Source organism: Lissotriton helveticus, chromosome 8 (genome assembly GCF_964261635.1).
Source record: "Lissotriton helveticus chromosome 8, aLisHel1.1, whole genome shotgun sequence".
NCBI classification, from domain to species: Eukaryota; Metazoa; Chordata; class Amphibia; order Caudata; family Salamandridae; genus Lissotriton; species Lissotriton helveticus.
This window is the reverse complement of record NC_136069.1, coordinates 326,477,468-326,621,646: the sequence shown is the minus strand read 5'-3', so window position 1 is coordinate 326,621,646 and position 144,179 is coordinate 326,477,468.

The following is a 144,179-nucleotide window of genomic DNA, read 5'->3' as shown; positions in this document are numbered from 1 at the left end:
TACATCTGGGAATGAGTCTGTGTCTTGCTACTGTACAGATAGATGTTGGTACATGACACTGTCACTGATCATTTCCCCTGCTTGTCTCCCATGCCTGCAGCTCAAGGTACACCAGCGTCAGGCTGTGTGGAGGGCCATTGCAGCAAGAGTGCGAGATCTGGGGGTATCTAACCGACGACGCACCCACTGCCACAAGAGGTGGGACGACATCAGCCGGCTGGCAAAGAACGTGGCAGAGATGACCTTGGGGCTGCTCCCACGCACTGGGCGTTTGGCACGGTGCAGCATGACACCACTGATGGGCCGCATCTTGATAGTGACTCATCCGGAGCTGGATGCACGTCTGAAGGAGCATCTGCAGCAAAGCAGGGGTGAGTATTTGTGGAGGGTGACTTTGTCTGGGAGCGAATGCATGTGTACATGGCCTTTGGCAGCGGTGGCCTATGTGATGTATGTGGGGTGGTGCAGTGATGTGTCATGTAAGTGGCTACTGGGATGGGTGCCAGTGTCATGCATTAGTCCAAACTGTTCTTACAAAGGTGACCCTCCCTGCTGTGCATTGCCATAGCCGTATGTGTTATGATCTTCAAGCTAGTTCAGCATTGGGATAGTCTGGTGAATCTATTTGGGAGTGAACAGCATTGTTCACTATCTGACTGTGACTACATCTATGTGTACATTGCTTGCACCGTTAATGTTGAGGCCTACACATCTGACAACAATGTGCCCCAGAGTACAACATGGTGTTTGGCATGGGCTATTTGCCATTGTGAACTGTCATGTTGTGATAGGTGTGTGTATTGTCCCCTCCTGTTCCCTCAAGGTCTGTCAGGGGCAACAAGTGGTGTGCCCACATCATGTCCCTAGGTGACTGGGGGTGAATGTTTTGCCATTGTGCAACATTCCGTCCATCATCTTGTGTGTTTTGCTGTTCACCCTATGTGGGAAGGGTATGCCCAGACGTGGGTCCCGTGCTCACTACGCCACTGGAGTCAAGCTATTCTGGCTGATAGCCAGAAACCGGTCCTAGGATGCTTGATTCTGGTCCAGGGAAGATATGGCTTGGCAGTTCGTTCTGGACTGTTCCCATGAGGCACAGGGTCAAGACTGATTTGCATATGGCCATGTCTAAACTGGGGTGGCTTGGTGAGCAAAATAACGATGGATTAAACCCAGATCTGTGACTGGGGGTGAATGTTTTGCCATTGTGCAACATTCCGTCCAGCATCTTGTGTGTTTTGCTGTTCACCCTATGTGGGTAGGGTATGCCCATTCGTGGGTCCCGTGCTCACTACGCCACTGGAGTCAAGCTTTCCTGGCTGATGAAGGCTGATAGCCAGAAACCGGTCCTAGGATACTTGGTTCCGGTCCAGGGAAGACATGGCTTGGCAGTTCGGTCTGGACTGTTCCCATGAGGCACAGGGTCAAGACTGATTTGCATATGGCCATGTCTGAACTGGGGTGGCTTGGTGAGCAAAACAACGATGGATTAAACCTAGATCTGTGACTGGGGGTGAATGTTTCGCCATTGTGCAACATTCTGTCCATCATCTTGTGTGTTTTGCCGTTCACCCTATGTGGGAAGAGTATGCCCAGACGTGGGTCCCGTGCTCACTACGCAACTAGAGTCAAGCTATCCTGGCTGATGAAGGTTGATAGCCAGAAACCAGTCCTAGGATGCTTGATTCCGGTCCAGGGAAGACATGGCTGGGCAGTTCGGTCTGGGCTGTTCCCATGAGGCACAGGGTCAAGACTTTATTTATTTATTTAATTGCAAAGTTTTATATAGCGCTGGCTAGACCCGGAGGTATCAGAGCGCTTTACATGAGGATCAGCGAGTTTCAGGATACATAGTTATCTCATTTGAATCAACAAGTTATTGGTTACATAGGTACATCAGTTTGAATCAAAGTAACACAGTGGGAGAGGGAGCAAAGGAGACCAGAACAGACAGACGAGGAAAACAATGTCAGATGACCGGCTGGGTAGGTGACGGCCAAGGGGCCAGACTCCCCTATAGCTGCATAGGACAGCTCCACCGGGGATCGGCCAAGGTTGCTCGGGCTCCGCGGTAGGTATCTACATCAGTTTAATCAGCAAGTTGCCGGATACATAGTTACTTATAGAAAACAAAGGTCCTAAGGATAATTCAATTAAATAAACAATAAAAATATAGACCAGAATCAGTGCTATAATCAAATTTCCTACACCCAGCCGGGTGAGGAAATATTTAATTTAAGATCAAAGAGAAATCAATTGACCTAGGGGAGGTCACATACAAACATTTAGATAGGGCACAATCCTGTACCTATCCCAAAGTCAGAAAACATGTAGTGAGAAAAGTAAACAAGTCAAGAAAAAAGTTTAGCAGGCAAAAAGCATTGGAGCCAACTGTCACTTGCAAAATGTTACACAGTTTCAGCAAGCTTCGACATACAGTATCTACAGAACAATATGCAAATGGATTTACTGCAGAACTGTTTAAGCGTTGACGTTTCGATCCCCTGGCTCCTAATAAACCGGGATCATCATCAGGACTATATTAATCATTGCCTGTTTTAATTGCGAACACCTGTTGGGGTAAAGAGGGGAGAAAAATAAGAAAACAACATAAGGCATCCGCCTAAGATTGTAGAACATTTTTTTCAGTAGCGAGGTCCATGTACACAGCTAAATGGCAACTGGTGATTAAACAGGTGACCCTAGTTTATGGCTATGTGGCGTGTTCAAGGCACAGTCATGCAACTGGGGGCCGCCTGGTGAGCCGCAGCCCGGTGCAAATGAAGGCCAATTCATTACCGTCACAGTGAGTGGGCAGGTGCTGAATTATGCAGTCCAAGGTGGTCTAACCATACCTTGTGCCGTTGGAATACTGAACAATTGGCCGGCACGGTTATCAGTACAGTGATGGTGGATTAAAAACCGATTTAGAGCCCAGTGAGGAGTACAAATTACTGGGTATAGAGCGGCGCAGTGAGTGGGCAGGTGCCAAGATGCTAAATTAACCGAGCTGGTTTAACCAAGATGGACATATAACCGGCGCGGCGAACAATAAGGTGAGTAAAACGAGTGAAAGCCAATAGGAGTACAAATTACTGGCTAAAAACCGGCGCAGTGAGTGGACAGGTGCCAAGATACTACAGTTCCCCTTGGTGGTTTAAACGGGATGCATAGATGGTCGACGCAGTAAAAAAACGTGATACTGGCAAAAAAGTGATTAAGAGCAAATAGAGGAGTACGAATTACCAAGTAAAAAGTAACTGAGTAAAAGCGGTGCAGTGAGTGGATCGGTGCTGGGATACTAAAATTCCAGAGGTGGTTTGCCCCGGCTGCTAGCCACGTGATCGTTGCTATGAGTGAGATTGCATTAAAGCGAGCACTAAGTGTCATGCATATATTGTGAAGGCCGATAAGTAGTCCGAGGAAAGCTCTGACCTGCCAGATCCCATTGGTGGTCTGGGTCAGACGCTGTTGTAAATGATCAAGGTGCCCGGGTTTAGTGTGCCTGAGAAAGGAAGCGCAGTGTTAATTACAAGCGGATCGATGCCGCGTGAACGGGTGCGGGGACATGATTACCTTGGAGTGGGCGGAGTCAGGCTTAGACCAGCCGTGAGCCCACGGGTGAGTCCTCCTCAATGGTCGGGCTCAGTATTAGGAGTGCGTTGCTCCTGAGATTGTGAAGCTGTTTTGGTTAGGCGGTATTTTTGCTGGAAATAAAGGCAAAAATGAGTGGTCCGCCCGTGAGAAGTGCTGGAGGTCACACTTAGAACAATGCTCCTACGGCATTCAGGGGCTCGGGCCAGCGATTACCTTTCGTCGCAGAGTACGCAGCAGTGAACTGATGGTGGAGACTCGATGGTCTCTCTCCTCATCTCGGGCAACGGGAATCCGCGGGTGTTGTTATGGAAGGCAAGCTTCCGGGTGGCTATTGCTAGTGGAATGCCGAAATAGAGGATAGACTATCCGTTTCCAGCACAGCTACGGCGGCCATATTAGAGTGGCCTGATAGTTGACTAACACGTGGGTATCGTCAGCTACAGTGGTGGCCATATTGTAGTAATGTGATTGTGATTCTGTAAGGTGAACCAGTGACTGGTGTGAGGGTGCTCACCGCTATTATGGTGAATCCAGGAGAATGTGCATGCCCATAGGAGTGATGGACTATCCTGTTGTGCCAGACATTTATACACATGACAAGTATTTACACAAGAGTATACATTTGACAGTTCTAGTATTAATACAGTTATACCATAAACCATTTCCCAGAGTTGGCTATAGTGAACCGATGACACATATTAAGTGAAACAATGTCACATATTAAATCGGCGTTAAAGATCATCTGGCAGGCAATACCCCTTCTCATAATTGTCCATTATGGGGCCATCTTGCCAGTATGGGTGGTATACATACTGGCTATGTGACAGTCAGACATGAAAGGAGCGGTGTCGATCTCAAAGGAGGGAAGTCCAATCCTCGGTGCGGTTTAATCCATTACGGATCGAGTCCAACATTATTATGCATTTTAGTTCCTCTTTGTTTAGCAGACTCGCCATGCTACCTCCTCTTTGGGGTAGTTTCAGTGCCTTTAGTACTGTCCAACGGATGTCATCTTCGCAATGATTTGCATCCGTGAAATATTCCACCAGTGGAGCGTTCGGCGTTCGGCACCTGATACGGCTTCTATGTTGGCAGATGCGCGTTTTGATCTTCTGTGTCGTTTGGCCAACATAGACTTTGTTGCAGAGGCATTGAATCAGGTATACAACATTATTCGTGTTACAGTATGTGAGAGTATTACATCTAAACGTAATGTTGTTAAACACTAGGGTTTTACCTTCAATGGTCAAGTTACAGACAGTACAACCCCCACATTTGATATGTCCAACAATGGGGGACAGGCCCCATGTAGCTTCAAGAGTAGAAGATTCGTTAGGGCTAGGTAGGGCTGCACAGACCAGGTGGTCCTTTAGATTCTTGCTCTTTTTGAAAGCGAAAAGAGGACGATCAATCTCTAGAATTCCTGCATTAATCACAGGCCAATGATGCAGTATCATTTTCCTCAGTTTGTTAGATAGGGGAGAGAAAGTTGTTACACACGCTATTCTGTCCATATCTTTTTTCGGGTTGGGGACTAATAGTGTTTCTTGGGGACGATACCATGCCCTTTTCAAGGCGTTTTTTATAATTCTCCTAGGGTAGCCCCTATTTTTGAGTTTATTGGCAAGGATGGCACTTTCTTTAAAATAGTCCTCCCTGCAGGAGCAGTTTCTCCTAAACCTGAGGAACTGAGAGAAGGGTAGCGAATCCCTCAGGGCCCTGGGGTGATTGCTTGTGTATTCTAGTAACGTATTCCTCTCAGTGGATTTTCTGAATAAACGTGTCAGGAGTTCACCTTCATGGTGGAAAATGGTTAAGTCCAAAAAGTCTATGGATGACTTATCAGACGCGGAAGTGAAGTTAAGACCCGACATTGTTGTTCATCCAATGCAAGAAGTGGAGTAGATCATTGATGTCGAACCTCCATAACAAGAAGATGTCGTCAATGTATCCACGCCACATGATGATGCCAGTGAAGAAAGGGTTAGATGGTACTAGAATGACTTGCCTTTCTATTTCGTCCCTGAATTGTATGGCCAGATTTGGGGCGAAAATCGCGCCCATGGATGTGCCCTTTATTTGTTGGTAAAAGAGGCTTTTAAATGAAAAAAAGTTTCGGGTGAGGCAAAGTTCGAGTAGCTGACAAATGAATGTTGTGGGTATAGCATGTGGGCGAGGACGTGTATCAAGAGTCTTTCGTATAACACGGAGGGCTGCAGTTTGCGGGATATTAGTATATAAAGACTCCACGTCCATGGTGCACAAGGTGTCGGTTGTGGGATTGAAGGGATGGTGTTCGATCAAGTTGATCATGGACATGGAGTCTCGCACATAGCACTCTGTGGGGGGGACAAATTCTTTAATAAAGAAATCAACAAATGCCCCTAATGGTTCCAAAATTGAGCCACATGCTGACACAATCGGTCATCCTGGTGGGGTGGTAATGTTTTTATGAATTTTAGGCAGCATATATATTACAGGGGTCCTGGGGCTTTTTACATTTAAATAGTTGAATTCTTTCTTTGTCAGGAATCCCTCTGATACTGCATCTGATGTGACCTTAAGTATTAACTATTGAATCTCTTTGGTGGGGTTGGATGCTAGCCTAAGGTAGTGATCCTTATTGTCCAACTGCCTTTGAATTTCTGCAGTATAGGAGTCAAGTTCTTGTATGACAATCCCTCCCCCCTTGTCTGCACTTTTGATGACTATAGACTCATTGGTTTTCAGTGAACTGATGGCTTGCTTTTCCTTGAGTGTAATGTTGTAGGGTATGAATCTCCTTTTTTGTTCAAAGGTTGAGAGGTCTTTTAAGACCAATTTCTCAAACGTAATAACTTCTGGAGGTATCATTCCTGCAGAGGGTAGAAAAGTTGAAGGTGGACGGAAAGAAGTGTGTGCCTTGATTTCAGGTGAGGGGTGAATTTGAAAAAATGCCTTTAGGCGGATATGCCTGAAGAATCTCAGAAGCTCTGTCTGAACCTCCATGAAGTTAGGTGGTATTGTCGGGACAAAAGTCAGGCCCTTTTTAAGAAGGGAGAGCTCATCCTCTGCTAGTAAATGACTAGTGAGGATAAAGATACGGATTGTTTCTATTTGTGTAGGGCGGGGTCCTACCATTGATAGTAGTTGTTCCTGGTCCTCCGCTCCCCCGGAGGATTGAACCATCTCTGGGTTTTCTATGACCCGCCCCCGTTGTGGCGGTTCTTGCTGGCCTCTCTGTAAAAAAGAGTTGGAATTCTGGTGTGGGCCCCCTCGTCTTCATGAGCTAGTGTCCTCGCCTGCGTCCGAATTGTCAGATGACTCGGCGGAGGTATCAGAGAACCCCACCAAGTTCTGTCATCTGTTAACTCTCCCCCAAGGTCTATTGTGTTGGGGATTAGCGTATGATCTATTAGTGTAAAAATCTTTGTGCAAATATGGGTATGTTGCCTCGATGTTATAAGATTTTATGTCTTTTTTTATCTTAGTTGACTTTTGGTTCTGCTCGATTCTGTAGAAGTCTGCGATGGTCTTATCCACCTGTTCTATGAGTTTTTTGCTTTCTGTTGTTGTGTTGGAATCCTCAATTTGTTTTAGAATATCGGCAATTTCTACTTCTAATGATTTTAATGTTTCAGTAGCGATGTCAATGCCTAGTACCAACCAATGGCGGGAGCAAGTGGTCCCTATGTAGCTGAAGTTTGATGTGTACTTAGGGTTGTCTGTGAAGATGCCCGGTATGTTTCGAACCTGCAAGCCTAAGGGAATCACCTCTGCCTTCAGGTAGTCCGTCAGCATCAGTACCATTAACTGCAATCGGACCTGCTTCTTCCTTAATTTTTCTAATTGTTCTGGTATTGAGGTATTGACCTGGTTGGGGATATCAGAGTTGTCTGAAAGCAAGGAGGGGCCAGAGCATAGATGTTTGATATAGTCGTCTGTGTATAAAGGAGCCAAAGTTGACATAGTGGCCTTGCTTGAGGAAAGAAAGGAGAGAGTTCTCTCCGTGTAAGAGGAGTATAAGGAAGGTGGGGTAAGGAGGTAATTACTAGGGAACCCAAACCAGGTAGTTTGGACAAAGTGTGAGCCCTTGCAAACCAGCATTTGCGCTCAAGTCTCTTTCATGTAAACAAGGGAACCCAATGGATACCTTGGACCATGGGTAGTCAACTATTATAGAAAACAAAGGTCCTAAGGATAATTCAATTAAATAAACAATAAAATTATAGACCAGAATCAGTGCTATAATCAAATTTCCTGCACCCAGCCATGTGAGGAAATATTTAATTTAAGATCAAAGAGAAATCAATTGACCTAGGGGAGGTCACATACTAACATTTAGATAGGGCACAATCCTTTACCTATCCCAAAGTCAGAAAACATGTAGTGAGAAAAGTAAACAAGTCAAGAAAATAGTTTAGCAGGCAAAAAGCGTTGGAGCCAACTGTCGCTTGCAAAATGTTACACAGTTTCAGCAAGCTTCAACATACAGTATCTACAGAACAATATGCAAATGGATTTACTGCAGAACTGTTTAAGCGTCGACGTTTCGATCCCCTGGCTCCTAATAAACCGGGATCATCATCAGGACTATATTAATCATTGCCTGTTTTAATTGCGAACGCCTGTTGGGGTAAAGAGGGGAGAAAAATAAGAAAACAACATAAGGCATCCGCCTAAGATTGTAGAATTTTTTTTCAGTAGCGAGGTCCATATACACAGCTAAATGGCAACTGGTGATTAAACAGGTGACCCTAGTTTATGGCTATGTGGCGTGTTCAAGGCACAGTCATGCAAGTGGGGGCCGCCTGGTGAGCCGCAGCCCGGTGCGAATGAAGGCCAATCCATGAATTGAAGGCAAATTCATTACCGTCACAGTGAGTGGGCAGGTGCTGAATTATGCAGGCCAACGTGGTCTAACCATAACTTGTGCCGTTGGAATACTGAACAATTGGCCGGCACGGTGATCAGTACAGTGATGGTGGATTAAAAACCGATTTAGAGCCCAGTGAGGAGTACAAATTACTGGGTATAGAGCGGCGCAGTGAGTGGGCAGGTGCCAAGATGCTAAATTAACCAAGCTGGTTTAACCGAAATGGACATATAACCGGCGCGGCGAACAATAAGGTGAGTAAAACGAGTGAAAGCCAATAGGAGTACAAATTACTGGCTAAAAACCGGCGCAGTGAGTGGACAGGTGTCAAGATACTACAATTCCCATTGGTGGTTTAAACGGGATGCATAGAAGGCCGACGCAGTAAAAAAATGTGATACTGGCAAAAAAGTGATTAAGAGCAAATAGAGGAGTACGAATTACTAAGTAAAAAGTAACTGAGTAAAAAGCGGCGCAGTGAGTGGATCGGTGCTGGGATACTAAAATTCCGGAGGTGGTTTGCCCTGGCTGCTAGCCACGTGATCGTTGCTATGAGTGAGATTGCATTAAAGCGAGCACTAAGTGTCATGCATATATTGTGAAGGCCGATAAGTAGTCCGAGGAAAGCTCTGACCTGCCAGATCCCATTGGTGGTCTGGGTCAGACGCTGTTGTAAATGATCAAGGTGCCCGGGTTTAGGGTGCCTGAGAAAGGAAGCGCAGTGTTAATTACAAGCGGACCGATGCCGCGTGAAACCTTGAGTAAACGGGTGCGGGGACATGATTACCTTGGAGTGGGCGGGGTCAGGCTTAGACCAGCCGTGAGCCCACGGGTGAGTCCTCCTCGATGGTCAGGCTCAGTATTAGGAGTGCGTTGCTCCTGAGATTGTGAAGCCGTTTTGGTTAGGCGGTATTTTTGCAGGAAATAAAGGCAAAAATGAGTGGTCCGCCCTGTGAGAAGTGCTGGAGGTCACGCTTAGAACAATGCTCCTACGGCATTCAGGGGCTCGGGCCTGCGATTACCTTTCCTCGCAGAGTACGCAGCAGTGAACTGATGGTGGAGACTCGATTGTCTCTCTCCTCATCTCGGGCAGCGGGAATCCGCGGGTGTTGTGATGCAAGGCAAGCTCACGGCTGGTCTAAGTCTGACTCCGCCCACTCCAAGGTAATCATGTCCCCGCACCCGTTCACTCAAGGTTTCACGCGGCATCAGTCCGCTTGTAATTAACACTGCGCTTCCTTTCTCAGGCACCCTAAACCCGGGCACCTTGATCATTTACAACAGTGTCTGACCCAGACCACCAATGGGATCTGGCAGGTCAGAGCTTTCCTCGGACTACTTATCGGCCTTCACAATATATGCATGACACTTAGTGCTCGCTTTAATGCAATCTCACTCATAGCAACGATCACGTGGCTAGCAGCCGGGGCAAACCACCTCCGGAATTTTAGTATCCCAGCACCGATCCACTCACTGTGCCGCTTTTTACTCAGTTACTTTTCACTTAGTAATTCGTACTCCTCTATTTGCTCCTAATCACTTTTTTGCCAGTATCACGTTTTTTTACTGCGTCGGCCATCCATGCATCCCGTTTAAACCACCAAGGGGAACTGTAGTATCTTGGCACCTGTCCACTCACAGAGCCGGTTTTTAGCCTGTAATTTGTACTCCTATTGGCTTTCACTCGTTTTACTCACCTTATTGTTCGCCGCGCCGGTTATGTCCATCTCGGTCAAACCAGCTCAGTTAATTTAGCATCTTGGCACCTGCCCACTCACTGCGCCGCTCTATATCCAGTAATTTGTACTCCTCACTGGGCTCTAAATCGGTTTTTAATCCACCATCACTGTACTGATCACCGTGCCGGCCAATTGTTCAGTATTCCAATGGCACAAGGTATGGTTAGACCACCTTGGCCTGCATAATTCAGCACCTGCCCACTCACTGTGACGGTAATGAATTGGCCTTCAATTCATGGATTGGCCTTCTTTCGCACCGGGCTGCGGCTCACCAGGCGGCCCCCACTTGCATGACTGTGCCTTGAACACGCCACATAGCCATAAACTAGGGTCACCTGTTTAATCACCAGTTGCCATTTAGCTGTGTATATGGACCTCGCTACTGAAAAAAAATTCTACAATCTTAGGCGGATGCCTTATGTTGTTTTCTTATTTTTCTCCCCTCTTTACCCCAACAGGCATTCGCAATTAAAACAGGCAAGGATTAATATAGTCCTGATGATGATCCCGGTTTATTAGGAGCCAGGGGATCGAAACGTCGACGCTTAAACAGTTCTGCAGTAAATCCATTTGCATATTGTTCTGTAGATACTGCTGTATGTCGAAGCTTGCTGAAACTGTGTAACATTTTGCAAGCGACAGTTGGCTCCAACGCTTTTTGCCTGCTAAACTCTTTTCTTGACTTGTTTACTTTTCTCACTACATGTTTTCTGACTTTGGGATAGGTACAGGATTGTGCCCTATCTAAATGTTTGTATGTGACCTCCCCTAGGTCAATTGATTTCTCTTTGATCTTAAATTAAATATTTCCTCACCCGGCTGGGTGTAGGAAATTTGATTATAGCACTGATTCTGGTCTATAATTTTATTGTTTATTTAATTGAATTATCCTTAGGACCTTTGTTTTCTATAATAGTTGACTACCCATGGTCCAAGGTATCCATTGGGTTCCCTTGTTTACATGAAAAAGGATACATAGTTACATCAGTTAGAATCAAAAGAATCACAGAGGAGGGAGGATGGGGAGGAAAGGAGACACAAACCGGGGAGACGAGGAAGACAATGTCAGATGACCGGCTGGGTAGGTGACGGCCAAGGGGCCAGACTCCTCTATAGCTGCATAGGACAGGCCCACCGCACATCGGCCAAGGTTGCTCGGGCTCCGCTGTAGGTACCTACATCAGTTTAATCAGCAAGTTACAGGATACAGAGTTACATCAGTTAGAATTAAAAGAATCACAGAGGATGGAGGAGGGGGAGGGAAGGAGACACAAACGGGGGAGACGAGGAAAACAATGTCAGAAGACCGTCTGGGTAGGTGACGGCCAGCCCAAACAGCACACATAGAGAGCCCAGAAAAGCTAAGGCTATGGGCAGTTCACAAAGGGCCATGACATGTTTAGGGTTTCATTAGAGGGAAGACTATTTAGCAGGGGTTGGTGCAGCCAGCAAGCTCTACATAGTCCTGATAAGCGTGGGTGTAGGTCTTACCTCAGGAACAATTGGAGGTGTCCTCAGTGGGAAGGGTAATCAGGCAGGCACAACAGAGGGTAAGAGGACCAGAGATGGGTGAGGGCTGTCTTGGGGCCAGATAACGGACAAAACCCCTTCCGAAGTCTAATGTTTTCAGAAAGAGAGGGTAGTGTGACGTTCCCACACCCCACCTCGTGCATCACCGCTATGAGCGCTTTGCTCCAAGCGCCAAGATTCAGGGTGGGGCCCAGTGACCTATTCTGTATATTCCTCAATAGGAGGCTCACATATGCCGAGAGAGTAAGTAGAGGCTTCACTCTCAGGTCCATCCCAATGAGTGTCTGTGTCTCTGGAAGGACCCCCGCCTCACCAGAAAGCACTCCACATCAGCAGTCACATAGGGGGGTCGCACACGTCGCTGGAAGGACCCCCGCCTCACCATAAAGCGCTCCACATCAGCAGTCACATAGGGGGGGTCGCACGAGGGGGGTCACCTGCCAAGCAGGCCCAGTACAGGTCCACTGAGCGTTCAGGGCAACCAGGGGGTTGGCCGGAGAAGGCCGGCATCGAGGGCTCAATCGCATTCAGAAACACCACATCGACCTCAGCAGTCCTCGGACGCGAAGCTGGGCCGTAGTGGAGTCACTGCATCATCTCTGGGCGGCATGTGTAGCGTGCAAGGCCTTAGTGCTCTATGAGGGGTAGCATTACGTTCTGTTTTTGCCATCACGGTGTCTCCGACGCAATTTTAAGGTCAGGCAGGCTCTATCTCACATACAGCCTCAGTACCTCCGGCCACAGCTATGATCACCGCTACCTGGGCGGGGGAGGTCAGCACCACAGCGGATCAGGGTTGGTGATAGAAGGGGAGCACTCTGTTAGTCGCAGCGGTACAGGGCTCCGTCCGGGAAGCATCTCTCTCCCCGTCCGCCATCTTAGGGACTGATTTGCATATGGCCATGTCTGTACTGGGGTGGCTTGGTGAGCAAAATAACGATGGATTAAACCCAGATCTGTGACTGGGGGTGAATGTTTTGCCATTGTGCAACATTCTGTCCATCATCTTGTGTGTTTTGCTGTTCACCCTATGTGGGAAGGGTATGCCCAGACGTGGGTCCCGTGCTCACTACACCACTGGAGTAAAGCTATCCTGGCTGATGAAGGCTGATAGCCAGAAACCAGTCCTAGGATGCTTGATTCCGGTCCAGGGGAGACATGGCTTGGCAGTTCGGCCTGGACAGTTCCCATGAGGCACAGGGTCAAGATTTGCAAATGGCCATGTCTGAACTGGGGTGGCTTGGTGAGCAAATTAACGATGGATTAAAACCAGATCTGTGACTGGGGGTGAATGTTTTGCCATTGTGCAACTTTCCATCCATCATCTTGTGTGTTTTGCTGTTCACTCTATGTGGGAAGGGTATGCCCAGACGTGGGTCCCGTGCTCACTACGCCACTGGAGTCAAGCTATCCTGGCTGATGAAGGCTGATAGCCAGAAACTGGTCGTAGGATGCTTGATTCCGGTCCAGGGAAGACATGGCTTGGCAGTTCGGTCTGGACTGTTCACATGAGGCACAGGGTCAAGACTGATTTGCATATGGCCATGTCTGAACTGGGGTGGCTTGGTGAGCAAAATGATGATGGATTAAACCCAGATCTGTGACTGGGAGTGAATGTTTTGCCATTGTCCAACATTCCGTCCATCATCTTGTGTGTTTTGCTGTTCACCCTAGGTGTAGGCAGAGCAAATTGTGTGTCTGGTGGACTTCAGCCATGGGCAGGGTGTTGTGCTGTGTGGCCTTAACATGGCTCAGTCATGGCAGATGATCAGGGTTACATGCACTGTTGTGGTCTATGTAGTGAGTTGGTGCAATGTGATTGCAGAGTGTGTTGTGCAACAGGTAGATTTGGGCATCTTTTGTACTGCATTGATTGCATTGTTTTGTACTGTTGACGCCACTAACCTGACCCTGCATCTCTCTCTCATGCAGATTCGCCAGTGGTCATGGAGGGACAGGAGGTGGACACCAGTGGTGGTGAGACTACAGCTGCACAGGAGCCCAGTGACACAGAAGTAACCAGCTGCTCAGAGGGGGACCGGAGTATGCAGGAGGAATCCCTGCCTAAGACCCAAAGTACAACATCATCTGATGCCAGCGGGGATGCATCCATGTTGGCAGGCACAGGGAATTATGACTCTGCATCATCTTCTACCACAAAGTGGCCAGTGCCGACCCTCCCATCCACTTCCTCTGGTGCTGCCCGTGTCCCTGTCAGTAAGAGGGGACGAGTTAGATTCACACCTGGCACCGTTGCCTCTGCACCTGTCCCCCCTGCTGCCATAAGTGCTGAGTCTGTTGAGCTCCTGCACCAGCTTTGTGATGGCCACACAGCCCTGCTCAATGCCTTCAGTGACCATGACAAAAAACTTAGGCCAAGTGGTTGCATACATGGAGGGCATACACTCTGACGTGGGTGGGCTACCCCGTACTGTCCAGGCTTTGTCGTCCACAGTGACATCTGCACTTCAACAGGCACATACTCCCAGTCCTGCTCCAGGGCCTTTGTCCACCCCCCGTCAGTGGCCACCACATCTGATAATCGTGACCACAGTTCACATGCATCACAGTCACAATACAGCACAAGAAGCACCCAGCAGAAACAACCCAAGCGGGCCCGCCCGCAGACACCATCCCCACAGAAGAGCCAAGCCACCCCAGAATGCAAAGACAAGAGCCCTTCAGGGAAGAGCAAGGCAGAAAAAGCAAAGAGGCAGACATCAGGCTCACATGCCTCAGAGGCATCCCCAGCGAAGGACTCTCCTGTCCATACAACTTCACGCAAAGCTAGGCATGCAGTTTCTGTGACCACTGAGGAGGTGTTGTATGGCAAGGGGTATACCTAGGAAGGGCTCAGAGACACATTCCCCCACCACATCGACTCCCATTGCAAGCCCAGTGAAGCAGGGGAAGGAGGGCACTGTAGGGGGTACACCTGGCAAACAGGGGAAGGAGGGCACTGTAGGGGGGTACACCTGGCAAACAGGGAAAAGGGCACTCTAGGGGGTACACCTGGCAAACAGGGGAAGGAGGGCCAGAGGCATAGCCAGACAAAGGGTTCCGCAGGATCCAGCACGTCACCAGAGGGAGTGCCAGTGTCTGCACCTGATGCGGTCTGTTGGTGCCTGTTGTGTCATTACCAGTTACCATTAACCCCAGTACAGGGAAGCCATTTCGAATTCCAAAGAAGTGGAAAGGCACCCCTCAAACCTCTCCCATCCACACTGTGGCACAGGTCTGCATTATTCCACCTCCACGTGCCACTCTACCACCTTGTCCACACAGCCAACCAGCTAGCCAAGCCACTGATAGCCCTGCCTCACCTGGGACTCTGTCTCCCCAGTCAAGTGGTCCTGCTGTCCCCGACACACAGCCGGCTCCAAGTCCGCCTGACAGCCAAGTGTGAGTGGTAGTCCCCCTCACACACCTGTCTCTCATGCAGGTGGGCCTGTCGTGCCCATTGTTTAACCCCTGAGTGTGTTGCTGCCCATGGAAGGGTAGAGTCAAAACACTCCCTGTGCAGCTTTTCATGTACTCGCTCTGCACTTAGCCCTGGCCACTGGCCTTGTCATTTACTGCTGTTCTGCCCTTGCCTGTGCAACTTCTCATGTCCTGACTCTGCACTTTGCCATGCCCACTGGCCTTGTCATTCACTGCTGTTCTGCCCTTGCCTGTGCAGCTTCTCATGTCCTGACTCTGCACTTTGCCATACCCATTGCCCTTGTCATTCACTGCTGTTCTGCCCTTGCTTGTGCAGCTTCTCATGTCCTGACTCTGCACTTTGCCATGCCCACTGGCCTTGTCATTTACTGCTGTTCTGCCCTTGCCTGTGCAGCTTCTCATGTACTCGCTCTACACTTTGCCATGCACACTGGCCTTGTCATTCACTACTGTTCTGCTCTTGCCTGTGCAGCTTATCATGTCCTGACTCTGCACTTTGCCATGCCCACTGGGCTTGTCATTCACTGATGTTCTGCCCTTGCCTGTGCAGCCTCTCATGTACTTGCTGTGCACTTTTCCCTGGACACTGGCCCTGTTGCTCTGCTGTGTTGGACTTTACCCTATGCAGATTCTCATGTACTTGCTGTGCACATTTCCCTGGACACTGGCCCTGTTGCTCTGCTGTGTTGGACACTACCCTGTGCAGCCTCTCATGTACTTGCTGTGCACTTTTCCCTGGACATGGGTCTGTTGCTCTGCTGTGTTGGACTCTACCCTGTGCAGCCTCTCATGTACTTGATGTACACCCTGCCCTGGACACTGGCCCTGTTGCTCTGCTGTGTTGGCCTCTACCCTGTGCAGCCTCTCATGTACTTGCTGTGCACCCTGCCCTGGACACTGGCCCTGTTGCTCTGCTTTGTTGGACTCTACCCTGTGCAGCCTCTCGTGTACTTGCTGTGCACCCTGCCCTGGACACTGGCCTTCCTGTTTTGAGTTTGCCTGTACAGATTCTCTTGCATATGCTCAGTATTTTGTGCCTTGCTCTTCTCTACTGTTGTTATACTGTCACATCTGTGCAATATGTGAATAAAGACCGTTACTCCTGTTGTCTGTTTTGTCAGTGTCCTTGCTGAATAAAGTTATTTTTGTGTGTGCATTTGGTTGACTGTGCCCCATGCTCTATGTGGCACTTCAACATTGCCAAGCTCTTTGCCCGCATCACATTGTTTCACATGGGTTACAGGGACTTCAGTCCATTCAGGCACTGATACTTGTGTTATCTGTGGTGTCAATGTTACCTGTGATGCAGTTCTCTTTTTCTATCTTTAGCTATTGTTGGCTACATTGTTCACATTTCGGGGATACTGCCAGTCCTGGGTGTGATACTGTGCACAGGTTTACATGCAGGCTGGGCAATGTCATCATGTATGTGTGTTGTTCCTTTATGTGTGTGCCCAGCTGTGTATGTGGATGGTCATCTTGTGATTGGCCGTTATCTTGGTCACATGGCCTACATGAGATGTGTGCTCTTGGGTAGTCAAGATGTGTGCAGTATGAAGGGGGTGACTGTAGGGGGTGTGGATGTGTGTGTGCCCCTGGATTGTCAAAGACACACATGTATCACCCGGGAGTTGTGTGCATGTTGTTTGGATTGTTCAACCCTGTGGATGTGGTTGTATGCACATGTGTGAGTTATGTGTTGTGCACTGTGCAGTGTGTTGGTGTATCCGTGCTGTTCTGTCTGACTCCTATGTGTTGTTTTAGCCACTTGTGAGTGTGCAGAGTGTGTGACTGGCACATCAGTGTTGTGTTTGTTTGATCATCCATGTGTCTTGATTCTGTTTGTGTAGACTGTGCAGACCTGCTGCTCCACACTGCCATTGTGGTTGTGTTTCTCATGCATTGCAGGCACATGGTGCCTTTTATCCTCCTGTATGGCATGGTGTGCGTGGTGTAATGCCATCCCCTATGTGTGCTTCTTATGCCTACCCATTGTGAGTCTGCATCTCCCTCTATTTGTGTATGGCACTGTGGAAAAGTAAATTTTGCCATGTTCTGTGTCCCTACGCCTCATCCATCATATGTTATGTGTGCATGATCAATATGCATATGTTATTCCCCATTTCTGATTAATGACGCAATTCCAGTTGTGTCCACCTCTAGTATGTTAGTTTCCAGGTCTCGTGAATACTACGAATATCAGGCCTATGTAAGTAATGTTGCCACGTTTCTCAGTGTGCACGTTATTCAATTATAAAGTCCCCGTTTCCAGGCCTCAAAAGGGCCCGGACCACAGATTCAGCTCCTGTCTCCTGAAAGCCTCGCTAAGGAGCGATACAGCCCCCACCTGTATCCTCGACCCTTCACTCACTTCCTGCCTTGCAGTGCCCGGTGCACCCCGGCTCTGCCTCTGAGTCTGCCAAAAGTATGTTATAGTTCCTGCTATCAGTTCAGTCCTCCTCCTCTGCATTCCTAAGCTACTGAACTGCATCAATAGTTCCCGTCATTGTCTAGCCTTCTCGTCTCCACGTTAGAGAAATACTGTATTTAATGGTCATTTAATATTCTTCACGCACTATATGTAGAATAATGCATGGTCCAGTCTTAGAGTCAGGTTAGCTTTTCCCCTCATGATTTCTAGTTTATATCAACACGTTCCCTAAACATTAGATACCAGATAGGGTTTAGGTACATGTCGCTCCGACCCTCCAGACTCTAGTCTCTGCTCCTAGCACAGAGTTCGTAGCCCCCAGCTTCTCCTAGTAATACGTCATTGCTAGTTTTCGCGCACCATTAGGTTAGAGGTCCCGGCTCCTCAGGTAGCCCCCTCCAATGTTTCCGCCCATTCATGACATATTCTGTTACGTTTTGCATCACATGTCTATGTATACTCCCAGTTACACCTCTTTTTACTGTTATCTCTCGCGACTGCTACGCGTCACGTCTTCTACTCCACCTACTGTTACGCCTACTGCAATGTAATGCTATGTGTTTGCGCTATGTATATAAGTCAATGTTTTGTTATTGAATGTTGGCGCGCTCATTCCAGACCCAGCCCCGGCAGCTGCCGGGCCTTATTGTCCTATTCCCATGCAGGTTGTCCTGATCCTGTCCTTATGCTGTAATAAACCTGCAGAAACTCCTACTACCTCGAATCTTGACTCTTATTTATTGAGCTATCTGTTATGCTATCAAAAATAGGGTATTATTTATTTATTTACCACATAATGGCGCCCGAATAGGGACTTGCCCTTTCCCCACGCGTCGGTGAAGCCACGCCGACCCCCTGACCCTCTGCAGTCGTGACGGAACCATACCGTGCACTGGCAGATATTTCTGCTCCAAGTATCCCTCAGGCCCACGGAGGAGACGGAGGAGGCGGTCCAGCATCCGAACGAGACGGTGGAGGAACGCGGCGAGTCCCGACCAGAGCCCAAGCCGAGAGTCCAAGGTCCGAGGTATCCGGAGGCCCACCCGTAACTGAAGTCCGAAGTCCGAAGTTCGTCGTCATAGTCCAGTCCCGTCCGAGGCCTTCCGTTCCGTGCTGCCCGGTGAGTACCATTGCTGGGGTAGTGTCTAGACAGGGTCAGTCTAAATTGACTCCTGGTCCGTGGGTTGGTGGTACCCAAGCCCACAAACGAAGTGTTCACCTAGGTGGATACGGGTCTTGATGCGTTCCTTTATGGGACCGGTATGTTCCGTACTGTTACAGCAGTGCATCCAGTAACTCTAGTCTGTTCCGTTCTCGAGAATTCTGTTCTGTTTCTGTTTTCAGTATTTTCAGGTAGTATTCTGTTCGAACTGTTACTTATAATGTTGTTTAATGTATTTTCAACGTCGTGGTATGCCTGAATTGTTTTCCCAATTGTTATTGTTTTTCGTGTATTGTATTGTGTTTCCGATTCAAGTTTAGAATGCCGCTCTTTTCCAAGTTACGTCAGCTAAAAACTAGAAAGGGTCTGCTGGAAGCAGCAGTTCCTGTTCCGCCTAGGGACAGTCCAGGTCACTTTATGTATCAGAAACATGGCATAAGCGCCATATTGTATCTAGATTTATGGGTAGAGTATACCAAACAGTTAGAAGAAAAGTATAGATGGCCCGTATCGGGTACATGGGATGCCGAATGTATCATGCGAGTAGAAGAAGCATTATGGAAAAAGAAAGCCAGACAGTCACAGAAAGATGCCATCGAGTTATGGCGTAAGGAAGCGCATAGAAGAACGGAAAAGGAAGTCAGAAAGTCGGAGTTAAGTAGAGAATCCCAAGAACGAGCCCAAGAAAGGGAATTAATCGAGATAGGTGAACAAGTTAAAGCCGAACAGTCAGACAGACAGAGGCATGCCCTTATTAAGGGTATGTATCCTCTCCTTGCCGAAGGCTTGCCAAAAGCGACCCCAGAGGCACCCAGTAATTTCCCGCCACCATTAGTTCCGACCAAGCTACATCACAAACCGACCGCAGCTGATATTTTTATTTCGTCCTATTTGGACGACACAGTTCCAGAATATGCAAATCCAGTTCGCGCTCCACCTGTCCCTGTAAATCAGGCACTTCCCGTTCCTCCAGACACCGGAGTACCTGTTACGGTACCCCCGGGTCAGCCTGCCATACAAGTTCAGCCCACGTTACAATTACCGACCCTGCAAGCACGAAGAATGTCAGTCGACGATTCTAGTATAGGGGCCGCAGGAGGAGGTCCTCCTCAAACCCCGCCGCCACACAAGCGTTTATCAGCACTCGAATTACATGCTCAAGCATCACAGCGTACTCCTAAAAGTAATAAGTCTGTTACAGAAATCAGACAAGCCCTTGCCGAATGTGTCTATGACACAGTCCCAGGTGAGTATAATATGGTTTTATATTCCGTACGCGTAAGAAGGGTGACCGAGTATCTAGTCACCTTACCAAATATGAAAGAAGATCTAGACAGAATATATCGTTTCATCCGTACAGGGGATGATCCAGAAAGTATTGGCGAAATTATGTCTCAAAGGAAAGCCGAGATCCAGCTCATGATATTGAAGTTCCTGATCAATTGTCTAATAAGAGAACAAGATTACCCGTCTAAAGATCCCGCCGAAATGAGAATCCTAACAAGGTGGAGTGATAATATAGCCGAGGGTAAGCACAAGACCATTAGTGCCATGGAAAGTATGTACAAGAAAATTCGTAAAGAAATAATAAGGTTACACGAACAGCGTAAAGCAGCACAAGTAAGCGAGAAAGAAAGTATCTCTGATCCTGAAGAGGAGGACGAGAATCCCGCCAGAATAGCGTATGTAGGAAAATCCAGATTTCCAGATCGCCATTTACGTCCAGAACCTAAGTCTATTTTTCATCATTCAGCACCAGAACGAGGCTCTCTAGAACAAGTATTTCAAGCTACCGATCACATTCTGAAATCACGAGTCGGTTATAGCGAATTAAGTACCATGCCCGAACAAGAACTAGCCCGATCAGCAGTCCGATGGACTACTGATTCTACCACTTTTCCAGACGAAATAGTGGCACAAATGTTTCTGAAACTGCCCCCAGCCGAGCAACGACTGGTGGGTATGTATATGATCCAGCACCTCATTACCCTGTATGAGGGTCAACATTCTGATCCAGGCCCGTTACATGATATCCTGAACGAGTTACTCCAGTACAGATGGAGAGGTCTAGGTACCGATTTAATTAGTGTCATTCTAGAACAGCGCCACAAGTATAGAACGTTCCTGAACCCGCATTTTGTTCATGTCTCACCCCCAGAAAGTAAACCATTCTACATAGACAGACAGAATCCGCTACGAGAAGTCCACCCAGTCCAAGGGGCGGGTGGCGATATGCAACGAGTGTTTGTATACACTCCAATATCAAAGATGGAACTTCTTGAAATGAAGAAATTAATCCCCTGTCATGACAAAGATCCAGCGGGGTTCCATAGAGAATTAAAAGACATGCTCCGTATGGGAGAATACACTTACCCAGATATCATTAAAATGTTAAAAGTCCTGCTACCCGCAGGGGTGTATGAAAAGTTAAAGGAAAAGGAATGGGAGGTGGGAGAGAAAAAGATCGATTGGGCAGCTCTAGAAGCTGAAGACAAGGCAAGAGTACCAGGTACCGGTCTTGGAGATAAATGTAAAGAATTACCAGAATTATTGATTCAAGTTTTACCCAGATTATTGACAACTAGGAAAGAAGACTGGGATGCAATCTCAGCCTGTAAACAGAAACAAGATGAAGACATTAGTGATTTTTATTCTAGATTTGAGAAATGTTTCAGTATTAATAGTGGTCTCAAGACAAGTAGTGAGTCATACCCTCATCTTTTCGTTACCAAATTGGTCGAGAATTCAAGTCCACAAATTAAAAACCGAGTTTTGAAAGTCGAAAGCACCTGGCAAGCAAATACCCCGTCCCAGATGCTCCAGATGCTCCAGTATCACCAAAATAGAATCAGAGAAGAGCAAGAACACGAGAGAAAACGTATGAAAGACACAAAAATGAAAGTGCTAGTTGCACAATCTATTCCTCAAGACAGTCAGAAGAGAGGTCCGAATCAAGCCAGTCATCCTGCGGCTCCCGTTAAAGGGAACTGCAATTATTGTAAACAGCCAGGTCATTTTATAAACGAGTGTGCAGTTCTGAAACACAACATAGCTACTGGTAAGACTAAAGAAAGACCACGTCCGCCGAGACAAGAACAAGTTTCACAGACTCCTCAGTCACAGAATGCACCACAGACAGTTACAGTACCGCAGCCTATTGCTGCAACACAGCACGTTACATCACAGATGTACCAGTATGCACAGTCCGAGTATCCAGAGTACCAGTCATATTCATGAAACAGCCTAGAGAGGGAGGTAGGCTTGCCTCTCATCGAGATACCAGTAGACCAAGAAGGTCCCTATGTTCATAGTCAAGTATTAGGGAAAGACAGAAAGTTTTTGATCGATACAGGGGCAAGTAGGACCACAATTAGTCACGCCGAAGTTCCAGGGGCTCCGCTCTCAGGCTCAAGAAATGTTTCCCTTGGATTTTCAGGAAAACCCATAGTTAATGAGATATCAAAGCCAGTTACTCTAGAAGTAGGTCCATTGTCCCGCACTACTGATCTGTTACTTACTAAGTCATGTCCAGAAAATCTATTAGGCATTAAGACATTGAAAGAATTAGGTGCAGTTATTTGCTGTTCCCCAGAGGGAATACGTCTGTTCCTACGTGACTTTAAGGGTCACTATGTATTACGAGATTTTGATTCAAGATTGTCTAATGTTCCGCAGCATTTATGGGCGCAAGGTCCAACTGATGTAGGTTACATGCAAATCACACCCTATCGTGTGACTCTCAAACCAGGTGTAGTGTTACCACGAATCAGGCAGTACAGATTGCCACCTGAGGCTGTAGCAGCCTTATCCAAAATTATTGACGAGCTCATGGCTCAAGGAGTAGTTGTAGAAACTGACTCCAATGTATGTAATTCTCCGATCATTCCAGTCATGAAACGTACTGATCCAAATGCACCCCCAGTATATCGATTAGTGATTGATTTACGAGAGCTTAATAAATGTATTATTCCTCAGTATCCAGTTGTCCCAGACATTTCTTCCCTGTTAACAGCTATTGATTCCGAAGCCATGTTTTTCACTGTTATTGACCTCAAGAATGCATTTTTTAGTGTTCCAATTCATCCAGACAGCCAGTTTCTTTTCGGATTTTGTTTAAATGGAAGGAGCTATATGTTTACACGCGCTCCTCAAGGTTTCACAGAAAGCCCTAGTATTTACAGTCAAGCACTCAAGAGACAACTAGACAACATTCACATGCCAACTGACACTGCCCTGCTCCAGTACGTCGATGATCTACTGATCACAGCCCGTTCTGAACGTGACTGCGAGCGTGCATCACTTACAGTTCTGTATTTTCTAGCCGAGATGGGGCACAAGGTGTCACCTTCGAAGCTTCAATTCTGTGTCCAGCAAGTGGTATACTTAGGACACTTGCTGTCCAAGAGGGGTAGGCAGTTGACACCCGACCGTATCCAGTTAATAGCGAGTCTTCCCCAGCCCAGAACCCAGAAGGAGGTACGTGCCTTTATCGGCCTTACTTCTTATTGTAGACAATGGATTCCCCAGTATGCATTCCTAGCCAAGCCACTGATACAGTTAACGACACAGGAGGCAGCCGTATCGACTGTCCTCCCTTGGACATCTGACCATACACTTAGTTTCAACGAGTTAAAGAAAGCCCTATGTCAAGCTCCAGTTCTGGCTACACCGAACTACAGTAAGCCTTTTACACTTTTCGTTACTGAACGGGAAGGTACAGCATTATCTGTTCTCACACAAGATCAAGCAGGTCAATACAAGCCCTGTGCTTATTTTTCGAGCACATTAGATCCAGTCGCCCAGGCGTTGCCTGCGTGCCTCAAGTCAGTTGCAGCCACAGCACTAGCTATCAGACAAAGTGATTCCATAGTTTTAGGACATTCCCTGACAGTACAGGTCCCACATTCAGTAGAAGTTCTTTTAAACCGAACACAAACTCAGCACTTGACAATTGCACGTTTAACAGGTTATGAATTGACACTGTTCCAGCCACACATAGAAATTAGACGCTGCAACGTCCTGAATCCTGCTACACTGTTACCATCAGTTAGTTCAAATCCAGAAATACATGATTGTGTGGAAGTAGTTAACATTACGACAAAGCCAAGACAAGACCTGACAGATATTCCATTATCAGATCCTGACCTGACACTTTATGTGGATGGTTCATGTATGAGAACTAGTACAGGAGAACTAGTCGCCGCGTATGCAGTGACTACTGACACTGAAGTTATTGAAACACACCGTATTGATACTCTGTCCGCTCAAGCAGCAGAGCTAGTCGCTCTGACACAAGCCTGTATACATGCCAAGAACCTGAAGGTTAATGTTTACACAGATTCACGTTACGCATTCGGAGTTGTACACGACTTCGGAGTGCTCTGGCAGGAGAGAGGTTTTATGACTTCTCATGGAACCAAGATTCAGCATGGTCTCCTTATTCAAGCCCTGTTAGATGCCATACATTTACCGACATCTATTGCTATCATGAAGTGCAAAGCACATACGAAAGTCACTGACATCATTTCCCAAGGTAATGATTTAGCAGACCGCACAGCCAAGCTTACAGCACAGACTCCAGACATTCCAGTTAATCAGACACATATTCCAGATCTGACTACCTGCATGACAGTTAAGGACCCTACTCAAGATGTCATAGATATCCAGTCACATGCTACTCCCGATGAAATCAAGAAATGGTCTGTACAAGGAGGGGTCCAGACAGATCAAGGATGGTTAACGAAGGGTAGAGCCACATGGTTTCTCCCCGATTCTATGGTTCAAGTCATTATCAATACCGCACATAGTCCAGCACATTTAGGAGAAAAAGCTATGTTAGACAGTATCCAGAACATTTGGTTCAACAAGCATTTACGAGCTGCAGCCAAGCAGAAAGTCCGTACCTGTATGATATGTTGTCAGTTTAATCCAGGTAAAAGTGTCCCGGTGGAACAAGGTGGTTTCCAGCCCCCTGACCACCCTTTTGAGGTCCTCCAGATGGATTATATTCAAATGGAGCGATGTCGAGGTTTCAAGTATGTCCTTGTAGTTGTATGCGCTTTGTCCAGATGGACAGAAGCATATCCAGTCCCAGATTACACAGCCGCGACCACTGCCAAGCAGTTGGTTCGTGAATTCTTCCCTAGATATGGACTCCCTAGAGTCGTATATTCTGATAACGGCCAGCCATTCTCATCTGAACTCATGAAACACGTTTCCCTTTTGTTAGGGTACCAGTGGAAGTTCCATTGTGTACGCCATCCAGAAGCAGCTGGACTAGTCGAAAGGCATAATCAGACTCTGAAAATCCGTATAGCAAAGGTCTGTAAAGACAAGGGTGTGGACTGGTTAGTAGCTTTGCCAGTCGCTCTGTTTTACATGCGTATGGTCGCACATTCTAGATCAGGTCTGTCCCCGTATGAGGTCGTTTTCGGCCGCCCCCCTAATATGTGGGGTACTCCTAGACCCCGAAGTATTACCGATGTTTCATGTAATATGCTGACAGATTACCTAGCTTCCTTGATGTCTGCCCTCAACTCATGTCGTTCACAGGTTGCCGCCGCATTTCCAGACAATACCGAGGTGGCACCGCACGAGATCGTTCCAGGCTCCCTTGTGATGATCAGAAATTTCGACAGATCAAGTCCGCTGGAACCACGTTGGAAAGAGCCACGTCAGGTCCTCTTGACCACCCGAACTGCCGTCAAGTTGGAAGGCAGGAAGGGGTGGGTCCACCTTTCTCATGTAAAACTTTTCAAAGGATCGAAACCAATCTTCAAAAACATTTCCAAGAACATTTCCCAGGATTCGAAGGATTGCCAGAACATTGTTTTAAAGGACTGTCCCGCACAAGACATTATTACAACCCCTCCCTTGTTAGAGAAAACTCCGCAACAGGAGTATAAGTTAAAGCTCAGGTCTAATAAGTCAGCCAGTTTGATTGTATAAGTCCTCCCCTAGGTGAAACGGTTAGACTGTTTCTGACATGTATAAAATAGACCCCCATAGTGAGAGAGTCAGTCAAAGCTCAATCAAATGTATCGTTTTCCTGAGTTTCGTATTATTCATCAGCATAATGGCTTCCTGCACCAGCTATGCTTTCTATCTGTGTTTTTCAGTCCCTCATGTAAATATGTCTGCTCATGCTACAGAAGAGCACACGTTTAGTGATCTGCCTCCTCACGAATATTCATACCGCCTCGCCATGCGTAATAATACATTTATCCGTATGTTACATTATTCACACCAGACCAGCAATGCCACTAATTGTTGGGTGTGTGGTCGACTCCCCCCTTTCCAGACACCGAAGGGAGTCCTGCCACTCTTTCCTTATCCATTCTCACACAATGGTTCGTGTGGAGCATGGTCCACGTTAACGTCCTCCTCAACAGATATGTCTTTTCTTAACAGTACATGTTTCCCAGACAAGCAAGGTTTCCCCCACAGAACAGGTTTAGATTTAGAAAATGAGGTATATAATTTAGGAAATTATTCGTCGAATTTCATGGTTCTGAATGTTCAGTCTGATACTACTCCAGACTCACCCGCTATTTCAGTACTACCAGTCAAAGGCGAATTATGTGTCCGTAGTTATGGTTCTGTACATATAGGTCATAGTGAATGTACTACTGTTATCCAGTATAGTGACAGTGGGAAATCAGTTTTCAAAGCTTCACGTCATTCTTATTTTGTTTGTGGTCAAACTGCATATGTTCGTCTGCCCCTCGATTGGGAGGGAACCTGTTACATTGCCTTCCTACTGCCACCTGTTTTTCTAGCCCCACCTGACTATCATAGGAATTCTTTCTTAGTACACACTAGACACAAGAGAAATCTCCCGATTGTCGATTATACTGAAACCGCCGCAGAGCAATTCATTGATATAGATAAAGGTGTTTTCCCTTATTTAGGTACAGTTGTAAATAGTAAGCTTATTCGTAGGTTAACAAGAACCCTTGAAGCAGTAGTAGATGAGACTGCCTCCGCTCTAGGTAACTTAACTGAAGAGCAATCCTTTATGAGAATTGTCGTTTTACAGAATCGTCTCGTCCTTGACGTCATACTGGCCGATAGGGGCGGGGCCTGTAGAATTCTCGGATCCAGTTGTTGTATTTTCATTCCTAATAACGCGCCGTCTGTTTATTCAGCTATAACCAGACTCCATAAAATTGCCCATCTGTTACACCAAGATCCAGGCACCTGGACATGGTCCGGTTGGTTCTGGAATACAATTTCCGCATGGGGATGGAAAGTCCTGTCCTTTATAGGTATTGCAGTAGCGATCATATTTAGCTGCTGCCTATGTATACAATGTGGCCCTGCGATTTGCAGCATGTGTGCTACCTCTTGTATTCCCAGTCCCAAGCCCTGTTCTAAATCCCGTTCCAAGAAAATTCGAGACGAACAAATGGTACTGTATGAAATGATAGACGGTATCATGAATATTGATGTTTCCTGATGAAACGTAGTGACAAGGAGGGAATGTGGAAAAGTAAATTTTGCCATGTTCTGTGTCCCTACGCCTCATCCATCATATGTTATGTGTGCATGATCAATATGCATATGTTATTCCCCATTTCTGATTAATGACGCAATTCCAGTTGTGTCCACCTCTAGTATGTTAGTTTCCAGGTCTCGTGAATACTACGAATATCAGGCCTATGTAAGTAATGTTGCCACGTTTCTCAGTGTGCACGTTATTCAATTATAAAGTCCCCGTTTCCAGGCCTCAAAAGGGCCCGGACCACAGATTCAGCTCCTGTCTCCTGAAAGCCTCGCTAAGGAGCGATACAGCCCCCACCTGTATCCTCGACCCTTCACTCACTTCCTGCCTTGCAGTGCCCGGTGCACCCCGGCTCTGCCTCTGAGTCTGCCAAAAGTATGTTATAGTTCCTGCTATCAGTTCAGTCCTCCTCCTCTGCATTCCTAAGCTACTGAACTGCATCAATAGTTCCCGTCATTGTCTAGCCTTCTCGTCTCCACGTTAGAGAAATACTGTATTTAATGGTCATTTAATATTCTTCACGCACTATATGTAGAATAATGCATGGTCCAGTCTTAGAGTCAGGTTAGCTTTTCCCCTCATGATTTCTAGTTTATATCAACACGTTCCCTAAACATTAGATACCAGATAGGGTTTAGGTACATGTCGCTCCGACCCTCCAGACTCTAGTCTCTGCTCCTAGCACAGAGTTCGTAGCCCCCAGCTTCTCCTAGTAATACGTCATTGCTAGTTTTCGCGCACCATTAGGTTAGAGGTCCCGGCTCCTCAGGTAGCCCCCTCCAATGTTTCCGCCCATTCATGACATATTCTGTTACGTTTTGCATCACATGTCTATGTATACTCCCAGTTACACCTCTTTTTACTGTTATCTCTCGCGACTGCTACGCGTCACGTCTTCTACTCCACCTACTGTTACGCCTACTGCAATGTAATGCTATGTGTTTGCGCTATGTATATAAGTCAATGTTTTGTTATTGAATGTTGGCGCGCTCATTCCAGACCCAGCCCCGGCAGCTGCCGGGCCTTATTGTCCTATTCCCATGCAGGTTGTCCTGATCCTGTCCTTATGCTGTAATAAACCTGCAGAAACTCCTACTACCTCGAATCTTGACTCTTATTTATTGAGCTATCTGTTATGCTATCAAAAATAGGGTATTATTTATTTATTTACCACAGCACACCCCTTGCATGTCAACTACTGACATGCAAGACACTTCACTTTGATGTCAGCTGTACCCTTGGGTTACATGTGTGTGTGCCTCCCCATCACTTCATTTGTGACACTGGGCTTTGTGGTGCAGTTCTTGGGCCAAGGGAAATGTTCCACTCTGGACATTGCCCCAATCGATTATATGTGATGTTCTTGTGCTATTCATCAGTCGTGGTTGCTCATGTGCACTTCAGCTATGTGTACTGCCCAGTGCTCTGGTCAAGATGGTTCTGCCATTGTATCCCAGATTTGTGCATCTGTTGTTGTTGTGTTGGATGTATGTACAAGTAGACCTTGTAAAACACTCTTGCCTGTATCCGTGAGCGTATGCTGCCTTTGGTTGCTGTTCCCCCCCGCCGCTGCTAACAGTCCATCAAGCGGCCGCCGAGCGGGGGGACTACAACCCCCAGGATCCTTGGCGGGATTCACCGCCCACCCACGCCCACTTCCGCGCCCGGAGGCGCTAAAAACACAGCGGCTCCCTCGGTGGAGCGGGAGACCTTGTAAAACACTCTTGCCTGTATCTGGGAACCCTTTGCCTCCAGGATTACGACGCTGCTTGCCAGTCTCGCGCTGTGAGCGCATGCTGCTTTTGGTTGCTGTTCCCCCCGCCGCCGCTAACAGTCCATCAAGCGGCCGCCGAGCGGGGGGACTACAACCCCCAGAATCTTTGGCGCCATTCACAGCCCACCCGCGCCCACTTCCGAGCCCGGAGGCGCTAAAAACACAGCGGCTTCCTCCGTGTCGCGGGACGCGCGCGGGCGACGCCGGGCAAAGGGCGGGCCGTCTGTGGCCGTCCGGGGCTGGCTAGGCTGGGCTGGGCCACCCCCCTTGGTTGTCCTGAACTGATCCACCTGGATATTTTTATGTGGACCAAAGGTATATTTTAATCTTGATTTTTCGGTTATCTGAAAAATGGGTAAAAACACCCCTGTAGCTACACGGTCCAGTACCAGGCAGAAAAAGTGCACTACTACTCCATTACAAAGCCTGACTGCTATAGACAGAATGCTACAGAAAACTATCGGGGTAGTTATAACTGCCATTGAAAGCACTGAGAGACGCCTTTCGCTCCCCCCAAATATGTGTCTGCCCCAATTACATAATAACATCACTGTATTACAGACAAACTCTACTGATTCCATATTATTGGACTCTTATGTAGATTTACCAAGAGTGGAGAGCAACTACCCTACTTCCCCATCACAAGATTTACCACCTGTATCGTTTTCTATTTCAAGCAGGCTTTCACAAACACCGACTTTGCAGCCTGAAGGTCTAATTGTGGAATCTTCCTTTTCATCAGTTAACTCCTCCTTGGGGCCTTTAATGCAGGATAATCCCCTAAATGTACCAGTCAGGCCACCTAGCAGGATCACTAATAAGGAAGTTAGCCATTTAAGCAACACTGGTCTAATATAAGGTCAGGAGACATCTGTAAGTAATGATGCTCCTTCCCTAAAAATGGTTAATAGATATCCTCAATCTCGAGCAAATAGAGGAGGCACTATAAAAAGAAAAAAGACAGAAACCGCACAGAAAGGGCGGAAACCAAGATCATTAAAAATGGTGGATTCTGCAAATCCAGAATCAGGTAGAGGTGGAGGTGTAGCAGGGTCTGAGGGTGCTCAAGGGGGTCCAACCCCAACTACAAGGGGTAACTGTGAAGGATCTTTCCCATCTGTCCCTATAGAGGATGTTGGAGGGTCAGTGGCACAAATAGAGAAAATCTCTAATCCTCCCTCTCCTCGAAAGGATCAAATTGGTAAATGATAAGTTAGAGAGATTCGAACAGCTAACCCTAGACAACTTTACCTCCTTAAAAAATTTGATAAAACTTGAAGTTAGAGGGAGAATGGTGAACATGGTCCCCCCTCCCAAGGATCCTGCAACTATTACAAGGACCACAGCTGGTGTAGTTACTAGGAAACCTACAGAGGTAGGAATTCAAAAGGATCCCATTAATAACAAATAGACTAAAAAAGTCCCTGGTAAGACTGTACAATGTCCAATAACCAACACAGGCAAAACCGTATTGGAGAAGGTTGCTTGTTCAGAAGGTATGCAAAAACTGAAAAACAACCATGACAGTAATCAGATAGCTCCATTGGTCACGGTTGATTTACCACCAGAGTCATTGCCTTATGTAATTGTGCTTACTGGCGTCCCAGAATTAAAGAGTGGGAAACCAGAATCTTACCAAGAGTTAAAAAATAAGGTGATATTCTGGTTGAATAACAACAGGCCGATTCCCAGACACCTCAATGGAGAAGTACTGTTTGCAAGAAGGGTTAACTGGATAGGAAGCAGACCAAAAGATATACAGGGCGACACAATCATTATTAATTTTAGGGATACCAATGTGGTGAGATTAATCTGCAATGAATACTGTTTCATGGATAGGGACTCTATTCAAGTAAAAAACCTCACCTACTTCTATGGTTCGAATCCTATGCGATCTTTTGGACATGAGCATACTATGGCTCATGAAGAGTTGCTGGGAGGTTGTAATGCCTATCCTCCGGTAGTTACAAAAAATCGCTTCACAGAATTATATGGGCTAGAAGAGGTTGACTGACTGGGAGCAACTAATGGAAGGGAAATAAGAGTCACAACAGTTAACCTTATCCAGGGGAATGAGGCTAGGTTTAACACAAGGGATGTAGCCAATCAGGGCTGCCACTCGGTTTCGATGGACAGGCTGGGTAACTTTAACCTGCTAACATCGCTAACTGAAGGGGATATAAATATGGATCATAAACAATTGTATGGCAAGGATTTTGTTGCAGCTAACATAATTTCCTGGAATATTGTTGGAATAAGGAAAAATATGTCTGACCCAGTATGGCATGATTATATCAACACTGGGGACCTCATTCTATTCCAGGAAACATGGGGAGTAGATAACTACTTTAAAGTAGGATATAGGTCATTTCACATACCAGCCTTAAACATAAATTAAGGCAGACCATCTGGTGGTCTGATAGTTTGGGCAAGAATTACACTGGGCACTGTTTTTAAACAGATAGACTTTAATAGCCCTGATATCCTGGCTATAAAATCCCAAGACATTAAAGGACAGGTAGTCTGTATTATTAACATCTATAACAGACCAAAGTCATCAAACAAAGAATCAGAGACGATAGCCCAATTAAATAGCATTATCTCTAGCCTAGACCGCAAAAGCGTGTTGATTATAGGAGGAGACTTCAATAGGAAGTTTGAACCAGTTATGGGCTTAGAAGATATTTATGGGGAAGAAGACAATGCTAATAACATTCCCTGTCTTGATGCAAGCCATACTACAGCTTGTACAAAAGGTGCCCTTCAACTGCTAAAAATTACAATGGAATATGGGCTACGTGCCTGTAATGGGCACTTACCAACAGACTGCCCAAGTAAACCCACCTTTAAGAGAGGTTCCTATGCAAGCCACTTAGATTATATATTGGTCTCTATGTGTCTATGGCCAATGCTTCTGGACTTAAAGGTGGATAATCGTACTGAAAGTGACCATTCCCCCCTTGTTTTGACTACTCACAGCTCATTACTTGTGCTCCCCATGGAGTTGGCTTCTTGCCATTACAATCTATCTGATGACCCCCTAGAGTCCAATAACCGCAGGTCCTTAAAATGGCCTGCCTTTATGGGCAATGCGGGCACGATCAAGAAAATCTATGATCTCTATGTAACACTAATGTCACCGTTAGTTGATATCAACACTGAGGGTTCCCCTCTAACAGAAGTGCCTGGGAACTTGATGCTGCAGCTTAGTGGGATCCTCTCAGAAGGGATTAAAAGAGCTCAACCTGGCCGAAATAATTGTCCAAAGCAAGGACTCTGGTACAACAGAGCCTGTCGCCAGGCCAAATCAGAGTTAATAAAAGCTGTAAAAGGGAACCAAATAAATATTACCAGGGACAAAAGGAAGCATTATAAAAAAAAACATTTTTTTAGCAAAAAAGGGATGGGATGAAAAAGTTTGGTCGGATTTGCTTCTAGCATATAAACTGAAAGACCAATCTTCATTTTGGAAGCTTATCGCCGGGGGTACTAAAAATGGAACCCGATCGAGGGATAGGTTTCTTGAGGAAAGTGTCTGGGTAAATCACTTTTCAACATTGTATTCGTGTGGTGGGGGTGATGAAGAATGGACATATGAGAGTACAGAACTAGATACTTGTGATTCACTCTTAGAATTTAGTTTGGCTGACACTATATTCGCTATTAATGCAGTCAAACAAGGCAAAGCCCCGGGCCCAGACAGAATACCTGGCAATCTTTGGAAACACGAGAATCTTTTGTGGGCTCCTTACATTAATTTGCTCAGTAACGAGATCCTAAGAGGAGCTCCAATTCCTGAGACCTGGCGGGGCGCAGAAATTGTTACTATTTTTAAGAAGGAAGACAGACTCAATCCATCGCACTACAGACCTACCAGTCTGATAGACGTGCTCCAAAACATTTTTGCCCGACAACTGTTAAGTAAGTTGAACATGTGGATCGAGGAAAATTCTATTTTTACGAAATACCAGGCAGGTTTTAGAGTTAGAATTAGTACGGTGGATCAGGTTTTTCGATTTTTATGCTTAATCTGGAAATATATTAATATAAGGAATTCCCACTTATATGTCGCTTTTGTGGATCTCAGGGCGGCCTTTGATCTGGTCCCGAGGGGGAAATTATGGAAATCACTAAGGGACATGGGTGTCCCCAGTGACATCCTTTACCAACTGATTAGGCTGCACGAGGAAAACTATGCAAGAGTGAGGTGGGGACCCAATGGAGAGTTAACAGAGAGAATAGATATAAAGAGAGGTGTTAGGCAAGGTTGCGTTATGGCGCCAACCCTCTTCTCTCTATATGTAAATGACATCCCAGACACCCTCTTGGGCTGCGAACATGACTCTCCCAAGCTGTGTGGTCAAGCCGTTCTGGCACTATTATTTGCGGATGACATGATTTTAATCTCAAAGACCCCTAAAGGCCTACAAAACTTGTTGAATAAATTTCAGTCTTATTGTATGGACAAAAGCCTTGAAATTAATTCTTCCAAAACTAAGGTTATGGCCAAAATTTTAAATATCTGGGTATCACCCTTGACACTAAAATGAACTGGAAGACACAAATAGATCAATCGAGGCTACTACTAACACAAATTCAAGTCCCCATAATTAGGAAGCATAAGAATAGCTTTGTTAGATCAGTCTCACCAGCAATTAAGCTATTTAAGTACAAAGCCTAATCGGCTACTTTGTACGAGGCAGAATTGTGGGGCCATGTAGGCAAAGATGCCTTTGTGTACAAGAAAACAGTTTTTTCAGACAACTTCTAGCTGTTCCAGGTTGTACTCAATTAATCCCCTTATTCTGGGATTTGAACATACGTCGTTCTGATGATCATGCCTCTCTATGTCCATTGTTGTATTGGGTCCGCCTGTGGTCTACTGACGAGTTAGTGGACTATAGAGAAGCACTAAAGGAAATAATGCAAATAAAGAACGTTACCCGGTTGGCATGGTTAGTGCACATTGAAAATTGTTTTTTAAAATTGGGTCTACACAACTTTTGGACAGATCCCGACTCCCTCACTAACCTTTCTAAAAAACTGTTGAAGGTAAGGTCCTGGGAATATATCCACAGTTGTATACTACAAAATCCTAATATTGGAAAACTGACCCTTAAATTCTTTGATGTTAAAACTGAAATTAAATTTGAATGCTTCATGGACGAAATTCTGCCTGCAATGGCAAAATCATTGTACCTAAAGTATCGTTATGGCATTCTACAAATTAAATCTAGAACATCTAAGTGGGTGTATGATAAGGGGCCTATAGTAAATACCAAACCTCATATGTGCGAATTGTGTGATATAGGCGCTAGGGAAAATGAGGCCCATGTCTTATTTCTTTGTCCTGCATATCTGCTAGCTAGAAAAAAGTGGATCAAACCCATTTGCCTTCTTTTAGGCTTTCGAAAAATTAAAGATGGGGAAAGAGTGTTCAAGGGGGATACATCACAGACTATAGTATTTAGTCTGGGGAATTTTTTCATTGCTGTGGCAATAGTCAGGAAAAGATATGGACTAAAAATGTAACAGGATTGCACTAATAAGATATGAATTGGTTTTAAACTCAACTTACTGAATGGTAATAGGTCAAGTAAAAATGGTCGTGTACTAAAGTTACTCTTATTTATTTAGGTTTTAACTTCTCCTTGTATAATGTTACAGATTGTTATGATCTGGATATTTATTTACCATACCATTTCTTTTTATACTAGTTCCTGGTATCTTTTAAGTTTTTTTAGACCTAATCACTGAACAAAATGTATTCTTTTAAAATATGTATTACCTCTATTGATGAATTTACATTGTGTCTGTAAGACTTTCCATTCCGACAAATTATGTGCCCTAGAAAGTTAACCCCTAACTGTGCAGATATTTTATTTATGTTTGTACAAAGCTTCATTTTTTATCGGTACCCTATTCCATTTTTATGATGAATGTATAAATATTGTACTGTATTCTTTTATGGTTGTCTTAACCGAAATAAAGAAATAAAGTAAAAAGGATGTATGTGTGTTGGCTGTGGTATTGCTGCACTTCCTTGCTGTGCTGTTGTGTTTGTGCTGTGCTGATTTGTGTTGTGTGGGTTGATGTTGTGTCTGTCATGTCTGTGTGTGACTGTTTTTCTTGGTGTGCACACACTGCTTGTTGTGCATACAGTGCTGTGTGTATGTGGCCTTGTCATTGGATCACTGAAATAATATCGACTACCAAAATATCGACTACCCAAAATATCGACGAGAAAATATCTACAACCAAAATATCGAGTTTGTATGTACAAACAGGTAAGTACAAAAATATTGAGTACAAAATATCGTTAACAAAAATATAGTTGTAAAAAATATCGACTTTAATAAAAACAATGTTTAATTACATTAATATAAAAAATGTATTACTAAAATATAATTAACAATTCTTAAAATAACTTTTAATAATTAAATAATTAATGAAAGTAAAAAATAATATTTTTGTAATCATATTTCTTAAAACATATATATATATAGTAACAAAATGTAATTAAATAATAGCCAATATTATTAACGTACAAATACAAAAGAGTAAAAATTACTATTCCCACTGCAAAGAGTGCAACAGTGGATATATGACGTTACAACGCAACTTTTACAACGCACTACCATTACAACGTAAGTATTGGTAAGTATATAATAATTTTTTTAAATTTAAATTATTTAAAATTATTTAAATATATTTTAATTTAATTTCATTTCATTAAATTAAATTAATGTAAATTCAATTTTACTTTATTTTTACACTGTACCCCTGTACCCCAAAACTGGCCCTGAACCCTAAAAAACCCTTTACCCAAAAACCCAAAACTGACCCTGAACCCTAAAAATACCCCTTTACCCAAAAACTAAAAACTGACCCTGAACCCTAAAAATACCCCTTTACCCAAAAACTAAAAACTGACCCTGAACCCTAAAAATACCCCTTTACCCAAAAACCCAAAACTGACCCTAAACCCTAAAAATACCCCTTTACCCAAAAACTAAAAACTGACCCTGAACCCTAAAAATACCCCTTTACCCAAAAACTAAAAACTGACCCTGAACCCTTAAAATACCCCTTTACCCAAAAACCTAAAAACTGACCCAGAACCCTAAAAATACCCCTTTACCCAAAAACTAAAAACTGACCCTGAACCCTAAAAATACCCCATTTACCCAAAAACTAAAAACTGACCGTGAACCCTAAAAATACCCCTTTACCCAAAAACTAAAAACTGACCCTGAACCCTAAAAATACCCCTTTACCCAAAAACTAAAAACTGACCCTGAACCCTAAAAATACCCCTTTAATTTAACATAATTAGCAATTAATCAATTAAATTAAATTAATTACCAATTACATTTTAATTAATTAACAAATATTATTTAATTACCAATTAATTAAATATTACTACCAATTAATACATTTACATATTTAATAAATAAAAATTAAATTACTTCCCACCCTATTCCCCTATAAACCCACAACCCGCTACAGGAAATACATTATTTTAATTTACATAATTAGCAATTAATCAATTAAATTAAATTAATTACCAATTAAATTTTAAATAATTAACATATAATATTTATTTACCAATTAATTAATTATTACTACCAATTAATAAATTTACATATTTAATTAATTATAATTAAATTACTTCCCACCCTATTCCCCTATAAACCCACAACCCGCTACAGAATAAAATTACACAATAATTAAAAAAAATCATTAATTAAAAATAATTATAACATAAAATGACACTTTTCACCCATATTATAACATAAAAACACTATAAATAATTACATATTATATAAAAAAAGATATTTTTTACTTTCGATATTATTTACAGTCGATATTACTTCACTTACCTTAAAAACGATATTTTGGCTGTCGATATTCTGTCCTGTCGATATTTTCTCCAAACGATATTTAAAACTCGATATTTTGTCCATTCGATATTGTGGAGTCGATATTATGTCTGTGCACCCTTGTCATTGCCTGATGTGCATCCCCTGATGTCCTGCAGTGTTTGTTCAGTTTTCATTTCATGTGCATCTGTAGTTGGTTTGATGTGGCAGTGTTGTTCTGTGGTGGTGCACTTCTTGTGTGATTTGTGTTATATTTTGTGTGTTTTGTTCCTGGGTGATGAGGTTGTGCACTCATGTTGTGTCTGTGCTACCACTGCCTTTCCACAGTTTGGCTGACAGGGTATGTCTGTTTCTGTTGGGGTTCTGTGTGTGTTTCGGTTGTGTTTTGTATTTGTGTTTTGTTTTTAGGCAGACATCTGTTCTGGCAACCCTGTGTGGGTGTTATGTTTGTGGCTACACCCAGGGGGTGTGTTTGTTTGTGTGTATATGGACTGGCAAGTATTGGCAGCCTTCAGTGTGTGTGGCACTGGTGTTGTGTGCTGCTGTTGTGAGGGGGGTATGTGTGTACATTCCTCCTGGTGTTTGTCAGTGATGGAGTATGTATATGGGCCCTGTGTGTTGTGCTGCAGGTGTACTCCTGTGGGGTGGTTGTATGCATGTGTGGCTGTTCCAAGTTAGACTTCCAGGCCTTCCTTCCTTCCTTGTGCCTTTAGCTGGTATGCCTTGCTGTCTCCCTGTGTTGTTGCACTGTGGTGCCTGTGGTTTAACTTCACTGGCTGTAGCAGCCATGTGTGGTTTGATGGTCTGAGGGGGGTGTTCTGTGTTCCTTGTCTTGCATGTGATGTTCACATGCTTGTTGTGTGTCTCCATGGCCTTCCATTTGTGTACATCCCACTTTGGACTTCTGATTTGTTGTGCTCCATTGTTGTTGACATTTTGGGTGTCTGTGTGTGAGTGTGTGGTATGTATGTGTGACTATGCAGGCTGTTTGTCAATTTGTATGTTTGTTCCTTGTATGTGTTCATTTGGTGCTTGTAATCATGTTTGTTTCCATGTGTGTGGTGGTGTTGTGGTGGGTGTGTTTCTTTGGCACTGTGCTGTGTGTTGTGTGTTCCTGTGCAGCCACTCCTGTAGTGGCTGTCTCCCTGGTTGTTTGTTGCGTGGTGCAGGGTGTGGATTGACCTGGCTTGTAGTTGTGCATGGGAGTGCACAGGATGGGCACATGGCCTGTGCCTTCATGGGGTGTTCTGATGTGTGGTGGGAGGAGGTGTGTCCCTGGGGTCTTTGTGCCCTGCCCATACCTTGGACTGGCCCTGCCTTCTGCATTGTGCGCATGTATTCACCGCTGCGGTGATGTGACCGGGACATTGCTGCAAGTTTGCGGTCGTCGATGTGTGTCCAGGATGCAGAGGGGTGACTTTGTGGCAGGTGGGTCATGTGTGGGCGCCCTTGTGGATGTGTTAATGCCCCCAGCAGAGTGTCTGATGTGGATTTGGAGCCTGTGTCAGCCCGTGTGTTGTGTGTTGTATTTGTCTGGTTGGTTACCTGCGGCGGCCCATGACTTGATAGTGGTGTAGCAGGTACAGCACCGGAAACACATGTAGAGCTGGGTCCATGGAGGTCGTGGCCGGGTGGTGTGGACCGGGACTCTGGTATCGCACTCCACTGTCGACTTTCCGCCGTCTCTGGTTGGTAGTGTCTCCGCTGCGGTGTGTCTGCCTGTTTGGGCCATCCTAATTTGAGGAGTGGGGCGGACGTCATTCCGCATGGAGGTGAGTCTCCATTGGCTCACGCCGCCGCGGGTGCACTTTGATGGCAGTGTGCGTCGCACCGCGGCAGACGGGAATTGGCCTATGTTTTGCAATTCTAATATGGCGGACGTGTTTCCCGCTGCTCGCGTCTGCCTGTTTGTGCCATCCCTAGCAGTAGTGAGAGGAGTTTCGAGAAAGGCCTTTTGAGAGATATACCATTGAGAGAGATAATTGGAAAAAAGTTAAGAATATAGGGCCTGATATATAGTTTGAAAGATGGGAATTTACTCCATCAGGGCAATAGAGTAAATTACTCCATCACCCTGAGGGAGTACCCACCCGCAAAAGTTAGAGATATCCGCTGGCCCAGTGGACATCTCTTGCATTTACAGGAACCACCATCAGAAAGGTTCCCGTAAAAGCTTTGAAAGTTTTGCGGATGCATCCGTCGACATGACGGATCTGGATGTCAAAGTTTAAAATATATATATATTTTCATAAAGTAAGTCCCAAAGTGAGGTTTTAATTTTGAAAGCCAAAAAAAAACAATGACTCTCTTTCACTGGGAAATTTCTTCCAGGCATGGAGGTTATTTTGCAGTTTTCACTGCAGGTACCTGACAGTGAGAACTGGCCATGTGTTTGCCCACTCTATATAGCACAGTGTTCCAAACTTTTCATGTTGGGGACACACTTTTTGGAGATGCATCATTTTGGGACACAGTAAGGCAGAGTAGCGAGCGAGCGTACCATAGCGAGCCCGAACGACCTAAGGGGGATTCGGGGGTTCTCACTCACTCTGTCTGTCTCCCTCTCTCTCTCTAACTGTCTCCCTCTCTCTATCTCTATCCCTCTCTCTCCCATCTTTCTCTCTGTCTCCCTCCCTCTGTCTGTCTCCCTCTGACTCTCTTTGTCTACCTCTCTCTGTCTCCCTCCCTCTCTCTCTGTCTCCCTCTGTCTCCGTCGCTCTCTCTCTCTCTCTCTCTCTCCCTCTGTCTCCCTCCCTCTCTCTCTCTGTCTCCCTCCCTCTGTCTCCCTCTTGTCTGTCTCCCTCCCTCTGTCTCCCTCCCTCTGTCTCCCTCCCTCTGTCTCCCTCTATCCGTCTCCCTCTGTCTGTCTCCCTCTATCCGTCTCCCTCTATCCGTCTCCCTCCCTCTTTCTCCATCCCTCTGTCACCCTCCTCCCTGCCGCCCTCCTCCCTCTGTCTGTCTCCCTCCCTCTGTCTGTCTCTCTCTGTCTCCCTCCCTCTGTCTCCATCCCTCTGTCTCTATCCCTCTGTCTCTATCCCTCTGTCTCTATCCCTCTGTCTCCGTCCCTCTGTCTCCGTCCCTCTGTCTCCCTCCCTCTGTATCCCTCCCTCTGTCTCCCTCCCTCTGTCTTCCTCCCTCTGTCTCCCCCTCTCTCTCCCTCTGTCTCCCTCTGTCTGTCTCCCCTTCCCTCTGTCTCCCTCCCTCTGTCTCCCTCCCTCTGTTTCCCGCGCTCTGTCTCCCTCCCTCTCTGTCTCCCTCTATTTGTCTCTCTCTCTCTGTCTCCCTCTCCCTCCCTCTGTCTATCCCGGACTCCCTCCCTCTGTCTCCCTCTCTCTCTGTCTCCCACCGTTTCCCTCTCTCTCTGTCCCCCTCCCTTTCTCTGTCTGTCTCGCTCTTTCTGTCTCCCTCCCTCTGTCCGTCTCCCTCTCTGTCTCCCTCTGTATCCTTCCCTCTGTCTCCGTCCCTTTGTATCCGTCCCTCTGTCTCCCTCCCTCTCTTCCTCTCTCTGTCTCCCTCTGTCTCCCTCTCTCTCAGTCTTCCTCTCTATATCTCCCTCTGTCTCCCTCGCTCTGCCTGTCACCCTCTGCTTGTCACTCTCTGTCACCTCACCCTAGCTTTTGGTGCAGATGTGATTAGAAGAACTCAGATGTCTACTGTTTCTCCTTAACGAAGAGCGCTTGAGTCTGAAACATTGTTAAGAATCAAAAGAGGATTCATTCAAACTAACATTCCCTTTAACTTTAAAATAAGTATTGGCAAAGCCGTGCCAGTTCGGAAAGGTGCCACATTATGAAAATTGCCCTTAACATCTGATAATATGCTGGCAAGAATAGCACATACTTTTTATTTTTAATCTCATGATTAATCACCAGTCCAACAGGATTTATTCAAGGACAAAAGTCACATGCTACAATAGGACATAAAATAAAAGTTGGAAATATAGCATAAAATCAAGAAGGTGCAAGCACCGCAGTACATGCTATTACACATGGATGCTAATAACATTTCACTTTCCACCATTTACTTGTTAAAGGGGCTTTGTTGTGAATCGCCCGGACCCCATAGAGCAGAGTGCCTCAGAGTCCTCGCTGCTGCGGCTGACTCCGAGACACTCTTTCAAAGGTATGCCTCTTAACTAGCAGCAGTTATGTGCTAAGTGCACTTATTAAGGGTGTCATCCCGCAACACACCCACCATTTGCAGGCGACACAGTACTGTGTCGGGACACACAGTTTGGAAAGCTCTGCTATATAGGGTGGGCAAACACATGCCCAAACCTCCTACAGCCCTTACTCCGTCGGGCAGTCAGAGGTGTATAAAGACAGCACAGACGGAGTAGTTTCCACCATCTATATACTGAAGTGCTGCCTGTCTATAAACAAGCTGGGCGGGACTTTGCTTTGGCGGAGAGGGTACTCCATCACCATGGTACCTGTACAAGCAGGACCCACAATCCTAGCCAGGGTAAGATAGATGTACACTAAAAGATAACCCGTGCTCACCCTCTGGTAGCTTGGCAATGAGCAGAAAGACTGATCTAAACAGGCAATGTGTAAAGTATTTGTGCAGCACACACACAGTAACACAATGAATACACAATACAAAGACTTCACAGAAGTTCAGAAAAGTAGATTATTATTTTCTGAACAAAACAAGACCAAAACAACAAATAGCCAATGAGTATCACCAGAGATATGAATTTTAGAAGAATAAGAGTAATAATAGCACGTAGGTCGCACTGGACTGGGGCAAAGTCAATAGTTTGGGCTGAACACAATGGAGCACTGGTCGGCTACCGGACCCATGCAGGCCCCGGTAAACAGAGTACCTGATCCCTGCTGCAACAGCAAGAGGTGGTGACCAGTAGAGTGATGCGTCAATGTCAATCCTGCAGTGATGGCAATGCGTTGGTTCTGCAGAAGAGACGCTGAGCCGAGGTGCGTTGGATCCAAGGTGCAATGTGGCACTGTGGTGGCCCATGACTTGATAGTGGAGTAGCAGGTACAGCACCGGAAACACATGTAGAGCTGGGTCCATGGTGGTCGTGGCCGGGTGTTGTGGACCGTGAGTTCTGGTATCGCACTCCGCTGTCGAGTTTCCGCTGTCTCTGATTGGGCAGGGTCTCCGCTGCGGTGCTTCTGCCTGTTTGGGCCATCCTAATTTGTGGAGCCCTCGCCCCGCTGAAGAAACCCCTCCACAGAGACACCAACAAGAGGACCAGCTGGTTCACCCCAGAACTCCTAGCCTCCAAGCAAGCCTGCTGGAAACTAGAGAAGAAATGGCACAGTGAACAAACTCCGGACAGGCACGCAGCACACAAGGACGCCATCTGCAACCACCACCACCTCATCAGGGCAGCCAAGAGGACTTCCTTTAAGGACCACCTCGACAACAACGCACACAATAGCAAGGAGCTCTTCAACATCGTGAAAGAACTCTCCAACCCCAGCTCTAACACCAATGACATCCCGCCGTCGCAAGCCCTGTGCGACTCCCTCGCCACCTTCTTCCACCGCAAGATAGCAGACATGCACGAAAGCTTCAACACCCAGACAGCCCCAACAGACAGCAACACAACAGACCCTCCGCATACCATCGACAATGACCCCCTGCTAGCCTGGGTCAGCATGAGCATCGATGACACCATCAAAACTATGCGCACAATCCACTCTGGCTCTCCGTCAGACCCATTTCGGCACCACATCTTCAACAGAGCAAGCAGCTCCATTGCACCCCTCCTGCGCAACGTCATCAATCTCTCCCTCGAGACCGCGACCTTCCCAGATAATTGAAAACATGCCGAGATCAACGCCCTACTCAAAAAACCTAAGGCAGACCCAAGAGACCTCAAGAACTTTCCGCCCATCTTACTGCTACCCTTCCCGGCCAAGGTCATCGAGAAAACCGTCAACAGACAGCTAACCCGATACCTCGAAGAAAACAGAATCCTGGACCCTTCCCAGTCAGGGTTCCGCAGCAACCACAGCACCAAGATTGCCCTCATCGTCGCCACCGACGACATCAGGACCCTGCTGGACAACCGCGAGACCGCAGCACTCATCCTCCTAGTTCTCTCTGCCGCCTTCGACACCGTCTGCCACCGCACACTACGCGCACGCCTCCACGCCACAGGGATCCGAGACAAGGCTCTGTATTGGACCACCTCCTTCCTCTCCGGCAGAACCCAGAGCATCCGCCTCCCCCATTCCATTCCAAAGCCTCGGAGATCATCTGCGGCGTACGCCAGGGATCCTCCCTAAGCCCGACGCTGTTCAACAATTACATGGCCCCGCTCGCACACGTAGCCCGACAGCACGACCTCAACATAATCTTCTACGCCGACGACACTCAGCTGATCCTCTCCCTCACCAAGGACCCCATCACTGCCAAAGCCAACCTCCACGAAGGAATGAAGCTCGTCGCCGACTGGATGAAGACCAGCCGTCTGAAGCTGAACTCAGACAAGACGGAGGTCCTCATCCTCGGCTCCAACCCTTCAGCCTGGGATGACTCCTGGTGGCTGACGGCACTGGGGGCAGCCCCGACACCCACCGACCATGCACGCAACCTGGGAATCATCCCCGACTCAACACTCTCAATGACCAAGCAAGTCAACGCTGTTTCTTCCCCCTGCTTCAACACCCTCTGCATGCTCCGCAAGATCTACAGATAGATCCTGACAGATACAAGAAAGAGAGTCACCCAGGCCCTTGTCAGCAGCAGACTCGACTACTCAAGCTCATCAAACGACTAAAACACATCCAAAACGCCTCAGCATGACTGATCCTCGACGTACCACGCCACGGCCACATCACCCCCCACCTGAGAAACCTGTACTTGCTCCCCGTCAACAAGAGGATATCCTTCAAGCTCCTCACCCACGCACACAAGGCACTCCACAAGACCGGACCAGCCTACTTTAACAGACGGCTCTCCTTCTACATCCCCAACCGCCAGCTGCGCTCCGCCGACCTCTCACTCGTCACCGTCCCGCACATCCGAAGAACAACCACGGGGATCCTTGTCCCACTTCGCCGCCAAGACATGGAACACCCTCCCACTGAGCGTACGACAGACCCAAGACCTGTTGACCTTCAGGAGGATACTCAAGACCTGGCTGTTCGATCAGTAGCGCCCCCTTCCCCCCAGCGTCTTGAGACCCTCGCGGGTATGTAGTGTGCTTTACAAATGATTGATTGATTGATTGATGTGCTGAGTTTCTTCACACATTCGTGGGGATGCATTGCTCTCTCCAAGCTGCTGCAGCGGCGATACATGGTTCCAATGTGTCAGGGCTCTCAATGTGATGCATTGATTCAGAGAGTGATGTACTGATTCTACGCAACAACCGGTTGGCACAGGTTCCGCTACATACAGACACAAGATACATCAATTTCCATGATGCAAGTATCTGGGTCCACTTCCAGTGAACCCGGCACAGGAGCAGTGGTGGGGACTTTCATATCCCTGAGTCTCAACTAACAGGAGGCAAGGCAACAAGCCCTTGAAGCACAATAGGAGGAAATAGCAGAGTCCAGCTCTCCCTTAGCTAAGTCAGCAGGCAGCAGGGCAACAAAAGAGAAGAGCAGGCCTTCCGGATGAGTCCTTTAGGCAGCACAGCAGTCCTTCTTGCAAGGTGTAGTTGTAGTTCCAGCAGTGTATGGTTTCAGGGGATCAGAGACCCAGTCCTTATACCCAAATATGCCTTTGAAGTGGGGGTTACTTCAAAGAGTGTTCTATGTATCCTTTCAACCCAGCTCTGTCCCCAGACTTGCTATGGGGGTAAATCAGTCCTTTGTGTGGCGACTTGACACTGCCTATTGAAGTGTAAGTGTTAGATCCCCTGTTCCTCCTACACAGGAACACCTGTCAGAATGCAAATGTATGTAGGTGAGTACTCAGACACACCTAGCCTTCCTATGTTTTTTGGGTGTCTAGAGGGAATGCACAATGTGTAGCTGTCACCCACTCCAGACATGTATTGGAGACAGGCAGCAAGGCTCACAGTGCTGTAAGTGCAGAGAAATATATACTTTCTAGAAGTGGAATTTCTAAAACAGTATTATGAAATCCAACTACACCAGTAAGGGGGATTTATCAATACAATTCCAAAGATATAAAACATTAACCAGCTGTTCCTTTCTATTCAGGAATTAAAACTTAAAAGTGTATCACAAATTCCCAATGTTAGCCTATGAGACAAGCAGGCCTCACAGTAGTGAAAAACCTATTTAGCTGTGTGCCACTACCAGGACATGTAAAACATAAAAGTACATACCCTGCCTTTTACTTATACAGCACACTACCCTCAGGGCTAACTAGGGTCTTCCTTAGGGGTGACTTATGTGTAATAAAAGGGGAGTTTAAGACATGGCAATTTTAAATGGCAAGTCAAAGTGGCAGTGCACACACAGGTACTGGAATGTCAGTCCTGAGACAGATTTGAAAGGCTACTTATGTGGGTGGCACAATCAGTGCTGCAGCTTACTAGTAGCGTTTGGATTACAGACCTTGGGTATATGGTATACCACTTTACAAGGGACATACAAGTAAGCTAAATTTGCCAATCCTGTACACACCAATGTCACCATGATTAGGGGAGACACACATGGACTTTAACACTGGTCAGCAAAGCTAAAGTGCTCAGAGTCCTAAGGCCAACAAAAAGAATCAGCAAAAAGTGGAGGTGAAAGGCAAAAAGTCTGGAGAAAGACTACCCTAAGTATGCAGATTTAACGTATGTCCCCCCCAGCTGAAAGTTGAGAGATCAACAAAACCTCTCGGAAGTTCCCATCCTTAAGGTGGAAAAAGCTAGATAAACTATCAACATTTATGTAGTCTACCCCAGGTCTGTGTTCCACCCTGAAGTCCATAACTTGTAGGGAAATTGACCATCTCAACAGTGTTGTATTCTCACCCCTCATTTACATGAGATGCCTGTGGGGGCCTGTGGTCAGTCTGAATCAAGAAGTGAGTGCCAAATAGGTATGGCCTCAACTTCTTTAGTGCCCGCACCACAGAAAAAGCTTCCCTTTTGACAGCACTCCACCTTTGTTCCCTGGGGTGTAACCTCCTGGAGATGAAGGCTACATATTGGTTTAGGCCCTCTTTATTAAGTTGTGACAGTAATGTCCCCACCCCATGCTCTGAAGCACCTGTTTGAACATTAAGCTCCTGGAAGAAGCCAGGGTCTTAAGCACAGGAGCTGTGCACGTGCCTTGCTTAAGGAAGTCAAATGCACTTTGGCATGCCTCAGTTCAAATCACATTTCTGGGTTCGTTCTTAGAAGTCAGCTCTGTCAAGGGAGCACCTTGTGCCATATCCCTTGACAAACCTCCTGTGAGGCCCAATAATGCTTTGGCCTCTGTCTGGGTTTTGGGGGATCCCAGGCCATGATAGTTTCTATCTAGACCTGGACGGACTGCACCTTTCCCCGGCCCACCAGGTGTTTCAAGTACACCTATCTATCTATTTGGCACTTACTTGCCTTGATTGTCTTGCCTTGCTGAAATGGGGTGTCCCCCAGGGCTCGTCCCTGAGCCCTCTCCTTTTTAATGTTTATTTTGCTCCTCTAGCTGACATGATCTCCAAGCTGGGTATCAAATCTACGTCGTATGCCGACGATATCCAGCTGCTTTTTACTTTTGAGGAGCCTTCCCTCTCCACTTTTGACCCTCTTAAATCCTGCATCAGGGACATCGCTAAATGTATGGATATCATTTTTTAAGATTGAATACAGCTAAAACTGAAGTGCTTTTTTTAACCAGCCATCCCCATTAAATTCTAATATTTGGTGGCCGGAAGACCTTAGCCAAGCCCCGATCCCGAAGGACTCGGTTAGGAATCTTGGAGTCCGGTGGGATCAAGAGTTGTCACTTGGGTGTCAGGTCCAATCGGTTTCGGCAGCTTGTTTCTCTAAAATTAAAATGTTAAAAAACCTTATCAACTATCTACCTAGAGCCAGCCGAAAGACGATTGTTCACGCATTAATTATCTCGCATTTGGACTATGCGAATGGTCTCTATTTGGGTCTATCTTCTGGCCTTTGCCACAAACTTCAATTAGTCCAAAATGCGGCAGCTCGCTTGATTGGGGGTCTATCGCGAAGGCAGCATATTTCACCCTACCTCCGTGAACTGCACTGGTTGCCCATGAGCAAAAGAATCGAGTTCAAAGCCATGACTTTGGCCTATCGCTCCACTCAGGGCAATGGATCAGTCCATATTAGAACTATTCTTTGTCCTTACTGTAACCCCAGAGCTCTTCGCTCAAATTCCAAACTTTTACTGACCATTCCCAGATTCAAAAATCCCACGATGGAGGCAAAACATTTGAGCTAGGAGCCGCTCAACGTTGGAACAAGCTGCCCTTGGGTCTGCGCAGGATCAAAACTGAACATGAATTTCGTCGAGCTTTGAAATCCTACCTTTTTTGCCTGTAACCTTTCTGTTTGAGGGAACCTCTGGTCAATCATTTAGCGCCGGGACACCCCGTTGGGGTAGCTGCGCGCTCTGTAAAAGACACAATAATAATAATAATAATAATAATTGTCAGGCATGTCTGTTGCAGAGCCTGAAGCACTTCCTGGAGGTGAAAGAGGTGGTCCTTCCAGTTGCTACTGTAGACAGCTTTGTCATCCAGATAGGCAACTGAGAAGGCCTCCAAATCAGCAAGAATCTTATTTGTCAATCTCTGGAATTTGTCAGCGGCGTTTTTGAGGCCAAAGGGCATCACTCTAAACCAGAGGTCTTCAAACTTTTTGATGCTGAGACCCCCTTCTCAAACCTTTTGAGGCGTAAGCACCCCCTTCAGAGAAAAACTTCTAGAACTTGGTACTCCTCATCATCGACAACTATCGACAACCATAAATGCCCCTGTTAGACCTGGCACCTTTTGGCATGTTACCCCTGTCTTTGTGCTTTCTGGCCTTCTAGTTTTGACCCTGTTTTTGCTGGTTTGGTTTATGTGTGCACTTTCACATGGCTGTTCAGTGTTATAGTTCAAGCACTCCTATTGGAAATTGTATTATGAATTGGTGTTTCCATGATTGGCATGTTTGACTTACCAGTAAGTCCATAGTAAAGTGCACTGAGAGTTCCAGGGCCAGTAAATCAAATGCTGCTGGTGGACCTGAATTACTGACTGTGCCACTTAAACAGCAGCCCTGAAAAGGATTATCAGACCTGACACTGCAGTATCTGCGCACAGTTTGTAACAGCCATGTCGACCTGGCAAGTGCACCCACTTACCAGGTCCTAATCTTCCCTTTTCTTACATGTAAATCACTCCTAAGGTAGGCCTAAGTTACCCCTGTGGACAGGGTGCTGTGTATATTAAAGATAGGACATGTACTGGTGTGTGTGACATGTCTTGGTAGTGAATTACAGTGTGTTTCGTTTTTCACTATGTAAAGGCTATCTGTCCAATAGGATAGAATGTGAGTTTACTTACAACATCTTATATGCATCTCTTCCCATTGGGACAAGATTGAGAAATCGGGTTTATTATGACTGAACTCAGAATATAAAAAGGCATCTTTTAGTAAAGATGATTTTTATGTTCTGTGTTTGAAAATACCACTTTTAGAAAGTAGGTATTTTCCTGCTTAGCCATCCTGTGTGCCTCTGCTGGGTTTGTGGATTGACTGTCTGACTTTGGATTGACAGGGGCTGGGGATGTGCATTCTTATCGGACAGCCATTGGGGGATGTGGGGGAGGGGTCAAGGTGTGTCCTGCCTTTCCTGAAGGAGTCAGGGCTGGGCTGAATAGACCTGAGCCGTATTTAGAGTAGTGGGAGGAGATTTCCTTGCACCCGAATGGGCCTGGTCTGCCTTGGACAATTCTGTCTCCACCTCCTGCCAGGAAGCTGGACCAGAGAGGATGGAACTGGTTTGGGCTGGGCACAGACACTCTGCATAAAGAACACAGAGAAACGGAGTATAAATATTGGGGCCCAGACCCCAAAACTTAAGAACTCGCTGGAATCAAGGTCAAGAAGAAGAGCTGGAAGAACTGCCAGGAGGAGTACTGCCCCTTTGCTGTGTTGTTGCTTTGTTGGGTTGGCCTGCAGTTGCTGCTTCTGCCTTGGGCAGTGAAAGAACTGGACTTAACTTTCTTTACTTGTTGCTGAGTATCTCCTAGGGCTTGAAGTAGATCTTGCCACCTGTTCTGAAGTCTCAGGGACCGCAAAGACTTCACCGACCTCTGGGTATCGCCTCTGGAACTGTGGTTTCAGTTGCCACAGAGGGAGGAAAGCAACTGACTCTGTTGCTGGCTCCAGGTCCTAAAGGCATTGCTGAGGGCACCGCAGAGGGCACCGCCGCATCTTGCACCGCAACCCTGGTCTCACCGACGACGACCGCCGCTGCTGCTTGCACCGTGACCTGTGAGCACCAAACTCCGCACCGCCTGTCTTCACTTTGCCACCCTGGTCTCACTGACACCGTGGCTGCCCGCTGACTTCGACACCCGTGACCGCACCGTCCATAAGTATTGCGATACACCACCCCTTCCCACACCGCAGTCCAGACCGCTCGACGCCAGCTACCTGCAACTGGCACTGTCACCTGCACTGTGATCTGCCAGTAGCGCAACAAGCACTGCCTTCACTCCACACCGCAGCCCTAGTCTCACCGAGGCTGCTGGACGACCGTCACCGAGCCGCTGCCTGCACCGCAACCTGAGGGCACTGCATGCCGCACTGCTCTGCTTGGTGCACAAATTGCTGCCTAGCACCAACATAGGCAGGATTGTTTTTGTACGGGAAAGGGCACCTTCCTTCACCAAAACAATCCCAAGGGGCATTTTCCTCTTTCTATGTGAGCTGCAGAATGCCGCACACATGGAAAGAGGAAAGAACAAGGAGAAATTAAAACATTTCTCCTTGTTATGCCTCCGCTTGAGAGGGGTATGGTTTTGATGCTGCCCCAGGTTTACGTGATTTTGTAAATCTGGGGCAGCATCAAAATCCATGGGTGTTGCGTGGAATCCCACACAACGCCCATGGAACACCGTCTTAGATGCAGAGTAAGGCAACGCAGTGACTTGCGCTGTTTTGCCAAACTCCATATCTATGAAGCCATGCAAAGTCCCTGATGGGGGCTTCGCACAGCCTCATAGATATGGTTGAGACGCTTGTGCCACCGGAGCATCAAAGAAGTGATGCTCTGGAAATGCAAGCCTCTCGTAAATAAGCCCAAAATATTCTGTGTTTCTTAGGTCTTTCACCATGAGGTATCTACATATAAAAGAATGGGCAGGGCATATGAAAAGTAAATTAAAAAAAAGTTATTGCTCAGTGGGAAATGCACTGTAGTACATTATGAAACCTCTATTAGTTAATGCACTGCAGAGGTCTGTGTGTAACCAGAGAACCACAGTATTAAATCTTGATTGGTGCCGTGGAGAATAGTGCTGTGCATTTTTAGTGCTATAAGGTCATAGTTTTACAATAAAATGGTGCTTTCAAAATGTAGATTTTAGTAATACCAGAGCGTATGTAATGCAATTTTTTTATTTTTTTACATAACTGTCCCTTCAAAACCTCTTTAGGGCCACTAATGCTGTGTAAATACAGTTAAAATGAAAAGCAAGATCTTCCCAGCCAGTTGTTACTGTTTGCACTTCCATAAAAAAAAACTTTTTCATCACAAAAAGCCAGAACTGCTCCCAAGCATCCTTTACACTTGCAGATGAACTGATATGGCACATTTGCCTTACATTCAGGCAAGCAGCTGATAACGATCTAAATTAGCCATCCCAGCATGGCTGTCTTTCTGCAGGGACAAGTGAAGCTGGGGAATCCGCGACCCCCTTCCCAGAGTCAACGGCCCCCTCGGGGTCATGCCCCACAGTTTGAAGACCTCTGCTCTAAACTGATAGTGGCCCTCTGGGGTGGTGATGGCTAACTTCTCCTTTGCTTCCTCTGTTAGGGAGATCTGCCATTACCCTGATGTAAGTTTAAAGGTACTTAAATATTGGGCAGCCCCTAACCTGTCAATCAGCTAATCAACCTGGGGGAATGGGCTGAGCATCTGTTTTTGTTACTGAGTTTAGCCCTCTGTAATCGACACAGAACCTCAGTTCAGATTTGGTGCCCGGTGGGGCAGCTTTTGATACCAGAATCACAGGACTTGGCATGGGGCAACCGGCGGGCTCTATCACCCTCAATTCCAGCATTTTAAAGACTTCACTGTTAATACTGGCCCTCGCCTTGTGGAAAAGTAAATTTTGCCATGTTCTGTGTCCCTACGCCTCATCCATCATATGTTATGTGTGCATGACCAATATGCATATGTTATTCCCCATGCCTGATTAATGACGCAATTACAGTTGTGTCCACCTCTAGTATGTTAGTTTCCAGTCCTCGTGAATACTACGAATATCAGGCCTATGTAAAGTAATGTTGCTACGTTTCTCAGTGTGCACGTTATTCAATTATAAAGTCCCCGTATCCAGGCCTCAAAAAGGGCCCGGACCACAGATTCAGCTCCTGTCTCCTGAAAGCCTCGCTGAGGAGCGATACAGCCCCCACCTGTATCCTCGACCCTTCACTCACTTCCTGCCTTGCAGTGCCCGGTGCACCCCGGCTCTGCCTCTGAGTCTGCCAAAAGTATGTTATAGTTCCTGCTATCAGTTCAGTCCTCTTCCTCTGCATTCCTAAGCTACTGAACTGCATCAATAGTTTCCGTCATTGTCTAGCCTTATCGTCTCCATGTTAGAGAAATACTGTATTTAATGGTCATTTAGTATTCTTCATCACGCACTACATGTAGAATAATGCATGGTCCAGTCTTAGAATCAAGTTAGCTTTTCCCCTCATGACTTCTAGTTTATATCAACATGTTCCCTAAACAGTAGATACCAGATAGGGTTTAGGTACATGTCGCTCCGACCCTCCAGACTCTAGTCTCTGCTCCTAGCACAGAGTTCGTAGCCCCCAGCTTCTCCTAGTAACACGTCATTGCCAGTTTTCGCGCACCATTAGATTAGAGGTCCCGGCTCCTTAGGTAGCCCCCTCCAATGTTTCCGCCCATTCATGACATATTCTGTTACGTTTTGCATCACATGTCTAAGTAAACTCCCAGTTACACCTCTTTTCACTGTTATCTCTCGCGACTGCTACGCGTCACGCCTTCTGCTCCACCCACTGTTACGCCTACTGTAATGTACTGCTATGTGTTTGCGCTATGTATATAAGTCAATGTTTTGTTATTAAATGTTAGCGCGCTCATCCCAGACCCAGCCCCGGCAGCTGCCGGGCCTTATTGTCCTATTCCCATGCAGGTTGTCCTGATCCTGTCCTTATGCTGTAATAAACCTGCAGAAACTCCTACTACCTCGAATCTTGACTCTTATTTTATTGAGCTATCTGTTATGCTATAAGTCTATCAAAAATAGGGTATTATTTATTTATTTACCACATAATGGCGCCCGAACAGGGACTTGCCCTTTCCCCACGCGTCGGTGAAGCCACGCCGACCCCCTGACCCTCTGCAGTCGTGACGGAACCATACCGTGCACTGGCAGATATTTCTGCTCCAAGTATCCCTCAGGCCCACGGAGGAGACGGAGGAGGCGGTCCAGCATCCGAACGAGACGGTGGAGGAACGCGGCGAGTCCCGACCAGAGCCCAAGCCGAGAGTCCAAGGTCCGAGGTATCCGGAGGCCCACCCGTAACTGAAGTCCGAAGTCCGAAGTCCGTCGTAGTCCAGTCCCGTCCGAGGCTTTCCGTTCCGTGCTGCCCGGTGAGTACCATTGCTGGGGTAGTGTCTAGACAGGGTCAGTCTAAATTGACTCCTGGTCCGTGGGTTGGTGGTACCCAAGCCCACAAACGAAGTGTTCACCTTGGTGGATACGGGTCTTGATGCGTTCCTTTATGGGACCGGTATGTTCCGTACTGTTACAGCAGTGCATCCAGTAACTCTAGTCTGTTCCGTTCTCGAGAAATTCTGTTCTGTTTCTGTTTTCAGTATTTTCAGGTAGTATTCTGTTCGAACTGTTATGTTATGATATTGTTTAATGTATTTCCAATGTCGTGGTATGCCTGAATTGTTTTCCCAATTGTTATTGTTTTTCGTGTATTGTATTGTGTTCCGATTCAAGTTTAGAATGCCGCTCTTTTCCAAGTTACGTCAGTTAAAAACTAGAAAGGGTCTGCTGGAAGCAGCAGTTCCTGTTCCGCCTAGGGACAGTCCAGGTCACTTTATGTATCAGAAACATGGCATAAGCGCCATATTGTATCTAGAATTATGGGTAGAGTATACCAAACAGTTAGAAGAAAAGTATAGATGGCCCGTATCGGGTACATGGGATGCCGAATGTATCATGCGAGTAGAAGAAGCATTATGGAAAAAGAAAGCCAGACAGTCACAGAAAGATGCCATCGAGTTATGGCGTAAGGAAGCGCATAGAAGAACGGAAAAGGAAGTCAGAAAGTCAGAGTTAAGTAGAGAATCCCAAGAACGAGCCCAAGAAAGAGAATTAATCGAGATAGGTGAACAAGTCAAAGTCGAACAGTCAGACAGACAGAGGCATGCCCTTATTAAGGGTATGTATCCTCTCCTTGCCGAAGGCTTGCCAAAAGCGACCCCAGAGGCACCCAGTAATTTCCCGCCACCATTAGTTCCGACCAAGCTACGTCATCAACCGACCGCAGCTGATATTTTTATTTCGTCCTATTTGGACGACACAGTTCAAGAATATGCAAATCCAGTTCGCGCTCCACCTGTCCCTGTAAATCAGGCACTTCCCGTTCCCCCAGACACCGGAGTACCTGTTACGGTACCCCCGGGTCAGCCTGCCATACAAGTTCAACCCACGTTACAATTACCGACCCTGCAAGCACGAAGAATGTCAGTCGACGATTCCAGTATAGGGGCCGCAGGAGGAGGTCCTCCTCAAACCCCGCCGCCACACAAGCGTTTATCAGCACTCGAATTACATGCTCAAGCATCACAGCGTACTCCTAAAAGTAATAAGTCTGTTACAGAAATCAGACAAGCCCTTGCCGAATGTGTCTATGACGCAGTCCCAGGCGAGTATAATATGGTTTTATATTCCGTACGTGTAAGGAGGGTGACCGAGTATCTAGTCACCTTACCAAATATGAAAGAAGATCTAGACAGAATATATCGTTTCATCCGTACAGGGGATGATCCAGAAAGTATTGGCGAGATTATGTCTCAAAGGAAAGCCGAGATTCAGCTCATGATATTAAAGTTCCTGATCAATTGTTTAATAAGAGAACAAGATTACCCGTCTAAAGATCCCGCCGAAATGAGAATCCTAACAAGGTGGAGTGATAATATAGCCGAGGGTAAGCACAAGACCATTAGTGCCATGGAAAGTATGTACAAGAAAATTCGTAAAGAAATAATAAGGTTACACGAACAGCGTAAAGCAGCACAAGTAAGCGAGAAAGAAAGTATCTCTGATCCTGAAGAGGAAGACGAGAATCCCGCCAGAATAGCGTATGTAGGAAAATCCAGATTTCCAGATCGCCATTTACGTCCAGAACCTAAGTCTATTTTTCATCATCCAGCACCAGAACGAGGCTCTTTAGAGCAAGTATTTCAAGCTACCGACCACATTCTGAAATCACGAGTCGGTTATAGCGAATTAAGTACCATGCACGAACAAGAACTAGCCCGATCAGCAGTCCGATGGATTACTGATTCTACCACTTTTCCAGACGAAATAGTGGCACAAATGTTTCTGAAACTGCCCCCAGCCGAGCAACGACTGGTGGGTATGTATATGATCCAGCACCTCATTACCCTGTATGAGGGTCAACATTCTGATCCAGGCCCGTTACATGATATCCTGAACGAGTTACTCCAGTACAGATGGAGAGGTCTAGGTACCGATTTAATTAGTGTCATTCTAGAACAGCGCCACAAGTATAGAACGTTCCTGAACCCGCACTTTGTTCATGTCTCACCCCCAGAAAGTAAACCATTCTACATAGACAGACAGAATCCGCTACGAGAAGTCCACCCAGTCCAAGGGGCGGGTGGCGTAATGCAACGAGTGTTTGTATACACTCCGATATCAAAGATGGAACTTCTTGAAATGAAGAAATTAATTCCCTGTCACGACAAAGATCCAGCGGGGTTCCATAGAGAATTAAAGGACATGCTCCGTATGGGAGAATACACTTACCCAGATATCATTAAAATGTTAAAGGTCCTGCTACCCGCAGGGGTGTATGAAAAGTTAAAGGAAAAAGAATGGGAGGTGGGAGAGAAAAAGATCGATTGGACAGCTCTAGAAGCTGAAGACAAGGCACGAGTACCAGGTACCGGTCTTGGAGATAAATGTAAAGAATTACCAGAATTATTGATTCAAGTTTTACCCAGATTATTGACAACTAGGAAAGAAGACTGGGATGCAATCTCAGCCTGTAAACAGAAACAAGATGAGGATATTAGTGATTTTTATTCTAGATTTGAGAAATGTTTCAGTATTAACAGTGGTCTCAAGACAAGTAGTGAGTCATACCCTCATCTTTTCGTTACCAAATTAGTCGAGAATTCAAGTCCACAAATTAAAAACCGAGTTTTGAAAGTCGAAAGCACCTGGCAAGCAAATACTCCGTCCCAGATGCTCCAGATGCTCCAGTATCACCAGAATAGAATTAGAGAAGAGCAAGAACACGAAAGAAAACGTATGAAAGACACGAAAATGAAAGTGCTAGTTGCACAATCTATTCCTCAAGACAGTCAGAAGAGAGGTCCGAATCAAGCCAGTCATCCTGCAGCTCCCGTTAAAGGGAACTGCAATTATTGTAAACAGCCAGGTCATTTTATAAACGAGTGTGCAGTTCTGAAACACAACATAGCTACTGGTAAGACTAAAGAAAGACCACGTCCGCCAAGACAAGAACAAGTTTCACAGACTCCTCAGTCACAGAATGCACCACAGACAGTTACAGTACCGCAGCCTATTGCTGCAACACAGCACGTTACATCGCAGATGTACCAGTATGCACAGTCCGAGTATCCAGAGTACCAGTCATATTCATGAAACAGCCTGGAGAGGGAGGTAGGCTTGCCTCTCATCGAGATACCTGTCGACCAAGAAGGTCCCTATGTTCATAGTCAAGTATTAGGGAAAGACAGAAAGTTTTTGATTGATACAGGGGCAAGTAGGACCACAATTAGTCACGCCGAAGTTCCAGGGGCTCCGCTCTCAGGCTCAAGAAATGTTTCCCTTGGATTTTCAGGAAAACCCATAGTTAATGAAATATCTAAGCCAGTTACTCTAGAAGTAGGTCCATTGTCCCGTACTACTGATCTGTTACTTACTAAGTCATGTCCAGAAAATCTATTAGGCATTAAGACATTGAAAGAATTAGGTGCAGTTATTTGCTGTTCCCCAGAGGGAATACGTCTGTTCCTACGTGACTTCAAGGGTCACTATGTATTACGAGATTTTGATTCAAGATTGTCTAATGTTCCGCAGCACTTATGGGCGCAAGGTCCAACTGATGTAGGTTACATGCAAATCACACCCTATCGTGTGACTCTCAAGCCAGGTGTAGTGTTACCACGAATCAGACAGTACAGACTGCCACCTGAGGCTGTAGCAGCCTTATCCAAAATTATTGACGAGCTCATGGCTCAAGGAGTAGTTGTAGAAACTGACTCCAATGTATGTAATTCTCCGATCATTCCAGTCATGAAACGTACTGATCCAAATGCACCCCCAGTATATCGATTAGTGATTGATTTACGAGAGCTTAATAAATGTATTATTCCTCAGTATCCAGTTGTCCCAGACATTTCTTCCCTGTTAACAGCTATTGATTCCGAAGCCATGTTTTTCACTGTTATTGATCTCAAGAATGCATTTTTTAGTGTTCCAATTCATCCAGACAGTCAGTTTCTTTTCGGATTTTGTTTAAATGGAAGGAGCTATATGTTTACACGCGCTCCTCAAGGTTTCACAGAAAGCCCTAGTATTTACAGTCAAGCACTCAAGAGACAACTAGACAACATTCACATGCCAACTGACACTGCCCTGCTCCAGTATGTCGATGATCTACTGATCACAGCCCGTTCTGAACGTGCTTGCGAGCGAGCATCACTTACAGTTCTGTATTTTCTAGCCGAGATGGGGCACAAGGTGTCACCTTCGAAGCTTCAATTCTGTGTCCAGCAAGTGGTATACTTAGGACACTTGCTGTCCAAGAGGGGTAGGCAGTTGACACCCGACCGTATCCAGTTAATAGCGAGTCTTCCCCAGCCCAGAACCCAGAAGGAGGTACGTGCCTTTATCGGCCTTACTTCTTATTGTAGACAATGGATTCCCCAGTATGCATTCCTAGCCAAGCCACTGATACAGTTAACGACACAGGAGGCAGCCGTATCGACTGTCCTCCCTTGGACATCTGACCATACACTTAGTTTCAACGAGTTAAAGAAAGCCCTATGCCAAGCTCCAGTTCTAGCTACACCGAACTACAGTAAGCCTTTTACGCTTTTCGTTACAGAACGCGAAGGTACAGCATTATCTGTTCTCACACAAGATCAAGCAGGTCAATACAAGCCCTGTGCTTATTTTTCGAGCACATTAGATCCAGTCGCCCAGGCGTTGCCTGCGTGCCTCAAGTCAGTTGCAGCCACAGCACTAGCTATCAGACAAAGTGATTCCATAGTTTTAGGACATTCCCTGACAGTACAGGTTCCACATTCAGTAGAAGTTCTTTTAAACCGAACAAAAAACTCAGCACTTGACAATTGCACGTTTAACAGGTTATGAATTGACACTGTTCCAGCCACACATAGAAATTAGACGCTGCAACGTCCTGAATCCTGCTACACTGTTACCATCAGTTAGTTCAAATCCAGACACACATGATTGTGTGGAAGTAGTTAACATTACGACAAAGCCAAGACAAGACCTGACAGACATTCCGTTACCAGATCCTGACCTGACACTTTATGTGGATGGTTCATGTATGAGAACTAGTACAGGAGAACTAGTCGCCGCATATGCAGTGACTACTGACACCGAAGTTATTGAAACACACCGTATTGATACCCTGTCCGCTCAAGCAGCAGAGCTAGTCGCTCTGACACAAGCCTGTATACATGCCAAGAACCTGAAGGTTAATGTTTACACAGATTCACGTTACGCATTCGGAGTTGTACACGACTTCGGAGTGCTCTGGCAGGAGAGAGGTTTTATGACTTCTCATGGAACCAAGATTCAGCATGGTCTCCTTATTCAAGCCCTGTTAGATGCCATACATTTACCGACATCTATTGCTATCATGAAGTGCAAAGCACATACGAAAGTCACTGACATTATTTCCCAAGGTAATGATTTAGCAGACCGCACAGCCAAGCTTACAGCACAGACTCCAGACATTCCAGTTAATCAGACACAGACACATACTCCGGATCTGACTACATGCATGACAGTTAAGGACCCTACACAAGATGTCATAGATATCCAGTTACATGCTACTCCTGATGAAATCAAGAAATGGTCTGTACAAGGAGGGGTCCAGACAGATCAAGGATGGTTAACGAAGGGTAGAGCCACATGGTTTCTCCCCGATTCTATGGTTCAAGTCATTATCAATACCGCACATAGTCCAGCACATTTAGGAGAAAAAGCTATGTTAGACAGTATCCAGAACATTTGGTTCAACAAGCATTTACGAGCTGCAGCCAAGCAGAAAGTCCGTACCTGTATGATATGTTGCCAGTTTAATCCAGGTAAAAGTGTCCCGGTGGAACAAGGTGGTTTCCAGCCCCCTGACCACCCTTTTGAGGTCCTCCAGATGGATTATATTCAAATGGAGCGATGTCGAGGTTTCAAGTATGTCCTTGTAGTTGTATGCGCTTTGTCCAGATGGACAGAAGCATATCCAGTCCCAGATTACACAGCCGCGACCACTGCCAAGCAGTTGGTTCGTGAATTCTTCCCTAGATATGGACTCCCTAGAGTCGTATATTCTGATAACGGCCAGCCATTCTCATCTGAACTCATGAAACACGTTTCCCTGTTGCTAGGGTACCAGTGGAAGTTCCATTGTGTACGCCATCCAGAAGCAGCTGGACTAGTCGAAAGGCATAATCAGACTCTGAAAATCCGTATAGCAAAAGTCTGTAAAGACAAGGGTGTGGACTGGTTAGTAGCTTTGCCAGTCGCTCTGTTTTATATGCGCATGGTCGCACATTCCAGATCAGGTCTGTCCCCGTATGAGGTCGTTTTCGGCCGCCCCCCTAATATGTGGGGTACTCCTAGACCCCGAAGTATTACCGATGTTTCATGTAATATGCTGACAGATTACCTAGCTTCCTTGATGTCTGCCCTCAACTCATGTCGTTCACAGGTTGCCGCCGCATTTCCAGACAATACCGAGGTGGCACCGCACGAGATCGTTCCAGGCTCCCTTGTGCTGATCAGAAATTTCGACAGATCAAGTCCGCTGGAACCACGTTGGAAGGAGCCACGCCAGGTCCTCTTGACCACCCGAACTGCCGTCAAGTTGGAAGGCAGGAAGGGGTGGGTCCACCTTTCTCATGTAAAACTTTTCAAAGGATCGAAACCAGTCTTCAAAAACATTTCCAAGAACATTTCCCAGGATTCGAAGGATTGCCAGAACATTGTTTTAAAGGACTGTCCCGCACAAGACTTTATTACAACCCCTCCCTTGTTAGAGAAAACTCCGCAACAGGAGTATAAGTTAAAGCTCAGGTCTAATAAGTCAGCCAGTTTGATTGTATAAGTCCTCCCCTAGGTGAAACGGTTAGACTGTTTCTGACATGTATAAAATAGACCCCCATAGTGAGAGAGTCAGTCAAAGCTCAATCAAATGTATCGTTTTTCTGAGTTTCGTATTATTCATCAGCATAATGATTTCCTGCACCAGCTATGCTTTCTATCTGTGTTTTTCAATTCCTCATGTAAATATGTCTGCTCATGCTACAGTAGAGCACACGTTTAGTGATCTGCCTCCTCACGAATATTCATACCGCCTCGCCATGCGTAATAATACATTTATCCGTATGTTACATTATTCACACCAGACCAGCAATGCCACTAATTGTTGGGTGTGTGGTCGACTCCCCCCTTTCCAGACACCGAAGGGAGTTCTGCCACTCTTTCCTTATCCATTCTCACACAATGGTTCGTGTGGAGCATGGTCCACGTTAACGTCATCCTCAACAGATATGTCTTTTCTTAACAGTACATGTTTCCCAGACAAGCAAGGTTTCCCCCACAGAACAGGTTTAGATTTAGAAAATGAAGTATATAATTTAGGAAATTATTCGTCGAATCTCATGGTTCTGAATGTTCAGTCTGATACTACTCCAGACTCACCCGCTATTTCAGTACTACCAGTCAAAGGCGAATTATGTGTCCGTAGTTATGGTTCTGTACATATAGGTCATAGTGAATGTACTACTGTTATCCAGTATAGTGACAGTGGGAAATCTATTTTCAAAGCTTCACGTCATTCTTATTTTATTTGTGGTCAAACTGCATATGTCCGTCTGCCCCTCGATTGGGAGGGAACCTGTTACATTGCTTTCCTACTGCCACCTGTTTTTCTAGCCCCACCTGACTATCATAGGAATTCTTTCTTAGTACACACTAGACACAAGAGAAATCTCCCGATTGTCGATTATACTGAAACTGCCGCAGAGCAATTCATTGATATAGATAAAGGTGTTTTCCCTTATTTAGGTACAGTTGTAAATAGTAAGCTTATCCGTAGGTTAACAAGAACCCTTGAAGCAGTAGTAGATGAGACTGCCTCCGCTCTAGGTAACTTAACCGAAGAGCAATCCTTTATGAGAATTGTCGTTTTACAGAATCGTCTCGTCCTTGACGTCATACTGGCCGATAGGGGCGGGGCCTGTAGAATTCTCGGATCCAGTTGTTGTATTTTCATTCCAAATAACGCGCCGTCTGTTTATTCAGCTATAACCAGACTCCATAAAATTGCCCATCTGTTACACCAAGATCCAGGCACCTGGACATGGTCCGGTTGGTTCTGGAATATAATTTCCGCGTGGGGTTGGAAAGTCCTGTCCTTTTTAGGTATTGCAGTAGCGATCATATTTAGCTGCTGCCTCTGTATACAATGTGGCCCTGCGATTTGCAGCATGTGTGTTACCTCTTGTATTCCTAGTCCCAAGCCCCGTTCTAAATCCCGTTCCAAGACAATTCGAGACGAGCAAATGGTACTGTATGAAATGATAGACGGTATCATGAATATTGATGTTTCCTGATGGAAACGTAGTGACAAGGAGGGAATGTGGAAAAGTAAATTTTGCCATGTTCTGTGTCCCTACGCCTCATCCATCATATGTTATGTGTGCATGACCAATATGCATATGTTATTCCCCATGCCTGATTAATGACGCAATTACAGTTGTGTCCACCTCTAGTATGTTAGTTTCCAGTCCTCGTGAATACTACGAATATCAGGCCTATGTAAAGTAATGTTGCTACGTTTCTCAGTGTGCACGTTATTCAATTATAAAGTCCCCGTATCCAGGCCTCAAAAAGGGCCCGGACCACAGATTCAGCTCCTGTCTCCTGAAAGCCTCGCTGAGGAGCGATACAGCCCCCACCTGTATCCTCGACCCTTCACTCACTTCCTGCCTTGCAGTGCCCGGTGCACCCCGGCTCTGCCTCTGAGTCTGCCAAAAGTATGTTATAGTTCCTGCTATCAGTTCAGTCCTCTTCCTCTGCATTCCTAAGCTACTGAACTGCATCAATAGTTTCCGTCATTGTCTAGCCTTATCGTCTCCATGTTAGAGAAATACTGTATTTAATGGTCATTTAGTATTCTTCATCACGCACTACATGTAGAATAATGCATGGTCCAGTCTTAGAATCAAGTTAGCTTTTCCCCTCATGACTTCTAGTTTATATCAACATGTTCCCTAAACAGTAGATACCAGATAGGGTTTAGGTACATGTCGCTCCGACCCTCCAGACTCTAGTCTCTGCTCCTAGCACAGAGTTCGTAGCCCCCAGCTTCTCCTAGTAACACGTCATTGCCAGTTTTCGCGCACCATTAGATTAGAGGTCCCGGCTCCTTAGGTAGCCCCCTCCAATGTTTCCGCCCATTCATGACATATTCTGTTACGTTTTGCATCACATGTCTAAGTAAACTCCCAGTTACACCTCTTTTCACTGTTATCTCTCGCGACTGCTACGCGTCACGCCTTCTGCTCCACCCACTGTTACGCCTACTGTAATGTACTGCTATGTGTTTGCGCTATGTATATAAGTCAATGTTTTGTTATTAAATGTTAGCGCGCTCATCCCAGACCCAGCCCCGGCAGCTGCCGGGCCTTATTGTCCTATTCCCATGCAGGTTGTCCTGATCCTGTCCTTATGCTGTAATAAACCTGCAGAAACTCCTACTACCTCGAATCTTGACTCTTATTTTATTGAGCTATCTGTTATGCTATAAGTCTATCAAAAATAGGGTATTATTTATTTATTTACCACAGCCTTATCCAACAACCTGTAAGACTTATTCTTAATAGGAAGGTTGTCCCCTGTGTCCACATCATGAGTACATAGGTGGGTAGTCCTAGGACTAAGGGAAACCAGAGAAGAGTACTCTACCAACATTTGGTGGCAGTCTCTATGATGTTCAGGAGTCAGATTGGGGGAAGGATTACTCCCTTCACAGACCCATCCTTCTCCTTGGAGTCTAAGAGGTCTAGGAGAGGTTCACTCTCCTCTCCCTCTTCTCCCTCTTCTCCATCTGTCACCAGCAGCCCGGTGAGCTCAGACTTCTCAAAGTGGGGTTTGAGACGATTGACATGCAGCACCCTGTGGGGTTGCCTAATGGTCTTGAGGTCCCCCAGGTACTTGGCCTCACACTTTCTCTTAATCACATCATAGGATCAGTCCAATGGTCCTGGAGGCCCTGAACTCCACCAGTTCCATCACCTACACTTTCTGCCCAGGCTGTAATTCCACAGTGGTAACATTTTGATCATACCACTCTTTCATCAGTGCCTTACTGGCTTCTAAGTTTTCTGAAGCTTGCTTCCACAACTTATCTATTTGGCTCCTGAAGGCCAGCATGTATCTCACTACATCCTGGGGAATCTTCATGGGAGCTTGCTAGCACCCTTCCTTGACCAAACTCAGAGGTCCCCTGACAGGGTGTCCAAATAGAAGCTCAAAGGGGCTGAAGCCCACTCCTTTCTTGACACCTCTCTTTATGCAAAAAGAAGGCATGGCAAGAGGATATCCCACTCAAGGCCTAAGGCAGGCCTCTGATCATGCCCTTCAGGGTCTTGTGGAATCTCTCAACAAGCCTGTTGGTTTATAGATGATAGGGAGTGGAGAACTTGTAGGGTACCCCACTCTCCTTCTACATTAACTGCATGCATGCAGACATGACATTTGTGCCTCTGTCAGACACAGCATCCTTGAGGAAACCCACTCAGGTAAAAATGCCCATCTGGGCCTTTGCCACTGCAGGTGGAGTCATAGTCCTGAGAAGGATTGCCTTTGGGTATAGATCCACTAGAACAAGGATAAACCTGTGGGCTGAAGTAGTCTGTGGATCCATAGGCCCAACAATGTTGATGCCCACCCTCTCAGAGGGGGTGCTCACGCCAGGCAGTGGACTAAGGGGGGCTTTAAGACTCTTCCTGTCTTCCTACTGGCCTGGCATGTCACACAAATTCAAAAGAAACACAATTGATGGACGGAATGCAGAACAAGTCAAAACATTCACCCCCAGTCAAGAGATCTGGGTTAAATCCATCATTCTTTTGCTCACCATCCCACCCCAGCTCAGACCTGGCCATATGCACATCAGTCTTGACCCTGTGCCTCTTGGGAACAGTCCAGCCCAAACTGCCAAGCCAGGTCCTCCCTGGACTGGAAACAAGCATCCTAGGACAGGTTTCAGGGTTTTTTTATATTTATTTTTTTTAAACTTATTTTTATTAAACATAAGCAACAAATACAAACAAAATGACCATCGTGCCGTAGGCATCGCCAATCAATATCGGAGAATGTAGGTTCCAACATTACAGAATTATAAAGGAGTACGTGAAGTGGGTTCAAGGTGCATCCAAGTCTCCCAGAACTGGATCTAAGTCTGGCGGTGTACATATATCCCCACGGTGAGCATTCCATGCTTCCCATATCTTCACCCATTTACGGGGTCGCCCTCTGGCCACATACACGGCCCTCTCCCAAAACATACACCAATCAAGGTCCTCCATCCATTTCCCAAGCTGAGGAGCCCGACTGGCACCCCATAGTTGTGCAATGTTTCGCATACCATACATGCGAGAGTGACCCAAATTTTACCATGCGTCGAGAGGTCGGAAGGCTCCCACACATTAAGTAAGCAACGACGTGCCTCAAGTACAATCTGCACTCCCCATACCTCACTCATTCTCTCATGAATCTTGATCCAGTAGTCATGGATTTCCGGGCACTCCCACAGTATATGCATAAATGTACCAGTCATACCACAACCCCAACGACAATCTAAATTGGAGGTGAGCCCCATACGACACAACCCTGGACCCGTGGTGTAGGACCGGTGAAGGATCCTAAGCCGCACCAAACGAAGCCTCATGGAAATCGCCACTTCCCTAGGGGAAGCCACAGCCTCCCCCCAGTCTTCATCGTCCAAAACCAAGCCATCCGCTATCCATTGTTCCCGGACCCTTACTAGGGGATCCTTGTGTGGTTGATCAATTTCTTTTAAACCAGAGAGATCGCCTTGGTAGGAAGGTACCAGTAATACTTCCTAATATTGGGCAATCCAATCCCACCATCATAGCAGGGTAACATCAGTTTAGATCCGCGGTTTCCCCGCCCAGAGAAGTTGACGCTGCAATGATTTAATCTCATTAAAATAAGAAGGGGGCACTGGATCGAGGGAATTCTGCAAGGCGTACAGAAACCGGGGTAGCGCCATCATTTTAAAGAACACCGCCCGACCCAACAGGGAGAGCGGCAACCCTTTCCATTTGGCAATGTCACGGCGGAGTCGGGCCAAAGGGGGACCCAGATTAGCTTCGAAACGCACCTTCGGGTCTTTAGAGATGTGGATACCGAGGTAGCGGAAACCAACCAACTCCACTCTTACTGGACACTTTGCTGGCACTCTAGGGGGATCACCGCTCAACACGAAGAGGACCGACTTTGTCCAGTTAATGGCGAAGCCCGAGTACCGACCATAGATCGCCAAGATGTCTAAAAAAACAATCAGGGACTGCCGGAGGGAGGTCAGATCCATGAGAATATCGTCAGCATAAAGCGAGATTTTGTCCTCCCATTCCGGTGTCCACCGCAACCCTTTTATAGATCTATCCCATCGCACCCAAGCCGCAAGCGGCTCCAGGGCCAAGGCAAACAAGAGTGGCGATAGGGGACATCCCTGACGGGTGCCCCTCCCCAACTGAAAATCGCGGGACCTATGGTTGTTCACCACAACTCGGGCCAACGGAGCCGAGTACAGAAGACGGATCCATCGTACAAATTCCGGTCAGAACCCTAGCTTCTCCAACACCGCAAACAAGTAAAACCATTCGACCCTATCGAACGCCATTGTGGCGTCGAGGGACAGAAGCTCCGCAGGCTCGAGTATGCAGGAGGCCCCCGCCACCACCCCATGGAGGCGACGAAGATTGAGAGCAGTGTTACGACGCGGCATGAAGCTGGACTGATCCGGATGTATCAGCTCCGAGATAACTTTCACCAGCCGGTTAGCAAGTAGCTTGGCCAGAATCTTAGGCTCTGCGTTCAGGAGAGAAATCGGGCGATAGGAGGAGCACTCCATCCGAGGCTTGCCATCCTTATATATTACGATAATATTGGCGATGCGTTGGTCGTAAGGAAGTATACCGGCCTCTCTACTCTCGAGGTACATATCTTTTAGGAACGGGGCCAGACGATCTGCATGCAATTTGTAGAGTTCTACAGGGATACCGTTCGGACCCGAGGCTTTCCCGGAGTGGACCCCCCCCGGACAGCCATCGCGACCTCGTCGCTCGTGATAGCAGAATCCAGAAACTCCCTATGCTCGACTGTCAAAATGGGCATTGGAATGTCTCGGATGACCTCCGCATTCTCCTCCACAGTGTATAGGCCTGTCGAGGTATAGACCTCCTCGTAATACCGAGCAAACCCATCCACTATAATTTGTGGATCCGTCGTGACACCCGAGCCCGCAATCTGCAGCTCCGGCACCAGACGGGATCCCCAGTCACCCTTCTCCAGCCATGCAATCAATTTCCCGACCTTATCGCCATGTTCATATATTCTATTTTGCGTGTCGGCATGCTGCACTCTCGCCCTATCACGCGCTAGTTGTTTGTATTCATCCCTGAGGAGACCGAGGCGATGTATCTTCCCCGGGTCCCCAGTGATGGAGACTTCCCTTTCCAGGACCAATAGCTCCGTCTCAATTCTATCGATTTCCGCCCTACTCTTCTTTTTCTGCCCAGAGATTAGGGAGAGCGCCTCCCCCCTGACTACAGTTTTGTAGGCCTCCCAGAGGGAGCAACCGGAAGCGACCGTTCCCGCATTCTCCCGGAAGTAGCTATCCGTGACACGTACTAACTCCTTTTTGGTAGTGGGGTCTTTTAGCCGCCACGCGCTAATCGGGCCAATCCTAGCTACATTACCCTGTCCAATTTTCAATTGCAACCAGACCGGCAAGTGACCAGACACCCCTCTAGCCAGAAGACTCACTTCCTGAACAAACATCGCCTGTGAGGCAGGCACGAACACGTGGTCAATCCTAGAGGAAGAGTGATGCGCGGCAGACACATGTGTATATTCCAGGTCCCTGGGGTGCCGGAGTCTCCACCCATCAACCATACCAGTTGCGGAGACAAAATCCGACAACCATCTACGAGAGGGCAACAGCACACGGGAGGGGCATCTGTCCAACTCGCCATCCATCACTGCATTGAAGTCCCCCCTATCACCATAATACCAATAGGCAGCGACAAAAACACCCTGTTCAAATCGCTAAAGGTGTCCGTCTGCAATGCAGGGGGAACATATATTGAAAGAAACGTGACAGTCCTACCCTCCCAGAGCCCCGAGATTCCCACATAGCAGCCGCGGTTATCTGACCAGGTAGCTTGGATAGTGAGCGGAAAGGAGTTCTTGACTAAGCTCCCCACCCCTCTAGAGCCGGAGGTAAAACCGGCGTGGGCCACCAGTTTAAACCCTCCCCGGTGCAGCGCCATACATCGCTTACCCATGAGACGGGTCTCCTGTAACAAAACCACATCTGGCGACCGCCGTCTAATTAGCTGCCCCACCATGGCACGTTTAATCTTATCTCCCAAACCATTCACGTTCCAACTGAGGACAGATACACCCATGCCCAACCTAGTGGAAGCCATATTCATCCCCCGAGAATTCTGAAGCAGTCCGTGACACCCATAGCAAGACAATGGTCATAAACACAACAGAAACCATAAAAAAACAAAAAAACAACCTGCCAACCCCCCACCCTGCACCCCTGCATGCAGCTCGTGCACATCCCCAACTCGCAGTGTGCCTGTCTCCCCAAGACTAACTGTGATCTAAACGTAGAAGACGGAGGAGGACCTCGGTTTCAGGGTTTAACCCCTCTTCAGCCAGGATAGCTTGATTCCAGTGGCACAGTGAGCCCAGGACCCACGTCTGGGCATACCTGGCGCACTTAGGGCGAGAAAGCAAAAGACACACAATTGATGGATGGAATGCAGAACAAATCAAAACATTCACCCCCAGTCAAGAGATCTGGGTTAAATACATCATACTTTTGTTCACCATACCACTTCAGTTCAGACCTGGCCATATGTACATCAGTCTTGAACCTGTGCCTCATGGGAACAGTTCAGCCCGAACTACCAAGCCAGGTCCTCCCTGGACCGGAAACAAGCATCCTGGGACCGGTTTTGGTATTTCACCCCCCTTCAGCCAGGATAGCTTGATTCCAGTGGCACATTGAGCCCAGGACCCACGTCTGGTCACACAAATTCTACAGAACGCATCTGAGGAATTCTTGGTCCTAGGCCAATAAAAGTGAGGGACAAAGGCCTTGTGTTGGCCCAGGTATAACAATAGAGGAGTTTCATGAGCCAGCTTTAGTAGGAAGGCCCTGTAGCACTGGGGGGCCACTAGGACCCTTGTTGTCTCATGCACAGGAACCTTAGGCTCACTGTAAAGGAGGTTGTTCTCCCAGTAAATATGATGGTTCCTAGAGGCATCGTCTGCTGCTTGGGGTTTGGCCTGTTGCTTCAGTTTCACAAGGGTTTGGAACTCCTCCTTGGTGGGTCATCCTCTACATGCCTTCCAGCAAGTTTAGGCAGGTCACCAAGGGAAGCAATGCCCTCCACAGAGGACTCTGGGGCGGCCACCGCAGGTGCCCCATCCATCTCACTGGGAGTATTTTTAAGGGCTGGTTTTCCACACCCTCTGCCTCTCCCCTTCTTAGCTGCTGGTTGGGCTAATGGTCCAGGCTCCAGTCTTGTTTCACTCCTATTCTGGGCAGCCATGGACCGTGTGGTAGCACAGATCCACTTAGGTAACCTCAACATCTCCACATGAGCCCGGAGGTCCACATTCTTCCAGGTAGTATGCTCAAGGTCATTACCCAGTAGTATAAAACAACAGTGGTCCTCGATATACCTTCAAACATCAATGGATGTATCAGTCATTATTCATGTGTTAGGGAGATTAATCCACAACAGAAGACAGAAAATATAGTTCTTTTTAAAGTCAGTATTACATATCAGTATGTTGTACCCAACATATATTAATCCAAAAAACAACCAATCTTCTTGGTCAGTAAATGTATCTCAAATTTTTTTCCAACATTCGTAAAAACAATTTGGTAATGAAAAAGAAAGAGCTGCAAGATGCAGTAAGAACGAAAAGGGGTGCCTAAGTGAATAGAAGAGAAAAGGAAGCTCAAAGAGCAAAGATTCAATTTGTATATACAATTCTTCTAGTTAAACAAAAACACAGAGGCCTACCCACACAATTTTTATATACAATGATGGTTTAAACAGGGAAGGGAGGGAGCATCAGAAATAAGGTATAGGCCTCAAAACATGGGAGTAAAAACCGTTGACGTTTCGACCACGGCGCAATAAAGGGAAGTTTAATGCCTCTGTTGCGGGTCTTCTTCAGGACTGGAAGGGGAAGGGGTGTGGAGCAACAGAAGGGACCAAAAATGATGACAAGAAGGTCGCGTCCCAACACTAAATGAATGAGGGCAACCCGTCAATGGTGTGTGCAAGGTTCATCCATTAATTTCGTCAAGATGTGTATTCCATTAAAAAGTGAAAACGAATTCCAATATTACTCCAAGCTATTATCCAAGACAGGAACGAATTCAAAAGGAGGCGGTACTGTTTTGTATGCCCCAGCGTCCTTTTAAGATGATATAACCCTTCTGATATCCATTAACGGAGCCTCAAAATGAATCGGTGGGCCACGGGAGAAGCAGCGTCTTCCCAAGAGCAACAGGCATGTCTGCACATCTCTCAATCAAAGATTTCATTTTAGGGAGAGTTGAAAGAGGTTTGAATTGGTCTTAGTATAGAGTTGTAGTCAACAATGAGTTAATATATGATATTGCACAAACACAAGTCCTTTCCTAGCCACTGATCACCAATGTTAGAAATTGGCTTTCTGGCTGTCAGAGTATGCGCCCTGCACAAGCAGGAACCACATTCCTAGTAAGATAGATACATGCTAAAATAGAGCCTGTGCTCACCATCTGGCAGTTTCGCACAGACCAGTCAGGCTTATCTAAAGTGTCAATGTGCAAAGTATTTTTGCCTCACACACACAGTAACACAATGAATGCACCACAAAAAGACTCCACACAGGTTCAGAAAAAACAATTATATTTTTAACAAAACAACAAAAAATCCAATAAGTAGAAGTCAAGATCTGAATTTTTGAAGAATATTTGTAGAAATAGCGCTTAGAAGCAATAGCACTTTAAGGATTACTTTAGGTCATGCTGGAAAGGTAGACAAGGAAGGGGTAGACAAGGAAGGCAAGATGGCGTCTGTGTGAGTGGTCGTTGTGGCAGTGCTCTGCGGTGCTGGGCAGCTTACTTCAAAAAAATACTTCTCTACAAGCTCTATACATCAGCCGATTTTTCATGAGTCTTCACTTTCATAGCGCAACTCTGAGCTGGACATTTTCAACTTGTTATGATTCCAGTCCCGTAGCGCTAAGTCCTCCCGAGTGAGGAATGTTGTGGCACACCGATTCATCATCGTATCTCGGCATCACAGCACCGGGTAAGGATGACGGCTACATCCTGATTGTGGATTGATGTGGATTGATGGGTCTCCATGATTGCCGATATTGCCGATATTGCCGATATCTGCCCCTGCTCCTGCTCCTGCCATTACTTTCATCATTTTCATTGTTAGTCTAGCCTACTTGACTCTGTACGCTACGCTATATGCTCTACGCTATATGCTCTATGCTCACGGCTCCGTTTTACTAAGGATCCCCGTCTCCGTCTCTGAGCCTCTCTAAGCCTCTCTAAGCCTCCTGACCGCTAAGTGTCTGATCTTTAAAAAAGCGATCGGTTCTTAGCACGCCCTTTCTTCCTCTGACTCACCCTGCTTTCTACGAATGCCCTGCTTGTGTCTCGCCATCCGTGCTGATCACCGCTCTCTGCCCGAAGCACTCGAATCTCTCCCCGCCTTCTCCTTTCAACTCCCAGGCATCATCTTCAAACCCGAGAGCAGGGCTTCAAAATCTCACGCACGCTGCATGTCCCGCGCTTCTGTTGCCGGGGAGACGCAGGAGGTGCCGGCTGCTCGAGGAAAGAGAGAGAGAAAAGGGCTGCATAAGGCGAATGTTGCTCGGAGGCAGAGTGAAACTAAAGAAATGGAGGCATAGTTTAAAAGTTTGATCTGAGACTGGTACTGTGGCCTCTTCGTGTATTTTAGTTGACACAGTGGTTAATGTCACATTATTTTCTCTGATTTATGAGACATCAACAGATTTGGAGAGGAGAACCGGGGAAGATAGAGAGGACGGAAGGGAGGGACCCATTGCAAAAAAGGAACAAAAAGGTCAGAAAACACCAGCAACTGCACTAACCAATATGGCTCTCAACAAAGAAAAAATCGATGAAGTAGGCATGCCTTTACAAGAAGAAAGACTGAGCCTAGAAGATCGAAACCTGGAGAACGCCGAGATTGTCGAGATTGAAGAGACATCTACTCCGCATATAACCAACAAAACTACCAGGAATAAAGGACCTGAAACCAGAGGAGCCAGAGCAAAGGAAAGCGACATGGCAAGGAGTGAATCCCAAGAGAAAGAGAAAGAGAAAGACAAAGGAAAGGCTAAAGATAAAAATGCAGAAAAAAAGCTGGAAAAGGAAAAGGAAAGGAAAAGGCGAGACGCAAAGAGAGAGAGAAGGAAAAAGAAAAGGAGCAGGTGGCAGGCGACAAGAAGGAATCAGGAGGAGAAGGAGAGGAAAACGCCAAACTGGAGCTAATGGCAAAAAAAGCACAGAGACTACAGACTATAAAAATTTTTAAAGCCACTGCAAACAGTACTGGTCTCCCGGCAACATCCTAGTCAAGAATATCGAATATATTCAGCCCCCGACCCAAAGAGCTCCCAAGTATGCATCAACAAATGAAAAAGTACAGAGCCAACTGCAAAGCAAGGACTCTAGAGAGCCGAGTGAAAGTTGCAACGATGTTCAAAATATACTCCCAACCGAAATCAGCCCCAAGGGGAACCATACTCTTGTTGCAGGAGAAAGAACCGGGAATGGGGACTCAAATATGAGGATCGGAGAGACAAGGCCATCCGTAGAAGTGGATACAAGGATAACTAATCAGAGAGAGCAATCTGATCAAAAAAAGATGAACCAGAATATAGAGCATCTACACCCCGCTCTCAACATGCAAACCTTTCCAGCTGGGAAAGAATCGCACTCAGCTAATCACTCATTTTCCGATGAAGACTCCGAATCAGAAATATATGAAACAGGGATGTCTATCTCAAGTGACTCTAGTGAACTAAGCGAGTCAAGCGAATCAAGTCCTGATGCGCAAAAGGCCCCGGTACTTCCGGAGATCTCTGGCTCCAATGACTCTAGACTACACAGCGAAACTAATGTCAGGGGGAAAAAAGGAGCGGGGGCGGGAAAAAAAGGATGAAACATAAAAGGGAAAAAAATTTGATGAACGAAGAGACCACAGACCCCGGTAATAACACCGACTATGGCAAAAGCAGACCTAATTTTACCCGAAAAAGCCCAATTATTAAATCACCGGGAGAAACTTCACGTCAAAAAACATCTGAGCCCTCACTGAGCGAGGTGCTAAACTCAATAAAGAATTTCCACGAGGATGTGAAGAAAGATAGCCTAAAGAATCGCATGGCCATTGAAAAATTACAAGGCGCAGTGAAAAAAGTAGGCAGTATTTGCTCTGAGATGTCTGAGAGAATGGTCATGGTCGAAACTCGCACCGAGAACCTCGAAACTGATGTCGTGAAACTCCAAAAAACCGAAAAAGAACAAGATGGAATAATAAAGGACATCATGGCCAAAGTGGAAGATCATGAAAACAGATCTAGAAGGAACAATTTAAGATTCCTTGGAATTCCAGAAAAATTTTAGGGAGATGACGCTAGAGGGGCAATGATTAACATCCTTAAAACATCTTTTTTGGAACTAGAAGCCTGGGATATAGAAAGGGAGGTACAGCGGGCCCATCGCTTTCCCATAACCCCATCAAAACATTCTAACAAGCAACAACAATATCCCAGGGCTATGTTGGTCTACTTTGGCAATTTTCTTCTCCGTGAAGCAATTTATGATCTTGCAAGATCTACCACACAAAGAGAATATAAGGGGTTCAAATTTTTTGCGAGACCGGATTTCGCTCACTCTACCGTGGAGCGTAGATGGAAAATGCGCCAGCTATTTGGACCCTTCGAAAAAATCGGAGCAAAAGTATTTTTGCAAAATCCAGCACGCTTGAAAATTATATTCCAGGGCTCAAGAAGAAGCTTTAATAGCGAAGTGCAAGCAGAGGACTATTTGCGGGAAATCACAGTGACTGGTTCACGAAATGCAGGGAAATAATGTAAATCATATACAAGGACCTGTAGAAGGAATTGATAAGCTGAATTATCTATTCCACTCTGTATTCATAAGCACAGCTTGGGGTAGCACCGAAAACTAGTAGAATGGTTGAGCAGGCTGAAAAACAAATCTAGTTATAAAATTAAATGTAAAATGCTATCATGTTATCTAGGTTTTAGTTTAATTGAGATTAGATAAGTATGTAAAATACATTAATAAACTAGCCCAGCCCGCAGGGCTTGCTTACACGGATGTCACACCCCTGGTCTCGACGAGGCCAGGTAACCTTCAAAGGTGGTGGTGGGTGGAGGGAGGGAAAGAGGGGGGGTAGGGCAGATCGGGCACCTATTGGGTAAACTCCTTAGGGAACTGAAAGGAAAAACCTCACACTATCGATATAAAAATAGATAGATAGATGGTTATGTTAAAAATATTGTCATTAAATATTTGTGGTTTAAATGATATAAAGAAGAGACAAATGGTGGCAGTGGGCTTACAGACCGTCGGTGCTAATATTGTATGCATACAGGAAACCCATATTGAAGGGTCACAATCACACATGTTAAGATCACTAGGATACAATGTGATTGGCGCAACTACACAGGGTATTCGGGCTAAAGGGGTGCACTTCTAGCCAAAGGTAGAGGGTATAATTTTATTAGAACAAAATCGGATGAATTAGGCAGGTGGGTGATCACAGAAGTTCACGCAGGGCAATCTTTACCAATGACCATCTGTTCAATTTATGGGAATAATAGCGATGACCCCTCGGTAATTAATAATGTCTCTAATGAACTCACTAATTGGCCGCTACCTGTTATAATCTGTGGAGATCTTAATATAAATCTTTCACACGACTGGTCAATAAAAGATGACTGGCATTACCATGGACGAAAATCCAAGGTCTTTACGGCAATCAAAGAATTATGTATCACCCACGGCTGGTGGATGCGTGCCAGACCTCGAATAGTAAACCCAATGATCCAGGGTACACATTTTATTCAAATCTGCATCATACACATGTCAGGCTGGATTACTTTTTAATCTCTAGTTCAGTGAAAACCTCCTCTAAATTAGAAAAACTACCCCGTATCATGTCGGATCATAATCCTTTACTACTCACAGTCGAGATAACATCTTTGACACAGATACCACAAACTTGGACATTTGAGCGATCTCGTCTCCTTGAGAATGAATATTGTAACCACATGAGAAGCTGGATACCTAACTTATTAGCGGTGAATACCGGGAGCACAACGGTATATTTCGTTTGGGATGCCCTAAAAGCAGGAATTAGGGGAGAAACTATACAATATTCACTTAGGACTAACAAGTGTGCAAGAGAATCATTAAGATTGTTACAAGAAACTTTAAAGGGGGTGGAGGAAGATCTTATAAGGGTAAAAAGAGGCTCTTTTACCACAGAAGAGATAACTAATGCTCAACTTCAGGTTGCAATAGCCAAAGCAGCAATCACAAATGTATATATCATCAAAGAAGTTAAAAAAGCTACTGTTCACCGCGAACAAATATATGAGGTTAGCGAATCAGTTGGTCAGCAATTAGCCATCCGGATGAGACAGCAGACCTCACAGAATGTTATACAGGAAATCCAGGACCCTATAGATGGCAGGGTATCCGAGTCAGAGAAGATTAGAGAAGCATTTTGGCGCTTTTATAGTGCTCTATATACAGAAGATGGAGAAATATATCAAGAGAAAATTACCGAATATTTAGATACAGATACTTGTAACAAATTTAACACAGAAGACCAGGAAAGCTTGGAAAAGGCCCCGGACATAGAGGAAATAGTAAAAACAGTAAAAGATCTCTCCCGCGGGAAGGCAACTGGATTAGATGCTATTTCATTGGAATTTTATATAGTATTCCTGGATCAGCTTCAAGAAATATTGTTACATTTATGCCTACATCTATTTAGAGGAGGGCAACCTCCCAACTCCTGGTCAAGGGCAAAAATGGTTATATTCCCTAAGAAAAATAAACCCCCGGACCAGTTGGGCTCTTATCGTCCCATTACGTTAATAAACGCAGACTCCAAAATTTACTCTAAACCGCTCGCAAATCGTATCTCATTAATTAGTCATAAGGTTATATCTAAATTTCAACATGGCTTTATCCCCGGGAGAGACACTACTAATCACACACGGAGGGTAATCAGCTTATTTGACAGTACCCAGGTGACAGGAGACCCGATGGCGTTAATACTACTCGACGCCGAGAAGGCTTTTGACAGGGTCTCCTGGTCATTCCTCTGGCAAGCTATGTACCGGGTCGGATTCAAGCAGGTTTTCATACAGGCAATTCAAAAACTCTACATTAGTCCTCGGGCTATGGTGATGGTGAACGGCTGCATCTCTAAAGAACTAAAAATCTCGAGAGGAACTAGGCAGGGATGTCCGTGTTCCCCGCTGCTGTTCGCTATTTACATTGATCCATTTATTAGGAGATTGGAAGGTAATAGGAATATAACTGCTATCTCGACACATGGATATTCAACAAAGACTCTTGCATATGCTGATGATATCGCCATTGTCACTGCTAATCCAAACTTGGCTATGCCTATCATTGAGCTGGGGGCTGTAAAATTTGGGAAAGTTTCAGGGTATGCTTTGAACCAAGGGAAAACCCAAATAATTATCAATAACAAATGTGATATGGCAGATACACGCATAACAGAATCAGCTACTTATCTAGGGGTCACTATTACATCTGAATTAGGGAATTTAGTCGACCTGAATCTAAAACCCTCACTAAATAAAATACAAAAAGATCTCCGCCGCATCAATAATTTACATCTCTCTTTGATCGGACGGGTGAATGCACTAGAAATGGTCTACTTTCCAAAACTCTTGTACATATTTAGAGCCATTAATCTGGAAATTTCAGACCAGTGGTTTAAAAGAATGAAGGGTATTTTCACGAACTATGTCTGGTCGTACACACAGCCCCGCCGCGCCTATAAACTGCTGACACTTCCCAAAGAAAGAGGAGGATTAGCCCTTCCAAATCTTAAGGTATATTACTGGGCAACAGTTTTGTTATATAATCATGAGCTCTTTCATCTTGATGGGACAGGGACAGCGGTGGATAATGACGCCCCTTCAATTCACCAAATAATACTGGGCGATAGCAGCACTGGCTATCTTTGGAGATATCTCTTCGATAGTTAACATCCGTCTGCGGATGAAAGCTGGTCGATGTTGCTGCTTCTATCTTAAGCGCTCTGCACCACGTCTTCCAGAAACGAGCGATGAACTGCGGTCCCCTATCCGAGATGATAACCCTTGGGAGTCCATGCAGTCTAATCACATGAGTTAACAACAGTTGGGCGGTCTGACCCGCGGTGGGGAGGTTCTTGCATGGTATGAAATGGCCCATCTTAGTGAGGCTGTCTACCACAACCATGATGGCATCACAACCCTGATCCTTTGGTAGACCTACAACGAAGTCCATGCTTATGGTGTGCCACGGCTGTGATGGGGTTGGCATGGTTACCAACTCGCCTTTAGCTTTGGTTTGCTCGTTCTTTGCTCTTGCACATACATCACATTGTTTGATCCATAGACCCACATCCTTGTCCATGAGTTCCCACCAGAACTGTCTTTGTATCAAACTGAGCGTCTTGGTACATCCTGAATGACCGGCCAAAACAGAGTCATGACACCAGTTGAACGCCTGGAGGCGAAGTTCCAAGGATGGCAAATACAACCGGTTTTGATAAAAAGGGATTCCATGCTTAAGGGTTCGGTGAGGAGCCTGACTTGCCCACTTCTTCCACCACTCCTCATCCTGATGCTTTTGAACCTTGTCCAGAAAATTCTCAATTGTGACGACACACAACACTTTCTCAGGTGAAATGATGGATTCAGGGCTGCTTTGTCTGGTTTCATGGATGTCTTCCTGTCTTGACAAGGAATCAGCCCCTGGTCCAAACGTGACTACAAAATCGAACTCAGCAAAAAACAGCATCCATCTCATTTGCCGTTGGGAGAGGTGCCTGGCGGTTTTCATATATTGCAAGTTCCGATGGTCGGTGTACACGGTGATCAGATGTTTTGCTCCCCAGAGATAATGTCTCCACTCCTGAAACGCCTTCTTGATGGCCAATAGTTCTTTCTCCGCCACCGTGTAATTGAGCTCAGCGGAACTAAATTTCTTCGATAAGAAGGCTATGGGATGCAATTGTCCAGTGTGACGGTCTCGTTGAGACAGAACAGCCCCCACTGCTATGTCCGAAGCATCCGCCTCTACGATGTAAGGCACTTCACTTTGAGGATGCTGCAGTATAGGCGCTGAGGTAGAGGCTCTTTTGAGATACATGAAGGCGTTCATGGCCTCCACACTCCAACAAAAAGGGTTCCCTTTCCTCAACAACCGAGTTAAGGGGGAAACAAGCTGGGAAAAATGGGCAATGAATCTCCTGTAGTAATTGGAGAACCCCAGGAAACACTGCACATCTCTCACATTCTTTGGAGTAGGCCATTCCTGCACTGCCAACACCTTCCTGTCAGACATGCTCAACCCTGATGGACTTAGAATCACACCCAGGAATTCAACCTCATGCACATGAAACTCACACTTAGTTAATTTGCAAAACAAACCATGTTCCAACAACCTCTGTAGTATGAGAGACACATGCCTAACATGCACTTCCGGACTGTTCGAGTAAATCAGAATGTCGTCTATGTAAACTACCACGAATTTATCTACATAATCCTTCAGGACGTCATTCACAAAGAACTGAAATGCCGCAGGGGCGTTACATAGCCCAAACGGCATTACGAGATACTCGAACAGCCCGTAACGTGTTTTAAAAGCCGTCTTCCACTCATCCCCCTCTCTCATCCTTACAAGGTGGTAGGCCCCTCTCAAATCAAGTCGGGTGTAAATAACTGCCTCCCGCACTTGATCCAGCAAAACGGGGATGAGTGGAAGAGGGTATCTGTTCCTGACAGTATTCTTGTTCAATACCCTGAAATCGATACAGGTCCTCAAGTCCCCATTGGCTTTCTTTATGAAAAATAAAGGGGAAGCCGCCAGCGACCGGGACGGTCGAATGAACCCTATCCTTACATAATGCTCTAGATATTCTTGTAGATGTTGTGTTTCAGGTTCGGATAGAGCATATACCCGACAGGAAGGCAACACCGCCCCCGGTATGAGGTCTACTTGACAGTCATAACTGCGGTGGGGTGGAAGAGACTCAGCCTTACTCTCACTAAACACCTCTCTGAACTGGGCATACTCAGGTGGAATCTCTATGTCTTTCTCAGCCGCAGTCGCCTGATAACAATGTGACAGAGCCAAAGCACGAGTAACTGACGACTGATTGCAAGTGTTCTTACATATCTCGGAATCAAAATATAATACTCTTCTCAGTCCAATCAACCGTGGGGTTATGATACCACAACCAAGGCATACCCAAGATAATTTCATACTGTGGTGCCTCTATGATATTCAATGTGATTCTTTCAATATGATTTGAATGTTCCCCCTGTCTAACCAACTCCAATTCCTCTGTCATCTCCGTGATAGGACCAGATTTCAGGGGTTTCCCATCCACGGCCAACACTATTTCTGGTGTATCTCTGGGTATGAGCTTCAGCTCTAATTTTTGGACTAACCCACTGTCGATAAAATTCCCCGTGGCACCAGAGTCCACCATAACCCCAACTTGATGCATTTGCAACCGGTCCGTGAGGAGCATGGGAAGAACTATGTGCGTTACAGCAGTGGCTTCCGTGTCTCCCGCCAAAGAAGGCAATTGCAACCCTGGAGAAGGGGTTCCTATAGAGGGGGGTCCTAACTTGTACTCCAATGTCTCCTTAATGTCCTGAGTTGGGACAGGAACGGTAGCAACCGCCACCTTCTTGGTAAAACCGAATTTGCCAATTCTTTTGGGTTTCGTGGGACAGTCCTTCACATAATGGCCTTTCTTCCCACAGTACATACATAGACCCATGATTCTACGATTCTCTCTCTCTGTTCTAGTCAAGGGAGCCCTTATAGCCCCCACCTCCATGGGCTCTGAGTGCGATTCCGACGAAGAAGCAGCAGCTTTGTTTCCCTTCTCGTTTTTTTCCGTAGGAGAGTAAGACCTTTCCCCCCGCCTTTCTGCTAACCTATGATCCAGACGGAGTGTGAGATTCATCAGGTCAGTACAAGTAGTAGGCTGTGGATCGATCTGGGCAAGGACATCTTTCATCTCATCTCCCAACCCCTGGTAATATAGAGACATCCTCTTGTCTTCAGGCCACGCTGTCTCTGCTATCAAACGATTGAATTTAGTTAAATAAGTAACTAAATCCTGCTTCCCCTGTCTAAGTTGTAACAATTCACGATCAACAGACAACGTTGTGGCTCTCCTGTCGAAAACCCTTTCGAACTCACGTCTAAACGAGTCCCAATCCGTAAGGAGAGAGTTGTCGTATTTGACCAACAGAACCGCCCAATTGGCAGCATCGCCAGTCATATATGATATAGCAAAAGCGACCCTGGAATGATTAGTTGGGAAAGAGGCCGGCTTACACGAAAAGTGAAGCATGATTTGTGTTAAAAAAGTCTGGACCTTCAAGGGATCCCCTGAAAACCTCTCAGGACTAGTCAGTGGAATTGGAGGTGGTACGTTCACCTGTATCTGAGATGTTGTGGGCGAGGCATCGAATGGGTTACGGGACTGTCGGTCTACTCTTTCTCGAAGAGCCGCTGTTTCTGCCTTAGAGGCAGCCAGTTCCTGTTGAACCAACACTAAAGCCTGCAAAACGTCATCTAAAGACGCCATTTGTGCGCCACATACAAAACCCGGGAAGCGATATATCGTGGGCGCGTAATTCTGTCAGATCCTCGTTTGCTTCCCGGATTCGATATGATGCACAAAGGGGTCCACCTCCCGATGAGGCAATCAGGTGAGGGAAAAAATAGAAGGGATGCGCCGGAACCGCTGGAAGGGGGATACCTAAAAAGAAGAACACAGTGTAAATACACAGTTTAAACAGTCTACACTCAAAAGGTCTCGCTAAGACTATACTAATACCTGTGGTCTAACTGCCAAAGCCAAGAACCAATTCTACTTGTCAATAGAGATACTTCTCTCCAAGACCACTAGACGATAAATCTATAACAAAAGAAGACACACCACATTAATCTCATGAGCGCAACATCAATTCACCCAAACTTTCAGTGAATGCCCATACATACCATGAATAGACGTTCAGTGCAACCAAAAAGGATTCACTCCAAACAAACAAAGGAAATATCCCCACGATAGGACTGAATGAAACTTAGAAGTATCAGGATCAGAGCAGTTCCAGAATAAACCCAGCGTTTGCGTAACAAAAACAAGAAACTCAGAGTCAATAAATGATTCAAAAGAGCAAATACTCCCAGCGCCCGACAATAGCGCGAGTAAACTCCAGGTCTTTCAATCCCTCAAGTAAATCCAAAGTGTGTGACAAACAAAGTCTCGTTTCCACAATGCAGCGCCAAAAAAGAAAAAGCAGATAGCGCCTACCTGAGCTCGCCTCAGCTCAGTCGTCCACTCCTCCACGCTAACGTCCGCGGGAGTACGACCAGGGAACCCAAGTCAGCTACCAATACTGGACACAACTCCAGGGAGCCAGCTCAACTCTCGAACGCTTCCTTCAGCGTGAGAGGAACCTGGAAAGGGTCCGAGGTAAAGCGCATACAGCGCGGCTCTGAAAACGAGAGTCCTAGCGCTGTAGGGGGATCAGCAAGTTTATGCGTGATGTCACTTTCCTGCAGCAACAACGCAGACCCGCAAATGAGCTGACCCAGGAACAGGAACAAACAGAAGTCCAAACAAGGCTTCTAATTCAAACGGGAACAAATCCAAGGCGGGCAAATCGAAGACAAACAAGCCTGCTTGCCTCCCAGAACAGACAGTATTACGCGCACAGGAGGTGCGCACTGGATGACCTATATAGTTTAAGCTCCTCCCCAAGATAAGGAGCATGTTGGGAGATGTAGTTTGGAGTCCTCAGTAGGCGCAAAAGATCACCTCCTGACAGTCTCTGTAACCTTTGGTTTTTTCAGTGAATTCCTACAGTTTTTTAATGCTATTTCCTATCTATACCATCTTTGTAACCTTTGGCTTTTTAGTGAATTTCACTGTTTTTAAACAAAACATTGTACTACAATAATTTTCACCTATAAGTTCAATTTCATAATATACATTTTTACCAGTTTATAAATACATTTTTTTACACATTTATTGTTATACATTTTAAAACTAACAATTAACAAATGAATATAACATATCACAAACATGACGGATATCCAGTCAGCTGTATTATGATCCCATAGTAGCCTATGGAGATCATATTACAGCGGATGGGATATCCGTCACATTTGTGACTGAGTATTCCTTCTGCCAAGATCTAAATTAGGCCCAAAGTCTTTCTCTATCTTCTATTCATTTTATAGATCCACTGATCTGCTGCCATGCCACCACAAAGCTGTCCACACATCCATGTTGTAAACCAAACCCTAAATCAGTTACTTCGGCTTCACATCTCTCTGGAGACAGTCTGAGATGGGAAACAGCCTTTACAATGCGGTTGTTACATCGCGTTACCTTTACAATGCGGTTGTTACAACGACTGCATTATTATAACTAGGCCTGGGCGGTACATTTTTGCGGAATTTGGGTAATTCCGCGTTCCGCGGAGGCTGCGAAATTGCCCAAAATTCTGCGTTCCGCACCTTTGTGAATTTTTTTGCTTGTTTACGTTCTCAAAATGCGCGTTCGCAAGATATTTCCCCCAGCACACAAACAGCGAATGCGAACAGTAAAAAAGCATCACGAACAAGCAATTCCGCGTGTTCGCGGAATGTCTGCGTGTTCGCAGAGATTTTTTACTGTTTCGCGGAGATTTGCGTAACGCGATTACTCAAATTCTGCCCACCCCTAGTTATAACGCGATGCCTTTACATTGCTATCATTAGATCGGCTCTAGATGGCGCTCCAACCTAAGGAATAGTAAAATTTACTATTCCAACACCTTCCTTACTTTTGCGCAGGCTGGAGTTGAAATAGTAAATTATACTATTCCTAAGGCTGGAGCCCCATCTGGAGCACGTCGATCTAATGACTTGCATTGTAAAGGTATCGGGTTCTAACAATGCGGTCTTTGAAACTACTGCGTTATAATGGAACGCGATGTAATAGCATGCGTTGTGACATGCTATATTCGCTGAGATGCACAGCTCCTTTGTACTTCTGCCTTTCCTTCAAAAGATGGGAGTTTCAAAGTTAAGATCTATTCTGCTAAATATAGAAGAAGAAGAAGGCTTTCCACCTACAAAGAATTCCTCCAACATTTGAAAATATTTCTCTAACACTTGAGGAAAAAAGAAAGTTTGTGCAAAATGTATCCATTGCAATATATGCAGAAAAAAACTTTCAAGCGGTACTGTGAAGAAGTAGTTAAATGGCACATCCTCTGTTTCAAAACATCTAAAAATCATACATACAAGGACATATTAGAATTTGATAAGAAAGAAAGAAGGTGGTGCATGATCATCAGCAGTTGGACCATCTGTAGGACCCTTACCTCCTGACCAGATAATTACCATCCTCACTGTTCACCAAAACTGCAAGACATGGTCACTCGCTGTAGCAAATGCCAGTTGAACTAAATATGTTTCAGTTAGTGGGTACCTCTCAGACCATGGATTCTCAGATTTTTCAAACTGAGAGGTCTCTCGTCCCACCAAGTCTATTCAATTAATGAACATAAATTACTTTGTGTTATTTTTCATCAATGTATTGTTTTTGCAACTGAAAATCATAAACTGCTACAAGTGAAATTGGTATCAAGACTTCTTCGTATTTCATATACATTCATTCAATTATTTAAATGTTTGAAATAGACATTAATAAAAGCAGAACAATCAATTTACATGGGTGACAAAGCAACTGGTATTGCTCACATATGGAAAAACCAATTTAACTCGTACTAACAAAACACATGTATAAACTATACAAACATACTAATAATAAATCAGATCAGGGTACATAAATCCAATGAAGCAGGGAGAGTTGAATCTGTCTTCATTGTATTGGGATCTTTCTCCTTTACCTCCTCGAGACTATCTCACTTGACGGTCCAAATGAGGTCAGAGTACTATTCAATTAGTCTTTGGCTATCCCAGGTTATTCAGGACTAGACTTTCTGTCATGTATGCCACTTTTTTCAAAATGGGAATTACACTTGGCCTCGATGTAGGATGTTCCGACGTGTTTCGACCTTCTTAGAGGGACCATATGCATTTTCTCAGAAGGTCTTCCTCAGGGCTAGGAAAGCTTTTGTGTAGGACACGCATTCATGGCATCATCATTTTGTGCCAATTGTTCGAGAGCCGGGGTGTTGCGGGGATTCTGCACATATACAGAACTATGCACAGGAAAACAGGAGCTCAGTGAATAGGGGTGTACCAACCTACCACATTAGTAACCAAAAAACCAAACTGACTAGCTATAGAGTCTCATTCGTTCTCCATCTACAGCGAATCTACCAATGATTAGACAACCCAGAACACGTCACTCTATCCTGGGAATCGCGGGAGCCAGACACTCTTTCACTCACTCACTTGTACTTGTCCACAATGCGAGTAAACTGAGATGCGGTATAGTTTAAAATGTTTATTTAAACTAACGCGCTCTATGGTGCAGTACACGTGCACCTACTAGCAGCAAACTGCATAAACACAACTTAGTCAGCTTTGTTACAACACCATAGAATACAAAAGGGATATCATTTTATAAAAATGAGTGGAAAAGGACTTAACGACCTAACACCCTCCGTTGTAAGAGATAGTTTATTATAAAAAAGAAGACCTCTGGGCTTTGTCAGCAGACCCCCATACCTCAAGGCCTAGATGCAATGTTCACATCTCAGGACAAGCACAGCTCTTCTCTTCGGAAAGGTGTCTCTCCAAGTGTGTCAAAACATGTTGCACTTGCAATATTAAAGCACATGATTTCCAGTAGTGCAGCTGTGTGTAGCATGTTATGTCTAGGTGCGAGGGACTGACCAGAACAGAATAACAAGGGGCATTGTTGTTTAACCTTGAACATCGTGTGCAGACTAAACCTCAGTGCACAGCAGAGAATTTGTAAGGTAGACAGTTCTCATGTGAAAGGGGCACAAACAGGGTCTTGCGAAATATATGCATGCAGTGTTGTGCGCAAAAGCAGCCTTATGGCAGCGAAGCTTATGCTATAAATTAGCAAATGTCGACAATGGACCTATAAGCCATACTACACCCTCCCCCTGGGAAGTCCATCATATTTAGGCATAGGAAGAAAACAGAGTTCAAAAAGCGTGAGCAGATATTAATAGGCGTGTCCATACATTTGGAAAAAGCAAAGACCAAAGTCTTTATAAAAAACTAAGTTCAGGAAGATGCAGGGGAAATAATGCCGTGGGAAAAAGGCATCCAAAACCCAAATGATGCCGGCTGGCCATGTTCCTGATTAATCCATCAAGGTGTAGGTGCAAAATAATGCAATACCCTCCAAAAGGTCATCATTTTGTCTGTGGAAAAAGAGATGCCATCCAATTTAACAAGCTGAAGGAACAAGTGTGTTTTTCATAGTCTGGTGCCTCCTTTAGCAAAGTCAAGTCAAACGTTTACTTTATTTGGTTAAAAAGTTTAAAACCATCAAAGCATTTCACAAATAATCATATTAACATATTACAGCGAACACATCAAAATACATTCTGAAAATGAGGAGCACTTACGTTTGGCGAACACATGAACAAGAACAAGATAAAAAGTTTGTCACCCGCTAAAAATTATTAAATTACTAAAAAATCCAAAATTCATCTAATACTCGTCACAGCATAAAAATATCTTAAAAATACTGGGGGCAGCATTCCGAATGGGGTCGAGACGGGCGGTTTAGGATAACGATAATTTCTTTCTACATCTCAACGCCCCGATGATATAACTCGAGACCCCAAAACATACCGCAGTGGTCCCCAGCATTTGTAAATAGGCCAGGGCTGGTCTGACCTGCTTTAAGTTATAACCTCTTAACAGTGGCAAGATGAATTTTTTACGTGGTAATACATAAAATTTACAAAAAAAAGATCATGTGGAGCACGTTTTGCTCAGAGTTATTGTCACATGGGCACGGCCCCAAAGTCCCACTTTTAGCAAACCCTCTAGGGAAAGATAGCAGCCATGGTAACATGTTATGCTTAAACCTTAATAAGACAAACAGATGAAATGGCTTGCTTATATAGGTTAAATACGGCTGCATCCCTCTCGCTGTGCTTAGCATAATGAAATTTCTAACCGAGGGTTTAACCAATTCATCTTCTTCCCTTTGTAACATCGCCCTGTTTAAGAATTGAGATTTAACCGTCCTGATAGCGATTTTACTTAAGGGTCTAGGGTTTGTAAACAAATCAGGGCAACCCATTGAATCCATTTGCGTTTTAATATAGCTGATCCAAGGTATCGCCAAGGCCTTATCTAGGGACAAACAATCTTGGATGATTAGTTGGGTTAAGTTCGGAGCTTGTTGTGCCCAAATTCTTAACCACCCTAGAATCCCTGCCACTGCAATTTGATCGGAAATGTAGCCAGCCCCCAGGTCTTCATGTATATTAAAAGTGGCTGCGGATTGTGGAAGCGACAACACTTTTCTAAAAAAGAAATTTTCTGCAGTTTGAATCTCACTCACTTCGGTGTAACCCCATACCTCACTCCCATACGACAACATGGGCACACATTTGGCATTGTAGATTTTCATGAGGGCCGGTAGTGGTTTGCAACCTAGCCTTTTCGCAAAGCCCAACAGGGCCCCTGTGGCCCTTGCTAGTGTGTTTTTCTTCACAGCTCCTTGCATCACCCATGACCTTCTGTCATCAAATACAATGCCCAGGTATGGGAAGGTGGGAACTTTAGTGAGTGCCTGCCCTTTACAGAAGAAAGCTGCCTTTTTTGCCTGTCCGCTGCCTAATGAATTAGCGTGTGACTTTTTAAAATTAGTTTTCAAGTCCAGCGAGTCCATAAAATTGATAAAACAGTCTAAAAGTAATTGTAGCCCTCTTGCTGTCCTAGCCACTAACACAGTATCATCCGCATAAAGTAGAGCGGGAATCTTTTTTTGACCAACTCTCGGGATGTCCTTACATGTAAAATTAAGGCGTCACCCAGCTTATTAATGTAAAGTGTGAATAGAAGGGGAGCCAGGATGCGCCCTTGTCTTACCCCTCGCTTCACTGGCCAGGCGTCCTTCAGACTCCCATTTTCATTGTAGCGGACAGCTGCGCTAATGTTCTGGTGGATGTCGGCTAGGAAGGAAATCAGTACGGGGTCCAACCCTATATCAGACAGGGAGGTCCAAAGTTTTTGGCGATTTACAAGGTCGAAGGCAGTGGACAGATCCATAAAAGCTAGATGTATGTCCCCCTGGCTTGCGACCGTGTATTTCCCTATCACAAGATGTAAATTGAGGCATTGACCAACAGTGCCTCTCCCTTTTCTGAATCCGTACTGTAGATCAGAGATGACGGCATTCTCTTCCAACCAGTTTGTCATCCTCTCAAGTATGACCTTTCCCATTATTTTTGCCGCCGAATCCAAGAGGGAAATCAGCCGGTAACAGGATGGGTCCTCTCTTGAACCCTTCTTAAATATTGGGACAATGACCGCCTTGGCCCAGGACACGGGAGGACCCACTTCAGTGGCTGCATTAAAAACAGGAGTTAAAATCTTTACCCAGTCATAGGGATCTGCCCTGTAAAGGTCTGCCGGAACCCCGTCCGGACCTGGGGCTTTCACGTGGGCTGTGGACTCAATGGCTTCCAAAACTTCTGCCTCATTAAAATTAATTTTTTCTGTCTTTTCAGAATTGTCTTGAACATGAATTATGGGTTAATTGTGTCTGCATAAAGACCACCAAAATGCTCCACCCACTTTTCTGGTGGGATAATGCAATCCTTATTTTTATTTTCTGACTCATTAAACAACGGGCTATTGATCACTCTCCAGAATTGAGTGCTACTTTTCAGAACACTCACCTTGGAGAGTTCCTCCCAGGCCATGTCTTTTAGCTCGGTTTTCCTTCGTTTAATAGCCTTCTTATAGGCCCTTCTTGCCTCAGCAATCCTCTGGGGATCCTTACCTGGCTCTTTTAATGCCTCTAGGAGCACCCCATGGGTATCAGTACAGGCTTGGTTAAACCAATGTTCCAATTTCTTAGGCCTTAATTTGCTTTTCCCAGTCAAAATAATTGCTACCTGTTCTGTGATACGGTTAAAAGCACAGAGGATATCTCTTGGGTCTGCACTTGCACTTAGACATAAAATCAGATCCTCTGTGTTGCTCCTTTAGCATTGCAGGATAACTTGTGTGATATTCAATGTAATTTTGAAGTAGGAGATTCTGTGTAGCTTCACAGATATCCCATTGTGCCAAAATTCCATGTGCAGCAGCACACGCCATTAAGCCAGTCCCAGAACAGTCCTGCTCATGAGCAATTAAGGTCAAAATCCGGGTCCGGACATGATGTATTGGAAAGGCATAAATCCAATGCCTATTTCAATTGACAGGGAAGGTATGAAAATACAGGTTGCATGTAAGTGAAATACGCAAAACGGAAGGATAATCTATAGACACGATGAGTGCCACAAGTGGCAGTGTACCGAAGCATGCATGCATCCAGTCACGAAGCAATTGCACCACAAGAGGAGCAGCCATTGTGTAGCAGGGACAGTAGAAGCAGGATTCCAGCATCTAATGCCAATATTAAGGAAAACCCGCCAAAGACGCTGGAAAAGATAGAATGAATGAATGCAGGTATTACACCAAATATAACCTGAAAAGAAGACACGAGACCAGAACACAAAGCTTTAAAAAATTGTGCTAGACCTTGAGTTGTCGACACATTGAAAATGCGATGAATTAACTCGCCAAAATGTAGTGGAAGGTTTGTATTTAAAAGTGTTTGAATTTCAGTGGCCGCGCAAGCTACCTGGAGGGGGAAGGTTTCTCGTGGGGAAATCAGTGCAACTTCCTGTTGCGTTAAAAGCGCTTTTAATGTGCTAAGCTTGTTGAAATCTGCTTTCAAAGTGGGTATTGAAGGCCAAACTAAACTATCCAGCGGGCCACTTGGGGGTGGAAAAAGCAAATTATTGCAACAAATGATGTGCTGAGAAACCGTTACAATGTATGGTATGCCAGCAAGCAAGCAGCAGCATTCCTGGTTATGTAAAATAAGATAGCTACTGTTAGCAAGCAGAGTGAACATGGGAATGATTGCGGGCTCTGGTTTACCTTTCAAAACACATGCGAGGATTGGAGCTGACAGATTACATGTTCCATGCAATTGTATGTTTTTGCATACTAGGGAATGCCCTACTGTGGAATCACAACCCTCCTCGCTAAGGTAAACTTCTTTATCTTCCCTTAAACATTAATAAGTGAAAGGCAATGACCACAGTTCATGTAGAAAAGCACTTCCAAGGGGTTCAAAGCAGCCTACAGGGTAATGTTTCATACAGGAGCTAAATTGAAACAGAGAGAAAGGTAAAGATATCACCCCATGGATTAACCAAACAGCAGAGTCAGATTCTGCTAGAGAAAAAGGTAAAGGGTCTATTTTTTCAATGTGCAGAAGCGTGTAGGTTGCATTTTTCATGGACATGAATTGCTGTTTGTCTGTTAAATTAAACAGGGAAAACAAAGTAGTTGCATCCAAATAATCCCACAGTACTTTTCCCATTTTCAGAGTTTGCTAAGTCAAGGCAAATTGCATTGCAGAACGCAATTGATTCTGACCATGATATAACAGAGACACATCTTCTTGTACAGTGTCAATAACAGAGGAAACAATACTATCTAATGTATATATGCGTTAAGACAGTGTATTAATACTTTCTACGTTTGCCTGGTCTTTTTCCTGCATACGAGATGTTGCTTCAATTTGAGAAAGTTTCCAAATGTCATTGTATATCCATCATTTTGTTCTAGGAGCTCTAGCTCCTAAGATAAAATCGGCCAAATTAATGTAGTGTGGCTGGGCCTGGTATGCGCACATTGCTATGTTAGCATGGCTTATTAGAAGTTTAAACGCCATTTTACATTTTGCTGCTTTTGCACACGACACTGCATATTGCTGTTTTTGTAAGTTAGGCTGCGTGAATATCTTCACATGAGAATGGCTTGTTTTCGGCATCCCTAGACTTACATCGCGACGCATCCAGTTTGACCAAATGGGATGAAGCTTAGTCCTGAACCATTAGGTAGCGCATATCTCCATGAAGTTTGGTCTCTACCATCCACCTATAGGTCCCTAAGGGAGGGTAAAGAAGTTTATTTGAAAGGTGAAGATTGTACTTCCACACCCGATCACTCATTGGTCTGTAGAAATTTACAATTGCACGTCTCATGTAATCAGGAAGCCCCGAATTTGGCCTGTGTTTTGAAAGGTGCACTCGTCCCGGCTATTACACCTACTTTCACGTTGTTAGCTAACAGTAGTTATTTATTATTGAATAATGAAGAGTGCTGTGGTGTGCTGGCAGGGATTCCGTACATAGTGACTGTCTCCCAACGTGTTGTTTGTGGTAAGAATGTACTGTTTCCTCCTCCGCATGGGAAGCTCGATGTATCCATCTGGCCTTCTATTCTGACGTTGAAATCAGAGTTCAACAAGACGAGTCGAATAAGAAGTCGCACTTACATCTGCGTGTGAAACTTTTGTCCTTCTCGTGGCTAATACGCGTACCGAGGTACATGCTTTACGTAATACAGACCTCCACCTGCATTTTGGTGCGTTGATTGACACTATTTTCAATGCCTCGTCGACCTCGAGCCTGGCAAACTTTTTTAAGGGAGTAAGTTCTGGCCTTGTCACTTCATTCCAAACTATATTTGGTGTGATACCAGCATTTTTTCACTCTATTTCTTCCAGCCTCTTTGGCGGATTCCCGTTAATTCTCACCTTGGCTGCCGGTGTACTGCTGTTCATTTGTTTACTCCAAAATGGTTGCACATTCTGTGCCCCACAACAATCTGCCCCGGCTGCTCCAGCTTCGTAACCGGATGCTTGAATACTATGGATCGCTGCCTCTGGATACTTTGAGTGTGGCGTATGGTTTATCTTTCCGGTTTCGTACTTTACATGCGTGCAGCCAGTTTTCCACTGCCTGGAATGCAGTTTTGAATGGGCTCTGGATTTGTGTGGGTTGTCTAATCATTGGTTACTTTGCTATAGGATGAAAAGCTAAAGTTACACTGATGCTAGCTGATTGGGGTTTTCTAGGTACTGAGGTGAGTTTTTTGGTACACCACAATTCACTAAGGTTCTGGGTCTCTGTGCACAGTTCTGTGTAGGAGCAGAATCCTTGCAACATTAATATTGTTGGAAAACAACAACAAGTGTTGTTTAACGGACGAGAGTGTAGTGTGCTGCAACCACTGTTGACATAATTGACCCACAGAATAGGTTGTGGCAGTATGAGAATCATTATATTCAGCTAATGTTGGAATGGCCGGGGCATTAATTTTCTTAGCAGTAGCCAAACCAAAGCATGTGGTTTGGTATACTATATTATTTAAAAACTAAATTTGTGTTGGGATGAGGCAGGCATGATGTAGGGCTTCAGAGCCTCGTGCCTGCCAATCCTTAGAACGCCAAATTGATTTTAGATCAATGGTGTCCCTCGAATGGTCATAACCCTTTTTGGACAGAACCTGTCAAAAAGAATTGGAATATATTAATTTACTATGGGTTAACATGACTTTCTGAGAGGAAAGGCTACTTAATTTGAAATAATATGACTCAGGATTTGATTGATCTAAATCTGTAAAGTATGAAAACTTTTTCTCAAGTGTTTTCAAGCTGCCTTTTAATGGTGTAGGGCAATGTTCCCACTGAGTGTAATTTACGACAGGACGTAATGTATTGGTCCTTAGTATGAAATGATGCCCATAATGTTGATAACAGGTTGGCATAATTTGCAGAATTCATATACAAGTCTTCAGCATCAAAGGCAGCATAATATTTTAAATCTGAAACAAGGCTTGTATTGCATGCACATCCCAATCATCAGAACATATTTCATGTGTCACCACATCACCCATAGAGACACAAATGATGTACAGCACATTAATGAGCTCTGTCGGACCATGAACTTGGAAATCCACTTTAACCCAAACGATACCATCCGAAACTGGGAACGCCGAAATGTTAACAAGAGTCTGGTCACTCTTCATGATTTGGGAAGATGAATGGGGAGCCAAAATACCATCAACAGAGTTCACAGCAGAGCGTTCAGGCAAGTAGTGACTATTGATGAGTAGGAAAAAAAACAGTTACGATTCCAATTGTCATAAAAAGAAAAATTATAATTAATATCAACCAGATGTATGTCCACGGAGGAACCAAATAAGTGTGCTTAAACCAGGATAAAAAAAATTACAATTTTGTCTAGTTCCTGGAGGAGGTGGTGGAAGAGTCAAAAGAAAAACTGTCATGGTGCAAATGACTATCCGGCAAATCATGTAAAGACCCACTTGTGGGATATGTGTAAACATGTAAACAGGCTCCTCATTGCAGGAGGAAGCTGAGGGAACAGAAGAATGGTCAACAACAGGGTCCATCTTGATGACTGTGTTGTGTGGCATATTGGATGACCTTCCAGTTTCACGAGTCCTCGAAATTGTGGGACACAAAACAGCAGGTGTCACACTATTCAGGATCGGCCAGATGTTGTAGCTCGACATTGTCCACTGAGATGTATCTGTTGTCTTTGCGACCTGGAAGAGGAGGTAAAATGACTGTTCGAGTACCCTTTAGTACAAGCACTAAAACCGGTATACTATAACAGGGACCAAATTCTTTTTTGTTCTCCACCTTTTCTCGGACCAAATCTCCAACTTTAGGAAGCCAGCCAACCACCGGATTCGGGAGTGCTGCTGCAGCTGCTGAGGACAAATGTTCAGTAGCAAGGCTGGCATTGGTATCTTGCAGGTTCTGTAACAAAGTAGAATGATTATCTATGTCAAAAGTTGCGACTGCAGCCGCAACGTCTAGACCATCAAGGTCTGGCACAAACATTTTGATGCCAAAGAGTATCTTGTAAGTGGTCCGCGCATCCAGAGATCTTCTAGGGAGATTATTAAGTGCATGTTGGATGCCATACAAATGGGCTAACCAGTTCCTGCCAGTACCTAAGACTCTAGCTTTCAAGGATTGCTTTAAGGATTATTCATTCAACCATTGAGTTGCCCTCAGACTGTATGGAGACGAAAACTGCCTAGCAACCGCATAGACCTCATTGCATCCCTGTACGCCTTAGAGGCGAATGCTGGACCTTGGTTCGAATGAAAGGTGCCACAGGCAAAAATCCCTAGAAAGACACACCAATCCCTAAAGACAGTTCGAACATCAGCACTGCGTTGTGGCCATGCCCAAAGGAATCTAGTGCACGAATCCATTGCAACTAAAAAACCTCCTGTGATTCTGGGCAAATCACTTAATCTCACCGTGCCTAAAAAATGAAAGTGTGTCCTCATGTAACGTAACTGGTGCTATGTAAAGCGCTCTGATACCTGATTCGGTTCGGGTCTAGTTCGCGCTATATAAAACTCTGCAAAAAAATAAAAAAAAATATATATATATATATATTTAAATGCAGTATCTGAAGAAAAGGGACCACAGTGATCAAGATACACACAAGCAGAAGGGCAATCAGCAATGCAAAGCCGTGTTTGTGGTGGACATGTTACCGCAGAAGGCATGATTTGTTAACAGATGTCACAAGAAAGTACATAATTACAGATCTGTTTATATAAATCACTCCACCAATAACGTTGCTGCAAGATAGAAACAGTCACAGACACGCCAGCGTGGGCCGAGGCCATGCCTTCATATGCGGTTTTGATTAAAGTGTGTCTGGGATCCGTGTTGGGAATCAGCCGATCTCCAACATCTGGTATTCTAGGAAAAGGAACTTGTTCAGGAGTTAACTGATAAGAATATTTAGAAGGGAAACCTTGCTGGTAATTCAGGCCTTCCTTAATAGCAGCTATTGCTGCCAAAATGTCATTATCAATCTTAGTTTTGGCTCTATTAACGGCTGCTACGGAAGACGTGGCTACTGCAGATTTGGCTGTTTCATCAGTCAAACAATTCCCAAGAGCGTGTGCTCCCACCCGCTGGTTGCCCGGAGTATGTATAACATGTGTGAGTGGCAGACTCTGTTTAAGATCTCCCACTCGAGCCCAAATTGTGCTGCCTTTAGAATCTCTATAATCATTTTGAGATCAAAAGAATAAGTTGTCATTGAAAGACTAAACACAGTAATAAGAGTCTCAGATAATGAGAGTCGCAGCATTTGGATCAGCAAACTCGAGAGCAAGAACCAGAGTGCGCAGCTCAGCCAAGTGTGCAGTACAGTCTCCCAGTGTCCGAGTATGCACAATGGAAGATTTGAACTCTCCATTCACCATTGTACCTGCTACAATGGAACAAGACGCTGAGTAAGCATGTTTAGGATCAATGGCCAAGTGCGCCGAACCATCGGTGTGAATAATACATGCGTACTCCTCGAAAGGAAGCAAAGACAGGGGAGGTGGATGAAAGTGTTCATACTGCAAGAACTCCTCTGTCTGAAGAGAGGGGTCAAAGATAAAGGTGACATCCGGGGACGTCACGGAGGTAGTCCATTGTATCCAACGGGGAGGAAATGCCTTTGAGTTTGGCACACTAGCCTTTGTCACTGCTTCTAAGGCAGGGTAAAGTGTAACAACCAAAATGCGTTTTCCCTGTGCCAATGCGCGTTTCTTTAGGACCGCCATCTGCACACCTGTCAAAACTTTTTCAACAGTCAAAAACCTCATCTCGGCCGAAGTGTACAAATGTGATTTGTATGTGATAGGTACTGTGTCTCCTTCATTGTACGTCAAGTAAGTGAAATCCACTGCGCCTGGCACGATTCGTATCTCCAGGTTAGTGTGGTTATCATGCGTCAACAAGTACTTAGATTCAAGCAAATCAGATTGCAAAGGAAGTAAAATAGCAGACTGTTCCGGTAACCAGCTGGCTTTTGAAAATGTAGGTTGTATCAAGGCATAAAGTGGCTTGATACGCTGGGTATATTCGGGAATATAAGAAATTTAAAAATCCCAGCAAAGACTGACATTTTTTCAGGTTAGTTGGAGGCTGCAAACGTGCGCATTTCTCCAGAAAGTGGGGAGCCAAGCCCCGACCTTCATTGTTGAGCCCAAAAAGAGCACCGCATAACACGCGATGTGGGATTTGGCAAAATAGAATTTGTAGCCAGAGTCCCCAAATTCCAGAATTATGCGGTGAACACAGCACAGATGCAGCCATAATTTGCCGTCTGTGAGATAGATATCATCCATATATGAGTATGCATCTGAGTCTATGCTGTCCAACAGGGAGATAACCCCGGGGGCCCCTGCAAAGGTCCGACAATGAGAATTCAAATGCTGGTAATCAAAACAATGCGGTAAGACCCATCGGTTTAGATACAGTAAAAAGCACATTATTCATTGGTGACACACATGTTTCAATCACTCCTTGATACTCCAACTGGGCGAGAATATCAGCAACAGGACCTTCGGCTTCCCGCCGTATGGGATATTGGGGTTGTGGTTGAGGCATAGACCACAATGGAATATCATGCGGCAGTGAATCTTTATCCCAGCCAACTTAATTACAGTACAGTGCCAATGCCAGGGCCAAAGCCCACTCAGCTGCAAAAGCCTCTGCATGCTCTTTGGTAACGTAACGCAAAAAACTTGGAAGTATCATGTCCTCCCCGCGAGCCACGGCTAGAACAAAATGTGGGGGCCAATCTGCCTCCGCTAGTAAAATGTCATATGAAGCTGTTAGATTCTCCCCAAAAAATACCCTGTAATTACACGCCCAGTCTCACCCTTTATAAGAAAAACCATATTGTACAGTCGATGCGGCGGGCAACCCGGGTGTCAGCTGTCTCCACACAAGGACGCAGTGCCTTCCGCACTATGGTAACTTCTGCTGCGTTGTCTAGCAGGGTTACCACTCAAGTCCAGTCCAGCAGTCGGGTTCTCACTGTCAGAGGCATATCTCGCTGTCAAAGCAGAAACTTTTTTCTTTTGAAAAGGGGCACAGAAGCATTGTTGTTCCTCCTGCTTCGCCTTGCCGTTAAACTGATGAGGCTGTCATGTCCCCGTGGAACAGAATGACTCGTGCCACCATCCTTGCATTCCCCACCACCTACCTGCGAGCCAGATGAGTCCTGTGAAGAATGCTGATCAGGGACCTGAAATCTACCAGGAGTCTTAATGTGTGCGCGGTTGCGCAAGTCATGAGTATGCTCAGAAGTATCATGTGTCTGTGAACCAGCACGGTACCCTTGCTTCTGTTGTTGCTGCCCCCTTCTTTTGTTCCTCCAGTTCTATTAGAAAAGAATGGGAACCATCTGTGTCAGATGGAACTTTCGGTTGTGTTTGAGACTGAGTTTGCTTTTGAGTAAAAGGTTTAACCCCCAAACGATTGCGGCTAATGGTTTTATAAGCCTTTGCAATACTTTTTGGTAATTCTCGTGGTTTGTCCACATCAGGGACTGCTGCCAAGCCATTAGCGACTTGAAAGCTGACTGCCCATCGCCCTTGACATTGGCATGGATCATATCATCCACCACGACGAACACTCCCACCAGACACATCCCCAGTTCCACAGCTGTTTCAGCACCATGCCCATCTTGTACACGCTTAATCACGGAGGAGAGGACTGTCATAGAGGGAGTACCGAAACACTTTGAATACGCAGCTGCAATCACCTTGCCCCCGGTGTTACAATCAGCTAACTTGGGAATCAAGGGGCAAATCAACAAGGGCCATTGTTAAAATTATCGCCCGCTTTTGCGTCCATTTTTGGACGAAAAGCGGCGATAATTCTATCGCCCTATTAGCATGGACACCCTAGTGCGTGAATCTATGCTTTAGCTCCCATTTTCTCTTTGCCTCGCCTCGCATCGCTAATGAGATGCGAGGTAGGCACCTCAAGGGTCCGATAGGGTTGATACGCAATTGGAACAGCCGCTGCAGTGTATTCATGAAACAGATTGTCGTCTCCGTTCACTGCCGGAAAGGTGACCCAAGAGTAAAATACCTCGAACGGGTACGCAGTAGCTGCTTCCACTACAAAAATCAGATCCACACCAGCATCAGGGACACCATATGTTCTCAAGTAATCCCTGAGCGGAGCGCGATTGTGAATAGCAATATTATGCCTCATCACAAAAAATGTTAGGACAACTTAAAAGTCGGCAGCACAACAAGGGCAAATAAAAGAAAGAGAAACCTTTTTTTTTAAACTTCAAGCTTGAAAAAACCTCCATAAACATCAATATAGGAGGTTGCACCATCACAGCCGCCTCCGGAGGCAGAAGTGAAGGTATTGTGGACAAGCACAAACACTACTCAAGCGTCTCGCAGATGAGAACCAGACCAAACGTTGGTGGTGCGATGTTGCGGGGATTCACATATACAGAACCATGCACAGGAAAACAGGACCTCAGTGAACATGGGTGTACCAACCTACCACATTAGTACCCAAAATCCCAAACCGACAAACTATAGTGTCCCAGGTGGTGGGCCTAGATTTCGTCACTGATGGGCTGAACATGGCACCCTTGATCTTTTGGCTAAAGACCTGGCTCAATGAAGAACTGCCCCTTAACCATAAGATCATGGCTGATGTCATGTCTTTGGACCACTTTAAAAGGGTGCCATGGTTGGCCTACTTGATGAAGGTGTTCTCAGACCTGGGACGACCCGAACTCTTTACATCCCCCCGGGACATCAAGAACCAGGACATTGACTTGATCAAGAAGCAATTCATGGGTAGGGCAAGAGCATGTCGCGAGGAAATGGAACTAGCGAAACTGGCAGTGAGGAGACACTATCTGCTTGTAAACTCATTTGCACTAGCACCTTACCTTGGTTTAGTTACGATCCCATTCCATAGGTTTCTCCTGACTAAGTTTAGGTTTAATTGTTACATTTTTATTTGGGCAATTTTAAAACGTGGGAAAAACCTGAATTAGCCCCCCCCCCCTGTTGTTGTGATCACTTTTCTGTCCAAGATACCATGCACTTGTTATGTTTTGTGGGTTTTATTTAGAGCCCAGGAAAAAATATCTGTTACCTGTCTTAAAGGAGGTTGGCTTCACACAAGTGAGACCAGCCCTGCTCTACCTACAATCATTGAACAACATACGCATCACATTCTGTATGGTCAATTTCTTGGTGGCTGCAGCCAGAACTAAAAAAACACATCAGAACAATGGGCCCCTCTAAAACCGCGTTTAATCATTGCATTTGAAATTTGTATAAATCTAAATGAATTTAATTTGCCTTTTTATTAATCCCATGTATGCTCTGACTTGTATGATATTGTAAATAGTTGTTTACATATTGTATGAAATGTTTTTATCTCTTTGTATGATTTTTAACTAAATCGAATAAAGATATTTTGACTGACTGACTATAGTGTCTCATTTGTTCTTCGTCTACAGCGAAGCTTCCAATAAGACAACCCAGAACATGTCACTCTATTTTAGGGATTGCGGGAGCCAGACACTCTTTCGCTCACTCACTTGTACTTGTTCCAAATGCGAGTAATCTGAGACGCAGTATAGTTTAAAATGTTTATTTCAACTAACGCGCTCTATCGTGCAGTACACGTGCCACTACGAGCAGCAACATGCATAAATACAACTTAGTCAGCATTGTTACAATACCATAGAATACAAACGGGGATATCATTTTATTAAAATCATTGGTAAAGGGCTTAACGACCTAACCACCCTCCCCGTGGTAAGAGATAGTTTATTATAAAAAAAGAAGACCTCTGGGCTTTGTCAACATACCCCTATACCTCAAGGCCTAGATGCAATGTTCACATCTCAAGAAAAGCACAGTTCTTCTCTTATGAAAGGTATCTCTCTAAGTGTGTCAAAACATGTTGCGCTTGCAATATTAAAGGAACACAATTTCAAGTAGTGCAGCTGTGTGTAGCATGTTATGTGAGAGGGATTGACCAGAACGGAATAACAAGGGGCATTGTTGTTTAACCTTTAAGATCGTGTGTAGACTAAACCTCAGAGCACAGCAGTGGGTTTTTTGATATTCAGTCACTCAAATGTAGCTCTCTCTGTTACTGTGCTCGTCCCAGGAGATAGTTCCAGGCATGCAGGGTGTTCGGGTGGCCCCAAACTAGAGGCCAAGAGTAATTACCATTTTGAAAAAAGTGGCATACAGGACAGAAAGTCTAATTCTCATTAATTGAATAGACTTAGAGGGACGAGAGACCTCTACGTTTGTAAAATCTGAGAATCCATGGTCTGAGAGGTACCCACTAGCTGAAAAGTAAACTTGATTCCAACCTCTCAAGCCCTAAACAGATTCAGATTCACTCCCCCTATTCTTAAATCTAGTTGAACTAAATATGTCATCTGTTACCCAGTCTCCAGATGCTGTCAAGAAGCATCATTTTCCTTTACTCTTGAAACACAGGTAGATTTCTAAAAAGCAAATACAGAATACATTCAACTTGAGATTACATACTATTAGATTACATACTATAAGCAAGTGAGTTGCTACATAAGTGGTCATGTCAGTGTGTAAGAGTCTGTCTAAGTGTCTGAGTATGGGTGTATAAATCGGTATATGCCAGGCTGTATGGTGTGTGAGTAGCTGAGTGGATATGTGAGAGAGTGCATCAGTGCCTCTGTGGGTGTGTCACTGGATATGTAAGTAGCTGTGTTGGTATGTGACTGGGTGTGTTAGTGCTGCATGAGCATCTACGTGGTTATGTAAGTGGTTGCATGGATTGGTAACTGGTTGTGTTAGAGAATGTTTGGGTATGTAACTGTGTGTAACCATGTGTGCAAGAGGGTTTAATAGTTATGGATACATAAGTGGTGTGTGGGTGTGTGAATGTATGTGTAAGTGCTTCTGTCGCTTCTGACTGGGTGTGTGAGTGGCTATATGGATTTGCCAATAGGTAAGCGAGTGGCTGCATGGGTGGGTGAGTGGGTGTATAGTTGTCTAAGTGTGTGTGTACCTGACTGTCTCACTGCTGGGTACATGAATGGCTGTTTAGATATGTGAGTGGGTGGGACAGTGCCTGTATGGATGTGTGAATGACTATGTAAGTGGATGTATAGGTGAATAAATGGGTGTGTGAATGGTTTTATTAGTGTATGACTGAGGGTGGCAGTAACTGTGTGGCTATTTTTGTAGTCGGTACATAAGTGCTTTTGTGGAAGTGTATCTGAGTGTGTAAGTGCCTGCCTGACTCTGTGAGTGGGTGCACATTACAAACAATTAAATTACATACTATAAGCAAGCAAACACATCAAATTTCTAACACATTCATTCATACTGGCTTAATGAAAAAATATCTATATTTCAGAGTAGCAATCCTTTTTTTCTTCTTTGCTGCTCACTATATTTTCAGTTAATATTCTCATCTAAGCTTCCTTCTATTTTGCCTTTCACAGTAGTGTCTAGAAGCTAAACATTTTCTTTCAGCTTATATACACTCACAGTTTTTTAATATACTTTTTATAGTAAGATAATTAACATACGTGTTAAATCTCTTTGCTATTGTCCAACATTTATTGTAATATCTGTTAACATCTGCTTTCCACTGCAAATCTCAAATAAGAACTATGGCAAACCTCCTCCACTCTCAGTAGAAAACATATTTAAAATTGCTACCCTTCCCCATGTGCAGATCACAGACTTCCTTTCATCTTTTATTTTTTTAGATCACTCCTAAATGGGCACGATTTTTTCACCCTTTCCATGTTTCCTATAAAGAAGCCCAATTAAGTAGTTTGTTGACGGCTCAGTGGATTTCCTGTGGCGTGGCACCCCATATGAATCTACAGTGATCCATGGATCCACACAGAAGCCTTTAAAAGCATTCAACACTCTGCTGTTAATGTTTTTCGTTTATGTTTCATTTTGTAAAATACTGTCAATTACAAGACATACACTCCCTACTGAGAAATGTGTGCGCACCAGTCTGCTTTTCAGTTCTACACTGCAGTCTCTTTTGTTCCCTTCCCCCCACACTCTTTTACCTCAGTTGCCAAAGTAACCATGTTTCCAATAGTCTCTGCCTACCAGTAGATGAAAAGTTCATGAGACATTCTCTAAACAACATGCTTGCTTCACATAAACTGTAGCAAATGTGGTTGACTGTTAGAGATCCCAAGCATATGCAAATAACATAACTTTTTTTATTTTTCCAAAGCCAATCACAGTGGAAGTTACATTTTTTTGTTAAATTCACTACCTAATTTTTGTTCCCTGCACATCTCCACCATCCAATCAAATATGTTCTTTTATATTTTACTTGCTGTCCTCCATTTTAACTGCCTTTCATCTTCAAACCTGCCTCACTCTGCTGCAGCCTTTTCCTGTGTAGTACTCCTGCGTGTCTCCAAAATGGTTAGAGCCTGAATTGTGGACCATAGTTTTGTGTTTTGGGCTATAGATTGTGATAGAAAGAGTGGCATCAATAGGGACACGGGTCTATCTAATGTAGGCATTACTTGAATTGCCCATAGAGGGTTATGGCATCAATTACTGTCTTCGGTAGAAAGCATTGTGGATTGCTAACATCCAGATCTCATGACTATGCACTGTGGTGGCAATGACCTAGGTACAATTACTTGTGTAGGACTGGAAATCCTAATGAAAGATACCTTTGGTAAATTAATTACACATTTTCCCACATACTGACTTGGTGTTCTCTCACATTTGCCAAAGACAAAAGGGGCAGTGGTCTACCCAAGTTTGTCTGCAGATAGAGAAAGAAAAATGAGAATCCAAAATATTCTCAGGAGATTGAAACTTCTAGTTTTCTTTCCAGACAGCCAACCAAAAGAACCTACTAGGAGTGACACGGGACTTAGAAAGAAATCTACCTTTGTTCCACCATCAAATAACTTACCAGTTGAATTACTGGCTTTTGAAAAAGCTGTAATGAAGGAAGTACAAGAATTGAACCCACATACTGTGAAAGTGTTTCACAATACAAGTAAGGCAGAATTGACGGCAATCCAGGAACTTTCCAAGAATGACAAAATCATAATCAAACCAGCCGATAAGGGCGGGGCGATCGTCCTACAAAACACTACGGACTACAGGAGAGAATGTTTACGCCTGTTGGCAGACACACGAAACTACATCATCCTGAAAGAAGACCCAACAGAACGTTTGAGGATTTCCATCGCATATCTCATAGAGGAATCTCTTGCCAACGATTGGCTAAGTGAGAAGGAAGCGGATTTCTTGGTCAACAAAAAACCTATAACCCCCTTCCTTTATTCAATCCCGAAAATTCATAAGAGAATTGAGAACCCTCCGGGGAGACCAATAGTCTCGGGGATTGGTTCGATTTTGGAACCACTATCAAAATTTGCATATGCTTTTTTGAGACCGCTAGTACAAAGCACAGATACATACCTCAAGGATACTAAGGATGTCCTCTGCTTACTGAAGGATTTGATTTTTGACCCCACATCCAGCATCCTTATCAGTCTGGATGTGGAGAGTTTATATACGAGCCTTCCACACAGGGAGACATTACAAATCTTGGAAGAGGTACTTTTTGAAAATGTCTGGCAGTATCATACCCCACGGCATGTGGTGATGGAGTGCTGCCATTTGGCACTCTCTGAAAACTTTTTCAGATTTGAGGACACGCAATACAAGCAACAACACGGGACCAGTATGGGCAGCACATTTGCGCCGAGCGTAGCTGGGTTATATGTCCATCATTTGGAGAACAACAAGATCCTAAATGACAGTAACCCATACAGACATTAAATATCGACATGGAAACGTTATATAGACGATGTCTTTTTAATTTGGAATGGAACAGAAGAGGAAGCGCAATCCTTCCTGATCTGGCTCAATGAACAAGACAGTTTCTTAAAGTTCACCAGTTCCATGAGCAGATCACATCTGGTGTTCTTAGATTTGAACATTTGGGCTGATTCAGGGGCCCTGACCACAACTACTCATTTTAAGGAAACAGCTCGGAATTGCCTGCTAGCCTATGACAGTTTCCACCCACGACACCTCAGACAAAACCTTCCGTTTGGTCAAATTTTAAGACTACGGAGAAATTGCAGTAACAAACAAGATTATTTTGAACAGGCTGAAGATCTAAGCAAGAAACTGCAAACAAGGAAGTATCCAAAGAAGCTGGTAAAGGATGCGAAGAAGCGTGCAAGTAATAATGACAGAGATGCATTATTGGAACCAAAAGAAAAGGCACAAACAGAAAATAAAAGACCAATTTGTATCACGACTTTCAACCAAGTATCAGATAAGATATCTAAGATAGTCAAGAAACATTGGCCAATGATCAATAGTGGTGGATTGAATATACCAACCCCCATGTTTAGCCACCGCCGGGGAAAGAATCTGAAAGACTACCTGGTAAACACTCGACCTGCTCCAGTCATCTCCACCGCGAGATCACAACCACTACCCAGTGGACACTACCCCTGCAACAATTGCAGTGTTTGTCATTTGACGTCAATAACAAAATCGGTTGTTTTTAACAACAACACCAAATGGGAATTACGAAATTTTTCTAATTGTAATACCAGTGGAGTGGTCTACTTAATTACATGTACCTGCAATTTACATTATGTGGGCATGACTACTAGAAAGGTGAGCACGCGCATCGTGGATCACAGGAGTACGATCCGCTGCAAACGAGCCACCACCAGGATGAGAAATCACTTCATCGAGCAAATCCACACACCCAATGATTTGACATGGGTAGTGTTGGAAAGTGTGAAAAACAAAGAAAATCTTGACAAGATACTACACGAGCGAGAACAAAGATGGGTTTTTAAATTACGTACGGACACCCATGGATTGAATGATGATATCCCTTGGGGTGCTTTTGGTAATTAACTGTATCAATTGGAACTAAGATAAACCTGTCATATTCCGATGAGCACCAGCCTCATAATTCAACATCACACCAGAAATGAGTGACAACTAGTGCACGCCAGCCAAAGAACATCGTATCTCTTGAAAATGTATTTTTCAATGGGTTATGCTAGATAAAAACCATGTCTCCTAACTGAATGCAACATCCGACAATCAGTGAGAACATATCTGTAATAAAGGTTTTAAATAAGAAGAACCCCCTACCCCATCCAAAAAATTATAATTATATATATTTTTTATTTTTCACTTTTCAAAATATTCCCTAAACGAGAATCCGAACACAACAATGTCTACAGTGTTGAAACAAATACATAGGGGAAACGTTGAGTACATTTTAAGACTCCCGGAGAACAACGCTCGTTCGTCTAACTGACTTTGTCAACATCTTTATTGTTCAGTGATTCAGCACACGCCCAAGATGGCGCTGTCGAAACACGGTCTAGTCCCCAGACAACAAACCCGGAAATACGATCTCCTTAAAAAACAGTTCCCGCCGTACCAGCCTCAAGATGCGGTCCGGAGGGGAACGAGTAGGTAACGCAGTGCGGTTTCACCATTAAGGAAGTAAGTACAATGCTGCAATGAATGGGAAAGGTTTGTTTCTCGAGACTCCATTTCGAGCACAATTGACAACGAACGAACATAATCTGAAAAACGCTATCTTTTACCTTGCATTCAACAGCAATGTTTCCATGAGGTGATCGTGCCCCCACCTAAGACCATGAAGTGCTATTAAGCACCGCTATATGTAAATATTCTTTTTCGCCATGAATACCTTTATGTTATGTGTGTCATGTCTATAGTCACATCAAGTCCTATGTTGTTTACATGTGTGAATTCACAACCACCAATTTATTCATGCATGCACTGGACTGGAAAGCTTGCACGCACCAATATGGTGCACACAAGACACTCGACACTCGAAAATAGGTCGTGAATGGAATGTGTGATACCCTTCCGTCATGGAGGGGAAACTCTGTCACTAATCATGTGTTCTTTTTACAGGCATAACGAGAAAGCACAATCGTATGTACCACACGCATGTTTTTATAGTTAACAGCGTTAATATTTTTTATAGTTGTATAAACCACATCAGGTATATATAGGAGTGGAAAATACAGGGCTGGTCCCTGTATGGTCCTGACGAAAAGCTTGGGGAGCTTGAAACATGTTGACCATACACTGATTTAGCCCTAACTAATGGCTAAATTGCAGTGTTAAACCCCTTTTAACATACCAACCTAGGAGCTAAATAAAATTGTTGAGGCCCACTAGCACGGTATTTTTAAACATCACACACATCCACTCTGTCACTATCTCACTTTCACACCACACATAGTCTTTCACGATAAAAGTGCTCCTGCGTAGTTCGCTAGTCGCAGCACGCCCCTTTTCGTAGAGAACTGGGATGGCCCCAATGATGAAGCAAGTCACCGTGGGGAAACCCCGGTGAGTGAGGGGACACTAGTAAGAAATTTTTCTTTCTCTACTGGTCAGTACTGAAAGAGTTTATTCAGTGACCAACATACAAACTAGGTCTCTGAATCCAATATTTTGGATTCTCATTTTTCTGCAACGTTGATTAGGAGGCCGACCTGGTTTAGTTTATCCTCCCTCTCCCCCCAATTTCTACTTTTGCATTGAGCAGCCGCACGGCTGCGGGAGATTTGTTCCTACAAGGGTTGACAGATCGGCTGATCTTGGATAACCTCACGACTATAGACACACACAAAGCAGACACTAGTCATGGCAGAAATCACTGGTCTATCTTTCTCAGAAGAGGAAGTGGACAGAGTAATCGCCTCAATGTTACCTCATGCAGGGGCACCTAGCAGAGACAATAGTGATGCTAGCCAATGTTGGGACGAATTAAGCGAACTGAAGAAAACACAGATTAAGACATTGATACATGGTGTCATGATGGCAGAATACTTACAAGCAAACACAGCACCAAGGGGTTTGCTGGTTAGAAATGAACCATTCATATTCCAACATGATAAACAATTTAAGAAAGACTGGTCACTGATCTCGTGGCACTGTACCCGGGACTGGTTGGTGTTAATAATTAAAACAGCGTCACGCCTGGTTGACTCTCTTAAAGATGAAATTCATTCTATGGAGGTTCGTCTAAAATCCTTTCAAAATCCAACGGAACTCAAAAAAAGACTGGATGAGTTAAACAAAAGTATGACAGATTTTGAAATAAGTCTAAAAGATTCAAAATATATCAAACTGGCAAAAGATAAAAAATCCTTCTCACAAGAAAAGGTGTATCCATATATTAGGGACGATTACAAACTAAGCAACAGGAACCCGGGATACAACACTGATAGCGATGGCACAGATTCAGGATCCGATAGCTCAGGAAGCTCAGTTAATTACAGCACCACCCCCAATAGAAGACCAAGAAGGGGAAGGGGAAATGCAGGAAACTATCGAGGAAATCCAACCTCCATGTGGCCAATGTATCAGGACACTTATACTTATGGCCCACCTCCACCACCATTCTTCTACGGACCCCCTATGCACCACCAACCAAACTATCAGAACTGGGGTGGCAACCAAGGCAATCAGGGGAGACCTTTTTTAGGCAGAGGCCGACCCACACAACGGGCAAGAAACAAATCGAACCAGAGTGTACAATGGGCCGAACCAGTGGCGACAACAGGACGCCACACACGCAGCAAAGGCCCATCGGAACAGGCGACAACCAGCAATCTGATCTAGTCGTGAATTTATCCTTTTTTAATCTTTCAGAAATACAAACACGAGTTCTAAACAAGGATCTAGGTTTTGTGCCCACCCCCCTCACAGACAAATTTAAACTCTGCTGTGAGATGAAAGAGTTTCTCAGGAGATTGAAACTTCTAGTTTTCTTTCAAGACAGCCAACCAAAAGAACCTACTAGGAGTGACACGGGACTTAGAAAGAAATCTACCTTTGTTCCACCATCAAATAACTTACCAGTTGAATTACAGGCTTTTGAAAAAGCTGTAATGAAGGAAGTACAAGAATTTAACCCACATACTGTGAAAGTGTTTCACAATACAAGTAAGGCAGAATTGACGGCAATCCAGGAACTTTCCAAGAATGACAAAATCATAATCAAACCAGCCGATAAGGGCGGGGCGATCATCCTACAAAACACTACGGACTACAGGAGAGAATGTTTACGCATGTTGGCAGACACACGAAACTACATCATCCTGAAAGAAGAACCAACAGAACGTTTGAGGATTTCCATCGCATATCTCATAGAGGAATCTCTTGCCAACGATTGGCTAAGTGAGAAGGAAGCGGATTTCTTGGTCAACAAAAAACCTATAACCCCCTTCCTTTATTCAATCCCGAAAATTCATAAGAGACTTGAGCACCCTCCGGGGAGACCAATAGTCTCGGGGATTGGTTCGATTTTGGAACCACTATCAAAATTTGCAGATGCTTTTTTGAGACCGCTAGTACAAAGCACAGATACATACCTTAAGGATACTAAGGATGTCCTCTGCTTACTGAAGGATTTGATTTTTGACCCCACATCCAGCATCCTTATCAGTCTGGATGTGGAGAGTTTATATACGAGCCTTCCACACAGGGAGACATTACAAATCTTGGAAGAGGTACTTTTTGAAAATGTCTGGCAGTATCATACCCCACGGCATGTGGTGATGGAGTGCTGCCATTTGGCACTCTCTGAAAACTTTTTCAGATTTGAGGACACGCTATACAAGCAACAACACGGGACCAGTATGGGCAGCACATTTGCGCCGAGCGTAGCTGGGTTATATGTCCATCATTTGGAGAACAACAAGATCCTAAATGACAGTAACCCATACAGACATCAAATATCGACATGGAAACGTTATATAGACAATGTCTTTTTAATTTGGAATGGAACAGAAGAGGAAGCGCAATCCTTCCTGATCTGGCTCAATGAACAAGACAGTTTCTTAAAGTTCACCAGTTCCATGAGCAGATCACATCTGGTGTTCTTAGATTTGAACATTTGGGCTGATTCAGGGGCCCTGACCACAACTACTCATTTTAAGGAAACAGCTCGGAATTGCCTGCTAGCCTATGACAGTTTCCACCCACGACACCTCAGACAAAACCTTCCGTTTGGTCACATTTTAAGACTACGGAGAAATTGCAGTAACAAACAAGATTATTTTGAACAGGCTGAAGATCTAAGCAAGAAACTGCAAACAAGGAAGTATCCAAAGAAGCTGGTAAAGGATGCGAAGAAGCGTGCAAGTAATAATGACAGAGATGCATTATTGGAACCAAAAGAAAAGGCACAAACAGAAAATAAAAGACCAATTTGTATGACGACTTTCAACCAAGTATCAGATAAGATATCTAAGATAGTCAAGAAACATTGGCCAATGATCAATAGTGGTGGATTGAATATACCAACCCCTATGTTTAGCCACCGCCGGGGAAAGAATCTGAAAGACTACTTGGTACACACTCGACCTGCTCCAGTCATCTCCACCTCGAGATCACAACCACTACCCAGTGGACACTACCCCTGCAACAATTGCAGTGTTTGTCATTTGACGTCAATAACAAAATCGGTTGTTTTTAACAACAACACCAAATGGGAATTACGAAATTTTTCTAATTGTAATACCAGTGGAGTGGTCTACTTAATTACATGTACCTGCAATTTACATTATGTGGGCATGACTACTAGAAAGCGCCGAGATGCCCAAGGGCCTTCGTTTGCGCTCTATAAGTGCTATACATAAATAAATAAATAAAGGTGAGCACGCGCAGCGTGGAACACAGGAGTACGATCCGCTGCAAACGAGCCACCACCAGGATGAGAAATCACTTCATCGAGCAAATCCACACACCCAATGATTTGACATGGGTAGTGTTGGAAAGTGTGAAAAACAAAGAAAATCTTGACAAGATACTACACGAGCGAGAACAAAGATGGGTTTTTAAATTACGTACGGACACCCATGGATTGAATGATGATATCCCTTGGGGTGCTTTTGGTAATTAACTGTAATCAATTGGAACTAAGATAAACCTGTCATATTCCGATGAGCACCAGCCTCATAATTCAACATCACACCAGAAATGAGTGACAACTAGTGCACGCCAGCCAAAGAACTTCGTATCTCTTGAAAATGTATTTTTCAATGGTTTATGCTAGATAAAAACCATGTCTCCTAACTGAATGCAACATCCGACAATCAGTGAGAACATATCTGTAATAAAGGTTGTAAATAAGAAGAACCCTCCTACCCCATCCAAAAAATTATAATTATATATATTTTATATTTTTTATTTTTCACTTTTCAAAATATTCCCTAAACGAGAATCCGAACACAACAATGTCTACAGTGTTGAAACAAATACATAGGGGAAACGTTGAGTACATTTTAAGACTCCCGGAGAACAACGCTCGTTCGTCTAACTGACTTTGACAACATCTTTATTGTTCAGTGATTCGGCACACGCCCAAGATGGGCGCTGTCGAAACACGGTCTAGTCCCCAGACAACAAACCCGGAAATACAATCTCCTTAAAAAACAGTTCCCGCCGTACCTGCCTCAAGATGCGGTCCGGAGGGGAACGAGTAGGTAACGCAGTGCGGTTTCACCATTAAGGAAGTAAGTACAATGCTGCAATGAATGGGAAAGGTTCGTTTCTCAAGACTCCATTTCGAGCACAATTGACAACGAACGAACATAATCTGAAAAACGCTATCTTTTACCTTGCATTCAACAGCAATGTTTCCGTGAGGTGATCCTGCCCCCACCTAAGACCATGAAGTGCTATTAAGCACCGCTATATGTAAATATTCTTTTTCGCCATGAATACCTTTACGTTATGTGTGTCATGTCTATAGTCACATCAAGTCCTGTGTTGTTTACATGTGTGAATTCACAACCACCAATTTATTCATGCATGCAATGGACTGGAAAGCTTGCACGCACCAATATGGTGCACACGAGACACTCGACACTCGAAAATAGGTCGTGAATGGAATGTGTGATACCCTTCCGTCATGGAGGGGAAACTCTGTCACTAATCATGTGTTCTTTTTACAGGCATAACGAGAAAGCACAATCGTATGTATCACACGCATGTTTTTATAGTTAACAGCGTTAATATTTTTTATAGTTGTATAAACCACATCAGGTATATATAGGAGTGGAAAATACAGGGCTGGTCCCTGTATGGTCCTGACGAAAAGCTTGGGGAGCTTGAAACATGTTGACCATACACTGATTTAGCCCTAACTAACGGCTAAATTGCAGTGTTAAACCCCTTTTAACATACCAACCTAGGAGCTAAATAAAATTGTTGAGGCCCACTAGCACGGTATTTTTAAACATCACACACATCCACTCTGTCACTATCTCACTTTCACACCACACATAGTCTTTCACGATAAAAGTGCTCCTGCGTAGTTCGCTAGTCGCAGCACGCCCCTTTTCGTAGAGAACTGGGATGGCTCCAATGATGAAGCATGTCACCGTGGGGAAACCCCGGTGAGTGAGGGGACACTAGAAAGAAATTTTTCTTTCTCTACTGGTCAGTACTGAAAGAGTTTATTCAGTGACCAACATACAAACTAGGTCTCTGAATCCAATATTTTGGATTCTCATTTTTCTGCAACGTTGATTAGGAGGCCGACCTGGTTTAGTTTATCCTCCCTCTCCCCCCAATTTCTACTTTTGCAGATAGAGAAAACCAGGAAACATGTCAATAAATCTGTTTCTGCATTACTCTGAGACCACAACATGGGTCCTGTATACCATAACAAGTTACGCTTCGAAATAGATGGATTTCATAGACACAGGAAACAGAGTGTTCCTCAACAACTCAAAAGACTGCATCCTGTTCTATGTGTAGTTATAATTTAAACACCATGAACACAAAGGCTCTTTCAGGGCCACCCTTTCCCAAACACTGATACTTTTTATTTTAAAATCCTATTTCAAGTTTCTCACTTGGATCCGCAGATCCGCTGTGGATCCTCGGGGAAATAAGGGGTTTGCCGACTATGTTGCAGCCGTATCCGCGATGGATCAGCGGATCCAGTCCAAACCAAAAGCACACTTTCAATACAAAACAACTACACATTTAATACAATGGGTGTGTGTGTGTGGCTATATAGGTGTGGGAGTTGGTAGGGCGAGTGGTTGTGTGGATCTGTAAGTGGGTGTGTGAGTGTATGTGGCAATTTTCAATTTTTTAATTGATCATAACCCCGATACCATGTTCCTAATGGAAACCTTGTTGAACGACAACTCTAGCCCAGAACAAACATTATTGCTGCCTTACCGGCTGGCTATCAAATCTCTCATGTAGGTCATTCGGATAGAAAGGGAGGAGGCATTACAATCATTTGTCAAGATAAATTTGCATGTAAGACTGAGAAGCTTAACACCCCATATTGCGAGGCACTGCTTTTCTCCATATTTCTATCAAAAAAGTTTACGATGTTTGGAGCTGTAATCTATCATCCTCAAGGTACTGTTGGTAATTGGTGTACTAGTATTATTCAATGGCTTGCTACAGTTATTCTTAAATATGCTAATTTCACCGTTCTCAGAGATCTCAATATATATCTGAATGACAAATCTTGTAATTTTGCTGTATCTTTGCTAGATGATTTGATGGCTTTAGACATCCAGCTGATTAATAATTACCCTCCTCACAAAGTTAGACATCTGCTGGATACAGTCCTTACAAATTGGTAGAAAGGCACAGACAGATCTGCCTCTACCATTGATATGGTCTGATCATTCCGCAGTCCCTTGCTCATTTTTAATTGACTCAAAGATGCAGAGTTGGGAAACTCATTCTGTCTCCTCTACTAGGAGTTGGGCAAAATTGGATGTCCCTGTGTGGAATGCTACTCTTGAGGCTAATCCCCCTCTGCTATGTAACTCAATGGAGCTAGATACACCGACAAACTGATCATTGGCTAGATACCCATTGGATACCTTAATACCCATTACCATTAAAAATCCCTACATAACTCTTCCCCCATGGTATAATGACTCTCTATATGAAGAGAAAAAGTTATGTAAACATCTAGAGAGAATATGGTGTAAAACCTATAACAATGAAGATAAGGTAAACTACAAAAACACCTTAATCTTACTGTAAAACCTGTTGTGAGGCCAAAGCATAATTTATTTGCGAGCAAATATACTGCAACCCAAAACTGCCCTAAGATTCTCTTTCAGGTAGTGAGAGCCGTTTCTGACTTGACAAAACACTATACCAGTTACTCCTCTTTCTCAAATGCAGTGTAATGAAATTGCCAAATTTTAAATTAAAAAAGTGGCAGATATTCAGGCTCCCTTCTCCAACATAGATAAGACTAATACTCAAATAAGTGTCCCTAAAATAAACAGTGTATTGCAGGGATACCATCTCTTGGATGTGCCATCCTTTTGTCCCATTCTTACACCTATTAAATCAGGGTCCCCATTGCATCATTGTACACCCGATGTACTTGGGAAGCTTTCCCACCCAGTTGTGCAGCAGATTTTTCAACTATTATATCGGTGGAGGGTGTTGTTCCAAAAATCCGGAAAACTGCTTTGGTCACCGCTTTACTAAAACAAACTAATGTGGGCCCCCTCAAATGGCCTAACAATAAGCCTATATCTTTGTTGCCCTCTCTCACCAAGGTGGTAGAGAAACATGGAAATCAACAACTTACAAGACATATAGAACTTAATGACTTACTCCACCCTTCACATTCTGGGTTTCAAGCAGGTACGTGCAGCATTAAACACTGTTAATCACAACATGCTCCTCCAAAGATTAGAGGGAATGGAAATACAGGATATTGCTTTATCCTGGCTTAAATCTTTTCTGCATGATTGCACCTTTCAGGTGCACACTAACCATCAAAACCTAATCATTTAGCCGTGAGTATGCCTTGGGGCTCCACTTTGAGTCCCCTGCTATTTAACCTTTATGTTAGACCCCATTGGCAGATATAGTAGAAAATTATGGCCTCATGCTCTTTTCATATGAAGACAATACACAAATATTAGTAGCTCTGTCATCCAGGGACTATCAGAAGACAATTATTCTTGGGTGTGAGAGTGGTTGTGTAAGAGAGTGTGTGAATGTGTCTGTGAGTGGGTGTATGTGTTTTTTTAATTCGGGTCTGGATCCACGATCTTCTGCAGATTCACACTGGGGGCCACGCTGAGTGCTGCGGTGGGTCTGCGGATCTTTGCACACCCCAAAAAACATTTTGGACAATTTCTTGCCCATGAGGGATCCCTCATAGACCCCTCCATCAGTTCAATGGGATCAGGATACCTTTATCCCGACCCCTTATATCCTATTTATACTTTATTCCCCCATCACAGGGACAGCGACCCAGTACACAAAATGGCAGCAGCAACTTTTCTCGCAGGTTGCGGCCAGCCAATCACAGCATTGCGGTTGGCACATGGATCTGCGGTAGATCTGCGTCTCTAGATATACATAAATCTTTTTTCATTAATAACTCCAAAACTACTGAACAGATTTACAGCAAAAAGCACTCTGTCTGGATCAAGGTCTAGCTTTCTGCCAAATTTGTTGTAATTTAATTCAGCAACTGGAGCTGTAGTCGTGTCTAAAATCTCTATGGGAAATTGCCTGGGGAAAAGTTTTTTTGACACCCCCCCTTTTTTCTCACCCCCCCCCAATTGACAGATCACACTGAAACTTTCCAGAGAGCAGATGAAGTGAGTGAAAAGCTAGTTAGGAGGATTTCGTGAAGATTCATTAAATGGCACCAAAGTTATTAGCAAAACAAGAAATGTTTTTCCTATGAAAACTAGGTCCTAACTATAACTACCTACTGGCGACCCTCAATAGGTAATATTACCCATTGGCCGTTACAGTAGGTAGTTATAGTTAGGTCTGCTTTTCCATAGACGGAGCATTTTTTGGATTGCTAATAACTTTGGCGCCGTTTGATAAATCGCCATGAAACTGTCCAAAGTCAAAATTCATCCACTTCAGCTCCTTCCTGGAAAGTTCCACGGAGATCTGCAAAGCGGGGCCGAGAAAAAAAAGGAAGGCCCCCAGAACATAAAATCTCCATGCATTTTCCATTGACATCTTTAGACACGGTTACCGCAAAAACTGCTGAACAGAGATACGCCAAATTCAGTAGAAAGCTAGCTCTTGGTCCACAGATGGTGCTTTTAGTGAATAGGTGTAAATCCGTTCAATACTTTTTGAGAAATTAAGGGCAAATAATAATTGTATATTTTGGCAGTTGAGCTAACAAGAGCCCTGCGGGTGTGCCACGAGAAAGCAAAATCAACAAGCATTTGCAATGCAATAGGTCTCGCATTAGGAAAGTTTGAGCTATTGGTATTGTAAATGACAAATGTTTTATTTCTGTGTTTCTTTCGAAAATAGCAAAATTAATAGCTTTGTCATTTATAATGCCAATACTTTTAACTTTTGCAAATGTGACACCTATAGCATTTGTAATGCAACATGTTTTTTATTTACGTATGTATTGAAATTAGGAATAAAAATGGCTTTCAATTTTTTTTAATAATTAATACTTAAATAAAAGTTATTGTAATTTATAATAGCAATAGCTTAAACTTTTTTTAAATTACTTTTGTGAAGATTATGTTCAGTGTATTTTATTGTGACGAAAATCCAAGAACAGAAGTGAAATTTTAACATCTTTTTTGTGACATTTGTAATAAAGCTTGAAACATTAAGAGAACATAATTGAACCAGTTGTTGTTGAATGGTTGCAGAGATTGATGCTGTGGTTGCGCTGAGTGATGTTGTGTTGGCGACGAGTGATGCTTTGACGTTCAGTGATGCTGTGGTAGTGCATAGTAATGTTGTGGTGCCCCTGAGTGATGCGGTGGTGATGTGGAGTGAGGGCGATAGACATATAGATAGAGTGAGGGCGATAGATAGATAGAGGGCGATAGATAGATAGAGTAAGGGCGATAGATAGATAGATAGATAGATAGATAGATAGATAGATAGATAGATAGATAGATAGATAGATAGATAGATAGATAGATAGATAGATAGATAGATAGATAGATAGATAGATAGATAGATAGATAGATAGATAGATAGATAGATAGATAGATAGATAGATAGATAGATAGATAGATAGATAGATAGATAGAGTGAGGGCGATAGAGAGATAGTGTGTGGGTGTGGGGTTGTGTGTGTGTGGGGGTTGTGTGTATGGGGGGTTATGTGTGTGTGGGGTGTGTGTGTTTGGGGGTGTGTGTGGGGGGGGTGTGTGTGGGGTGTATCTGTGTGTGGGTGTGTGGGGGGGGTTGTGTGTGTGGGGTGTTGTGTGTGTGTGGGGGGGGTGTGAGAAGTTGGCCTGATGTATGATGTCTCCAATTCTGGGGGCACCTTATATCAGTCCAAACAATCCCTTATGGTGGTGGTTGTAAGTCAACCTTAAAGACAAGCTATCCTAGAGGTAGCATGGACTAAGCAGCCTAAAGGCTTAACTCAAGAGGACATGTGAAGCCAGCTGTTTTACCATATGCAATCCTGTAATATCAAATGAAAGGACACCACACAAGTTATATATTATAAAAATATATGTATTTATTCTCAGAATAATCCCCACTACTCTTTATGAGCAATGAAGCACAAGCGTTTAAACAAAAGCACAGTATAACATATACAAGTTGCACAGGTATGGATGAGGCCGGTGGCCACTCAAACCATATATCAAAAAAGTGGTATAACAATCACTAATCGATCAGGGGTAAGGCCTAGGGCCTTGAGAATCACTGGTACTACACTGGACTAACAGCAGTTAGTACGGGAGTAGCCCGCGGGATTCGGGTGCAGTGCAGAAAGCACACGCATGCACCAATGCAAAGTCAATGGTGCGTAAAAGTTATCGAGTTACAGTTTTAAGAGCCTTCCGACTGGACTAGAAGGACAAAACTTTAGACTTAGACACTAGAGGTGTAAACCACTACAGGAGCACCGGCGTTCAAGAGTTACCTCACCCACAGGAAGCGGGTGCGCAGGTGCAAAGATGTGTCGGGTTTCGTCACGAAGATCTATGGTGCCTGGAGATGAAGATGCTGCAGGCGTCCAGAAGGGAAGTGTCCAGTGTGATCCAAGGGTGGATCGAAGATGTAGAGTACCTGAAAGCAGAGGGGACAGAGTCTGGGTCACTAGCCAGTGACCAGGAAGGGACCAGGAAGGAACCAGGCAATGTCGGGAGCAATCTGGTGCTTGTTGTGAAGCTTGTCTCCGCTGCCACGTGGTCTCTGGGGCACCGAGGAGGTCCTGGAGTGCATCACGAGCTGTCCCACAGAGGCTCACACTGTTGGCGGTGTCGGCTTCCGAATCGGAGTCAACAGGCCTTGGCAAATGCATCCCACTCAGGATTTGAAGATTGCTTCTTACTCGGACCAGCAAGGTCTGGGCGGGTGCTCCTTTTCAGGGGAGCGAGGGCCAGTCTGGAGCAACCCGACTAGCAGAGCAAATTCAAAGGTTCGTCGGTACTGGGGCCACTAGCCAACGGGCAAGCAACCGGACCAATGTGTCAAGCAGGAAAATGCAAAAGGGCCCCTCGCAGCACTCGTTGAGTGTGGAGGGGTGAGCTTTTGGTGCAAAAGCTGCTCGGGGCTGGAGCTTCTCAAACTCTATTGCACAGCTTCAAGGGAGCCTCGGATGCTGCACTGTCGGCGCTTCTTAGTTTTTCCAAGATGGCTGGCCCCACGCTTCAGGTCACCTCCAGGGGTCTCAACTCTGCAGGGACTGTGGATCGGGCAGTTAGAAGGCAGGCACGCTGGGTCTTGTTGATCTCTGTTGTTCGAGTTCCGGCGGGAACTGCAACAAAGCAAACGTCGTGTTGCTGGATGGTGCCTGTTTGCACAGGGTGGTCATTCCTTGACCACAAGGGAGATTCTTCAGTCTTCCACATCGAGTGGGATGTCGAAGGGTCCAGAGTTTCGTTTCATAAGTTTCAGTCAGGATAATCTGATGTGCATCTGCACAGCTCCTACCTTTATTCCAAATCAAGGGGCTGGATTACCTGCTAGGTCCCTCCTATGGGTGGGACCCAGGAAGGGGGTGGTTACACCCCTTTCCCTTTGTCCAGTTTCGCGCCAGGACTGGGGCTGGAGTGCCCCAGAACCGGTTTGACTGGATTTTGCCTGGGACACCTTGTGCGCCCCAGGCTGTGTCTAGTTTCTTTCAACCCTCCCTGCTACAATCCACTATCTCCTCTCTGGGGTGGTGTGACACCTCCCTGTGACAGGAAACCCTTTGTCCAGGCCTCCCCTGCCAAGTTTCGGTCAGCAGCAGGAGGTCAGACATGTGTCTGTGGCAGCAGCATCCATTTTGTGATGCTGGGGCTCTGGTTAGGTTTAACTGCGTTTTAAGTAAAGTAACATGTCTTCCCCCTCTAGAAGGGTGGAATGCTACCCCCGTCGACAGAACTGGCGAGGGGGTAGTATTCCAAAGTGTATGACACCAAACACGACATGTTTTGATAAAGCCAAACCAAAGTTAGCATTAACCGCGAGGATTATATTGCACTTAAGAGTATATGGTATGGCAGTATCACTGGAACAGCAGTAAGGAAATGGTTCCGAACACTGCAGACAGGCTCAGCTCATGCTAGAGCACCATCTCACATAAAACCAAGCACTCTGCCTCCAGTATTGTAAAGGATTAATTCAAAGTTAGGTAACAGGTTGAAAGGGCGCTCTGCAAAAAGTAAGGCCACGGTACACTTAAAACAATTTACGTTCGGTGCTCCAAGCAAGAGAGGGAGGTTACCAAACTCCCCCAATATTCAATGAGCTGTGCTCTGAAAGTTACAATTTTAAAGTTCCTGCTGAGCACTCAGGTTGAAGATATATAGATTCCGGGTCCAGTATTAAGTCTTCAAACACTAGCAATTTTCTTCATGAAAGTTCTGTCAGTTTTCGGGAGTATCAATGATTCTTAAAAGTAGTATTAAGCTTATGACAAATCAAAACGTCAATAAACGTGAGGTTGATTCCTTTTATTTCCAAAATTCAGCCAGTTCTGCAGCCAACACGTGTTTCGTTAGGCATCAGTCATATGCCACACAACTTCCTCAGGGCTGCATGCCAAAAAAATATATAATACAAAATTTGTATCACAATGCTTGCCCAATTATACTAATATCAATTATCAGGAAATAATTTTTAACTTATAAACTAATCACCTCTTTGAAGACTTAATACTGGACCCGGAATCTATATATCTTCAACCTGAGTGCTCAGCAGGAACTTTAAAATTGTAACTTTCAGAGCACAGCTCATTGAATATTGGGGGAGTTTGGTAACCTCCCTCTCTTGCTTGGAGCACCGAACGTAAATTGTTTTAAGTGTACCGTGGCCTTACTTTTTGCAGAGCGCCCTTTCAACCTGTTACCTAACTTTGAATTAATTGTTTAGAAGGTAGGGCTGCCGCAGCAGGCCTGTTAAAGAGTTCTGAAAATGAATCGAGAACAAGAAGCTTTAGAATTGTTTAAAAACCTTAGTACTGGCTCTTCTGTTAATGTAGCAGTAGCCTCCAATATACAGACAAAACAGGAAGGTCTTAGGGCCAAATTCATGAGACTAGAAAAACTTAAAATTAAAGAACTTAACAAATGGTGGGATGCTGTAACTCTCAAACAGTATTTGACCTTAAACCGCATCCCCAGGGGTCTAAGATCCACAATTATTCCTACATATGAGGATCTGGAACCAGATCTGCTAGACAAATGGGAGCGAGAGTTAAGTACTAGTTCAAGTAATCTGATTAGAATACTCATTGATAATGCTGAACGCAAGATAGCGAAATTATTGATAGAGATACAGACCTGTGAAGAGGAGATCAAACAGCTTAATTTGCCTGAAGTTACGATCAAGAACTATAATGTTCTAGATGAGATATTGTCAAATTTACAAGCAGACATCAAAAGAAGGAAGGCCAGAAAACTTAAGAGGGACGAACAGGATTATTCAGTAGGGAGGGTTTTTACTTTTGCCCGTAAGTTTGATTATTTATTTACTAAAACTCAGGTTAATAAGAAAACAACGACTACTCCCATGAGTTCAGCAGTAAACACATCATCCAGTAGCTTATCTACGAATGAAGATAATGCTGAGGGCCCCATTGTCCCCGCAGGAGATAATATAAATTTTTTAGTAGAAGTAGAAAGAATAAGGAAGGGGAATCGAGAAACAGGCGGGAGATATGGGAACACCCAAACAGGAAGACAAGGAGAGGGAGCCGTGGCAAACGCAGGAGAAACAATCCCAGGGATGAGAGAGAGATTGAGGTCGTGGAGGAAGTAAATACTGGCACTAAAGAAATTGAGGTGATTAACCTTTCATCTGTTGAATTGTCAGAATGTATGAAGAGTGTACTCAAGAAAGGTCTTGGGTACTGTCCTACTACGAATATTGACTGGTATCTCACTAAAATTGATTTGTACAGATTTGTTCGACTACTTAAACTTAAAAAATATTTTGTTAAACAAGATAATGTTATGGTGAAACCAGTGAATAAACATGTTTTGAGCAACCTAACTATTCAAGAAATTCATGATACGAGATTACTATTGTCACTCACTGAGTCCGAAGAAGATCCCGTTACGGTGGGTATGCTATTAAGGGATTTAAAGATTAATCCAGGATTAACAGAACAGAGTGGATTTAAAGAAAAATCTAAATGGACACCACAGTTGTCATCTGGTAATGTTATAGATGCCTTTTATAAATCTGTGACTTTAGAAATTGACAACATACTTAAAAGAGAAATACACCAGAAGAAGAAAATTTTACCTGACAATTTGAAAATAGCTGAAAGGGAAGCACTTCGAGAATTGATAGATCATCCTGATCTTATTATACGTAATGCGGATAAGGGTGGCAACATTGTTGTTATGAATCGAAGTGACTATAACCATGAGGTACTGTCTCAACTCACAGACAGTAAATACTATGAGAAGATAGACACTAATCCTATGGAAATGGTTACGAATAAAATTAATAAGAGACTCAAAGAATGGTATGACAGCTCTCTATTAGACTTAGATGAATACTTATACCTCAAAATACAATCACCAAGGGCCCCCTGTATGTACTGCCAACCCAAAATACATAAAAACCGACAAAACCCTCCAGGCAGACCGATAATTTCGGGTATAGGTGGGCCAACTGAAAGGTTATCTCAATTTATTGATTCATTTTTAAGTCCCTATGTACAGAATTTACCATCACACATTGATGATACAAAACATGTGCTCAACATTATGAATGATATTGTCTGGGATGATGATATGATTATGGCTACATTAGATGTAGTATCCCTTTACTCAAATATTGATCATGAAATGGGAATCCAAGCAATTGAGAGCTTTTTTAACAGTAGACCTATTGAGTATCTGGATCATACATCAATGCTGTTAGAAATGACAAAAATAGTTTTGGAAAATAACTATTTTTTGTTTGAATCTTCATGGTACAGACAAAAACTTGGTACGGCAATGGGTTCTAAATTTGCTCCGTCCTTCGCGAACCTCTTTATGGGGAGACTGGAGGCGGAGTGGATTTGGGGCCCAAAAGGCCAGCAATGGATAGATCACATTTATTTTTGGGGAAGATTTATTGATGATTGTTTGTTATTTTGGAGAGGGACATTAGATGAGTTGGAATCTTTCTTTGCGTATCTTAATGCTAACAATTTGAACATGACATTTACTACTCATTATGACAAAAAGAAATTATCCTTTTTAGATATTGAACTTTTTGTTGAGGATAATAAATTACACAGTCGGATGTTTCGGAAAGAAACAAGCTGCAATGCTTTACTGCGAGCAGATAGCTGCCACCCCAGAAGTCAAATCAACTCCATCCCATATGGAGAAATGATTAGAGCAAGGAGAAATTGCTCTAAAGATGTAGATTTTCATAAGAACTTACTTGATATGAAAAACAGATTTATAAACAGAGGATACAACAAAAATGTGATTACTAAAGCTACCAATAAAGCTATGAAGCTAAAGAGAGATGTTACATTAAAACCGAAAATTAAGAGTGATGTATGCCAATCGAATTTGAAAGTAAGAATGATTACTAATTTTGCTAAAGGAAGCCAAAAACTCTATAATATCATGCGAAAATATTGGCATATGCTGAGCTCTGACAAGGACCTGAAACCTTTTCTGACAGATAAACCTAGTGTGACTTACCGTAAAGGAATGACTATTGCTAACTATGTGAGTCCCAGTTATCCTAAACCTATAATAACTTCAAGCCAAAGTGACTGGCTAAGGTTAAAAGTTAAAGGTTTTTATTACTGTGGTAATTGTAGCTCCTGTAGGTGGGCAGAGAAAAAAATACTTAAATTTGAGTATAATGAGACTGGTACTTTTTACATCAATTCTTTTATTAACTGTGAATCAACATACGTAATTTATGTGATTGCCTGTACATGTGGGAAGATTTATGTAGGAAGTACAGTGAGGAGACTGAGAGAACGTATGGTGGAACATTATAGAGCGCTAAAAAATGGAGATACTAGGTATCCTATAGCCTCACATTTAATTCAAAACAAGAATGACTCCAGTAAACACAAATTTTCCTATCACGGTATAGAACAAGTTACTATGGATAAACGTGGAGGAAACAGGTTGCTGAAACTGAGGCGTAAAGAAGCGAAATGGATTATGGTCCTTCGGGCAGTAGAAGAGGGACTTAATGTTGACACTGAATTACAGTATTTTCTTGGAGAACGTTAATAACTGGGACCGTAATTTAGTCTTGTAATAATTTGTTGCTGTAATGTATAGTGTATGCTCTGTTTAGGTGTACAGTATTTAATTTTGACTATTACCCTGTGGATTTCTCTCATGTCTATGCTGTGTCCCCAAGTATCTTAATTAAGATGACATAATTACATTAGTGATGCTGCTCACTGAAATATTGATATAAATACAAATCACGATGTAATTAGGTATAAATATGTATATTAGTATTTACCTAGTAGAGATTGATGGCGTGACTGGGGGCACCCAATTGACTGGTCGCTAAATTTTGGACCCGTAAATGAATTAGACCTTTTACTAATAAGTCTATAAAACATTGAATTTATAGACTGCGAAGACGCAAGTAGATCGTTTAAAGGATCATGATTCCATGTCGAGTTTGCCCAACTTAAAAAAGTAATGACGCTTAAAAATAATAGCATATCTCATCAATAAGAATTATTTAAATATTATTTTGGTAAATTAAGGCATATTATGGACATCTTATATCATAGAATAGATTGAGTATTATATATATAAAACTGCAGTAAAACTCGCGTGGGGGCTAATAAATATGACAACCCTGGTAATATATTTACTATTGGTTTAGTTTAACTTAACAACGCAAAATAGGACCGCTTCAAAATACGGAATGCTTATGAGTGCTTCTAAACACTACTTTACAAATAATCCTTTACTTACCCAATCCAAGATGGCGCGGACGTGATATATACTTATAGCTTATTTTTCGGAAAAAAGAATTTCTAAATTATAATTTTGGTATATGAAGTATATTTTGAGACAAGTTATAGGATACATGATATTTAGGTGGACAAATATACAAATATTTAAAACTCGCGTTAGGCATGATAAATATGACCAAATTACTAATAGTTTTTGTTTATAAACTTACTACATAGCGCGAGTCGAGTCCGCATCAAAATACGGACTCTAGTCTTGTTTTGATATTCAAATCGAACTTTATTAAAATAAACATGGCGGCCGTAACAGACGCCAGTCCACTGCACCCGGTGGGACTGAGACGTGAGGATTTGCCGACAACAGCATCTAAATATAGGGTAAGTCTATGTAATAATTTAAGAATAAGTGTGTAATACATGCCACAGGGAATCATACTGAAATGGTGCTTTACTTCATGTGTTTAGAAGCTTGAAGTTGTGATGTCGACTTGAATGGATTCAGACATCGATACATGTTATGAAAAACGATTGAAGGTAACATTTTACAAATATGATAGCATCTGCTTGTAGATACCGTGAGTTGGGCAATACAAACCACGGTGAAACAGATTCATGTGGAGTTTCATTTTATATTTTATATATTTAGAACCCTGGAGTTATGATGAGGATCTGATTGGAGCAAGATAATTACTTTTTGAAAGTGAAAAACGATAAAAGGTAAAAAATTAGTAATAAGATATTTTATATCAAGGTAATACAAACCGAGGAGGAATAGACTGATGTAGTATTTTATTTTATATTCAGAGTTAGAACTTATGATGTCGACCTGACTGGAGTTAGACCATGATATATTGAATGAGAAAACAATAAAAGGTAATATGCCACCTAACTCATGTTTATGATTATAGAGATTTTACTGCTAAGGTGGGCTAAAATCTTGGCGTCTGGACTAAGGGTGCTCTTATGTCATACTAGATTCAATTTCTGCGTTTAGTTTTTTCATCTGTTAACTCTGATAGTATTGAAATCGAATTGTTTAATATAGGTAAATATTATTCCTATACTTATGGATTTGGCTACAAAATCGGAATGTTTTGTGTAAGTTATAAATTTCACATTGGGAGTCACAGGAGTTTTTGTATTTGGTGCGCACTTATGGATCTTTGTCTTACTCTTTCACTTAAGAGGTGATTAGTTTATAAGTTAAAAATTATTTCCTGATAATTGATATTAGTATAATTGGGCAAGCATTGTGATACAAATTTTGTATTATATATTTTTTTGGCATGCAGCCCTGAGGAAGTTGTGTGGCATATGACTGATGCCTAACGAAACACGTGTTGGCTGCAGAACTGGCTGAATTTTGGAAATAAAAGGAATCAACCTCACGTTTATTGACGTTTTGATTTGTCATAAGCTTAATACTACTTTTAAGAATCATTGATACTCCCGAAAACTGACAGAACTTTCATGAAGAAAATTGCTAGTGTTTGAAGACTTAATACTGGACCCGGAATCTATATATCTTCAACCTGAGTGCTCAGCAGGAACTTTAAAACAGTATTGTAAAGGCCTGCCATAGGAGTGACTTATAGGTGTCTATGTGTCCAGATATAGGTTTAGACATAGGTATACTATATCTAAGCAAGGGATGAGTACATCACCTTGCCCCAGCTGTGTGAACAGCCAGTTGTGTTGATTTAAGTACCAGCCAGGGGTGGCAAAAAGATATGCTGCAGCCCCTGGTAGGCCTTGGATGTACCTATGCCATGAACACCTATAGTGCATGGTACAGGGGCTGACAAGGTGTCCAGTACCAAATTGGTGATGTACCTATAGTACATGTCTGTGAATTTAGAGAGAGAACAGCAGGCTGTGGGTCTGATTAGCAGGCCCACAGCCACATTAAGTCAAAAACCAGTGAAGCAAAAAGCAAAAATTGGGGTGACCATAGGATAGCAGACCCTACTCTCCTACACAACCCCCCCCCAAACGCAGGGACAATAAACTTAACCTTGACCAGATAAGTCTTCATGTTCTAAGTGGAAGTACCTGGAGACACCATCTGCATTACCATGGTCAGTCCCTGGGCGGTGCTCCACTGTAAAGTCCATCCCCTGTAGGGAAACGGGCCACCTGAGTAGTTTGGGGTTTTCACCCTTCATCTGATTGAGCCACAAGAGGGGCTTATGGTCTGTCTGAATTAGGAAGTGAGTACCAAACAAGTATGGCCTCAACTTCTTCAGGGCCCAAACCACAGCAAAGGCCTCCCTCTCAATGGCTGACCAACGTTTCTCTCTGGGGGTCAGCCTTCTGCCAATGAAAGCAGTGGGCTGGTCTTGACCATCTACATTAAGTTGTGAAAGCACAGCTCCCACCCCCAACTCAGAAGCATCTGTTTGAACAATGAACTGTTTGGAATAGTCAGGACTCTTAAGGATTGGTGCAGAGCACATGGCCTTCTTCAGGTCATCAAATGCCCTTTGACAGCTAACTGTCCACTGAACCTTTTTGGGCATCTTCTTGGATGTCAGATCATTCAATGGTGTCACAATGGACCCATAGTTCTTTACAAATTTCCTGTAATACCCAGTCAGGCCCAAGAAGGCTCTGACTTGTGTCTGGGTAGTTGGAGGAGCCCAGTCCTGTATGGCCTGGATCTTGCTCTTCAATGGTTGAACTTGGCCTCCACCTACTAGGTGGCCCAAGTACACAAACTTGCTCTGCCCTATCTGGCACTTGGTAGCCTTGATAGTCAGGCCTGCCTTTTGCAGGGCCTCCAGAACCTTCTTCAGGTGGATCAGGTGATCCTCCCAGGTAGAGCTAAAGACAGCAATATCATCTAGATATGCTGCACAAAGGTCATCCAACCCAGAAAGGACTTGATTCACCAACCTTTGGAAGGTGGCAGGTGCATTCTTCAAACCAAAGGGCATCACCACAAACCACCACTGTCAAGTCAAATGTGCTCAGATATTTGGCAGAAGCCAACTTATCAATGAGCTCATCTGCCCTTGGAATGGGATGAGCATCTGTCCTAGTGACAGCATTGAGACCTCTATAGTCCACACACAATCTCATTTCTCTCTTTCCATCTTTGGTATGAGGTTTTGTCACAAGGACTACTGGGCTGGCCCAGGGGCTCTCTGATGGCTCAATCACTCCAAGTTCTAACATTTTCTGCACCTCAGCCTTTATACAATCCCTGACATGGTCAGGTTGCCTGTAGATTTTATTCTTCACAGGCAGACTGTCACCAGTATCCACCACATGGGTGCACCAGTTAGTTTGACTGGGTGTAAGAGAAACATGTGTCTATGGGCTTGCAACACCTGTCTGCAGTCCATCTGTTGTTGGTCAGTGAGGTTGCCTGCCAAGGCTATTCCATCCACTGAGCCATCATCAGGGTTTTGGGAAAGCAGGTCTGGGAGAGGGTCACTCTCTTCCTCCTGTTCCCCTTCTGTAGCCATGAGTAAACCCATGTCTTCCCTGTACACAAAAATGCTTTCAATCTATTCACATGGAGCACCCTGTGGGGGCTCCTAGGGGTGCCAAGGTCCACCAAGGACCTCCCTTCTTTTCAATTATGGGGTGGGGTCCAGACCATTTGTCTTGGAGGGCTGCTGGGGCCACTGGCTCCAACACCCACACCTTCTGTCCTGGCTGGTACTCAGTCAGAACAGCCTTTTGGTCATGCCAAGCTTTCTGTAATTCTTGTTTGGCCTCCAGGTTTTTGGATGCTTTCTCCATGTACTCAGCCATCCTGGAGCGGAGACCAAGTACATAGTCCACAATATCAAGTTTAGGCTTTTTGAGAGGTAACTCCCATCCTTCCTTCACAAGACACAATGGACCCCTCACAGAGCGGCCAAACAAAAATTCAAAAGGGCTGTAGCCAACCCCCTTCTGTGGGACCTCTCTGTAAGTAAGAGTAAGCAGGGTAAAAGGATATCCCATCTACGCATGAGCTTTTCAGGTAATCCTTTTATCATTCCCTTTAGGGTCTTGTTGAATCTCTCCACAAGCCCATTGCACTGAGGATGATAGGGTGTGGTGAACTTATAGTTCACTCCACACTCTTTCCACATTGCTTTTAAGTATCCAGACATAAAGTTGGTACCTCTGTCTGAAAGTACCTCCTTTGGAAAACCCACTCTGGAGAAAACTCCAAGTAGGGCCCTTGCCACAACAGGAGCTGTTGTGTTCCTCACGGGAATTGCCTCTGGGTACCTGGTGGCATGATCCACTACCACCAGGATAAATCTGTGCCCAGATGCTGTTTGGGGATCCATTGGTCCAACGATGTCAATCCCAACTCTCTCAAAGGTCACCCCCACCACAGGTAGAGGTATAAGGGGGGCCTTTGTGGTGCCACCTGATCTGCCACTGGCTTGGCAGGTGACACAGGAGCGGCAAAACTCCTTGGCATCTTCTGACATGTGAGGCCAGTGAAAGTGAGGGACTAGCCTGTCCCAAGTCTTGTTCTGGCCTAAGTGTCCTGCAAGGGGAATATCATGGGCATAGGTTAGAAGGAAGCCCCTAAATTGCAGAGGTATAACCAACCTCCTGGTAGCACCAGGCTTGGGGTCTCTAGCCTCTGAATAAAGGAGCCCAACATCCCGATACACTCTATGGGTGCCTTGAGCATTCCCAGCAGCCTTAGCAGCAGCTTGCTGTCTGAGGGGTTCAAGAGAAGGGCAAGTTAACTGAGCCTGCCCCAGGTCTGCCCTTGAGGGTCCCCCTGTCCCCAGAAACTCAACCTGATCAGGTTCAAGTTCTTCAAGGACAGTCTCCTCTTGGATCACAGAATCACCCTCCTGTGAGGTCTGATCCTCAACCTGGGGCAAGTGGGAAGGCACTGCCTTGACCCTCTTGCTCTTTCTCTTGGGTTGTGGTTGGTCTATAGTTTCAAGATCCACCACAGGTTCAGGTAGGCACTTCTTGGCCTGGGACCTGGTTACAGCAAGGACATGTGCTGAAATCCCTAGCATTTCTGCATGAGTCCTGTACTCCACTTCTGACCATAAGGATTCCTCAAGGTCATTGCCCAAAAGACAGTCAACTGGGAGGTCTGCACTAACAACAACTTTCTTGAGGCCAGTTACCCCTCCCAGGAGAAGTTAACAACAGCCACACTATGTGTAGTAGTGGCATTGCTAGCATTGGTCACTAGGTAGTTCTCACCTAGTATCATCTGTTCAGGGTCCACAAAGTTAGGTGTCACCATGGTGACACTGGCACAAGTGTCCCTGTAGGCCTGAGCCAGTTTCTCATTAATTAAAGGCGTCTGTCTGTACTTGCCCAAGTTATTAGGACTTATAGTAGAGGCAATAGCTATGTCCCTCTCACAGATCAGAATTGCCTGAGTAGGGATTCTGACTAAGCCAGACTCCATCTCAGATCCCAGGGTTAACCCTACTATCCCCTTGGGTTGTGCACTACCACTGCTAACTGTACTAGGGGGTGCAGGTGCCTTAGGGGCTGCAGTGGTAGGAACTGGGTTTCTCTTAGTGCATTCACTTCCCCAATGAGAAGTGGACTTACAAGTATTGCACCAAGGTTTCTTTGGGCCATCTTTCTTCTTTTTCTTGTTTCCATTTTGGGAACCAACCCCCTTATTAGAATTTTGGGGGACTGTAGAATACTTCTGGTCTTTTTCTTTCTTATCTCCACCCTTCTGGTCTGCTTTCTTCTGATCACCTCATTGGTTCTGGCGTTTCTGCTTAACCCTTGTTCTGACCCATGTGTCTGCCTTCTTACCCAATTCTTGGGGAGAGGTCAGATCTGAGTCAACAAGGTGTTGATGCAATTGCTGGTTCTGACAGTTATTAAGGATCTGCTCTCTCATTATAAGATTGTACAATCCTGTATAGTCTGAGACTTTACTTCCCTGCAACCAACCCTCCAGAGCCTTAGTGGCACAATCAACAAAATCAGTCCAGTCTTGAGTCTGTGCTTTTTGGGTGTCTCTGAACAACAACCTGTATTTCTCAGTGGTTAGGCCAACCCCTTCAATAAGAGCACTCTTCAAGACAGAGTAGTTTTTAGCATCCTCAGGTCTAACAGTGAGGAGCTTATCTCTCCCTTTCTCAGAAAAGGAGAGCCACAAGATTGCTGCCCACTGATCTTGAGGGACCTGCTGTACCATGCAGGCCCTCTCCAGAGCAGTTATCCATTTGTGGATATCATCCCCATCTCTGTAGGGGGCACAATCTTACTCAGGTTTCTATGATCATAGGACCTGTCTTTATCCTTAGGGATAATGCTGCCACCAGTGGGAGTCTCCCCACTCAATCTCTGTTCTCTTGCCAAGGCAAGTCTAGCTTGGGCCAGGGCTACTTCCTCCCTCTCTATTTGGAGTCTAACAGTTCTCATCTTGGCCTTATGCTCTTTCCTCTGAGGAGAAGTCATTCCCCTCTGAGATTCTCTTGAGGCACTAGACATGTGAGAATCCCTGGAAGGAGTTCTCTCTCTCCTATTGCCTGGGAGAATTCTGCTATTGGGTCTGGAGAAGTGCCCTTCTCCATTCCCATGTAGGACCAAGTTGGCATGGCTAAGCCTTGCAATTGGGACCTGGTTTCCCCTCTGATCCTGATCTGACTCTTCACCTTCTGATTCAGGGTCTGCCTCCTCATTTTCTACTTCTGGGGAGTGTTCTCAGTCTCTGGGGGGTACACTTCTTCTCCTGACCCTGAGGGAACTATTCTAGCTTTCTCAAGATCATCCTTCTCCAGGATTGCTATCAGGATGGGAATGGTAGGGTTGTGACCCTTTCTCAGCTTCCTTGCAGTGCACAAGGCACTCAAGTCTCTATGGCTGAATTTGTCATAGTCTGAGGTTGCCTGTGGAGGGTCAACCACCGCAGGTAGAGAGCTATGAGCTTCACCTGTGCCAGGCATGACTCTAGTGAGGTGTAAGTGATGCCCCTACCTACACTAAGTGTTTTCCTACTGTACCTTGCTAGTGAGTTGTAGTCAGGGTGTGCTAAGCCCTTTTACCTACAACTACTAAGTTCAGTAGAACTTAAATATGCTAAGCTTTGTTTATATGTACCTATGGTACTTAATGTGATCTTTCAATTTGCTAAAAGATTGCAAAGGTAAAACAACAGCAAGCTCAAATCCGTACCGCTGCTCACCAATGTGAGAAGTTGGCCTGATGTATGATGTCTCCAATTCTGGGGGCACCTTACATCAAACAATCCCTTATGGTGGTGGTTGTAAGTTAACCTTAAAGACAAGCTATCCTAGAGTACATGGACTAAACAGCCTAAAGGCTTAACTCAAGAGGACATGTGAAGCCAGCTGTTTTACCATATGCAATCCTGTAATATCAAATGAAAGGACACCACACAAGTTATATATTATAAAAATATATGTATTTATTCTCAGAATAATCCCCACTACTCTTTATGAGCAATGAAGCACAAGCGTTTAACCAAAAGCAAAGTATAACATATACAAGTTGCACAGTTATGGATGAGGCCGGAGGCCACTCAAACCATATATCAAAAAAGTGGTATAACAATCACTAATAGATCAGTGGTAAGGCCTAGGGCCTTGAGAATCGCTGGGACTACACTGGACTAACAGCAGTTAGGACGGGAGTAGCCCGCGGGATTTGGGTGCAGTGCAGAAAGCACACGCATGCACCAATGCAAAGTCAATGGTGCGTAAAAGTTATCGAGTTACAGTTTTAAGAGCCTTCCGACTGGACTAGAAGGACAAAACTTTAGACTTAGACACTAGAGGTGTAAACCACTACAGGAGCACCGGCGTTCAAGAGTTACCTCACCCACAGGAAGCGGGTGCACAGGTGCAAAGATGTGTCGGGTTTCGTCACGAAGATCTATGGTGCCTGGAGATGAAGATGCGGCAGACGTCCAGAAGAGAAGTGTCCGGTGTGATCCAAGGGTGGATCGAAGATGTAGAGTGCCTGAAAGCAGAGGGGACAGAGTCTGGGTCACTAGTCAGTGACCAGGAAGGGACCAGGAAGGAACCCGGCAATGTTGGGCGCAATCCGGTGCTTGTTGTGAAGCTTGTCTCCGCTGCCACGTGGTCTCTGGGGCACCGAGGAGGTCCTGGAGTGAATCACGAGCTGTCCCACGAAGGCTCTCGCTGTTGGCGGTGTCGGCTTCCGGATCGGAGTCAACAGGCCTTGGCAAATGCAACCCACGCAGGATTCGAAGATCGCTTCTTACTCAGACCAGCAAGGTCTGAGCGGGTGCTCCTTTTCAGGGGAGCGAGGGCCAGTCTGGAGCAACCAGACTAGCAGAGCAAATTCAAAGGTTCGTCGGTACTGGGGCCACTTGCCAACGGGCAAGCGACCGGACCAACGCGTTGAGCAGGAAAATGCAAAAGGGCTCCACGCAGCACTCGTCGAGTGTGGAGGGGTGAGCTTTGGTGCAAAAGCTGCTCGGGGCTGGAGCTTCTCAAACTCCAATGCACAGCTTCTAGGGAGCCCCTGCATCTGCACAGCTCCTACCTTTATTCCAAATCAAGGGGCTGGATTACCTGCTAGGTCCCTCCTATGGGTGGGACCCAGGAAGGGGGTGGTTACACCCCTTTCCCTTTGTCCAGTTTCGCGCCAGGACAGGGGCTGGAATGCCCCAGAACCGGTTTGACTGGATTTTGCCTGGGACACCTTGTGCGCCCCAGGCAGTGTCTAGTTTCTTTCAACCCTCCCTGCTACAATCCACTATCTCCTGTCTGGGGTGGTGTGACACCTCCCTGTGACAGGAAACCCTTTGTCCAGGCCTCCCCTGCCAAGTTTCGGTCAGCAGCAGGAGGTCAGACATGTGTCTGTGGCAGCAGCATCCATTTTGTGATGCTGGGGCTCTGGTTAGGTTTAACTGCGTTTTGTTATTGTTATTGTTATTGTTATTTTAATTTTATACCGCGCCTAATCACCTACAGGTCTCTAAGTGCCCGGAAAAGATGGTACAGGACAATAACATAACAGGGTCAGAGCAACAAAAAAAATAGCATTGGATTATGCCATGCTCAGGCTTCTCCTGAACAATAGCGTTTTCAGGCTCTTTCGAAATCTTAAGAGGTTTCCTTCCTCACGCAGCCCTCCAGGCAAATTGTTCCACAACTGGGGAACCAATACTGAGAAGGCTCTACCTCCCTTCGTCACTAGCCTGTAGCGAGAGCAGGTCAACAACTGCGAGTCCGAGGACCGAAGTGTTCTCGCCGGGCAGTACAGCTGTAGGCGCTCCTTGATATAGGCCGGAGCCTTACCATAAATAGCCTTATGAGCTGTACACAAACTCTTAAATTCCACTCTCTCTTTAATTGGAAGCCAATGTAGGCTTTGTAATAGAGGAGTGGCTTTAGACCTCCTAGGGAGTCCAAAGATCAATCGGGCGGCATCATTCATCAAGACCTGGAGCCTATTAGTAAGGGTTTTCGGTAGGCCAAGATAGAGGGCATTCCCATAATCGATTCTGGAAATGATAGTGGCAGTTACTATTGACCGCATCATGGGCTCTGAAAGGATAGGGGATAGCTTCCGCAGTTGCCGAATGATATTAGTACAGCTGCCTACCACCGACGCGATCTGAGGAGCCATCGACAAGTCAGCGTCCATCCTAATCCCCAGGCTTTTTACAGCCAGGCTTGGCTTCGGGGCAGGGCCCAACTCCATAGGCCAGTAGAGGTCACTCCAGGGTGAGAGGGTGGATGGTATAACCAAGATCTCAGTTTTGTCGGGATTGACTTTTAAAAGGTTATCCGTCATCCATCGCACCGTGAACCTCAAGATGTTCTGGGATTGGAGTTGTGCAGCCGTGGTGTCATTTATACTTAGCAGCAGCTGCGTATCGTCCGCATAGTTGAAGACTTTACAGTCCATCGCAGCCAGCGCAGCGATCAGTGGTTGCAGGTATAGGTTAAATAGAAGCGGGGACAGGGTCGAACCCTGCGGTACCCCACACTCTATGATCCCCACCTCAGATGTTTCATCCCCCAGTTGTATCCTTTGGGTCCTTCCTGTAAGGAAGGATTCCAACCACTGAAACGCCGGACCCTTAATCCCAAAGCTCTTCAATCTATCCAAGAGCAGAGTGTGGCTGACAGTATCGAACGCCGCTGATAGATCTAATAAAATCAGGGCGCTCGCATTCTTACAGTCAGCCCTACCTCTTAGTTCGTCCAGCACCGAGAGCATCACCAGCTCGGTGCTGTGATGGGCTCGAAAACCTGCCTGTCTGTCATGGAGTAGATGGTTAGATTCCAGATAGCAGGACAGGGACTGAAGAACGTGTTGCTCAAGGATTTTTGAGAGAAAAGGCAGCTGGGAGATGGGTCTGTAGTTCTTCAACACAGCGGGGTCCGACCCCAGTTTTTTCAATAAGGGTCTTACCCGCGCCTCCTTAAGTTCACTCGGTAGATATCCCATGTCTAGCGATCTATTGAGGAGAGAGATGATATACTCCTCTAGTAGGGGACACGCAATGCGAAAGATCTCAGGTGGACATGGATCAGCTGGGGAACCAGATTTAATTTTACCCATCAGCTGTGCCAAGATTAGTGTATCCATCTCTGGGAACACTTCAAGAGAACAATCGCTCGCCTTATTAGATGTTAAGGCGATGGCAGTCCCTGTTGCCGCCACCTTCTCTATCTCCTGGACAATGATCTTCACCTTCTCCAGGAAGTAGATCTGGAAGGTGTTACAGTCAAAAGGGGCCTTAACATTGTCAGGCTTCTTACTCAGCTCGGCCAATATTTTAAAGGTTTCTTTCTGAATATTAGTGGCCTTGCTTAGGCGCGACGTTTTAAGTAAAGTAACATGTCTTCCCCCTCTAGAAGGGTGGAATGCTACCCCCGTCGACAGAACTGGCGAGGGGGTAGTATTCCAAAGTGTATGACACCAAACACGACATGTTTTGATAAAGCCAAACCAAAGTTAGCATTAACCGCGAGGATTATAATGCACTTAAGAGTATATGGTATGGCAGTTTCACTGGAACAGCAGTAAAGAAATGGTTCCGAACACTGCAGACAGGCTCAGCTCATGCTAGAGCACCATCTCACATAAAACCAAGCACTCTGCCTCCAGGATTGTAAAGGCCTGCCATAGGAGTGACTTATAGGTGTCTATGTGTCCAGATATAGGTTTAGTCATAGGTATACTATATCTAAGCAAGGGGTGAGTACACCACCTTGCCCCAGCTGTGTGAACAGCCAGTTGTGTCGATTTAAGTACCAGCCAGGGGTGGCAAAAGATATGCTGCAGCCCCTGGTAGGCCTTGGATGCACCTATGCCCTGAGCACCTATAGTGCATGGTACAGGGGCTGACAAGGTGTCCAGTACCAAATTGGTGATGTACCTATAGTACATGTCTGTGAATTTAGAGAGAGAACAGCAGCTGTGGGTCTGATTAGCAGGCCCACAGCCACATTAAGTCGAAAACCAGTGAAGCAAAAAGCAACAAGCATTTACAATGCAATGGTCTCGGCCGCATTAAAGGTAGAGCTCTTGGTATTGCTCATTATGGTTTTTTTAAAATCGTAAATACATGGAATTGTCCTTTACATTGCCAATAGCTTCATCACGTGCATATGCAAGACCTATTGCATTAGCACCCACACACACAGTAAGTAGTAGAATGAGAAGTCGATAGTGAGTAGGAGAGTTATTAGTGAAGAGTATTAGAGAGCGCAACAGAGCTATGTGAATAATACCAGCTGTGAGCCATTGCCTGAGGTGCATCATCTGAGCTATGTGAATAATAACAGCTGTGAGCCCGTGCCCGAGATGCATCATCAGAGCTGTGTGAATAACTGCGTCAGCCCCGTGCCCGAGGTGCATCATCAGAGCTGTGTGAATAACTGCGTCAGCCCCGTGCCCGAGGTGCATCATCAGAGCTGTGTGAATAACTACGTCAGCCATGTGCCCGAGGTGCATCATCAGAGCTGTGTGAATAACTACGTCAGCCCTGTGCCCGAGGTGCATCATCAGAGCTGTGTGAATAACTACATCAGCCCCGTGCCTGAGGTGCATCATCAGAGCTGTGTGAATAACGGCGTCAGCCCCGTGCCCGAGGTGCATCATCAGAGCTGTGTGAATAACTGCGTCAGCCCCGTGCCCGAGGTGCATCATCAGAGTTGTGTGAATAACTGCGTCAGCCCTGTGTTTAGCCTGGGCAGTTTTGGCACAACTGTGAATAAAAGGACACTTTAGAGGTCAACTCATTTAGTAACAGCAAATAAACAGTTATAGGTAAGAAAGCCCCACCTAACAGAAAAGCAACTAAATCCTGTAGTCTTCTGCCCTACATCGACCAGGGTATAAAGAGGTCACCGTATGACACAAACAACACTCCAGTTTCTGTCACCAACACTAACTTAGAATTAATTGGCTGTAAGCATTCATAATGGAATGCACAGAGAAATCATAAAAATGTTTACACTGAACATCAAGATGATTGCACGTCTCCACCAATACAACAGCTTATTAACGCATTACATGTTCACCACATATTTACCTCCTTTACAAGTTAAGAAATCATGTCAAATTATTCGACTGCAGTACTTTCACACCCAGTGAGTGTTTCCACATTCTGGGTACGTAGGAACAACACATCGTAACAGGTTAGAGCTGGCTCAATTCCAGGGGGAATCAAGGCAACATTACAAACAAAGATACAGTGGGTGGGAACTTGCATTCCCATTTACGTTTTGAAAAGTGTGCGTCGATTGTCAAAAGCACTATGTTCCTAAATCAGCTCCCTAGGCTTCTGCTATACATAAACATCTGCTCTCTATCTACCTTAATGTTAACAAAGGTCCAGGTGCCTCGAGGGCACACAGGTTAGATATTAGAGAAGTTTAGGGCACTGTCTGAAAGTGTTTATGCCCATTACTCAGGTGTGTGTTTCCTTGCTCCCATGCTTCTTTCTTTTAAGAAAAGGGCCTGTACAATTCTATCAGCAGCGCGCCAGGGTACATTCGTCCAGTGGCCTTTTCCATACTACAAAGAACATGTGATTGGAGTCAAGAAATACAGATCAGACACCTTATTTTCAGTAGCGCAGCCACTGTGTGATGGGCCTTAGTGCAAGCAAGGGAATGTTGCATAGCATGATGTTATCAGATACAGTGCATGTCGGTTAGAGAAGACGTTTTGCTGAGGTGTGCATTGTTGTTCTGTCTCAAAGCATGATGCGATGCTGGATGTGGGATATTGTGTGGTATGTCATGCTGGACCCATATAACATCCACCTTTTTACCAAGCATCCCCCCTTCAAACAGATGCTAATGCTATAAAAAATTACGGAGACACACCAAGAAAAAGAAGAAATCTTTTCGGCCACTTGAATTGGGCCCGTCAGTCATCCGGGGAGGCCATGTGCACTAACCTCAACAAACCAAATGGACACTTTCGCGCACTGAAAGCGGGAGGGAGGAGGAAGAGGGGGCACCCTCATGCCATCAGCGGGCAGACGCCAGACGGCGTGTCCCGCGAGGCAGCGGCCACGCGTGTGCACTTATTGCAAGGCGGGAGCCATGCCCCGGCCCAGGCGGGAGTGCCCCCATAATGTAACAGACCGCATCGCCTCGAGGTGTGCACCCGCCCTACTGCAGGAGTCCACAACTGCCGCGATAGAGGCTACCCCTGCCTACAAGTCCACCGACCCCCAGGGCTCACCCTGCATCTGACAGCACTACATAGACGGGGGGAAAGGGGTGGTGCACAGTTCCAATAATGGCCGCCCAAAGAGCACGAGAGCACCAGCCCCTGGCGTGCCAGGGTCCGGCCTCGCACCGCAGCCCCCCACCAAGCGCCCATGGCGCGGCATGCCTGCGGTGCGGGGGCGGTTTGCCATGATGCCTCGAGATGGCAGAGGTGTAGCGGGGGGGTAGGAGGGGAGGAGTTGTTGACGATAGCCTCTAAATGATCAAAGCGCTGCTCGGGGGCCTCCCCACGGCACCGAAACCGGGTCCATCGGATGCCATGCATCCGTTCTGCCATATGCGCCACACCCCGGACCAAGAACCAACCAGTGGGCCACGTAATGAATAAGAGGGGGGGGAATGGCATTGTCATTTATATTGGCAATTTACCCCTAGATTGATGCCTCACTGGGCCCTGAAGGATTAAGTAGCACAAACGTGTGCTTAGCGTCACAAGACCATGTACTCTGGGAACATGGCGCCCGCTAATCTGTAACCGTCGCGAGCTCTCCTGCCTGGATGATGGATGAACTTAGCTAGGAGCAGCAGTTTGCGCATTTCACTTACTGAAACGGGATGCCCGGTCTAAGGACTTCCTCATTTTGACGGCGTTTGGAGCCGTTCTGTGGATAGTTCACCCGGCAGCTCGATTTGCTTTCCTTGCCACATTTGGCCGGACGGCCTCGGTGCTGCGCTGAGAGCTGCCGCCGCTGGGACGCTGGGAGGTGTCTGGGCGTACGCAGCAGCACGGGTAGGTAGGAGCAGTCGCGCAGCAGCGAGGGTCGGGCTCCCACACAGGAGCATTGATGGAATAGGAATACCGTATAGTATTCAGGGGACAGAAAAGAATCTACTGGGAAAAGCCAACACAGAAAATCTTGTGCCAGCATTCATCCTAAAGGTACAGAGGCTGGAAAATGCGAGAAGGAATCCAACGCCGCTGCTGATGGAGGAGGGCGCTGTAGGGAAGGGGCTAGAAATCCTAACAAAACCTCAGTGAAAATGGGGAACAAGACCAAGACGATCCTCACCGGCAGATGAGAAATAAAAAATGGCGGCAGCAAGCTTCCGAATTTTTCGGATTCGGGGGCATGGTTTTGCTGTTTTGAGTGACAGACGACGTCACTGTCTAAAGAAGAGCAAAAATTACACCCCCGAATCCGAAAAAGACAGGGCTAAATTGGAGTGACGTATCTCTCCTCCAATGGCTGGCCTCCGTTTAGGAAGCCAGCCAATGGAGGAGAGAGGGGCCAGGGAGGTGGGTTCTAAAGCCCTACTAAGAATCATTAAATCTCCTCCCCAGACTGCGCAGGCGCAGCCTTTAGGTCCTCAACCTAAAAATTGGGGTGACCATAGGATAGCAGACCCTACTCTCCTACAGGGTGTGTGTGTGTGGGGGGTTGTGTGTGTGTTGGTTGTGTGTGTAGGTTGTGTGTGTGTGTGGGGTTGTGTGTGGGGGGGCTTGTGTGTGTGGGGAGGGGTTGTGTGTGGGGGGTTGTATGTGTGGGGGGTTGTGTGGGGGGGGTTGTGTGTGTGTGTGGTGTTGAATTATCATTTAACTTGCAACCGATCAGCCTCTGTTCACAAGCGGGAAAGCAGCAGTTATAAATCGGGAGCTGCAGCATGCCCATGGCTTGCCAGTGCATGTTGCAAACGAAACTAAGCATAATGTGTCCCGTCACACCTTCTTGTTTCAGAATACAGCAGTGCACAATGTAATAATTAATGCTGCTGTCTGAAAAATCATCCATCTAATAAAGAATGTGTGACAATAGATAGGTATAACAAAGTTTCATAAATAGATTATTGATTTGAACAAATGGTACAAACTGTAAGTTATATGTTAGAAGTACACAGCACTGTAATAAGACCGCTGGAGAGTCTCCTTGTCTGCTATGTAGATGTTCACAACCTGCAGGCCAAAGATGAGGGAAGTGGAGGAGCAAAAACGAGAGAGAAAGAATGGAAGAAGGAATGGCAGATGGAGTTCAAGTGGGAGAGTGAGTGATAGAGAAGAGAGCGAGAGGAGAGAGATGAAAGGGGAGAGAGAGTCAATGAAGGGGATAGAAATAGAAAGAGAGGAAGGGGGAGGACAGAGAATATAGGGGGGAAAGAGAGAGAGAGAGAGAGAGAGAGAGAGAGAGAGGAGAGAGAATGAAGGTGAGTTAGAAAAAGAGAGGGGGCAAAGCTAAAACAATTCCAAACTTTTTTTTCAGGGACATCATATGTAGCGAATAAAGAACCCAAACGCACACATTTGGGAACCCCAAATATTCTTAATTACTGCCATGTAAAATGCAGCTCTGCATGTCAGTGCCTAGTGACGGATCAGGCGCCTGGAAAAGCTCACAGAGGAGGTGAATGGGCGCCACAGAGAGAAATTAAACGAAAGGACGCGAACAGATAACCCAGGCTTTTGATAGAGGGTGCAAAGCTAAAACAATGCGCCTATAGAGAGATAGAGTGTGGGTGTGGGGTTGTGTGTGTGGGGGGGTTGTGTGTGTGGGGGGTTATGTGTGTGTGGGGTGTGTGTGTTTGGGGGTGTGTGTGGGGGTGTGTGTGTGCGGGGTGTGTCTGTGTGTGGGTGTGTATGGGGGGGTTGTGTGTGTGGGATGTTGTGTGTGTGGGGGTGTGTGTGTGTGGGGGGTGTGTGTGTGGGGGTTGTGTGTGTGTGGGTTGTGTGTGTGTGGGGTGTGTGTGGGGGGGTTGTGTGTGTGTGGGTTGTGTGTGTGTGGGGTTGTGTGTGTGGGGTTGTGTGTGTGGGGGGGTTGTGTGTGTGTTGGGTTGTGTGTGTGTGGGGGGTTGTGTGTGTGTGGGGGTTTGTGTGTGTGGGGGGGGGTTGTGTGTGTGGGGGGTTGTGTGTGGGGGGTTGTGTGTGTGTGTGGTGTTGAATTATCATTTAACTTGCAACCGATCAGCTTCTGTTCACAAGTTTGAAAGCAGCAGTTATAAATCGGGAGCTGCAGCATGCCCATGGCTTGCCAGTCCATGTTGCAAATGAAACTAAGCATAATGTGTCCCATCACACCTTCTTGTTTCAGAATACAGCAGTGCACGATGTAATAATTAATGCTGCTGTCTGAAAAATCATCCATCTAACAAAGAAGGTGTGACAATAGATACGTATAAAAAAGTTTCATAAATAGATTATTGATTTGAACAAATGGTACAAACTGTAAGTTATATGTTAGAAGTACACAGCACTGTAATAAGACCGCTGGAGAGTCTCCTTGTCTGCTGTGTAGATGTTTACAACCTGCATGCCAAACATGAGGGAAGTGGAGGAGCAAAAACGAGAGAGAAAGAATGGAAGAAGAAATGGCAGATGGAGCTCAAGTGGGAGAGTGAGTGACAGAGAAGAGAGCGAGAGGAGAGAGATGAAAGGGGAGAGAGAGTCAATGAAGGGGATAGAAATGGAAAGAGAGAAAGGGGGAGGACATAGAATATAGGGGGGAAAAGAGAGAGAGAGAGAGAGGAGAGAGAATGAAGGAGAGAGAGAATTAGAGAGGAGAGAGAGAAAGAGAGATAGAAAAAGAGAGGGGACAAAGCTAAAACAATTCCAATTTTGTTTTCAGGGACATCATATGTAGCAAATAAAGAACCCAAAAGCACACTTTTGGGAACCCCAAATATTCTTAATTACTGCCATGTAAAATGCAGCTCTGCATGTCAGCGCCTAGTGACGGATCAGGCGCCTGGAAAAGCTCACAGAGGGGTTGAATGGGCGCCACAGAGAGAAATTAAACGAAAGGACGCGAACAGATAACCCAGGCTTTTGATAGGCGGTGCAAAGCTAAAACAATGCGCCTATTGCCTGTCTTTGTGAGATGTGCCGTCTGTTGTTCCTGTCTGTGTGAGAAGCGCCCTCTGTTGTTCCTGTCTGTGAGAAGCGCCCCTCTGTTGTTCCTGTCCGTATGAGATGTGCCCCCTGTTCCTGTTTGTGTGAGATGCGCCCCCTGTTTCTGTCTATGTAAGATGCGCCCTCTGTTGTTCCTGCCTGTGACATGTGCCCCCTGTTGCTCCTGTCTGTGTGAGAAGAATCCTCTATTCCTGTCTGTGTGAGAAGCATCCTCTGTTCCTGTCTGTGTGAGATGCACCTTCTGTTGTACCTGTATGTGAGAAGCACCCACTGTTGAACCTGTCAAGTGTGAAAATGAGCGAGAGAAAAGAGAAATTTGTTATTTATGTGTTATATTTGAAAATTGTGAAATTAATAGCTTTGTCATTTACAATGCTAATACTTTTATTTTTTGACAATGTGACACCTACAGCATTTTTAATGGAACATGTTTTGTATTTACGTAACTTTTAAGTATTGATTTTACAACAAACAATGTTTTTTTTTAAAATAATTAATACTTATATAAAAGTTATTTTAATTTATAATGGCAATAGCTAAAACTTTTGTAAATAACTTTTGTGAAGATTACGTTCAGTGTATTTTATCGTGACTAAAATATAAGAAACGAAGTGAAATATCAAATTTTTCTGAGACATTTGTAATAAAGCTTGAAAAATTGAGAGAACATATTTGAACCAGTTGTTGTTGAATGTTTGCACAGATTGATACTGTTGTGGCGCTGAGTGATGTTGTGGTGGCGACAAGTGATGCCGTGGCGTTCAGTGATGCTGTGGTAGCGCATAGTGATGTTGTGGTGCCCCTGAGTGATGCTGTGGTGCGCCTGAGTGAGGCTGTTGTTGTGCGATAGATAAATAGAGTGAGTGCGATAGATAGATGGAGTGAGGGCGATAGATAGATAGAGTGAGGGCGATAGATAGATGGAGTGAGGGCGATAGATAGAGTGAGCGCGATAGATAGAGTGAGGGCAATAGATAGATGTGTGTGGTTGTGTGTGTGTGGTTGTATGTGTGTTGTATGTGTGTGCGTGCATGGTTGTATGTATGTGAGTGTGCGGTTACAGAAGGATGTATGTGGAAGAGAGCAGCAGATCAGCATATTATAGGAGAACAGGGAGTTAAAGAAAGATGCGTGTTGAAGAGATCAGCAGTCAGCACAGGAGAAGAGAACAGGGAGTTAGAGAAGTATGCAGTGGAAGGTAACAGCAGATCAGCACGGGAGAAGAGAACAGGGTTTTGGAGAAGGGAGCGGGGTGGAAGAGAGCAGCAGATCAGGATGGGGAACAGAACAGGGAGTTAAAGAAGGAGGCGGGTGGAAGAGAGCAGCAGATCAGCACAGGAGAAGAGGAGAGAACAGGGAGTTAGAGAAGTAGGTGGTGGAAGGGAACAGCAGATCAGCACGGGAGAAGAGAACAGGGTTTTGGAGAAGGGGGTGGGGTGGAAGAGAGCAGCAGATCAGGATGGGAGAACAGAACAGGGAGTTAAAGGAGGCGGGTGGAAGAGAGCAGCAGATCAGCTCAGGTGAAGAGAACATAGAGTTAAATAAGGAAGCGGGTGGAAGAGAGCAGCAGATCAGCACAGGAGAAGAGAACATGGTTTTAACGAAGGAGGCGGGTTTTAGAGTGCAGCAGATCTGCACAGGAGAAGAAAACATGGAGTTAAAGAAGGATGTGGGGTGGAAGCGAGCAGCAGATCAGCACAGGAGAAGAGAACATGGAGTTAAAGAAGGAGGTGGGTGGAAGAGAACAGTAGCTCAGCGCAGGAGAAGAGAACAGGGAGTTAAAGAAGGAGGTGGGTGGAAGAGAACAGTAGATCAGCACAGGAGAAGAGAACAGGGAGTTAAAGAAGGAGGTGGGGTGGAAGAGAGCAGCAGATCAGCACAAGAGAAGAGAACAGGTAGTTAAAGAAGGAGGCGGGTGGAAGAGAATAGCAGATTGGCACAGGAGAAGAGAAGAGAACAGAGAGTTAGAGAATGAGGCGGTGTAATAGAGCAGTAGATTAGTATGGGAGAATAGAAGAGAACAGGGAATTAGAGAAGGAGGTGGGTGGAAGAGAGCATCAGATCAGCACAGGAGAAGAGAAAATAACAGGGAGTTAGAGAAGGAGGTGAGGTGGAAGAGAGCAGCAGATTAGAACAGCAGAAGAGAACAGTGAGTTAAAGAAGGAGGCAGGGTGGAATAGAATAGCAGATCAGCACAGGAGAAGAGAGCAGGGAGTTGCAGAAGGAGGCGGTGAAAAAAAACAGCAGATCAGTAGAGGAGAAGAGAACAGTGAGTCGGAGAAGGAGGTGGGGTGAAAGAGAACAGCAGATCAGTACCGGAGAAGAGAAAAAGGAGTTAGAGAAGGAGGCGGATGGAAGAGAGCAGCAGATCAGCACGGGAGAACAGAACATGGAGTTAAAGAAGGAGGCGGGTGGGAGAGAACAGCAGATCAGCAAAGAAGAAGAGACCAGGGAGTTAAGGACTGAGGCGGGTGTAAGAGAGCAGCAGATTAGTACAGTAGAAGAGAACAGGGAGTTAAAGAGTGAGGTGGGTATAAGATAGCAGCAGATCAGCACAGGAGAAGAGAAGAGAACTAGGAGCTCGAGAAGAAGGCAGTTAGAAGAGAGCATCAGTTTAGCTCAGGAGAAGAGACTAGGGAGTTGGAGAAGGAGGTGGGTGGAAGAGAGCAGCATAAAATCACAGCAGAAGAGAACATGGAGTTAAAGAAGGAGGCGGGTGGAAGAGAGCAGCAGATCAGCACAGGATTAGAGAACAGGAAGTTATAAAGGATGCGGTGGAAGAGAACAGCAGATCGGCACAGGAGAAGAAAACAGTGAGTTAAAGAAGGAGGCGGGGTGGAAGAGAGCAGCAGATTAGCACAGGAAAAGAGAACAGTGAGTTAGAGAAGGAGGCAGAGTGGAAGAGAGCAGCAGATCGTCATCGGAGAAGAGAAGAGAACAGGGAGTTAGTGAAGGAGGTGGGTGGAAGAGAGGAGCAAATCATCACAGCAGAAGAGAACCGGGAGTTAAAGAAGGAGGTGGGGTGGAAGAGAGCAGCAGATTAGCACAGGAGAAGAGAACAGTGAGTTAGAGAAGGAGGCGGGGTGGAAGAGAGCAGCAGATCAGCATAGGAGAAGAGAAGAGAACAGGGAGTTTGAGAAGGAGGCAGGGTGGAAGAGATCAGCATTTCTGCACAGGAGAAGAGAAGAGAACAGGGAGTTAGAGAATGAGTTTGTTGGAAGAGAGGAACAGATCATCACAGCAGAAGAGAACAGGGAGTTAAAGAAGGAGGTGGGGTGGAAGAGAGCAGCAGATCAGCACAGGAGAAGAGAATTGAATTGGGAGTTATAGAAAGAGGTGTGGTGAAAGAGAGCATCAGATCAGCGGAAGTTAACAGGGTGTTAAAATGCAATGCAATATGTTGTCCATTTGCAAAGTTTGAGCTATTGCTATTCTAAAAGAACATTTTTTGTAATGTTTTGTTGTGGAAAATAGTGAAAAAAATGTGCTTTGTCATTTACAAAGCTAATAGTTTTAACTTTTTCAGTGTTGTATTTATGTGACTTACATGTATTGATATTACAAACAACACTGGTTTGGATTTGGAGGGTGGAGTTGGATTTGGAAGGTGGAGTTGGATGGTGGAGTTGGAGGGTGGATTTGGAGGTGGAGGTGGAGTTGGAGTTGGAGGGTGGAGGTGGAATTGGAGGTTGGAGTTGGAGGGTGGTTTTGGATGTTGGATTTTGGGGTTGAATTAGGAGGGTGGAGTCGGAGGCCGGATTTGGAGGGTGGAGTTGGAACTTGGATTTGGAGGGTGTATTTGGAGGGTGTAGTTAGAGTGTTGTTTTGGAGTGTGGAGTTAGAGGGTGGAGTTAGATGGTGGATTTGGAGGGTGGATTTTGATGCTGTTTTGGAGTGTTTTTTTGCATTTGGAGTTGGAGGGTGGATGATGTAAATGTAAATGTATAGGCATTTATATAGCGCACTACTTACCCGTAGGGTCCCAAGGCGCTTCGACCGCTGCGAAACCCTTCCTGGCTTCCCTGAGAGATGGTCCCTTAATGGGTATCTCCAGGGTGAGACCAGGCATCCCCGGCGGTCTGGTGGGGCCGTTAGTGAAGATGAGGCAAGCTAATGCCCAGAGTTGCCGAGTGTGAACGCTGATCAGAGTGGGCACCGAGGCGAGAGAATTATCGAGTCCGCTGACCCTGGTCCAGAAACCTGCCGCGCCGGGAATCGAACCCTGGTCCCGGGCCGTCCTCTGCTCTCGGGTCTGCCGCCTCTAACCAGTGAGCCACACTACTTCACTGGATGATGGAGTTGGATGTTGGAGTTGGAGGGTGGAGTTTGAGGGTGGAGTTGGAGGGTTTAGTTTGAGGGTGGATTTGGAGGTAGGATTTGGTGGGTGGAGTTGTAGGGTGGATTTGGAGGGTGGAGTTTGTTTTGGGGATTAATTTTTCATTTGGAGTGTTGAGTTGTATTTGGAGCGTGGATTAGTTTTTGGATTGTGGATTTGGATTTTTAGGTTGTTTTTGGAGGGTTTAGTTGGAGTGTTGATTTGGAGGGTGGATTTTGATCAGGAGGATGGATTTTGATTTGGATGGTGGATTTGGATGGTGAATTTTGAGTGTTGTTTTTGGCGTGTGGATTTGGAGGGTGGATTTGGTATTTGAGGGTGGAGTTGATTTTGGAGTGTGGAGTTGTAGTTGGAGGGTGGAGTTTGAGGGTGGATTTGTATTTGGAGTTTTGATTTGGATTTGGATGGTGGAGTTGGATTTGGAGGGTGGATTTGGAGGGAATGGATTTGGAGGGTGTAATTGGAGGCTGTAGTTGTAGGGTGGATTTGGATGGTGAAGTTGGAGTGTGGTTTTTGAGGGTGGATTTTGCGGGTGGATTTGGAGGGTGGATTTGAAGTGTGGAGTTGGAGGGTGTGTTTGGAGTGTTGAGTTGGAGGGAGGATTTGGAGTGTTGATTTGGATTTGGAAGTTGTATTTTGAGGGTGTATTTTGAGTGTTGAGTTGGAGTCTTGTTTTGGAGGGTGGAGTTTGAGGGTGGGTTTGAAGGGTGTAGTTGGAGGGTGGAG